At 37.8% G+C, this 121,896-nt stretch overlaps 3 protein-coding genes and 2 long non-coding RNA genes across 7 annotated transcripts in view; 1 reads left to right on the forward strand and 4 right to left on the reverse strand.

Moving 5' to 3' along the window:
• Positions 1-22,163, reverse strand: part of tlx1 (T cell leukemia homeobox 1) — a 27,671-nt gene extending 5,508 nt beyond the window's left edge. The window contains exons 1-8 of one of the 3 annotated variants that reach the window (XM_067421293.1): positions 22,118-22,163; positions 20,328-20,397; positions 18,078-18,253; positions 11,856-11,928; positions 7,952-8,100; positions 6,904-6,991; positions 1,976-2,185; positions 1-339 (exon numbers count right to left, since the gene is read on the reverse strand). The exon at positions 1-339 is cut by the window's left edge and continues 199 nt beyond it. In XM_067421293.1, coding sequence (XP_067277394.1) covers positions 1-339; positions 1,976-2,002 — 366 coding nt within the window. In that variant the 5' untranslated portion in view covers positions 2,003-2,185; positions 6,904-6,991; positions 7,952-8,100; ... (2 more) ...; positions 20,328-20,397; positions 22,118-22,163. Of the gene's footprint in view, positions 340-1,975; positions 2,186-6,903; positions 6,992-7,951; positions 8,101-11,855; positions 11,929-17,489; positions 17,623-18,077; positions 18,255-20,327; positions 20,398-22,117 lie in introns of those variants that run through there. The other 2 variants (XM_067421294.1, XM_067421295.1) reach the window with 2 other exon arrangements.
• Positions 22,164-24,589: 2,426 nt separating this feature from the next.
• Positions 24,590-26,633, reverse strand: lbx1a (ladybird homeobox 1a). The gene is made up of 2 exons (XM_067421428.1): positions 25,784-26,633; positions 24,590-25,218 (listed from the first exon to the last, which is right to left on the reverse strand). Exons 1-2 carry the CDS (start codon positions 26,106-26,108, stop codon positions 24,734-24,736), a joined length of 810 nt encoding a protein of 269 aa, XP_067277529.1. The 5' UTR covers positions 26,109-26,633; the 3' UTR covers positions 24,590-24,733.
• A 15,380-nt stretch (positions 26,634-42,013) lies between these two features.
• Positions 42,014-59,238, reverse strand: LOC137044915 (uncharacterized). The gene is made up of 4 exons (XR_010898651.1): positions 59,116-59,238; positions 57,525-57,716; positions 45,189-45,280; positions 42,014-42,907 (listed from the first exon to the last, which is right to left on the reverse strand). It is a non-coding gene; the product is annotated as an uncharacterized lncRNA (long non-coding RNA).
• A 1,517-nt stretch (positions 59,239-60,755) lies between these two features.
• Positions 60,756-102,985, reverse strand: LOC137044908 (uncharacterized). The gene is made up of 5 exons (XR_010898650.1): positions 102,869-102,985; positions 102,140-102,249; positions 74,407-74,546; positions 66,304-66,413; positions 60,756-60,870 (listed from the first exon to the last, which is right to left on the reverse strand). It is a non-coding gene; the product is annotated as an uncharacterized lncRNA (long non-coding RNA).
• Positions 102,986-103,264: 279 nt separating this feature from the next.
• slc2a15a (solute carrier family 2 member 15a) lies at positions 103,265-120,304 on the forward strand. The gene is made up of 12 exons (XM_067421287.1): positions 103,265-103,309; positions 104,183-104,281; positions 105,696-105,856; positions 106,972-107,096; positions 107,181-107,326; positions 107,418-107,550; positions 108,198-108,385; positions 116,080-116,190; positions 117,531-117,632; positions 117,862-117,937; positions 119,515-119,642; positions 119,836-120,304. The coding sequence occupies exons 1-12, from the start codon at positions 103,265-103,267 to the stop codon at positions 120,088-120,090; spliced, it is 1,569 nt and encodes a 522-aa protein (XP_067277388.1). The 3' UTR covers positions 120,091-120,304.
• Positions 120,305-121,896: the final 1,592 nt, after the last annotated feature.

The raw sequence follows: 121,896 nt of genomic DNA on the forward strand, positions 1-121,896 counted from the left end.
ATTCGTGCCCAAGTTCATGTTGTACGAGCCGTTGAGGGAACCAACGCTGCACGAGTTTCCATTGTATCCAGCCGAGTTATTGACGCTGTAGTTGCCAGTCATGGTATTGTAGGCTGTGCTGACTATGCAGCCCAAACCGTAGTCCAGGTCCTGCATTCTGGGGTTGGAAATCATGCAGCTCCCTTGGTCTGCATTGTTAAGAATCTGATCGATCCCAAAACTGATGGTGTCTGCGTGCGTCTGGTGAAGATGCGCTCCCATATGATCCATCGTGTGGAGAGGCGCGGGCTCCAGCGAGCCTACAGGATCCTCCACGTCACCCCAGTTATCATACAGCAACTAAAACGCAGTTTATTCCAGAGTTGTCGTTATCTAATAGCGTTGACTGCATGTGTGAGAAAGACTGAACTAGACGATTGTCTTTTTGCCTCCCTTTACCCTTATAGCTATAGCCTGCCGGATGGAGCCACGGGAACATCAATCAAAATGCCAAAGAGGCTGGGTAAAATTAAGCCTCCAATTCTGGGGTGAGAAACCCAATTGGCTAAAGAATACACGACGATTCTGTTCAACGAAACTCACTGGAATTCCCTCTTCAGCACAGGGCAACTCAAAAGAGAAGGTTTATTAAACCAGAACACAGGCGATTTTTTTAAGACACACACACACACAAAGACAAACTTTTCAATTACATTATCTTGGCTATGCAGTCTGTTGTTGAGAAATGTTGTCTTTGGGTCCCTGTAATCCTTGCGAAGAGTCATTTTCACTCTTGTTAGGCTACATCAGATCAATATTTGGTGACCATGAACTCTTATATTTCAAATGAATTACAGATGTTTGTCACTTTAGAGACAGATCAGTCACACTATAATTAAAATCTAGACCATACTGTCAACGATATTACATTTCATTGTGACATTAAATCTGAATAAAGCAATCATTTCTGACTCATTTCATTAATTCTTATTCATCAAAAAGGGATGATTATTCAGATTGCAACAATATGGGGAATAATGAAGGAAATTCTGGATGAAATATGTTTTCAGAAAATGTTTTTTTCTAATTTGAAATAATTGATTTTATTTAAATGTTGTTATAGTCACGATAGAATTGATTTATAATCCACATTCATTAGGAAAAATGCAGTGTGTTCACGTGTTAACGTTTGTTTTAATTATTCATTTGATTCAGTATGCATTAATCTTTCTAAATCAGAGAACAACAAAATAAATATGCAATATTACAAAAAACACTGTTAGGTTATCGATTCCTTCTGGAAGAAAGGGGGTGGTGATTATTTAACGTAAGATGCATTTAAGTATTAATATTTGATGGGGCTCCAGATTAATGCTGACCAAATGACCAACATTAAAGTTTAATGAAGTATGGTGTATATTGTCGTTGTGTAGGTAGACTTAATTATATAGCTTTTAAGTGTGTTAGTGCTTAAAAAATATCCTTAATGTGCCCTGCAACTAGTAAACGTTTGATTTAACTTAGGCTATATATTTTTTTTAAATATAGAAAAAACTATAGTTAAACTTTTATGTGATTATAGTATAGGCTATTGCGCGACTATGATTCCGCTGATGCAAATAACGTGACTGAATATAAACGATTTACATAAAAATAACTTTAATTTAAATTCATTCTTGTAATGATGAAATATTAGAAACTGCATTTTAAAGGAATTTATAAATTATATTTTAATAAAACTTCTCAGTATATTTTGGTGTGCGATTTGTCGAGGTTTTTCTCACCCCACCAAAATAGTCTTTCATGGCTTAAATTGCAAACGTTTTTTTTTATATAGTTAGCTACTGAAATGTGTTACGTACGTTTTGGTGTGGATGTTTTAATATAACATGAACCCAACCTTTCATTTCGGCTTCCTCGGAGATGATCACGTGAGCTCTATAGTTTCTTACCGATTTCCCAGCACGTTGAAACTGTCTGTGGTGCGTCAGTCTACCTGTGTAATGCTCGACATCTGATCCATCGGCGCTCACTGGCGCCACTGCCATCAGCTGCATCTCTGAGCGAAGTCGAGAGCGCACAGCCCTGCTGCTGACAGCTTCAAGTACATCTACATTGATGCAGCGCTTCCATCAAGAATTTAGCCCTGCCACATTTGCACCTCGCGTTGCTATATTCCAAATAATCTATCTGCAACAGCATCATTCTAAAAATGAAAACAGACATAGAGCAGCATCAGATTTGTTTTTCATTTAGTTCACTGCATACAATTTGAGACAGATCCATGTAAATATATCTTGGAGTTCATCTTTTGAGAAATGCCTGTGGAATGTTATTCCTCTAAACATAAAATAAGCATGACCAAAATTAATACTAGGCTATTAATACTAACTAATCTCACGCAGGTAAATCTATTCATTGGATATTTAAACCTCACTAACATTTAGGCCTATTGTAGAATTACAGTTCTCAGTTGTGCTATGGGAAATGGGCTTTTATTTTTGGAGGACAGAATGTCAGGTTCACTGTCTTTAACCTCTGAAATAGATTGATGAACTCAGCAAATACAGCTTCTTAATGCGTTATGTCAAAGGGGAAGGGACAGGGCTTTTTTTGTTGTTGTTTTTTGGCTTGTATTGTTAAAAAGGAAATACAAGGAAAGGTTAATTTGATTAACTACATGAAAAATGTACAATGCACCATAAACCTTTAAAAACATATTAAACAAGTAAGCTTTCATTCTCAAAATGTGTTTACCCTGTACTTTTCATATTGATCTGATTTAAAATGATGGTATGAAGCCAAGACGGCTCCTCAAGGAAGCGTGCAAGCAAAGTGTATGGCCTCTTTTAAATGTAGAAGGTGTAGCACTAAGGTGAGACAGAATATGTCTACTGAAAGCAAACTAGAATGATGACCAAGCACCGGTTAACAAATGTCCAGATCAGTTGTTGAGGTGATGAGGGACAGGACATCCATTAACTTGTTGTGTCTCCCATGCTAATGACTTGTTTTACTGGATAATGTGTCTGTCAAAACATAGTATGAACAATTATTTGATAAATTGCGCATCATTATAATATTTACTACAGTCTAGAAAGAAATTAAATGCTTTTGCCATGAGAGGATAACTTGACTAATGCTGCCTATAGTCAAATTCATTTGCAAGTGAATATGGCGAATTATTAAACTGGTTGTTTGCCACGAGGCCAAATTTAAGAAGTCAAAACAAGGTTATGTTATGACTCCATTCAGACATATAGTATGATGTCCTTCATCAAATAATACGAATGTTCATTAATGAGGTTATTATTGCTGCACAAGCTTATGCACAAGTGTTTCTAATGGATTATAATGCAATATAGTGCAATAACAGAAATACTCAGGTCAATTTAGCCACTGTGCACAAAAGTTATGTTAGATTGTATATGTTAAAATACTGAAATTGTATACCGGTATGTTAATAATTCTTAAAATGCAAACTGTCTCGTCAACTTTCATGTTTGACTACTTTGACGCTCAATCATACATAACAACACAACTTATGAACTAAACGCAACTCTCCATAATGCTTATTGCTCGTGATGGCTGCGCTGGACAGATCACTCCCAGGATGAATTGGAGTACAGATTTATTGTTTGAATCCCCGCTCCCACAAACACATGGGAAGTCTCATTTCATACTCCAGGCACCATGTGGATTCACTCTGCGGTTTAATAGTGGACTTGACACCCATGACAGCGGAAGTCACTGGATGGTGTGTCTGTCCTCTCGAGTGTGGGTGCATCCTGTCGCCTCTTTTATTTAGGGGAGGCGGTTGAAGCCGGCCTCACTTCCCTTTTCCACCCTGAATGCATCAGCCCAGCTGGGACCTGTTTACTTCACAGAGATGGATGGACTCATCCCACCAGCTACTGGTCATTACGTGTGAGATCAACACTATTGCTCCCCCTCCCAAGCTCCACGGACCAAACTGAAAAAAAAGCCTCTTCTCTAGCAGTCAGGCTGTACCATTAGCTGCTAGATTGCCAAAGTGAATATCCATAGTAACTAAGGATATTTTGATTATAAAAACATCAGATGCCTCCCTCTTGTACGATTTAAACTGTTTCATAGATTATTACATCAACAGATGAAAATGCAGACTTAAAGGGGTAGTTCACCCAAAAACCTTCTGTCATTTACTCACCCTCATGTTATAGTTGAAAAGTGTGTTATAAATAAAATCTATTATTATTATTATTATTATTATTATTATTATTATTATTATTAGAGCTGAATGGATTTATTTATTCTACAGAACACCCCATTAACTTTCATTGTATGGACTAAAAACGTTTTCAAATAATATTTTTAAAAAATCTAAACTTTCTTTTGATTAAATAGTTTAATTCACTTTTACGCAAACTATCCCTTTAAATACTGTTTTTATAAAATAAAGAAAAATGAAACAAGAAAGAATTATAGAGAAAAGCTGAAGGTAAAAAAAACTGGAGAGGGAAAAGCATGTGGGAAAAGAATACATATTAATCCAGCAATTTTACAATAAGCAGGGAGGGTGTCATTAATCAAAATTACATATTATATGTGACCTAATTTTTCTTTTTCATTATCTTCATTATATTCCAAACTCTGCAGCATCTACGCTGAATGCATAAAAAGATTTTCATACATATATTCATGATCACATTGCGGGAAAAGCAGGCAATATTTTTTCATTAAATCCCTGACTGTGATATCTTTGCATATGTATCGAAATGTTGAAAGATCAGGGAGTTATCCAAACAATGCCATTAATTTCCTTTATTATCAGCAGCGCAGCACGAGAGGCAAACAGAGGCATCATAATCTGTCATCACACGGTGCCTTCAACAGGTAGGCTGTTTTTGTGTTTATCTTTGCCTCCTTGTTCCCTCTCCCCTCGTCCCAATTATGCAGCTTGCTACACCATAACAAACAGGTCCACCAGCCCAAACCTACAAGCCAGAAACACAGCCACAGACTAGCTGGTGCCTGCACAGGCCTCGGGGGCTTTAGCTCACACCTAATGATCTGCTTTGACGGACAGAGGCTGTGGGCCAGAGCTTAGCGTCTCCCATGATACCTCACCCCCGACACAAACAGCAAGGTATGTGGCATCAGCTGATACACTGAGGGTACGTTTATTCCTTCGCAATTTTCACATACACAAGTCAACGTTGTCAAACGGGGGGATCTGCGGAAACAACTAAAAATACTGTATTATGCTGCCAGGCCAGTAGATGGCGATGTCATTTTGTAAAGAAACACTGCACACCTATAGACTAAACAGGTAATACGCATGCATATGACATTCCACGTTATCGTTTTTAAAAACTGTCACATTACACTACACCGTTGACGTGAATGTCCAAAACGCATAAAAAGTTTCCCGTTTTTAGTTGGCAACTGTGTCGTGTAAACAGCCCCTTATTTAAGACTGGCATTGACCCATCATTCAATATTACTTTAAAAAACATACCATTTTGATCTTCTTTGAAATGTATTCTGTCCATCTAGCGCTCTAATATCCTCATAAAGCACAAAGGAGAATAATTACTATGAATGTCTTTATATTTTGCACAGTTTTCTAGAAGACTATGAGATGGCTCAGAAAAAGAAAACAGACCGAAATGCATATGAGACATTTATCTAAGCCTTACAGCGCGGCAGGACAGACATCACTCTCAGGGGTCAAAGGTCATGTCTAATTGGGTGGAGAAAAGAAAACAAGCACTCTTTCAGGGTGGTAGATCTAAGAAGGGCTATCACAACAACTCAAAACAGAGGGGACTAAAACTTCAATAACTATTTCCATCATAGAGTCCATCATGAAGTCAATAAGGGTGAATGGGGGCAAAAATTACATTTTCCTTCATAACTCAAAGACTACTGCAGATATGCCTTTTTGTAAAATAAACATTTATATATGCAAAAAAAAGTGTACCTTTATTATATTTTAACTGTAGTCTAACAGTTTAAAATAATAATAATAATAATTTCAATGTTAATACTTATTAATATTAATGAACAGTTTCCTCCTTTATAACAGTTAACAGAGTTTAAACAAACAAATGCCCTCTGTAGATGAAATTGGAAAAGGAAAGGATGGCAAGGAAGCTGTCTTCCATTACGAATATCACCCCCTCTTATGTGTAGCTCATTTATAGTAATAGACTTATTCGTCCACGTTGCTCAAAAGAGAGATAGAAATCTTCTGTAACACTGTAGTGAAACAGTGAAATCATAGTTAAATCATGATCAATCAAATTTGATAATGTCAAATTTGATAATGACCAGAGATAATGACTTTTAACCTAGACATTAAACAGTTATAAAGGCATCAAACTTTAGGCAACAGAAGAAAAATTCTGGCAATCAATAAAAAATATTTCAAATAAAATAAATAAATAAAAGCAAATCCCCTACTTTGTCTCATGAACAGAGAACTCTGATGTGCATATGATGAGTTTCATCACACTTATTGTAGAACATGTTACATCTTTAAATAAGATCAGATACACCCCCCCCCCCCCTTAAATTCAGTTCTTGAATGCTTGAATGCTACATTTTTGTAGGCTATTAAAATATAATCATACATGTTTTACACTGACTCAAGGTAAAAGTTTCTCTGGTGAACGCTCTTGAGTATCATCTTAAGCTTTATCTCATTCGTGTTCACTCCACCAGACACAGGGGCTCAACTCTGCAGTACAAAAGCCAAAAATATCAGAGCGCCTAAGCACATTACATTGATGACTCCATCCAAACAAAATGGAATTATGTAGACATGCACTAACTTGGGTCTTGTGGGATTATGGAAAACCGTTCTTTCCCATCCCGCAATCAATGTGTAGTGGTGCTTTCTGAAATGTTGAGCATTCAGTGGCTCAAACTCTCACATACCTCTGTGATTCTGTTTCCTGAATAATACACACTTCCAAAAACAGCAGCCATACATCTGGGAAAGACATTTTTCTTTGCATACTGCAACCTTGGAAAAGAGAAAATAGTGACATGATGAATTAGGTCACATAAATTTCTATCCATAAGTAATACAGAGGCATTCATCTTGCACTTTAACGTTTTATTTATTGGAGATAGCACTTATTTTGTCAAGAAGAAGCTGGGAGAGAGTTATGCTCTCTTTAGCTGGGTAATGGTCAGCGGCCGCTTGACATCCTTCAGCCCAGTAAACAGTGTCAGGTCCTAACATTGCGCAGGCGCCACTCTTCGGGCTTACGGGGAAACGCACTCTTCATTCACATGTCAACATGACCCACGATAGCTGCGTAACCACCGCCAGTGTCCCCCCGGAAGAGAAGGGGGCAGGGAAGGGGACAACAATAATTATGATGCGCTGCTTTTGTTGGCTTTAATTGAACAAACTTTTAGTACATCCCCAAAAAACAACAAAGCAGTCAATTTGGTGGCAATTAAAACGGACTCATGTTGAGAAGTCATACTTGCTTACAACAACTGCCTTTCCCGCTGACAGGCCGATGATTGATTACAGGGCCCGGGTCGTCTTTTATAACGCGATAAGCCAAATTAAACCCTTGACTGCGGGGGCCCATCTGAGGTCTGGCTGGGCAAATTAAATCTCCTGCACTGATGTCTTTCTCTTCCTCTCATTCTCTTTTTTCCTCTTTCTCACCCTTCTTTCCTCCGTCTAGCTCTTTGTATGTCATACCAACAGACACTATATCACACGAAAAACGAGAGAGAGGAAAAGAAAGGAAACAAAACATGGCACAAATGGCCTCAATCTCTCAGGCGGCTCTCTGGGGACCGGCATGCCAGGTGATCTGAAGCAGCAGGAGAGCTGAGGACATTAAGACATATTAAACGTACTAAAGACTTAATGAAGTTCAGGCAAGCAGTGCCACAGTTGACTTTATTAGTTTACACCAGATTAATGAGGATAATCATTTAAGTGATGGAGATGGATTACCCTCCGCAAGATGCTCCTTGGCTCGGGCTGGCCCAGCCACAGACTGACAATGCTCCGTAGCCAGAGCCAGAACCAAGATTGAGAGATGGGAAAAGTAAGCCAGAAGTGAAATGCTTCATTCCGCCTTGCAATAAACTACAGGGCTGACGCTGCAAAAAAATAGAAAAAGAAAAAAAGAAAGTGGGGCAAAATGTTAGTGTAACAAAAAACACAAATATAAACTGTTTGGGGAGTACTGCAATTTAGCCATCATGATTGATCAGCAATTTCAGCAATATATCAATTTATGTGTACAGTGTCTTTAATAATACAGTTGTACAAAGATTAAGGTCTAGCCAATTCATATGAGAAGAAGTAAGAATTTGTACAAATACATGATCTAGCCATAAAGCCCTAATAAACCATGGAAATGTTCCCCTACCATAGAAATCATAGCAAACTATAAAAGTTGTTCCTTTTCATGAGACATAAAAATGTAAAATGTACAATATGTATGATTTTGCTATCTCATATGAATACTGATTATTGTCTGTTGGGTCTAGCCTATAAGTAAACACAGAGCCATGAAAAAAAATTAAATTTAAAACGATTAAAATGCATAACATTAAAAGAAAATTATAAATAAAAGGACATACGGGAGATTTGGGAGGAAACTCTGCTTGCTGCATCTGTTAAATATAAGATATGGGTAACATATCTACCAGAAAAATGCATTGAATTTATTAAAAAATATATTAGAGTTTAAATGTTTAGTCAGTGAGATTTTTTCTGTTTTTTGAAAGAAGTATTTTATGCTCACCAAAGCTGTATTTATTTATAATATATATATTTACATCTATCTATTTGAATATTTTTTAATTAATTTATTCCTGCATTATTACTCCAGTCTTCAGTGTCACGTGATCTTTCAGAAATCATTCTAATATGCTGATTTGGTGCTCAATTTTATTTTTATTGTTAAAAACAGTTGTGCTCTTTTTGTTTATTATTTTGTGGAAACGGTTACTATTTTTTTCCAGATTCTTTTTTGAACAGAAAGTCCAAAAGAACAGTGACATTATAAATGTTACATTACAGTAACATTATAGATGTCTGTACTGTCACTTTTGATACATTTTGGCCCATTCCCAATTCTATTTTATATGCCTAGCCCTCCCCCTCTTAAAAAAAAGAGTGGAAAGGGGAAGGGGTGAAAATATTCCCCTAAGAAATGGGACACCACTACTAAACCGTCATCATACGCCGTAGCTAGCTCATACGTCAAAGGAGATGCGCCGATGTTTATCAAATATGATGTTTATTAAATACAAACACATTTTCAGTTAGAACTCGTTTAAAAAAATGTTGCACTAAAATTGAATGGTTTAAACACATTTTAATAATCAAAAAGCATGTCTAAATAATTGAATTAAAAACAACAATTTACTAAAAACAATGTACTTTTTTTTATCCCCAGAAATGTTGTGTTGCATATTACAAATTTTCTGGCAATCAAATAGGCATAAAAACACTAATTCTAACACTAACACTAACTTGACTTTTTTGTCAAACAAGTGCTGCACAGCAGAGCTACTATTTTCATTTTTTTTTTTATTCTATTATTCTATAGTTATTATTAATATTATTGTTATTATTAGTAGTATTAGTAGTAGTATTACATTGAGACATACAATTTTACAGTAAAACTATAATATATTACTGTCACAATTTCAAGTTAAACCAAACTTTTATTTTGACCTTTGAGTTTGTGCGCTTTTTGTGATATAATATGAAGATAGATTTATCAAATGAAATGGTAAAATGCTCATGAAGTGACTCTCAGAGCGGCTCTGGAGCTGAAGTTCATGCATTCATGTCCTCATATATGCTGAAAGAACAGCGCATGCATGCTTCAGTGTGTGTGTGCCATCCATTCACACAGAGATACGCAGAACATGCAGGACTCCTATTTAAATAGTCTTTTTGCAGTTTAATATTCACAGACACTATTGCAGTTTTTGATTTAAGTGTACCTGCTTTTTAGTAATTCACAAAAAAAAGGTTGACAAATTCCATTCCTACCTCTAATAGTCTTTATAGTTCTGTTAAACAGATCTGTTCAATAGAACAGCAGGACATCAGGAACAATAATTGCTGTCAAGATGGACACAATCCATAGAAAAACTAATTTTTGAGCGATTAACCCAGCTCCACAACTGATTATATATGCATTCATTGCAGGTTGAATGGCTTTTTAAGGGAACCGCTCACATTCAGTGGCGTAATACAAAACAAAACTATTGTCATTGATTGTAACCTTAACTTCTATAAATATTTTCAAATACCCTGTAAAATATAACCTAAAGCCTAAAAACTGGCCACCAACACATGGCTCTGACAGGATATTGCCTTTCTGACAACAATAAAAGGGTCACACACACACAATCACCCACCCACCCACAAACTCAGTGCTGTATGAACCTTCCCAAGAAGGTTTAATTATTGTCTTTCATTTTCTTGCCTTCTCTAAGACAGATATCAGTGTCAAAGTGTGTGACAGATGGGAACACAGGGAAGGTACTTCGCCACATATACCCCACAAAATCAGTATCAACTAGCCCCCATACTCCAGCATGCGTCTACGTATCCGAAACATATGCAGCATCTTTTTAATGGCTGTCTCTTTTCATCTAATAAAGCGTAAGCAGGACTTCCCCAAATGATGATGGAAAGTCACACTTAAACATAAAGTCTGAAGAGCCCCATGCTGTTGAGTAATAGGGCATGAGACTGAGGGGACATCTGTCAGAAAAACTGCAAGAATACATCCTGTGGAGGACAGAGTTCAAATGGATGTTATACTGATGCCTGGCATACTGTAGTCTCATTCTAAACCGTTCTGTCTTATAAAGTACATCTGAACCATTGCTGCACACTGTAAATTCAAAATAAACTTAACCGAACATCTCGCAAAAACATTGCTGTTTTTGATTCTTTCTTTCTGCCGTTCTATGTCCTGTGCAAAACTATATGCCACTGAAATAAAAAACACTACTGTGTGAATAAATGGGTGAATGTGAGGCAATATGTAAAGCGCTTTGGTGGCCATGGGTCTGTTGAAAGCGCTATATGCAGTCCATTTACCATTTATAAGATTGTAACTCACAAGCTGGTTCTAATTAAACCACTACATTTTGCTTTGTAAGATTGCATGATACATAACAAATCATTTAAGGATGTTTTGAGGCCAATTGTAATAACTGAGAAAAACCATAAGCCGTTATGGTAAAAACTTCAGTAATAACACTTATTATACGTTTTAAAATAATAAAATATTTCTCTTTTTCAATAATACTATTGTTTTAGAAATAAAGTTAAAACTATTTTAAAATATTACTGTACATTTAAAAAATATATTTAAACAATTGAAAAAAAAAAATGTAATAATAAATGTAACAAATTGTCTCATATAGCTATAACAGCTACTTTTTTGCTCAATTTTATGTTCGGAAATGACAAAACACAAACTATGAAATTGATTAATTGTCCGGGTGAACAGCAAATTCAGGGTCAACTTAAGAAACACCTTATCGTAACAAACCCAGTGTGTTTTAGCTGCAGCCCAACCTAATAAAGCTTCATTTCAAGCTCGAGACCAGGAATAGACAGACACATGCAAATAGCTTCACTTTCAACAAAGTGATTCATCATCCTGACATGCTACAGAGATTCAAGACAATGCACATATTATTAAAGAATATACTCACCAGGGATAACCATTCAAATCAAAGACACATATTGCACCAACTACTTCAATTAAAAATTGATTAAACAGCTGATTCAATTGGAACATGGTATTACAACAATAATGCTGGAATACTTTTGTACAGCATAGTTGGGTGAGCAGGGGAGCAAAGTTACTTACAAAACTAATGTTTACTTGTCTAAAAGGTACACAGAGATGTTGTACATAACAGATCCTTCTCTTTCAGGTTGTTCTGCAGGAGAAAAAAGAAAAGAAGAAAGAAACAGCCTCTTATATCCATTTAATCTTGCGTTATGTCCATTTTGAAATAGAACTGCAAACAAACACCTTTCATTATGTTTAACTGATTGAATAAACATGCACAACCTCAGTCAGACATTTCATTGCAAAAGTGTATTATCTAATGTCACATAAATGTATGCAGTCATTCTGTATGCAATTCATTCTGCATTAGGTGCATCTGAATCATATCCCAGCTCACTGATATCATAAAAGTTTAAAGCAGATGTCAACTGCATAGACATTTGCATGGCCTTTCCAATAATGATGTGATGCAATGAATACTTGGAAATGCATATATGGAGCTCTTATATTACAGTGAAAGACTGATATCACCACATATGTAAATTATTAATAGCATGCATAGTAAAATACAGGCTTTGCATGAAGGCAAATGAAATCTTGACTAAATGAAATTTATAGCAGTGAAAAACAGCATATGAATATACGTGACTAGGGACAAAAAAATCAAAAAGTACATTAATATCCATGAGATTATATGAAGCAGTGGTGATTTTCCATCTTAAATATGAGCAAGAGATTAAAGAAAACCATTTTTCAAAACCAAATTTCCACAAATGTTCATCTGCCCTCTAGTGGTAAGAACACTGTCCCTCCACTAACAATGTGAACTGGAAATATGCACATAAAATTGACGGGCTTTAAATATTCTCATTCAGGATGCTGTGACGTCAGTGAAACCAGTTTTACAGGTGAAATAACTTATAGCAATTAGTGCATGTGTTAAATCTATTGTGATGTAATCTATGAAGCTTGATTCATTAGACTCATGCGACCTCTCTCGCTCTTGAAGGCCTGTTTGAGGTCATGTCAGCAGAAGCCTTTACTTATCAGGGTGAGTTATGGGCTTGTCTGCAGTAATGGCCTGTCAGACACTCACTCTGCCTGCCTTTCTGTTTTTCTCCTGTCCTTCCTCTCTTCTATCATGCATCAGCTCAGCTGAGCTACCACTGATCACTCTCCAAGATAAATGCACTCCTGTGTGTTTCTAAGAAAGTAATCCTTTATATTGCTATATGTTCATTATAACAACTATTGGCATAGTTATTTTGTAACTTAGTTTTGAAATCTCCACTACTCTTTTTAATACCGTAACATATTACAGTTTAATAATACCTTCATCATTTATTCATTTTTAATAAGTAAGCTTATTGTTCTACATTCTAATTTTGCACTTTTTTTATATTTGATATATTACTGTTTACAGTTTTGTCATGCCAACAAAATACAGTAAAGAACTGAAACAGAGCGCAGTCATGATGCAGTTTTTCAGTTATTATAACACCATATTTAAATAATATATTATTGGATGGCATAATTTATTGTAATTTATTGCAAGATGGAAAACCACCAATGTGTCATATAATCTCATGGATATTAATGTAATTTTATGATTTTTTTTGTATATTCATATGCTGTTTTTCACTGCTATAAATGAATATATATATGTACAGTCGTGGCCAAAATACTTGGTACCCTTGGTAAATATGATGAAATATTGCTGTAAAAAATAAATCTGCATTGTTTTTCCTTTTGATCTTTTATTTAAAAAATCACAAAAATCTAACCCTTTTCATTAAAGTAAAATAATTGAAAATGAGGGATACACATTATGATATATAATCACATTATGAAATTAATGATTTTCTCCAAAACATGTTGGCCACAATTGTTGGTACCCTTTTATTAAATTTTTTTTGCAGCCTCCTTTTCCCAAGATAACAGCTCTGAGTCTTCTTCTATAATGCCTGATGAGTTTGGAGAACAACTGAATAGAGATCAGAGACCATTCCTCCATATTGAATCTCTCCAGATCCTTCAGATTCACAGATCCATGTTGGTCCTTCTTCTTCAGTTCACCCCACTAATTTCCTATAGGGTTCAGGTCAGGAAACTGGGACGGTCATGGCAGAAGCTTCATTTTGTGCTCAGTGACACATTAGGATTAGGACAATATACACACACATCCTCTTTCAGGCAGATTTGTGACGTCTTTAGTTGATTGGAGCTTCTTCATTATTTCCCTGATGGTGGAAATGGGGATTTTCAATGCTTTAGCTATTTTCCTACAGCCTCTTTCTATTTTGTGAAGCTAAACAATATTTTGGTGCACATCAGAACTATATTTTTTGGTTTCACTCACTGATGAATGACTAAGGGAATTTGGCCTTTTTGCCTCCTTATATTTACACTCCTGTGAAACAAGACATCATAGCTGGACAATTTCATGTTCCTTGTCACCTTGGTGTGCTTTAAAATGTAAATATTAATGTAAATATACTTCAGAGATATTTTACTCATTTAAAATTCTAGGGGTACCAACAATTGTGGCCAATGTGTTTTAGAGAAAAGCGTTTATTTCATAATGTGATTTACCCCCGTTTGTCAATTTTTTAACTTAAATGAAAGGTTGGATTTTTGTGATTTTTTTAAATAAAAGATCAAAAGGATAAACAATGCAGATTGTTTTTTTACAGCCATATTTTATCATATTTACCAGGGGTACCAACAATTTTGACCACGACTGTACAGGTCATTCTAAAAAAATTAGCCTATTGTGATAAAGTTCATTATTTTCCATAATGTAATGATACAAATTAAACTTTCATATATTTTAGATTCATTGCACACCAACTGAAATATTTCAGGTCTTTTATTGTTATAATACTGATGATTTTGGCATACAGCTCATGAAAACCCAAAATCTCAAAAAATTAGCATATTTCATCCGACCAATAAAAGAAAAAAGTTTTTAATTCAAAAAAAGTCAACCTTCAAATAATTATGTTCAGTTATGCACTCAATACTTGGTCGGGAATCCTTTTGCAGAAATGACTGCTTCAGTGCGGCGTGGCATGGAGGCGATCAGCCTGTGGCACTGCTGAGGTGTTATGGAGGCCCAGGATGCTTCGATAGCGGCCTTAAGCTCATCCAGAGTGTTGGGTCTTGCGTCTCTCAACTTTCTCTTCACAATATCCCACAGATTCTTTATGGGGTTCAGGTCAGGAGAGTTGGCAGGCCAATTGAGCACAGCAATACCATGGTCAGTAAACCATTTACCAGTGGTTTTGGCACTGTGAGCAGGTGCCAGGTCGTGCTGAAAAAACGAAATTTTCATCTCCATAAAGCTTTTCAGCAGATGGAAGCATGAAGTGCTCCAAAATCTCCTGATAGCTAGCTGCATTGACCCTGCCCTTGATAAAACACAGTGGACCAACACCAGCAGCTGACATGGCACTCCAGACCATCACTGACTGTGGGTACTTGACACTGGACTTCAGGTATTTTGGCATTTCCTTCTCCCCAGTCTTCCTCCAGACTCTGGCTCCTTGATTTCCGAATGACATGCAAAATTTGCTTTCATCCGAAAAAAGTACTTTGGACCACTGAGCAACAGTCCAGTGCTGCTTCTCTGTAGCCCAAAAGTTGCTTGACCTGGGGAATGCGGCACCTGTAGCCCATTTCCTGCACACGCCTGTGCACGGTGGCGCTGGATGTTTCTACTCCAGACTCAGTCCACTGCTTCCGCAGGTCCCCCAAGGTCTGGAATCGGTCCTTCTCCACAATCTTCCTCAGGGTCCGGTCACCTTCTCGTTGTGCAGCGTTTTTTGCCACACTTTTTCCTTCCCACAGACTTCCCACTGAGGTGCCTTGATACAGCATTCTGGGAACAGCCTATTCGTTCAGAAATTTCTTTCTGTGTCTTACCCTCTTGCTTGAGGGTGTCAATGATGGCCTTCTGGACAGCAGTCAGGTCGGCAGTCTTACCCTTGATTGCGGTTTTGAGTAATGAACCAGGCTGGGAGTTTTTAAAAGCCTCAGGAATCTTTTGCAGGTGTTTAGAGTTAATTAGTTGATTCAGATGATTAGGTTAATAGCTCGTTTAGAGTACCTTTTCATGATATGCACATTTTTTTAAATTCTGTATGCCAAAATCATCAGTATTAAAACAATAAAATACCTGAAATATTTCAGTTGGAGTGCAATGAATCTAAAATATATGAAAGTTTAATTTTTATCATTACATTATGGAAAATAATGAACTTTATCACATCTTGACACAAAGTATATATATATACATAAGTATCTTTACCAAATTGATTACTTTGAATTTTAATGTAACTTATTTAATTTAAACATTAATGTAAACTGTAATGGGCAATTAATGCAAACAGCAAAAGGTGATTCGCAGTATGCAAAAGCACCCTAAGATACATTTCTGCTTTTATACACCTTGCAGAATATGCATATTTTGAATAATTTAAAGAAAATAACAGGGATCTGGGATCATTAAAATTGCATGTTACTTTTATTTAGTACTGTCCTTAATAAGCTATTTTACATAGATGATTAAAAGTAACCTTCCAAGCCCACACTATAGTAATGGCCAAAACACGTTGTCCATAATTATTGGCACCCTTTTATTAAATACTTTTTGTTTTTGCAACCTCTTTTTGCCAAGATAACAGCTCTGAGACTTCTAAAATGCCTGATGAGTTTGGAGAACACCTGACAAGAGATCAGAGACCATTCCACCGTACAGAATCTCTCCAGATCCTTCAGATTCCCAGCTCCATGGGTGCTTCTCAATATCTCTCCTCGTTTCCTCGCTCCTCCGTCCTCCATTCTATGACCCGGAAACCGATGGAGCTCAGCCATCTTGAAGGAGATCTCAATTCTGCAAATTAATTGCACCGCGAGGAGGTGAGAATTCGAGGAGTGAGGAGGCTTCCTGAGGAGTCGTGAGCAAGAATATACTGGAGTATCCCTTGCGTGTTTTATCAACTAAACGTGACACACGCATTCATTTTCCTCCCTCTTCACCTCGTGCCCCAGTTTATTCTTTATTATTATTATTATGTTTTCATGTACAAGACACAAATGTTTGTCAAATAACAACACCTGACAGTTGCAGAATTATATCAAAGCACAAGAAAATGAAAGAAACAAATAGAGAAACAAATAGAAACTAATATTACTGGAATTTGTTGTTAATAATAACTGGTAATATTAATTAAAATATGGACAAATGTGGTAGCTATTTTGTGGAGGTTGAAGCTTACAATACAAATAGTTATCTCTAATGTTCAAGAATCCCAACTAAATCCAGCGGGGCAGTCATCATTAATTGGCAACACTTTGAAGTGACGTTAAAGTGAGCAAGGCCGACGATATATCACTTCACTTGATTCAATTCCTCCGTCCTCGCGTCTTTTCCTCGCATCCTTCCCTCGCATCCTGAAGGGGTGGAGCTAAAGCGCGAGAAAAGGAAGCTAAGAAAGGAAACGAGGATGCACAAATAAGAATTGGGAAGCACCCCATGTTAGTGCTTCTTCTCTTCAGTTCACCCCACTCATTTTCTATAGGGTTCAGGTCAGGGAACTTGGATGGTCATGGCAGAATCTATATTTTGTGTGCAGAGACACAATTGTGTGTTGATTTTGATGTTTGTTTTGGATTATTGTTCTGACTTGTTCAAACTTTCCTCCTCACCTTGCAATAAAACGACATAGACAAACGTCCTCTTCCTTTTAAATGCTTTAGCTGTTTTTTTGAAGCAGCTTTCTCTTTTGTGAAGCTCATCAATATTTTGCTGCACATCAGAACCATATTCTTTGGTTTGGTTAATTAAGGGAATTTGGCCTTTGTGTTTCTTCATATTTATACTCCTGTAAAACAAGAAGTCATAGCAAGACAATTGTATGTTCCTAGTCACCCTGGTGTGCTAAAAAAATTAAATATTAATGGGAATATACTTCAGAGATTTTACTCATAAAAAATTCTAGGGGTGCCAACTGCCAATAATTGTGGCCAACATGTTTTGGAGAAAATTTTTTATTTAATCATGTGATTTTCCCCCGACTTTTTTTTTTTTTTTACTTCAATGAAAGGTTACGTTCAAAGACATTTTTTTGAAGGATGAACAATGCAGATATATTTCACACACACACACACAAAGTGCAGAGTTGCGGGCATAAAGATTAATTTTCATCAAATTTGACTTTCTTTGTAATATCTTTTAAGAACTATTCAGTTATCTCCAATTAGCTGGTATTTTCCATATTTAAAATCAAAGTATACCTCACTTCCTCTCCTGCTCTGGTTTCCCAGAATGATTGAGTCTGCTTGTTCCTATGCCTGGACTGTGCTCTCTCTCAGCTGTGAATGAATCTCTGATGGGTGGGTCCAGACAGCATGCAGGCCTCTCCTCTACTCTCCCCAGGGCACTGAGCAGCACTTCCACACACCAGAGGTCACTTCAGTAAGATAACAGAGGGCCAGGGGTCAGGGATCTCCTTATTCTTATCAACTGCCTTGGTCATACTTGAAAACAGAAACAATATTAAAATATTTACAGATATTTAGGTCACCATGTCTCCTCCTATAGTAGGCTATGCCTAAGCAAGCATATACATAGATAGGCTACATGTTAGGCCTACTGAACGAGGGGCAAAACAAAAAACGAAAGCTGTCAGCACTCAGCAGCGGCCAGAAATCGCTATTGTATTTTGCAACGCGGAAGTAAGTTATTTTCTGTGAATGCGCTAGACTTCTATTCGTTAGGCTATTAACTAGAATAAAAATGTGCTGGAGCCTAAACTGTAAAACAATTTGCACTGTAAACCATTGTGTTTCTTATGATAATAAATATACCAGACAGCAAATGGCCCATCGGTTTGTGCTATCAAGCTGCATAACGGGCTGTTTAGCTAAAACAGTCTGGCCTGACTCCGGAAGCATCGCATGGTCGCACACTGCTCTGAAAAATAAGGGAAGTTTGATTAAGATTAACAACCACTGGTTCGGTGTAGTTTCATTTATAAGCATATTGTACTATTATGAAAAAAATATCATTCAAATTACCAATATGTTTTCTAACAGTTTAGGCTAGGCCTAGCTATCTTTGGCAGACGCGTAGGCCTAATCTGAAAGACTTGTAGCCTACATTGTCTGGCGTAGGCTAGGCCTACTTATGATATTTACACATTTAAGAACGTGATTAACAGCTACTTTGTGCTTGTCTGTGCAAGTGTGTCCCCTTTTAATTGAAAAAAAAACCACTCAATTCGAGCAGCCTCTGTTGTTATGGTTACCTCTTCTGTTATCGGGAGGCCATTTAGACCACAGATATGTATACGTATCTATGATTTAGACTACCTGTAATCCAACTTTTGTGGTTATTGAAAAACACGACTGAAACGTAGCCTACATATAATTGTACGTAAAAAAAAAAAAAAACATGTTTATATGATATCATATAAGATCAAAGTATACCTCACTTCCTCTCCTGCTCCTCTTCTATATATGTGTGTGTGTGTGTGTGTGTAGGCTATGTATATATTATTTTTAAACATTCAAGTCCTTTAATTCACTACCCGAAACCCGATTCTCACCTGGTCGCAACATCTGCGCACGTGTTGTTAAGTGTGTTAAATACATCTCACCACTAGATGGCGCAATAAGACCAAAAAAGCAACGATGATTGAGCACTCAGAGAAACATGACTATTAGACCACACGATGGCAGCCTTTCTTTTAACAACCCTCCCAAAACGGGTTACTAATATTATTCGAGTTGTCCATGTAGCATGAAAAAAAAGCTCTGCTCTCAAAGTTTAGGAAATTGCTTAAAAGTATTTTTTAATCCTCTCTTTAGTAGGCTTACTTTTACATTTGCAAGTAGGTTATTCATTATCATTTTATATGCTACACTATGAATATTCTCGAAGTAGCCAAGTCTCTCTATCCGTTAGGCCTACTTTTAATTAAGTTTGAGGTGCTTTATTGTGGCATGAAGCAGGGCAATGTTTTTTTTTTTACGTATTTAGGCTACAGCGTTGCTGCGTGCAATTAAAATTATGAGATTCGTGCAAAACAACAAAAGATGAGAGATAAAAAAATATATTTGATAAAGAAAAATAAAATAAATAACATTGAAGAACGAGTTTACAAGTAGGCCAAAAGTAAATCATTAGAATAAAATATGAAAAGGCATCTGTAGCTGAATAGATTACGTTTCTCTCTCTCTCTCGTCGCTCATATTCCTGCTTTCAGAATTTCTTCACGATTATTACTTTCTTTCAGACGTTATTTCAGAAATGTTTTATTTTCCACTGTTAAATAATTGTAGGTTATATTCATATTTTTATATAATTTAATCTATATGCAGAGGGTAAAGATGTGATTTTAAAATGTTAATCAATTAACTAAATGGTCTTGAGTTTACTATTTACAGACCTTATAGCCTGCAAAGTCCCCCCATATAGTCTACTGTTTGTTATAATCAGACAAAAACACCTAAAAGGCAGGTCAGAGGACAATCAGCACTTACTGATTCGAGCGTGTTTCATTTGAATGGACTCCACTGGAATGCCATCTTGTCCTCCGACATACAAGCGCTACTGAAAATATGAAATGCTGTGTGCCATTATGTTTTCTTTGAGTTCAATATACTAAACTCTTTTCTATTGGCAAAACAAAAAGCAAAAATGATTGGAATTAGTGTTTCTTATATTTCCCTCTGTATCACATGTTGAGAATGCAATTACAATAACCTGATGTAGAAGCAGATGAGGTGGGGTCCATCAGTAGAAAAAGAAGGAAAAAAATCAATATGACAACTTCTACATTATAATCTGAAAACAGAAATGAAATACACTACCTGCATGTCTATTATAAAGGAAAAATAGGCTTAGAGGTGAAAATATATTAAGGCTCTTCATCTCTCTGGCGCTTATGGGTAAATCTAAATCAATTATAAATCAATCAATAATAAAAACTATTATTGTTGTAAATAATAAACGATAAAGAAAAATAACAGCAAAAGAAATACGCTTATATGTTCCTGCTATAAAAATATAAAAATGTCTAAATATTAGTAATCATGCATGCTTCGAAGGTGGGCGATAAAAAAGGGATTTTCGTGGCAAATTACACATATGAAAGCTCTGCTCCCAGGGCTCACTTTCAAACACACACACACAGCTCCTATGTTGAATAGGCCTCTTTCCCCTTTAAATCTTAGACATTTTGACAGGACACATTAAGATCTGCCTGCTCAGCATGAACACATCATAAAACTGGACAGGCAATTTCTGTTTTCACCAAATAGCCAGGCTAACTCGTTCTGCATCTTTGATTTTAATACACTAGACACGCAGCTTAGCAGCGAGGGAGGGGAAAAAAATATCTGGCTAGGTATATTTTTCGAGTTAAGCTCCTCAACTCCCTTAGATCCATTTTTCCGTTTGAATTATCAACTAGAATTTGATTAATATGCAAATTCGAGGCGGAAAAGTCTTGTATAATTCTTTCAGTGGAGAGTAATTAATCAACAGTTAAAGAAAATTAATACATATATCAATTTTGTCAGGGACATGCTTAGTTCAATCGTCCGTAAAATTGAAGTTTGAAGTATTAAGGGGGTCCCACAGAAGCGCTATAACTAAAACACAGGAATCCACCCCTATTTAGTGATCAATCAAGCTTTCCCCTCAGGTTAATCTGCTTAATTTTTCAACTCGAATCATACACTTTTATGACATCTAGTCTCGCATGCAGTCGATGAAAAGTTTTTAAAAATGTTAACTGTGTGAAAGGATAAATCCATCCATCTATCTATCTCTGAATATTAAAAAAAAGTATATATATATATATATAACATTTTAATTAATGCATGATGCATGAAAATCGCTGTTTTTTTTAATCAAACAATTAGCCAGAAAAAAAGGAAGGGTAAATGGTTGAGGAGAGAGAGAGAGAGAGAGAGAGAGAGAGAGAGAGAGAGAGAGAGAGAGAGAGAGAGAGAGGTGGGGGGGGGGCTGCAAACCCCATTGTTTCAGCAGGGACTCATGCATCAAACTTCAATTTTCCGGACGATTGAATTAGAGATTTTTTTCCTCTCTCTCTTGAGCTGAAATACACTTAAGACTTTGGGATTAATTACCACGTTATGCTCTTTCAGATTGTAGTATTACTTATCTTTGCCACATTTGACAACACCTCATAAAATAAGGAACTGAACCCCACCAGCTCGCGCGCCCCTTATATATCAGCAGCCCTTATATACATTTTCCACTTTCTGCCTGTTCAAACAGCGCGAAGAGAGAGGGACTGACTTACCGTGGATAAGGACATCCGAGTCTTCTCATTTGTGAGCTGGCATTAAATACGCCCCTCTGGTCTGTGTGTTTGGTGTGGGCTAATAAGTAACCTAAACGTTTAAAGTTCGATAGAAAACGGTAAACCACCACACACACAGGTTATACAAAAGCCGTGTGGTGATTATATTGCAGCAAAGAGGCGCATGAGCAGACCGTGCTGGAGACTCTGGCTTCTGCTCATGTTAATGGAGCGGTGACAAATATCACATTGTCCGCATATCATCTCTAATCCCGCTACTGCAGCCGCTTCATGTAGCTTAAAATAGAAATAGTCATAGTTGTGACGGAGCTCTTTAATTTTTATGAAATGGAATAATTTTCTCATTCCAAAACACGAATAATGGAATCACGAATACATTTATTTTCACTCGACTGTATCATTCACAATTCTGCATTTTTTTGTTTGTCAAAATTATACAATAGATATGAGCGGACCTAGAAGAGTAAAAACAATAGAATGAGTATGGGATTAATTATGTAAGCTACTTTTTATAAACAAAATATTGTATTTGTTTTGAATGTGTAGGACTATTATTAATTAAATACATATAAAAAAATAATAAAGTAAATAATAATAATAATAATTATTAATAATAATAATATTTAAGAAATGCTTACCTATTAGTAATAAAATCTGCACAGCTAGACTTAATATAATTAATATAAACGCATTCTTTAACAGATATTATCCAATACACAAATGCCTATTAAATCTGTTACGAACTGAAAAATAAACACTGTAAAAACATAAAACATAGCCCCATATATATATATATATATATATATATATATATATATATATATATATATATATATATATGGCTATGTTTTACAGTGTTTATTTATATATATATATATATATATATATATATATATATATATATATATATATATATATATATACACACACACACACACACACACACACACACACACACACAAAACATGTCTAAATAAAACATCTAGCCAAGAATACAAAAAAATCCTTAATGCAAAACTAATTCGGTCAAACCCAGTGAGGAATTTTGCTCTATAATTCCATACATTGCGTCACTCCAGCCATATGCTCTGCTTTTACTTGTAGCCAAAATGGTAACTTTATTATTTTAAGCCAAACACTCAAACAAACAAAGGCAGAAGACAACCCTTTTAACAAGACGAGTCAGTATCATTGTAATTCATTGACTTGTTTAAAACAGCCGGGTGAAAAGAGAGAAAAGAGGGGACATTAATAGGCCCAGATGCCCTCGCCCCTGTGCGCATTATTGCCTTTGTGAAAACTGAGCGAAACACTTTTAAAAGAAGGCCAGCTCAATCCATCAAATTGTCTGAAAATTGTGAGGAAAATTCAAAAACCATATGGCCTCCAAACGTTTGTGTCCTTTTTATTCGGTGGGACACGCTTGTCTCCGTATTGAGAGCCGCGGGAGGCAGAGCATGCTTCATTGTAGCTTGTCACATCAGGGGAGACTGCTCATTTGTCCCCAGTTTTCACGCCTTACGCTAGAAATGACTGCATCTCTTCGCTTTGCAGGGAAATAGCGTCTTTCAACCGCAGAGAAACGGGCCAAAAACCCTGCGTTTTTGGGCATCCTTTATGCGCGCATTCATCAATCCAGATTTCCGTTTCTCACACACATCCATTGTGGATATTGAAACACATCGTGGGGACAGGAAAACATGTTATGCCATTTTGAAAATCAAAAAGCGTAAAATGTCAAATCTAAAACACGTTTAATTCATTTTAAAGCGTGTTGGTGCAGGAAATAAAAGTAGGCTACAAAGATAAACAACAACAACAAACAAAACAAAAAACACTTAATATAAACAAGCTTTGTTTACGTGATTGCTTATTTCGAAAACGATAAATAAGACTATCAGACTAACGTCAAAAATTTAGAGAAAGACATTTTATTTCATTTTAAATACATTACACTTTGTACACTTGGTTTAAATGGTTTCCTGGCTTAAAAGGCACTTACAGGCATACAAACCATAAGAAATATATTAAAATGTGACAATCCAGATTTAATCAGACAAGTCGATTTTTCCCCCGTGATAGCTTTTGTAGGAAATGCTCTATAATACACTATTTTATCAAACGATTTTAGTCATAGGCCAAAAAGCATAGCAGAGCCACGCAGGGCGTGTGAATTCATTTTCGGGATATTTTGAGATATCCATATAAGATCTGCAGCCGTTTTAACGAAAATAATTTCGTGAAACTAAATAAAACATGCATTCAAATGGTCAGAACCGGTAAAAAAAAAAAAAAGTTCTGCGTGGGGAATCGTGCTATAAGTGTGTGTGTCTGAAATATTATCATTGTACTTATTGCTCTTCAGCTATCTGTTTAAACGAATAGGCTAAATGATTACTATACTGCCACTGCATAAATAGATCTGAAGAAACTGTCCCATGCTTGCTTCGATTTTTTTTTTTTTTTTTTATATATTTGCTTTTAATACAAGTCATTTAATACATTTGGTGCATTAATGGCACTTTCAACTCTATGGATTTAGAGGACCATTTTAGGAAAAAAAGGGTAAATAATACCGAAGCTGTTCAAGGAAAATCAGTCATCGACATCAATTTCCTCGTCTTCATCCTCTGAACACTCTTTGCTCGTTGTGTGGTCTGTAAATGGTGACGACGGTGACATGTGGAGTTTGTTGGTGTCTTCGTGCTCGTGATTAAATCGCGATGGAGACTTGGTCATTGATTCTCCGAGAGTGCCATTGACGCATTTCTCTAGGTCTGCTAGTTTGGCCATTTTCTCTAAAGGTACATTGCCTACTGCTTTGGCCGACTCCACGTCCGCTTTCATCTCCTCCAGGTCTCTTTTGAGTTTGGCTCGGCGGTTCTGGAACCAGGTGATGACTTGAGCATTCGTGAGCCCGAGCTGCTGAGCGATCTGATCCCGATCAGCAGGAGACAGATATTTCTGATACAGAAATCTTTTCTCCAATTCGTAGATTTGGTGATTGGTAAAGGCTGTTCTTGACTTCCTCCGCTTTTTGGGGGTATTCCTCTGACCGAAGAGTGTCATGCCGTCTCTTCCTAAAACGAACAAAACAATAAAAACAAAAATAAAAAAATAGTGCAGCGACATTAAAATGCATTCAGAGACTGCTACTTTTCTTTAATGAGTGGCAGCAAAAACAGGCCTGTAAAATATAAATAATAATAATATATAATTCCCCCCCCCCCACACACACACACAAATATCCTAGTTTTTATTTGTTTAGCTTCAATTGACAGATAGGCCTGAAAATATGGATATTTCCTATTTGTAATTGCACGTGCACACATTTTAGCCGTTTTTTTAAAATATATTTTTAATTGTACATGGATAGCCTATATAATTTAACCATGCACCCAGAATTAATGTAACATTTTTGTGCTTTTTTTTGTTTTGTTTTTTGGTTATTTTAACCAATGCATTCGATAATCCAAAACAAGTTTAACAAAATAAAACGTAAAAAAAATCCAATGCTGAGTTTCAGTTCAGCTGTTGAAAACATTTTTGAATGATAGTTTTTTTTGGAATAGCGTCCCTAGAAAACGATATCACAATCTGACAGCCTTAATACATTTTTGCACACACAGCGGGCCTTTTGTTTACCTTCTGCCGCTTGTAGAACACTGACTTCCAGTCCCTTGAAGGTTTTGCTGGCGAGCTCCTCCAGAGCGCACAGTGGAGATGTCTGGGTGAGCAGCGCGCGGTTGGAGAGAGGATGGCCCGTGGATGGGTGCTTCTCACCGGACGAGAGCAGGTGCGCCGTCCCGCAAATCGTGTAACTTCGTTTGACTGATGGTTTGTTTAAAATATCCTCTATGCTGAACGGAGTGAGGGGCTTGTTTGAGTTAGCAGGGGGAGGAAGATGGTCCAACGGACTGCGCCTTCGATCCTCAACCGAGGCGCCTTTTGCGTCTTCTTTGGAGGTCATTATTTGTCTTTTTAGCTTGTTTAAAAAAAAGAGTGTTTTTTTTTTTTTTTTAATTTGCAACAGCTCAGTTTATAAAAAACTATTGAGAGCAATTTGAATGAGAAGATATCTCCAAATCCTTTGGAATTAGATGTAGCCGATCAGCAGCATGATGTTGCTTTTGCCGCAGGGTTGGAGAACTTTCAGTCTTTCTTTAAAAAGCCGCGTCTGCTGTCCTCAGCTCCAGGATAACGGTTGAGCTTCAGTGAGAAGCAGCCTGACAACCTCTGATGCTTCAGTGGAAACAGTCAGCCTCAAAAGCAGCCAGAATTGACTATTACTAACAAGTTATTCTTGATAGCAAGACAATCAATTACATCCAGTGGCACTTTCTCTCTCTCTCTCTCTCTCTCCCTCCCTCTCTCTTTCTTTCTTTCTTTCTCTCTCCCTCTTGCTCTTTGACTATGTTGCAGTCCGATGCAGACTTTAGCAGGAAAGGAGCCCCGTTAATTAGAGGGCATGGCCGGGAGGAGGAGCTCAGCCGGATTACACTTAACGCTTCCACTCTTTATTACAAATTAATGATTTGTCGATATTCTCTTCGTTCTTATTTACACTTTTGTACCACGTTATTGTAATACGGCACATTTAAATATTTGTTAAAATATTTAAAGCAGAATTAAATAGCGGGGGGGGGGGCGTATAGCTGTCGATGCTTGCAGTTAAAAATAAATGTGCGCTTTAAAAAAGTATAATATATTTTTATAGTTTGTTTACGACATTTATTTTAGAGTCAGGTAGTATATCAAGGCTGATAATTGTGGATTGAACAAAATAAGTGTGCGTCTGCGTGTGTTCTCGCGCGCAATTGTGTGTGTGTGTGTGTGTGTGTGTGTGTGTGTGTGTGTGTGTGTGTGAGTGAGAGAGAGAGAGAGAGAGAGAGAGAGAGAGAGAGAGAGAGAGAGAGAGAGAGAGAGAGAGATCGTCCCCTTCAGCTGCACCAAATCTTCTTTGCCATAATTCAAGCTCAAAGGGCCAGCTCACATCAGCAGTAAGATATTTCATCTCTAAAAATCGACTGCTGTTCAATCCCGGTATTTTTGGCATTATGGGATATATTTTTCGTCGGTTTACGTGGAACGAGGGTAAACTAACAGATGCAAAAAAATAAAATAAAATAAAAAATAAAACCATGTAAAATAGCTAATTTTAACTTAATTACAATACAATTCATTAGGCTATAACCGACTGAATTTTTGGCGCATATTCATTTCAGATAATTAGTGCATTGATTAAAGCATCTAATTATTGTTTTTGCATTGTTCCGTCGTGTAGCCTACTTTAGCGTAACGAGGCCTCGGTTAAATTGGCAGAATAAGGCTGAAGCTTACCACGAGGGACGTCGGATAACAGCCGCGTATGGCGGATAAAGGCTGATCTACAGCATGAGAAAACAGTGCGTTTTGTTAGTAGACTATGGCTCCATTACAGAAAGTTTTTCTCTTTTTTTTTTTGCTGCTTTGTTAGTCATTTGTTTAAATGTTCTTAAAGTGAATTTATTCCAAAAACAGACTATTATTTTGTATCAATGTTTAACAACAATAATTCATATTTAGTTATATAATTTACATAATAGCCTATTAATCGTAAATTATGCTATTTATTCTTGCAGCGAGTAATTCGGCAAAAACATTAATCATAACAACAGCTACTAGCAAAACAACATAAACATCACCTTTGCATGCATTGCCTAAACAAATTAACAGTCCACTGACAATGAACGGCAAAACACACACACAAAAAGGATACAGAGGCAGGTGTTTACGTCTGTGTGACATGATCATTTAGTGTTGCCTACAGTGAGCAGAACGCCTGCGTAAGCAGATATGACGCAATGAAATGCCATGGAAGATACCACTACTGAATTGATACGCATAGCCTACAACATTGCGCGATTTACAATGAAAAAAATTCTGTAAATAGGCCTACTACTTATATTTGATGACCGTTCATAATGCATTGTTTGATCGAATAATTACAACAAATTAAAATATTCGATAATTATCATACTGAACAAATATCTGTGAAAAGAAGCGTTATAGCCGTTGATTTGTTATTGTGCCAAACTTATGATATTTTTTTATTATTATCATTGTTAATATTATTATTATTATTATTATTATTATTATTATTATTATTATTATTATTATTATTATTATTATTAAGTACCTAAGGTTCGTGCACAGCGAGCACGTCCAACTTGAAGGGGATTGTCTGAAAGACTGGCCAAAAATATGAGTAAATATAAAGTAATTTTTCATTACATGAATAGCAATGGCTATTCTGCATGCGTCTATAATGACTCAGAGGGTTTTACTCCAGTGAACGTCTGTCTGGACAGTTTTATTCCATAATTTATTCTTTGCATCCGACTCTGAGAGCTCCGATTTCACAGGCAATATCGGATCTTTTCACCAACTTTTATTCACATGACCTTTCTGGGGATTGTAAATTATCTGCCCACACATCTGGTAAGATGGATATATAATGTTGATACTGTCTAAACTGAGAGGTCATTTTTCACTTTTCACGAGAGAAAGGTTTTATTTGACAACTATTTTATTTCGTTTCCCCCTATATATATATTTTCCAACATAAAATTAACTAACCGTTTTAACTCGGCAGACAACTTTAATATTTTGGTAATGTTATGGGCATAGTGGAACTACTAATACATATGCTACTCAGATAATAACAGTAATAAATATAGCTGCAAGCAGCAATTGTCGGGGCCAAGCGCAAAGAAGAAGACAAGACATGCCAGTATGGCTGGAAGTGTCAAACCAACTGCAACAATGAGCCATTAAAGAATTATTAAGTTGATTTTAGGCAAAAAAGCAGTACAATTTTAAATACAGTCAATAATAATGATTTAATGGTTTATCATTTTCGACCAATAGGTGGCACTGTTACTAAACTGATGTGGTGTAGTCAGATTGAGGAGACAATGACACATGCAAAGTTTGGTGTCAATATGTCAAAGCATTGCAGAGATACAGCTGTTTTGTCTATCAACACGAAATCCATAATTATTTGTTCACATGGTCTGGAGACGATACGATTTAATTTTGGTGAAAATTGGAGAAACGGTCTAGGATGAGTTTGAAAAAGTAGGTTTTTAACCAGTAACAAGATAGAGGGGAGAGAGGTTTGCCAAATATGGGAAAAATTGGTATCTATGTTCTCAGCATGAGCCATAGAATGATTTATAACCAGTCTCATTGCAATAGGCTAATTTAATCAAAAGTTATTAGCATTTTTGTACACTTTATTACAACTTTTGACCACAAGGTGGCGTTGCCCGAAAACTTTTTGAGTACCTTCAGGACATAGAGCGGAAGACACATACTGAGTTTTGTAATTATACACTAATGCATTTGTAAAGTATAGCATATGCATTTTATACCCTAATACTGCATTGAAGTCAATGGGAATTTCATGTTTGGTTCTATTATAGCGCCACCAAGAGGCACAATCCCACCATTTTTTATATGTCCTCTGAGTGAGCCCATACATATGTGTGTCGAGTTTGGTGAAAACATCTCATTTTGTTTTGGAGTTATAAACAGTTGTATGAAAAAAACACGTAAAAAATGACTGACACCTGACTTTGATTGGATTTTACTACCCCTTACTATCAATATTTTGACATTTGGGAATTAGTGTATAGCTATCGACCTATGTTTCCGAACTTCCGGCGCTGGTTTCGTCTCGATCGGAATGAAAATATAGAATGAACTACTATTAGATATTACATATTTTAAGAAGTAAAATGAATTTTAAAAGGAAGGGACATTTAATGGAATTTGTATGTTTCATTTTATTGTTGTGGGCCCGAGCACTGATGGCTGGTCTACATGTCAATATTTAGTCAGTTATATTGTCACCTGTGGGCAAGAGTAAATTATGATTAACTACTTATTAAGATTGAACCAAAACAACATCATATTTGGTCAGTCTAATAGTTAATAGACTTAATGATGTTAAATTTCAAAGATCTTGAGTTTTGTTGAACATGTCCGTGGTATCCTGACAAAGTCTGATGTTTCGGCAAAATTTTAGTTATTCATAGTGCCACTAGCTGGTCAAGTCGCCTTTATTTATATAGCACTTTTAACAAGTCCAGTTTCAAAGCAGCTTCACAGTTTTAACAGGAAAATAATGCAACAGATTTTGTACAACTGCTCTGTTGAAACTGGTGATGTTATCCAGCTAATTTCAATTATCATGTAGTGTCAATGCGGGCAGATCAGTAATATAGTTGAAATATAGGTGTCCCCAACTGAGCAAGCCAAGCCAAATGCAACGGTGGCAAGGAACCAAAACTCCTTCAGGGCCAGGATGGAGATAAAAAAATCTTGGGAGAAACCAGGCTAAGTCGGGGTGCCAGTTCTCCTCTGGCCGACGAACAAACAGTGTATGATTATTATTTTGCGTATAACAGTGTATGATTATTTTTTACCTTTTAAACTGGCAACATTACAGTTCAGAAGTCATATTAGATAAATAGATATTCGTAAGATCATTTGATAGATTAGAGTTGTCGTGCCGGAGACAGGTTTATAAGGATGTCTTTTCGAGTCTGCATTTACAGGGCAGAGTTTAATTGACACACTCTCTTCAGACATTTCAGGGATGCATTGGTCATGTCCTGGCACAGGTCCACCCTCTGATCAGAGTACAGCCCAGTAGCAGGAAGTGTGGTAAATACAAATGATTGATATAGTCCTCCTATTTTTATATACTTAAATGCATATTGCCCACCGTGCTCTGTGTTCCTACAACCACAAGGTAGTGGTGGCACAGTTGCGAGGACCCTTTTATTCCTCTTGCAGCTTCAATGTAGTTTTGTATTTTTTACTTTTTGGGACCTCAGGAAGAGTAGTCACTGCCTAGGTATTGGCTAATGGGGATCCAAATAAACAAATAAACTTAGATCATAGATGGGAAAGAGCATTCATGGGTAAATTAACTAAGGAAAAATATAATATCATAGCTTTTTTAGGTGTCCTCAAAGGGGTCCATAAATATATGTCAAATTTGTTGTAAATATCTAATTTTCTTTTAAAGTTATAGCAAAATATATTTGAGAGCATGGGCTGCATTGATTGGATTTTTTTTTTCTTCCAAAATTTTGGCTTTGTTTTGGTCATTATTGTTTAGCTATTGACCTATGTAAGTATTCAGAATTTCCTATTGTGGTTTTGTTTTAATTGGACTAACTGTTTCCTACATTCGCAAAGGTTTTTTAGGTGCTAAAGTACACCTTTTTACAAACCATAAGGTGAAACCAGGAATGTTTGGTATTATTGGACTCGGCAAGGATTCAGGAGTCTAATGAGGTGAATACTGTGAAAAACACTGGCTTGAAAATTCTCAGGCTCCTTCAGGGCATTGCGCCAATGAAGTATGCTTTGTTTGTGATACGCCATTGTCCTCATAGACTATCATGGCACCAAGGATAAAGACAATGAATGCCCATTTTCATCTGACTAATGTTTGGGTGCGTATATTGCCAGTTTCATGAGTTTTTCCCCTGTTATAGCGCCACCAAGTGATCAATCGTTGCGATTTTTTTCATGTGATCTCAGACTGATCTCACTCACACGTGACCTTAATGTGGTGGAAATATCTCGTTCTGTTCACAAGTTATAGCCATTTTATTAAATAAGGTCCCTGTCACATCAAACATTTTGGCTCCCCTTAGCAACCATAAATCAAAATGTTTTTTTTTTTTTATAATTATTGATAGTCTCTCTCCAGAGAACATTTCTGCAGTGGTTTGGTTCCGATCAGTCAAATAAGCTGGGAGTAATTTGCAAAAGTAGGTTTTACAAAAAACCTAAAATATCTCGAAATTGGCGCCTGAAGGGCGAGCAAATCCGAGATATGCATTTTGTCCGTCTCGAGCCAAGGATTCCAGCAATATAAGACACTCGAGGCTAAGCCTTACGGTTGAGGAGTTATGAGCCGTTTCGTACTTTTGGTCGCCGTTTCGTACTTTTGATCGCTGTAGCGCCCCCGTCAGGCCGATCGGGGCGGGCTTCGGTGACGTCTGCAGTGGTTGTGAGTACTACCAGCCCTGAAAGTTTCAAGTCTCTACGACTTACGGTTTGGTCTGCCCGAGCAGTTTTAGCTGGAAAATGATGCATCATGGGGAAATGAACAGTTCCAATAGGGTTTCAGCCTGACGCCTGACTTTGATTGGATTTTACTACCCCTTACTATCAAAATTTTGAGATTTGGCCTCACGACTGTGCCTAGCGACCTATGTTTCCGAACTTCTGACGCTGGTTTCGTCTCGATCGGACCAGTGGTTTCGAAGATATCGGCTAATTTTCTTAAAGCGCTAAATTACAACGGTGCACAAACCATACGCAGAAACCTGGCAAGTGTGGTATCGTTGGACTCGGCAACGATTCAGGAGTCTAAGGAGATGAGTCCCGTGAAAATAAGTCAACCACACCCAAAGTTATAAGCACTTTTTAAAAAAAAATCTCAACTAGGTGGCGCTGTTTCGAAACTTCTCAGGCTACTTCAGGGCATCGTGGTGATGACCCATGCCGAGTTTCGTAACAATCCGTTCATGCGTTCATAAAATACAGCATTTTGGCACATAATTCAAGATGGCCGACAGCCAAAATGGCCGACATGGTAAAATTGGACATCAGTCGACTCGGTATGACGTCTCGAATCTGACGAGACCACTTTTGTGATTTTTGGGCAAACGGTTCAGCAAAAAAAAAGCAAAAATAGCCATTTTTCCTATCTCCGGGCCAGTAGGTGGCGCTGCGCCGAAACGCAGCAGGTTGCCTCAAGACATGCTTGTGCCAACATGTACCAAGTTTGGTCTGAATACGATAAAGCGTTGCGGAGATACAGCCATACGTCTGTTTTCGCAAGCGCTACGTAAAATTTGTTTGCGCGTTTAACGGAAAAGATTTGACGAATCAACTTGAATTCCATAACTTTTTGTCGACACTGGCTGCAGATGATCTGGTTCAATTTTCATGCAAATCGGACGAACAGTCTAGGACGAGTTCGCAAAAGTAGGATTTTGGGGAAATTCAAAATGGCGGGAAACATATAATGTCGGAAATGACGTCATAGGGTGCTTTCGGATTGGCAGGAGCTCAGAAATCTGAGGAAACAAGAATTTTGTTTCTAGCCCTTAAGGTTCAAAAGTTATTAGCATAAACATGAGTGCAACTTTGGACAGGTGGTGGCGCTAGAGGGATTGAGTTGGAGACACCAAAATTGGTGTATTTAATGTTGGGACTGCCCTCTATCAGAATGTCAAATCGTTACAACTTTCCCGCAATCGGTTCTATGGGCTGCCATAGACCTCCATGGCGGAAGAAGAAAGTGCGACAACGGTTTCAATAGGTGCCTCCGCACCTTCGGTGCTTGGCCCCTAATAAAAAGGCAATAAAAAGGGTATAAAAAGGCCTATAAAAAATAGACCATAGGGTTTGAGCACTTGAGTTTTGAGCTGCTGGTTGCTAAAACTTTATCAAGCCTGGTGACATGTGCATCGCAGAGGTCAAAGGTCAATTTTTGCATTTTCAGCTCATTTATCATGAAAATGGGGTGTTTTTATTTATTTATTTTTATACCTTTTAAACTGGTATGCCTCTACTGATGGCCCGATCTCCGCCAAAGTTTGCACGCGTCTTTACAATAATGCGGCGCACATGCTCAGCCGATTTGGTGAAGTTCTGCACAAAGCAGGCAATTTTTAGTCATTTAAATGTCATTTTGCATAGGATAATATAGGGCATTTGTTTTTCACCAGTTTAACAGTTGGAGGGCCCGATCTCCGCCAAAGTTTGCACGCGTCTTTACAATAATGCGGCGCACATGCCCAGCCGATTTGGTGAAGTTCTGCGCAGAGCAGGCAATTTTTAGTCATTTAAATGTCAATTTGCATAGGATAATAATAGGGCATTTGTTTTCACCAATTTAACAGTTAAAGCGCCCCGGCGGCCATAAAAGTCTGCAAGCCTCTTTAGGGTCACGTGACGCATGCGCACGCGTGATTTCGTAAAGCTGTATGCCAATCAGGCAGGAAGAGGGCCGCTTTCAGGCCTTTAATGGGATTTTCCATAGAAATACATCATTTTGACCCCTTTTTAACCATTATAGCGCCACCAAGTGGCCGGTCCCCACGTCCTTTTTCACTTGGCCACAGAATGAGCTCTTACATAGGCGTGCTGAGTTTGGTGAAAATACCTCATTCCGTTCACGAGTTTTAGCCAATTTAGTAAAAGGGGCTACTCCCCCTTCCAACGTTTTGGCGGCCTTTAGGGTCCAGGAACCCAAATTTCCGGTTTTTTTAAATGACTTTTGACAATTAGACTCCAGAGAATCTCGCTGTGCTGGTTTGGTTCCGGTTGGGCCAAAAACCTAGGACTAGTTGGCAAAAGTAGGTTTTGCAAAAAACCCGAAATACCCGAATTTTTTCCCACTATTCCGAGCCAATCCGGGGCATGCATTTTGTCCGTCTCGAGCCAAGGATTCCAGCAATATAAGACACTCGAGGCTAAGCCTTACGGTTGAGGAGTTATGAGCCGTTTCGTACTTTTGGTCGCCGTTTCGTACTTTTGATCGCTGTAGCGCCCCCGTCAGGCCGATCGGGGCGGGCTTCGGTGACGTCTGCAGTGGTTGTGAGTACTACCAGCCCTGAAAGTTTCAAGTCTCTACGACTTACGGTTTGGTCTGCCCGAGCAGTTTTAGCTGGAAAATGATGCATCATGGGGAAATGAACAGTTCCAATAGGGTTTCAGCCTGACGCCTGACTTTGATTGGATTTTACTACCCCTTACTATCAAAATTTTGAGATTTGGCCTCACGACTGTGCCTAGCGACCTATGTTTCCGAACTTCTGACGCTGGTTTCGTCTCGATCGGACCAGTGGTTTCGAAGATATCGGCTAATTTTCTTAAAGCGCTAAATTACAACGGTGCACAAACCATACGCAGAAACCTGGCAAGTGTGGTATCGTTGGACTCGGCAACGATTCAGGAGTCTAAGGAGATGAGTCCCGTGAAAATAAGTCAACCACACCCAAAGTTATAAGCACTTTTTAAAAAAAAATCTCAACTAGGTGGCGCTGTTTCGAAACTTCTCAGGCTACTTCAGGGCATCGTGGTGATGACCCATGCCGAGTTTCGTAACAATCCGTTCATGCGTTCATAAAATACAGCATTTTGGCACATAATTCAAGATGGCCGACAGCCAAAATGGCCGACATGGTAAAATTGGACATCAGTCGACTCGGTATGACGTCTCGAATCTGACGAGACCACTTTTGTGATTTTTGGGCAAACGGTTCAGCAAAAAAAAAGCAAAAATAGCCATTTTTCCTATCTCCGGGCCAGTAGGTGGCGCTGCGCCGAAACGCAGCAGGTTGCCTCAAGACATGCTTGTGCCAACATGTACCAAGTTTGGTCTGAATACGATAAAGCGTTGCGGAGATACAGCCATACGTCTGTTTTCGCAAGCGCTACGTAAAATTTGTTTGCGCGTTTAACGGAAAAGATTTGACGAATCAACTTGAATTCCATAACTTTTTGTCGACACTGGCTGCAGATGATCTGGTTCAATTTTCATGCAAATCGGACGAACAGTCTAGGACGAGTTCGCAAAAGTAGGATTTTGGGGAAATTCAAAATGGCGGGAAACATATAATGTCGGAAATGACGTCATAGGGTGCTTTCGGATTGGCAGGAGCTCAGAAATCTGAGGAAACAAGAATTTTGTTTCTAGCCCTTAAGGTTCAAAAGTTATTAGCATAAACATGAGTGCAACTTTGGACAGGTGGTGGCGCTAGAGGGATTGAGTTGGAGACACCAAAATTGGTGTATTTAATGTTGGGACTGCCCTCTATCAGAATGTCAAATCGTTACAACTTTCCCGCAATCGGTTCTATGGGCTGCCATAGACCTCCATGGCGGAAGAAGAAAGTGCGACAACGGTTTCAATAGGTGCCTCCGCACCTTCGGTGCTTGGCCCCTAATGATAACAAATTATTATTGCAGAATCAAATGCCTTCAGCAGGCAAACGTTTAATTAAAAATTCGACAGTTTAAATTAAAACGAAGCAAAAATTATTTTTGATCCTTTGATTATTCTTAATCCATCGCTTGCAACATTGGTAGGATATCAAACATCACTGATTTGAAATGATATTCCATATAATTAGCCACTTATTAAATAAATGTGAAAGATAGTTTTTTTTATGTTCTTGTTGAAAATGTCACCACATAAAAAGATTGGCCTGTCCCAAAAGAGTAACAGATAAATCCACTCATAACTGAGAGATTAATTGTTTGCTAGGCCTAAATGTGGACTGAACTACTGAAAGTAGCACACAAAAATGAGTTACTGTCCTTTCACAACAAGTTTCAGGCTCACATCCATCAAAACTTTCATGGTTTACATGGTTAGCACATGATCCATGCTGAGGAAAACAATGTATTCCAACACAAATATAACTTTATGGGTGCATGAAAGCACATTTTTAAGTCACAAAACATTACAGTCTATAGTTCTGGAGTTTGTCATTATTTGAATTTTACGTCACATTATTATTATTTTTCTTATTTGACTTGGTCACAACTTTTGAGTTATTTATATCCCAACAACAATAATTCATTTGGCACACATTTTGTTTGCGGCGTGGTAAAAAACTACTTTGATAGGACAAAGTGGCCTTGAGACCGAATATATATTTAATGTGACAGTCTTGGAATAAGAGAAATATATCTCCATTCATGAGATAAACGATATACAGATTCATTATGTGTGGAAAGACGAGGCATTAGCATGAATCATGCTAACCAGGCCCTGTATCTATTATTATCAACAGTAGCTTGGATTGCTGCCCAACAAAGGTGGATTAACATTTGGCAAGCACAGCACTGGCACCAAATGTCCTGTCATTACCTTCCTTCCTTCAAAAAAACAAAAAAAAATCCCATATACACAAGGTCAGCCTAATGTGATTAAGATATTTCTGAAGAGATAATCACTCCTTATTCCTGTCTAAAAACTTTTTTTGTGATGTTTTTCACTACTCAATGTTGCCATTTAAGAGCAATGCATTGTTGGAAAGACGAAACATCCCTGAACAGAAATCAGAAAATCATAACCATGCTTATTATCTATAGCGGCATTTGAACACAAATGAATGTGATTGCATGCTCCTCAGGACAGCCCTAAATACTGCACTGTTTTTGGCTGAAGTCCATATCATGCTCTAGACACCATGGATGCCCCCTGTTTTTTTTCCCCATGGCCTCTGGGGCAGCACAGAGTAATGTAACACTAGACTGAGATGCTCTGTGTCGCAATGGCCGCAGTGAAAATAATTCTGGCTGGTTAATCTGCAGCACACATGCCTCTACTACATCAATTATGTGAGAAATAGATGTGGAGCTGGCACAGGATCTGGGTGACACCAGAGCTGACGGCTTGCAGAAAAACAAGTGCCGAGTCAAGGCCTGCGCGAGGTCCATTTGGAAGGAGGATGCATGCTTCCGCTAAAAGCGGAGTAACTGTTAGGGGTGTGGTGTGTGGAGGGTATCGAGAGTGGGAGTGAGGCATGAATGCACCGAGTCTGGTGACATTTCAGTCTAAATGAAGGGCTGGGCTTTGACTGTTAAGAGAAAATGAGGGAGGATTAAGTGCAAAGGCGCTTAAAAAGACTCATCATTACTTAAAGGGTAAGAAGGAAAAAGTGGGAAAACTTTTCACTTCAAAGAAACAACATGATTACTGACTTCAGACATGACATGTATGTCATAAATAACTGAATGAATTATCCACTTAAGATCTTTGGATTGTCTACTTTAATACATGCAGACAGGAAGTAAGGAAGACGACGCGTTTCCATACAAAAAGTTGCCAATTTACGTTATGCATAAAATTGGAGTCTCGGAGTGTGCGGACGAAACGCAACTAAGACTTTCATGTTATCTTGCGTTCTGGTGTTTGTGAATGTAAACTTTTGAGACAACTCTGGAAGGGCATTATACAAATTAGGCATTTCAGAATGATCAAACCAACATTTGGGATGTTGTGCAAAGAAATGGGTCTGCTGGTTAGCCATTTATCCAATGCATTTATGCGCATGTCTTCTTATCGAACAAAACATGTATCAGTCTCAATTGAGCGCACACCTTTTTAACGGCCATCTTTAGAATTGAAATACATCTTTGCGTTTCCATCCAGTTTTTGTTATGAAATATCCCAAAATGCACATAAAAATGGGATGGAAACATAGCTATAGATAGAAGATCGAAGCAGACTAGTAGAAGTTAGTAGATCTCAATGAGTGGGAACATAACTGAAGCAGTCTCAAAAACAGTGATGAAATCGCATCAGGACATCATGTACCGTCTTATAAGGGTCTGATCAGACAGTGTTACCATTTTTGGGGGGTTGGAATGAAACCCAACACTGAAGATTGCACTGGTTATTCTTTTCTATGCAATCAAAATAAATGAGGACTATAAAGCATCACAAAAAACTGGACCATATCTTGTGCGCTATATTTATGCGAATTAATTTTATTTATATATATACATTTTTTGAAGCTCAAAAATGGACTCAATGTCATGAAAGAATGTAACAGATTTTATTTATTTATTTATTTTTTATTTATATATCCAATATTCAAGTCATTTTTTAAGCCACTGCGGTTTAAAAATGATTAAAAAGAAAAGATGCTTGTTCTTCGGAATTCCATGTATTTGTGATTCTATAAACAGTAACAGCATAGTAAATAAGATGAATATATATATATATATATATATATATATATATATATATATATATATATATATATATATATATATATATATATATATAATATAATTTTATTTTTTTAATGAAAATCTGGTTTTCATCCAGATTTCAATCATAAACATCCTGTCAATACAGTTGGCACTTGTTCGGAATTAGACACAAGCACAGCCACCCATCAAGCATCTAGCTGATAGTCAAAAGAGAGGAGAGGGGACATAGATAACAAGTAGCTCATAGTCAGACACAGCACACTTATCGCCTCTCACTTTCTGACAGACTCCTTTCTAATGCCACAGCCTGGAGAAGTTCTATGGCAGACATGAGAAATAGATCCCTGTCGGAAAAAAGATATTGGGAGGACAAAGTGTGTCAGGTCAGCACCTGAGGAAAGCTGCCATGGCACAAGCCCAGCCTCTGCCACTGAACAGCATTGAGATCCTCCTGCGGCAGACAGGATAGAGCGATGACCCATCCCTCTGCCCCTGATGGCCTTATTAAAGACATCCACTACCACACATTGACTCACTGTATGTAAATAATTCAGATGTACAGTAAGAGCATCAAAATATTATGTGGATTGTCATAACAGCAATAAGCGCAATCTTGTATGGGACGTGTGGTAAATCATACGCATAAGTATTCGTACTCAAGAGCACAAATATTGCACCCTCAAGTAACTAAAAGGATACATAATACACCGTTTCTGCCAATCTCATGTTCATCTAGAATGCCTATAGAGTAGTATCGCATCCTTCACATCTCTGAGGAGTCTTTAGTTTTATCATATTTTTAAAAGACAGTTAAGCTGTACCAGTTCTTTCCGGAAAACAACCGATGTGGAGGCGTGCAGTGGGCAGAGCTAAAGAGTCACTAGCACGCGCGCACACACACACTACATCATGACATCATCCCTGGATAACTTTCGATTCGACTATAAGTTCGTGTTTACATTATATGCACGTATGCACCTATTGCCAACAAAACAGACATTGTAGTTGCAGTTTCACTTCAACTCATGACGGGGAACCAACAAACATTTGCAAAAAACAAACTGCATCCACTGTTTCCTTAACGCTGGGTTATTTGGGATGCTGAACAAGGCTATCTTTCCCTCACAACTAAAAACACACTTCTAGTAACATTGATGATTTTGTGGTGTAAAAATGAAATGACTGCCGACGGATTCGAACGAAACTCGTTGATGGACATGCTCTTGCTCTGGTTGGTGTGTGCAAGCACTTATCCAGGAGAATTGCCCATACAAGGATTTCAGCCCTTTAAGACATGATGCAGGACGACTTAAAAAAAAACTTCAGAAACTTCTGAAGGAGTGTATTTGTCAAAGAAATACTGTCATACGTCCACCTCGTTTATAGCATGTTTAGCATGAAAATCCAACTATTTAACAGTGTAAATAAGTCAGAATGCATGAAATGGCATTAGACCCCCCCCCACTCCCCCCTTTAAATATAATAATTTAGAAAAACTTTTAAAAAAATATTTCTAATATATTTAATTTCCCATTATCAAATGAAGAACATCTGATATTCAAATTCAACTGACAATTCAGTGTGGTAACTCACTCATAATTTTATCTTAGTTTGTAATCATACTAAATAATTGTATACTCTTTATTACAGAATCGACAGAGATCTATCGGTCACGTTAGGCTGCGTCTGCTCATCAGAGCTAATTTGGGTGTGCAGTTAACACTTCCATAAGCAAAGAGAGTAAATGTGGCCCTATTAACGAATGCCTGCTGACAACAGGACAGAAATATTCTTCCCCAGCTGTGAATTCTTCTTCTTCTTTTTTTCATCCAAATGAACATGTCATGCTTCACCTGCGTTACCAACAGCATTGCCAAAAGTAAATGAACACAAACACAAACACAACAAACGTGAGTTGAGCACAACAGAAGCTCTTATCCTTTGGGCTGCTTAACTCATTATGGTTTAATCTGTGGCACCCAACTGACAACCCTGTAGTAAAATAACTATACAGATTTTATTCAATAAAAGCTGAAAAGTACTCAAAAGTGAAGAGAGGGAAAGATTTGTGAGTTCTTGTAGATTAGTGGTTCTTAACTGGTGGGTTGCATGTTCTAATAGGGCCATGGACAGTAGGGGCAAACAATGTATGTTAAATGCATTTTTAATGGGAACCATTTAAAGGGAAAATCAAAAGGATATATAAGCAGAAAAACTTTTCATACTTTGTAGTTAACATCTGGCACTGCCCTCATCCTAGAAAACTATGAATAAAACTATGCAAAGAAAAAAAGGAAAATACTCAACACTATATTAAAAGATATGATTACCATGACTTTTCTTTTAAGCTACACTGTATGATATTTTCCCCCATCTAGCGGTGTAAAGGTATATGATAATCCAGTGAATATTAGTTTCTGTTCCTATCAATTCCGATTTCGTTTTAACTCCTACGGTGGCTGATTTAGTCCAAGATTAACATGGCTTACAGTTCGACCTCGTCCATGAGTGCCATCGAGTGTTAAAACGCAAAAAGCGAAGCTTGAATTTACGGGTATGTCCCTCTTTGGCTAATGTACTTTCAAGATGGAGGGTCAACATGGCGACCAGCATTCGAACCCCTCACCCGTATGTATTTTCAATGGCATATTATAAACTTATGAAAATACTTTATTACTTGAAAGAAGTAAATATACATTAATGAGCACATATATTTTTGAAAGAACTAACTGTTTTTAGTAAGAATAAACAAAACAAAAAGTTACACAGTGTAGCTTTAAATAAATGATTTTTTATTCAGCAAGGGCACATTAAATTGATCAAAAGTCACAGATAGGACATTTATAATGTTACAAAAATACTGCCCCTTTGAACTTTCTAATAATCCTGAAAAAAAGCACAACTGTTTACATTTTTAATAATAATACGCAACAGAAAGAAATGTTTCTTGAGCACCAAATCTACATATTACAATGGTATATGTTAGATCACGTGTCACTGAAGACTGGAGTAATGATGCTGAAAATTCAGCTGATGAAAAAAAAAACCTTACTCTGTGTCCATCATAGAATAAATCTGTCAACTGCAACTGCCATTTGGCACCTCGGTGCAAAAATCTGGACAAAAAGTCCAGTGTGTTCCAGCCTTTAGTTTACACTTTGCCTGTAAGTAGGCACAAAATGGCACAAAATACACCAGCTCTAAAAACAACAACATGATTCTGGAGGCATGGGAAATCTGTAGGCTCTGGGAGTGAGTCCTCTATCAATCACAGGTGAAGAGGAGAGTGCAAAGAGACTGATGTGCAGCACAGAGAGAGAGAAAGAGAGAGAGAGAAAAGAGAAAGCCATCCTTCACTTGTTATAATTAGCCCTGGCCTTTTCACAGGATTAATTAAAACAAGTTTCTTTCCTGATTTAACCACAAGGGATGACCTGCAGGAGCTGTATAACTATAGCCCAAGTAGAGATAAAGTACACTGCGATGTCTACGGATCCCTCTCTCTCTATTTTTCTTTCTCCTGAGCCGTTGACCCTGGTGACTTCGGCTTTAAGGCCCCATTCACAGCTCACTCAAACAGGATCACCCTATCTACTAAAGATTTATGAGATGACCTCTTTATGTCAGTGTGTGTCTGCAGATCACACACACACATACACACTTTCTCCCTTTATTTCCCCTTTCTCCTTCTCTCTCTCTCACAGGTATTACAGGGTCTTGTTATCCTCCCAGCAGCTTCTGCGTTGCATTAATATGGCTTTGAGTTGCATTCTCCGTGAGAGAGAGAGAGACTACTGTAGGGAGAAGAAGGAATAGGAGGATAAGAGGCCTGATGAATATCTTTACCTGAGTGGCTAAAAGTGGAAAGGAGGACGCGTGGACCTTGAGCAGCGTGAGGGGAGTGTTGGTCTTATGATGGATGGCGAGGAGCCGGGTGTGTCTGGATCAATGCTGAGAGCTCTGCAGTGTGGAACAGGTGAGAGAAAGATGAGAAATGAGCACTGGGGCCGGGCCTTGCTGTGCGGTTTGCCATTTCAAAGCACACTGATCATTTTTACACTCCCACACACACACACACACGCGTGCGCAAAACACATGCAAAAAAAAACCCAACCCATTTGCATCATCCTCAATCTGTCTTCTCTATGCAAGCCGCCTGAGAGCAGCTAACTTGGTTAGCCTTTCCTCACCTCTCTTTCTCATGGCTGTGTGAGGAACGTCTGGGAGGGAGCTTGGACTGAACTGATATGTTCATTAGTGGTGAGTGATGCTCCTGGATGGGTCCGGCAGCTGCCCGGCCCTTTGTGACAGCGGAGCGGAGAATGTGTGAACCGAGCAACTAATCTTTCACTGACAGACAGCCGGACAGCCTTTGCTCTCAGATGACAAGACTGGGAATGCACTGTTCTTCTTTAAAGTACAAAAAAAAATGTATGCCACTCTTCCTGTTATTACTGTACTCAAAATTCAAGTCCCCTTTATTAATATAACGATTTATAAAAAACAGATTGTTTCAAAACAGTGATAAAAAGGAAAACAATGTTTAATGATGCAAATATAATTCTGCAGAAAAGCAGCTCTAAAAAAGATGAAATCAGTTCAGTGTTGATTCAGTTCGGTTCAACAACTGCGCAAAGTTAAATCAATTATGAAATTTGTTCAATTCAGCAATAAAGCAGCATTGCAGAAAAAAGTGTCATCATCCATTCCAGTTCTGTTTTTTCATCCAATAGTGTAAGTGCAGCCAAGTCAATAATATTGCTGAATATTAAGTTGTTGCTAAATGTAAACAATGTACTGCTGGTATAAAACACTGTAGTTTTCAGGTAAATATATATTAATTATAAATAAATACATATTAATATAAATAATTAGTAGTGACGCTAAAAGCACCACAATTACTCCCATTAACATATCAGTAAATTAAACAAATAAATAAATGCCTCTTCATTACACAAATGACTTATATAGTGCAAAAGTAAAATGGAAAACAGAAACCTAAGATTTGAGTAGATCGACACTTTTGCATGAATAATTCCAATACAACATTTTGTTGTAGACCTATTTGAAAGGCTTACACTTTTTGAGGCGTACACTTGTAAAAAAAATAAAAAGTATATTTAATTTATTTATATATATATATATATATATATATATATATATATATATATATATATATATATATATATATATATATATATATATATATATATATATATATATATATATATATATATATGTTGGTGTTTTAATAGGAATTATCTTATGCTCACCAAGGCTGCATTTATTTAATCAAATATAGAGAAAAATTGGTAATATTGTGAAATGTTCAAGTCTTCAGTCACCTGCTCCTTCAGAAATCATTCTAATATGCTGATTTCATGCTTAATGCTTATCAGTGTTGACAACTGTTCTGTCTTGACAGCTCTCAGCGTGTTTGTTATGGTAATGGATATGACAATGTTGATATGTTGGGGGAATAGATCTGCTAGGACTTTATACTGCAAATACACACGACACACTGATGAGGGAAAGTAAGATATGCTGCCGCTGTACATTATAGCACACATGAATTACCTGCAGCAGCTCTATACAGGTGGAGCTGGGGAAGGTGGAGGGTTTCTGAAAGCACGCTGCAACTGCTACAGCAAATGCTGACCAAGTATTTGACAGTTGAGCAGCGAGCTCATTGGCTACTAATACAGCAGGAACCAGTCAGCTGTATAAGGAATGATGTCAGAGATCAGCCTGCAACATCTAGTTTCATGACAGAACTTTGCATTTGTGCTGCTTAATATTTTTGTTACATATATTGTTATTGTTATGTATATGTTTTTTGTTTTTTAAGATTTTGTAATAGAAAATGTGTTTATTTTTTTAAAATGTGTCAAATAAAAGCATATAATTTTTTTTAACTGGCCCAAACATTTGAATGATAGTGAAAAGCAAAACATTTCAGGCACGGCCAATGCCAGTACTCTCAAAATGATAAGGATTCAGTACCATATTTCAATATTAACACATACACAAAGTTTCAAATATGGTGGAGTTTGAAAAATCAAATGGCAGATGAGAGTGATACAGAAAGCTGTCTGTCGGTAAGAACAGAAAGGGGGAAAAGAGAAGGGCTTGTGGAAGATGTACGACTCACTGACCTGCCACATACAGCAGATGTTGTTGCCTATTGAGCTGTTAATTTAACGGGAGTTTATTGAATAGTAATTAGGAGGAGCTCACTTACCATGATAGAGGAAGAGCCTGCTATGAAAACTAAACTCGACTTCACCCTCCTCCTCCTCCTCGCTCTCCTTCACCTCACATCCATTAGAAAACCTGCAAAAAAGTAAATACAAATATTGAAAAAAAGTTTTGTGAGGGTCATTGTTCTCATTAAAATATGGTAAGGATATGTCAGCGGACTGTAGGTGACAACCTTCACTTGCGCTTTGCAAGATGATCGGAATGTAATAATCCAAGATATTACTCATTGCATTGTGGTTCCCCTGATATAACAAATTGTATTATTCCACAATGTTATTATTTGTGGAGACCTTTTAATGCTCTATTTATCAGGGTGAGAGGGTGCCGAGGAAAATCAATGTTTAATCAGCAGTAAGCTGTTTGCACGGGGCACCGAGTGAAATCCTGTAACCCAGGCACACTCGTGATATAACTATCTCAGAGTCCATAATCAATCAACATCTACAACTCCACAGAACACAATGCCAAAGTGCATATGATCCCATCAAAGTTTACAACAGCCTGCCTACTAAACAAGCATACACAAAACTCTTTCTGTGTGCTAAATGGATAGACTAGCTCCAGTGGATCGGCTTGGGAGGGTGTGTTGTAAATCAAAGAAGTGTTACTAACAGTGTTGACTTTCCCTTTCGTCTCCGAGTGCGTGGGGTTCAGGCACCTGGTCTCTGTCGTCAGTCTAATATGGACTCTGCCAGATCCATGCGCTCAAATGCCCACAAACATATGCTGCCATTGTGATGGAGATGAGCAGCAGGGATGTCTCCCGCTTTCCTTTCACTACGCAGCCAATGGGAGACCCCCGTGGAGGGTCGTAGGTCAAGTGGGAGGCTATTGTGATTGGTGGGCTCAAGGGAAAGGCCTTGAGGATGTGTGAATTAGGCTCATCAGCGTGAGGTCGCGCGTGTTTGAAAACGCACGTCTGACCCCTCGTGTGTCTTCCAGCCCTGACAGCTTCATCAAGGTTGGGCCTTATGAATAAAAATCAGAAGTCATGAATTTTAACATGCCCACAGGGCCAAGTACACTTGGTTAACAAAACTTAAACCCAGTGAACTGTTTTCATTGTCTGTCACACACTCATTTGATTTACACTGAATGAATGGCCATTAAATCAACCATTTTCATTCAAAACCAAGCAGAAAAGCGGTGCGTTTTATTTATTTATTAATATGTTTGACACATTTGTGACAGAAAATATAATTCCAGAAGTAATAATTGTGTGTGTGTGTGTATATATATATATATATATATATATATATATATATATATATATATATATATATATATATATATATATATATATATATATATATATATATATATATATATATATATATATATATATATATATATATATATATATATATATATATATATATATATATGCACATACACTCACCTAAAGGATTATTAGGAACACCATACTAATACTGTGTTTGACCTCCTTTCGCCTTCAGAACTGCCTTAATTCTACGTGGCATTGATTCAAAAAGGTGCTGAAAGTATTCTTTAGAAATGTTGGCCCATATTGATAGGATAGCATCTTCCAGTTGATGGAGATTTGTGGGATGCACATCCAGGGCACAAAGCTCCCGTTCCACCACATCCCAAAGATGCTCTATTGCAGGGGTGTCCAATCCTGCTCCTGGAGGGCCACTGTCCTGCAGAGTTTAGTTCCAACCCTAATTAAACACACCTGAACCAGCTAATCAAGGTCTTACAAGGCATGCTAGAAACGTCCAGGCCGATGCGTTGAGGCAAGTTGGAGCTAAACTCTGCAGGACAGTGGCCCTCCAGGACTAAGTTTGGACACCCCTGCTCTATTGGATTGAGATTTGGTGACTGTGGGGGCCATTTTAGTACTGTAAACTCATTTTCATTTTCAAGAAAACTATTTGAAATGATTCGCTCTTTGTGACATGGTGCATTATCCTGCTGGAAGTAGCCATCAGAGGATGGGTACATGGTGGTCATGAAGCAGTGGTTCTCAACTCCCACCACTGCACATTTTGTATGCCTCGCTCATCAGACACACCCACTTCAGGTCTTGCAGTCTCTACTAATGAGCTGATGAATTGGATGTGTCTAATGAGGGAAACAAAATGTGCAGTGGTGGGGGGTCCCCAGGACAGGGTTGAAAACCACTGTTATAAAAGGATGGACACGGTCAGAAACAATGCTCAGGTAGGCCGTGGCATTTAAACGATGCCCATTTGGCACTAAGGGGCCTAAAGTGTGCCAAGAAAACATCCCCCACACCATTACACCACCACCACCAGCCTGCACAGTGGTAACAAGGGATGATAGATCCATGTTATCATTCTGTTTTACGCCAAATTCTGACTCTACCATCTGAATGTCTCAACAGAAATCGAGACTCATCAGACTAGGTAACATTTTTCCAGTCTTCAACTGTCCAATTTTGGTGAGCTTTTTGATGTGCCAATTTTAGCCTCTTTTTCCTATTGGTAGTGGAGATGAGTGGTACCCGGTCGGGTCTTCTGCTGTTTTAGCCCATCCGCCTCAAGGTAGTGCATGTTGTGGATTCACAAATGCTTTGCTGCATACCTCGGTTGGAGTGGTTATTTGAGTCAAAGTTGCTCTTCTATCAGCTTGAATAAGTTGGCCCATTCTCCTCTGACCTCTAGCATTAACAAGGCATTTTCGCCCACAGAACTGCCGCATACTGGATGTTTTTTCCTTTTTACACCATTCTTTGTAAACCGTAGAAATGGTTGTGTGTGAAAATCCCAGTAACTGAGCAGATTGTGAAATACTCAGACCGGCCCGTCTGGCACCAACAACCATGCCACGCTCAAAATTGCTTAAATCACCTTTCTTTCCCATTCTGACATTCAGTCTGGAGTTCAGGAGTTTGTCTTGACCAGGACCACACCCCTAAATGCATTGAAGCAACTGCCATGTGATTGGTTGATTAGATAATTGCATTAATGAGAAATTTAAAAAATGTTCCTAATAATTCTTTAGGTGAGTGTATATATATATATATATATATATATATATATATATATATATATATATATATATATATATGTGTGTGTGTGTGTGTGTGCATGTATGTATACATGTATGTAATATATATATGTGTGTGTGTGTGTGTGTGTGTGTGTGTGTGTGTGTGTGTGTGTGTGTGTGTGTGTGTGTGTGTGTGTGTGTGTGTGTCTGTTGTTGTTTTTTCAGCAGTGTGGATGTTTTCAAGAATAAACACAAATATATAAAGAAATTAAGGTAATATTTTATAAATATTTTTTTTCCAAGATTGTTTGATGAATAGGAAGTTCATAGTAAATGTTTCCTCACAACATGACATGTTTTAGGACAAATGTCTAACGCTACAACAAGGCAATATTTTTAAAGTTCCAACAATGTGACAGAAAACGCAAGCGATTCAGAACGAGAGAGATGGAAACATAAAGAAAACAAATTGCCACATAACAGTCAAAACTCTTAAGCAGGCTGTTCCAGGCTAAACATTGATTCTAAATAAAACACTGGATGTCTGCAGGTACTTGGAGCACATTTCAAAATGTCACATTTCTGGCCTGTCGAGCTCCAGCTGGCTTTGAGCTGTTTAGCTGCTCCACACCACGAGAGCAGAGGCGAAAACGGCCTGCGTTAATACCACATCAGTCTCTCATTGATTTCATGTTAGTTGCTCGGACCACCTTTTCTTCTTGAATCAATTTGAAAATAAAAGAAAACCAGAGGCAAAAATAACCACGCGAGGTTGCAACCTTTGATCCTGGCATAATTGAAAGAAAAGGTCAAAGCTTATCACCGTAATGCATAATAAACGATTGCTTATTGTCAAAAAGATTCATTCAAAATTATATATGCGCTGAGGGGGAAACAACACTATTATCCTATGTTCATTTTTCAGTAGTGCGGATGTTTTCAAAAGAAGCTTTTCCAGTAATTAGCTACTATTCTCAAAGATTTGTTATGTACCGCAAACAAACATAATGACAGCTAGTGAATAATCAAACGCACTGACCCAAGTGTTAGAAAGTGTCATTAAATCAAGTGAATCTGTTCATCATAAACAGTCCCGTCGTCCCACAAGCATTGGAAATTTCGATTTATTCTAGTCAAATGGTTCATCCTAAATCAGGGCTTTCCAATTTCCTCCTGGAAGCAAAGTTTAGCTCCAATCCCAATAAATACACAAACCAGCTATTCAAGGTCTTACTAGGCAGACAAGAAACCTCCAGGCAGGTGTGTTGAGGCAAGTTGGAGCTAAACTCTGCTGGACAGTGGCCCTCCGAGTTTGGTCCTAAACGATCCTCTTTTGTTTAGCATTGGAATGTTCCATTAATTCTGGTGAATTGGTAAGTTTTTAATATTTATGAAAACTAGGTGTGCTTAAACCCGGCAAAGTTCAGCTCCCACCTTGATCCAACACAAATGAACCAGCCAAATACTGCCTTTACAGGCAATAAGAATTATTGTAAGTACAAATTTCCTAGTTAAAACATGAACGCCCTCTCAAGTCTTATACCACTGGGAAAGCTCAGACATCATTTTGATACCGAAGTTCCTGAGCTGGGCGTGCCATAAACTTTATATACACGGCAGAGGGAAGAAAAAAACGCTGTGACTGGTGTTCTTTATTAGCTTCATCAACTTGTAACGATGTAAAAAAAAATCCCCGTTCACACAAATCCGCGAAAACTATAAAAAAAATGCTGTGTTGTGCATGCCAGACCAGTAGTTGGCAATGTCATTTTGTAATTAAAAAAAACTCTGGTTGAAAACCAGTAAAACACCAGTTACCAGTAAAAGGCTGAACATGTAATACACCTGCGCATGACGTCACAGTTTTCACGGAAACGATAATGTTTTCAAAAACTTGCACTTTGAAACCAGTTTTATTCTTTTTCAAAAGTTTGTTTTCAGGCCCAGAAAACAAATTACCAAATCATTTATGGTAAAAACTGTAAAAAGTTTTCTGTAAATTCATTTCCAGAATTCCCTGCATTTCACATTCCATATGATTCCATATGTATACATTTTGTTTCTTCCTATTTTTGTTATCAGTAATTTAAGGTTAAAGGGCTGATTTAGGCAGTTAAAGTAGGTATATTAACATTATTTCAAATATTGAAATATACAGTTTTAAGTTGTAAAATATAGCAGCATCCTAAACTGGAAACAGTGTCAGTACTTTTTTATGATAAATCTTTGACAACAGCTGCCATTTTTTACTGTAAATTTAATGGAATTTTTACAGTGTGTGCATATTATATATATATATATATATATATATATATATATATATATATATATATATATATATATATATATATATATATATATATATATATATATATAGTATTATGCACATACATATAGGCCGTGAACACACAGTAGGTAAAAATAAGCACTGACATACTAAATGAATCACTCAATCAATCATAAGAACCACTGGTCACACCACTGCCTACTCTACTGCCCTCTAGTGAACACTACAGAGAGTAGCATACTGCCTCAAAGCACAGAATAAACCCCCAGCACTGCAAAGGGTTAAAAACCTCCTTTAGCATCACTAAATGCATACAATGACTTCCTGCACAAAAAGAGTTTCTAAAGAACTTCATATCTGATAAAGGTGACAGAGACAGATGAACCAGAAAAGCTGCAATGCAGAGAGGCAGATGGGGGAGGCAGAGAGCATTAATACGGGACAGTCATTTAGCTCTTAGACACGCACTCGCAGATGGGAACTTGATGAATGAAATTCATCTGAAATGTGACGTTGAGCTGATGTAGTTAAATGTCAGTCGAGTGACTTTTAGCGGGAGTCTTTCCGAGGCGACGAGAGGAGGCCACCCTGGCTCGCGGTCGGCCTTCTTCCTTTTCACAGCTCAACTGCTTGTAATGAATCACTGGCCAACACAATATCCACTCCCCTGAAAGAGCGAGAGAGCCCCTTGAGCTTTAAAGCAGCATCCATCTGCACATAAGTCTCTTCCTGCCACCTCAACTGCAGCAAGTAAAACAAATGCGGTTGGTCATCACTGCCAGTCGTGCTTTAAGGGGCTGACGAGAAACGACTGCATGTCTCTCCCACCCTCCCCCAGCCGCTGGGCATATCTCTATTTCAATCTCTCTGTTCTGTCCCTTCCTCTCTCTCTTTGCAGTGGAGCCCAGGCAAGAAATCACTCCCATTCAGCCAAGGACACAAACTCCCATCACACACACACACACACACGCTCTCAATATAAATATCTCTAGCGCTCTGGATAGCTCTGAGATTTATTCTGCTGCCAAGCCAGCAGAAAATTGACTTGTTTCATGGAGGCAGGCTATTGACACACTACCGTTGGGAGAGTTAGGGAGGCAAAGAGAGGGATGGATGGAAAGACTGAGAGAGAGAGAGAGCGAGCGAGCGAGCAAGAGAGAGAGAGAGAGAGAGAGAGAGAGAGAGAGAGAGAGAGAGAGAGAGAGAGAGAGAGAGAGAGAGAGAGAGAGAGAGAGAGAGGATGAAGCGAGCCCCTCCATTACAGGATAATGTAATCAGCAGTGTGGGAAATGGCGATGAGTAAAATGGTACAGCTGACATTTATATAAGAGGATATTGATGACATAAGCTGAGGAGGCAGACGTCCTCCCCTCTGCTCCTGCGGATTGATAAAGAAGCTCATTTAGCCAGTATATCATTCTTTCCCCAGAAGAGCAGCGAGAACTGCTGGGCCTGGAGCGAGGCGTGAAGGCGGGGGTAGACAGGGAGAGACGGCAGATAAATAGGCTTAGATCTAACCATAACCTTTCCAGGCAACAACAAAAAAACATGACAAAAACGCACAGTCTTCTTTTCGCCAGTGCTAAGAGGCGAGGCAGATTACATGGGTGATGTACAATGTGGGCCTTATGATCCTCTCTAATCCTGAGAGCTTTAATGTCAACAGGAGTCAAAATTGACCCTAACATTTTTAAATGTGTGCTCCTGATTGCTGCACGTTTTGCTTCCAAAGAAATTAGTCTTTGTGAACTTGAAAATGAGTAACTTGCTCTTCCTTTTCAAATAGACTACTAACTATTTACACTACTGGTTAAAAGTTTGAAATAAGTTATTTCAATGTCTTATGCTCACCAAACCTGCATTTACGTAATGAACAATACAGTAAAAACAGTAATAATGTGAAATTACTACAATTTATATATTATTACAATTCAAAATAACTGTTCTCTATTTTAACATTTTTTAAGTATAATTTATTCCATGATGGGAAAGATGAATTCTCAGCATCCTTACTCCAGTCTTCATTGTCACATGATCCTTCAGAAAGCTTTATATGATGCAGATTTAATTTATTACTTAAATAGTTTTTGCTGCTTAAAAGTTTTTGGATAATATTTATGTTCAGAATTATTTGATAAATAGAAAGTACAAATGAACAGCATTTATTTGAAATAAAAGACATTTATAAAGAGTTCTCTCTCACAATTTCATGTCTCCTTGTATCCAAACTTTTTTTGTTTCAAAAAGGTATCATGGGTTCCCTGAAAAATACTAAACAGCTTTGATTATTGAGAACCCAATTATTAGAATGGTTCCGAAAGGATTGTGTGACACTGATATTATATTATATTATTATTAAAATAGAAAACATTTCTTTTAAATTGTAATAACATTTTACAATGACCATTTTACTGTGTGTTTTTTAAACAAGCCTTGGTGAGCAGAAGAGACCTCTTTAAATTAATTTACAATAAAAAATTTTTAAATCCAAACATTTGACCGGTACTGTAGGCATTTACTTTTCACCATCCAAACAAGTCCTGACTGCTTAAATCAATCCCATCCAACATTTTATACCATTTCAGTCAAAATATGTCAGCCTATGGAAGTAAAATGGGTTTGCATGTTCAAAAATAGAGAAAGCATACACTTTTTGTATATTTGGAAATGAGAAAGTCAAAGAAACCGTGAGCAGGAGAGAAATGAGAGCTTGAGACGAGAGAGGAAGCATTTTTCCCTCTGGCCCGGTTTAAAAGAGGAGTGGAGAACAGAGGATGGGCAAAAGATGGTGAGGTGTGCATGAATTTTTGCTTGAATCAGCATTCGCTCAGCCGAGAGAGGAGCAGTGCGGGACTATAATTTAGCCTGGGCACAGCTCAAGGCTCATGTCAACCCTAAACAGACACCCTGGTTGATCATTTGAGAGGCGCTACGCCCAGCAAGTTCTCATTAGATATACTAAATCAGTGTAGAATTATAATAGCATGCACCAGGAACTTTAGAACAGGCCTAACACTAAAGACTGGCAGGTCAAATGTGCGTTCTTCAGTTTCTTTTTCCTAGATGGTTTTTGAAACCTTTCCGAATTTGATAAATGGAAGTATCAAGCATTCAACCTTCTTGATGTCGTGTTCCGTATCCACCCATGGAAAATGTTGGAGGAGCTCCACAGTATGGGGTCTCAGGACTTCACCATGAAAAACCCATGAGCCTTTGTGAAGACATACTGTTGCCATAATACTAATACATGCTTCAGTTCTGATGAATGAGAGATGAAGTGAACATTAATATATATATATATATATATATATATATATATATATATATATATATATATATATATATATATATATATATATATATATATATATATATATATATATATATATATATATATATATATATATATATATATATATATAAACACACATGCATGTATTTAAGAATTATTTTTATATTTATACATTTTATATAAATATATTATATATAATTTATATATATATAAAATGTATATATATATATATATATATATATATATATATATATATATATATATTAAATATAATATACATTATATATCATATATATATATATATATACATTATATATATTATATATAATGTATATTATATATATACACACACACACACACACATATATATATATATATATATATATATATATATATACACACACATACATACAGTGTTTACATGCAAATATTTCTTAAATATATACATGAGTGTATTTATAGACACACATAATAATTATACACAGTACACACACATATATAACGCAAACTTATATTTTGGATGTGATTAATCGATTTGACAGCACTAGCAACTAGGCCTAGATAATAAAAAGTAAAATAAAACCTATATATAAGCACTAATGTGTCTAAGAAAAGTATGACAAAATGACACAATTGGAAAAAAATTGTGAAATTATGAAAAAAATGGCTAATTTCACTGTAGTATGGAATCTTACACTCATACCACATGACATGGGCATCACAAAACATTTTCTAAACAAGGGCCACCAGTGGCATTATTTTCCTAGTATACTTGGTGTCCTAGGACCAAAGAAAAACATGACATTGCACAACATGAGATAGATGACAATTTTCATTTTAAAGCCAATGTTTTGCGGATCTTTGCTAACCAATTACTTGTTAGTCCACTTCAAAAAGTCCCTTTCAGTATGAAAACGCATGATAAAGTGCTTATAAATGGTCACTTTAGTACGACAAAGTAAAAACACACTCTGCTCATAAGCTAATGTGGTGTCAAATGCACATGCATTCAGGCTACTTCCCTATGGAATACTCCCTTGGAAAAAACCACTGGGATGGATTCCGGCAATGCACCTTTCAAACGACCTCGGGTTTCCATCAGAGTGGCCGGTGTACGGCCACAGTGTTGCCACAGAGGCTTGACCTTTAGCCGGCTTTGTTGTAATTCAATAAGAGGCTCAGGGCTGACACCCTAACCCAACACGGGGTGCAACACAACCCCACTACACCTCTAACAGGCATGACCGCACCTCTCTCATACCTACTCACAGATAACTCAAATTTATTGAACCCCCTTTTCCTCTGTTTGTCTATAGAATTTCCACGGGGCCATGGATGACATTTCACATGAATATAATTAATGGGCGCAAGGCTTCTAAGATATTCCGTATATTTTCCTTCAAAGGCATAGACGACGTCTCATTAATTTTGCATTTGAAGCAGATTAAACGTATCATTTATCGTCAGATTAAACGTTTCAATGTATCACCTAAATTTGAAACTCTTACTTTGGAGAAAAAAAAGGAACAAAATTTCTAAATGAGAGAAAATGCACATATTAGCAGATTAAATAAAATAATTGCTTTTTTATCATTTTTAAAATAATTAATTTCAAAATAAAATAATTAATTTATTAAAAACAAAAACAAAATTATTTAGTCTTCCAATGCGTTCATTTTCTCAATTTAAATTAGGAACAATTTACTAAAATATAAGTCAACTACTATAAATACTAATACTTTGAAGAAAAAACGTATTTGTAGGGCTAAAGTGAAATATTTTAAACACACCCTGAAGAAGGCTGTTTTGGGGCTGCTACATGTGGGTTGTTTTTCACCCCCATGTCTTTTAAATTTTCTAGTATGAAATAGCCAGTTAAATAAAGGCTTTTTAATAATTTGAAGAAGAATCCCTTGGATTTGCATTTTTGTTCTACATTAATTTCAATCCCCGATCCCAAAGAGCACATCCAAACATTTAAGCCCTACTAAATTGCATACACACACACCCTCTTTGTGAGGACTTCACATAGACGTAATGGTTGACAGAATGTACAAACTGTTTATTCTATCCCCTTAAACTAACCCTACCCCTAAACATACCCATCCTACAAAATGTTCTGCATTTTTACATTAAAAAAAAACAAATTCTTTATGATTTATAGGCTTATTTCCTCATGGGGACATCACCTTTAAGTCCCCATGAGTCAGTGTGCAATCTGGATGGAGTCCCCACAGGACTGGAAAATATGAAACACACACATGCACACACAAAATTAAAATAAAGACATGTAACTAGTGAGGATGAATAAAATGTCCTCACTAGTTGGATATCATAATATTTCACTATAGTATAAGTGAGGACATTTGGCCCTCACATAATATAGCCAACCTGTACACACACACAGAATTCAATTGGCAATTTTTTGGAGAGCATTTACCTTTAAAAACAAAGGCACAGCATCAAATTTGTCAAAGGAATTCATCCATGTTACTCGGTTCAGCACCAGATGTCTTTCTCCTGACATGTGTCATCCAGTCTGTCATAAACCCTTTCCCTGGGTACAATAATTCCTCCATTACTTTCATTTCATTCTATATTATGACCACAGAGTCACACGTCATGTTTTAAGGTCAAATCCCTTACACTGATGGACTTCAGATATTATGCATCCAAGTACAAATCTAGATGGATCACTGAAGCAGCTTAGCTCTGTTTTTTTAATGGTGAATTGTGTCTAATAATGTGCCCCTACAACCTCAATAACACACTTGCGTTTCTGGAAAACACAAGAATAATAAAGAGGTGTTAGTCTCAATACAGATTGTGTCAAAGCAGATTTTCTCTCTGTTTCTTGGTGTTGGATCAGCTGTTCTGGTGAGGCCTCGGGGTTAGTCCGGACTGATAATGTGGGTACTAGAGCTATGCCATATTGACCTTGCTGTTGCGATTTGGGGGGTTTAAGCATTGCAAGTTTGATGGCTTACACCAGATCAAACATCCAGATGGGCTAAAAGAGAAAGGCAAACTGCCACAGTCTAGACTGAGTCACTGAAACAGATCTCTGTTGCTCTGTTTGCCCAAACAGGAGTCGCAACTTCTGTGATTTTGTTCAACTGACCCCTATTAACCTCTGGACACAGAACGGACCTTTCTCACTCTGAGAGGGATCCAGCAAGCTGGGAGATCCCTCTCATTCAAGATTTGACTCAGTCACTGCCTCTTAACAAATCAATCTGGAACAGCCACTCTGTCAAAGTGCTTCTCTTATACTCAGCATTTCCGCATAAAAGTGGAAACTACTTTTTACAATAATTCTTGTCACTACCTTACAGAAGCCCATTTCATCACAAAAATATGCTTTGGTAAATCACAATTATGACATGAAAAGTCATAATTAAGACATAAAATTTGACCTCCATCATACATTTGACAAAACATCTCAACGTCTTATGTCAGAATTAAGTCTTATACTTTAGACTTCTCATAATAATCACTTAACATATCAATTTCCACGTATGATTTCATAATCATGATATACAAAAGCATGCTATTTAAATTGGTTTCCATACTTCCAAGTCTATTATATGAATTTGAAAACATATCAGTCCAGTTTTAATGGACCATGATTTAACACCACTTCCATTACATTTTTTTTTTATTTGTATTTTTTTTTATATAAATGTTTTAATTAAGTTAAACACAGTCTTTCATCTTGCACACGCATTCAAGGGCCTGTTATTTCCGACATATTTTCTTACCATGTCAGATGTTACGGCACGAATCCCCTGCTGTTCAGCCTTTGAATCAATCACGTTAATACTGTCACGTAACAATGATATCCAGCTTCACTGCTGATCAACACATGGGGGCCATGAGAAGGTTTTCCTACATGTGTGTCGCACAACAGGTGCTGGATTTCGCCATCAGCCCGCAGCCGAGACCAACAGAGTCTGCACAAAACAACAGGAGAAGAAAGAAACTGAACACACGCAATGAACATTCACATCCCTTCTCCGAAAATACTCGATCTTTTTTAATAGTCCTGCAAATCTTCGTAATTCAGTTGTCTCATAATTTATGGCATAAATAACTACCCTAGCACAATCTAATAAAGAACAAAAACATTGCATTTTCAAACTACTGAATATAATATAGGTGCTTATTCTAATAGGAAGTAGGTCCATTTGTCTTGCATCAGATGAGACGCGTATAATCACAAAGTCGTCTACCCTAAGGTGACAATGACTACCATCACATTTTGAGCTCCATAAATTGTTGTCACGAAATGGATACTGTATGCTTCCCATAAGCCAGAGGGGAAGCCATGCACAAACATTTTTCTTCGTAAAAATCCTGTCACTCAGTTTTATGAGTTGACCTGTTCAGAGTGAGACGAGATTAGTAGGGGTCAGAGGTCGCGGTGCAAGATTTTGACACCGCCGTTGCATTCTGGACACTTGTTAAGAGCACAGACATGGGATGCGAGAGAGGCCAAAGAGACGCGAAATAGAAATAACATGTAAGCGGATAGCAAATGACGACTTTGCCCGGTGCCACCCGCTCACATTCTTTTACGATCATTTATGGCCGAGGATTTATACGGAATGCATTAGCGTAATGTTATATATGTAATATTAATGATTTTTGTTACAGAATAGCTGAGGAATGTGCAGGTTTATATCACACCTCGGGCAGGACTATTTTCATTTTGTCCCAAATGAAGGAGTTATTTCCCGCTACTGTTTCGCAGTGCTTTTGTCGAAATAACGCCAGCATAAACGCAACGTATTTTATGGGGATTTGAATGACACAAGCAGATCTGAATTTAGTGTTGTTATGGCAGCCTTTCACCTCACACAGAACGATGTTGGCAGCAAATGTACTGAAATATTGCCCTTCCTTTGTTTGCCAAGCACTTTGCCATGGATGCGTACCCTCTCGCTCCCTCTCTGTCACTCATAAAAATCATATTTAGATCCTTATTTCTCCTCCTTAGCATATTTATGAGAGGACCTGGTGGGTATTATTCCTCCTTTATGACACGAACCAGAGACAAGGAGTTAAGCTCATCGCCCCAAACCAGCGATCAGCCCAGCACTCTAGCATAACTGTCTCTGGCATTCTCCATCCATTACCCAGGCTTAGAGAAGGGCCACTGCTGCTCTATTCCAGCGACAACTCTCTCTCTTTTCGCATTAACTATTCAGATCAGCTTGACGCACAGGCGCTCATCTCCATACCCCGAGCCATGTTATTATCTCGTCTCTCGTCTTTTCGGCGCTGCTGATCGGCCCTTCTGCAATAACGGCCGTTGTGAATTATTCAGGCCTAGTTAGGCGCGGAGCTCACCCTGACGCAAAACTCGCATCATGAAGTCCATCCATCTCCACGCTGAAATATAGCTGCCAACAGCCTCTCCAACCCCAGCGTCTTCAATCACGCAGTCGCTTCTGTCACACCACCGCAGCCAGCACTTTACTCAACCTCAGACTGGACAAAAGAGCTCCCATCAAGAACCTATAAACATATACTCACACACATATGGACATGTACTGTGTGTTATTTAGGCTCTGTAGTTTGATCTGTCATTCTTGTAGTTTAAAACGTATAGCATAGTGTTAGCAACACTAAGGTCCTGGGTTCAAATCCCATGGACAGAAAATTAGTGCCTTAAAATACAATGAAAACAGCAAAACAGCATCTGCAAAATGCATAATAAATATGTAATCTTGATATATTGGAAATGTAAACTTTACCCAATGGCAGTATATATTAGTATATATAATATCATATAGTATAAATTACAAAATAGTACATACAAATATTACACACTTTTATATTCGAAATAAAAAGTATATTTTGAACACACACACACACGGTCCTGGTAAACCATACGTTATGGCATTACCAGAAATCTTTGACCTTGTGGGGACATTTTTGGTCCCCATGAGGAAAACAGCTTATAAATATTAAATATTTAACTATATTACTGATCTGCCTACACTGACACATTTGTTTGAGAATTGAACTGAGCTGGACGATGACATCATTGTTTTCTCCAAAGCGGCTGTAGAGCCCGAAAATATATATTTATAGCACTATAGCACTATATAAAAAAGGTGACCATTACAAAACTGACCATGTTTATGGAATGTCTCCATAAATCAAACCTAACGTGTGTGTGTGTGTGTGTGTGTATACTATTTTAGTCTCTCATTCAAAGTGTCGCATTTAATTCAATGCGTTACTTGGCATTTCTTTACAATTATTAAAGAAATTCACTAGCAATTTTTGAGTAAATCCTACACATTTTTTTAGTGTATGTTTTTCCTTTTTTTCCAATTGTATGTCCATTTATGCTGAAATCTAAATATAGTGTTTTAAAAAAAATACCTTATTCATCACTTTAGCTCATAAATGAACAAACATACATATATAAATACATACATAGAGCAAACAGAATAATATCCCTCTTATCTGAGTCATGCTATTAAATTACAGAAGTCTTTGTAAAAGAGCAGCCACCCGGGATAAACAATGTCAAGAACTTCAGCCTTTAGACACAAGTCTATTTCCTGAAAGCTTTAGGGTTATTAGGCACTCATAATGAAGCTAATTAACAGGCTCAATTATTTTGTACGAAAGCTCATCAAAGAAACAATTGTGAGATGGAAACAGGCAAAACTGTTTTCTAAATCAATGAATGTGTCATTAACATCCAGTAAATTAAGTAATTTATCAGACGCTACAAAACAGGGGCAAGTATTTACACTAGATAGTCAGGACACACATGAACACAAATTAATATAACAAGATCTCAAATGACATAAATAAACCACATTCGATCTCTTGCGTCTGAGCTGCATGCTTCTAGGAAAGCATAAAAGTACTAATCACACACACACACACACACACACACACACACACACACACACACACACACACACACACACACACACACACATTTGGGAAACTTACCTTTACTTGACGTTTTTCATGCTATTACTTCTCAGGCATAGAGACAGCATCATTCCATTGATCAGATACAAAAATAAATAATGTGAGGAACAGTACATCTACAGCCTTCAAACTGAGGGGAAAAACCTAGAGAAAAAAATATAGAAAATTAATTTAAAACCACAAGCAAGCATTTCAAAAAAAGAAGTACTAAATGTATACATTTGTATACTAGATGTCAGGAAAACATCTGAAGCATTTCAAAATTCCAAGCAAGTTTCAAATTTTGATCTTTCAAAACAACATCACACACACCGTGTCATGTTGTTTGTCAGTTTGTTCATTAAAGCTTTTACAACGCAAATGTTACAATGTAAGCTCAATTTTTTGCTTCTTTTGACACATCTTTACAAAGGATCATTGTATCTGGTGTTCCTAGTTTTTTAACATCAATTTCTCCATCCCAAAATGGAAAACTTCACACAAAAAAGTGTTATAAAAAATATTAATTGATGCATAAAAAAATTGCACCATAAAGACAAGAATTAAACAAAACATTTCTTGTGTATTTAGCATATACAATTTGGATCCAAGTTTTATCAGATATAGGTTAAAACACAAGTTAAAACAGCACACCTTAATTAGTCATTTCATTACATTATAATGCCATTGTGCAGTGTTGTAGTCAAGACCAACTAATCTAAGACCAAGACCAATGTGTTTTGAGACCAATATAAGACCAAGACTTTGAGGGGTTTAGACCAAGACCAGACTAAGGCCAAGACAGGGCAACCAAGACCAGACCAGCACTCCTTAAATTCATAAAGATGCACATTATCGCCTGAGAAATAACTTGCCAAACAAATGAAATCATTAACAAAAAAACCAGAGGTGGTACAGAAGATGCATCTGAATTGGCAAATTACAAATGCATAAATAATGATGAGAATGTTTAAGAAAATTATAAATGAATGTTTGTGTAAAAGCAATATGTTTGCAGTCATGCTCAAAATTGTGAAAGCAGCTCTCTTGCTCTTTTAATATTGCTTAATTATATCATTTATAATATAAAACCCCAGATCTAATACTATTTTTGCAACAATATCTTGAATTTTGTGAGCATTTGTATTAACTTTGGTGACACTTTTGACACAATCCCTCAATTTCTGAACCAGCACAATAAAAAAAATCTAATTAGAAATAAATTATTGATTGCCTCTGAAGCTGTAAGTTTTACATCTAATCACATCAATAATGTTCATAAATAAATGAGACAATGCACCGTCAATTTACTAATATCTCCAGTCTTGACCGACCTTGAAACAAAATCTGAATTATCTAAGTTTGAGACAGAGACAATGCTGAGTACAAATGTAGTTTAAATGTTACCAATATATCAAAAAATGGTTTTGAGACTGGTCTCGAGTACTTCAACACTACCATTATGTAAGCACCTAGTAATTAATGCTAAAAAGCAGCATATATGCATTCAATATGTAATTTCCTGTAGCAGATTATAATATGCTTTATTGTTAGTCCTTAATGCATCTTAATTATATTAACATACAGGATGTGTAACATGGGCACTGAAGTGTAAAATTGTACTCACCAAATATCAATAAAATCTTCACTTAAAATTGTTGTATACAAAAAATATGTGGCATTTCTTTTTCCACGTTAAATACAAATATATTTTAGTTACTAAAACTGCACTATTCAACTAGTGTCAGAGATATGACTTACCATTCCCATTTCTCATTTTATTTCTAAACTGCCCAAAATAAATCAATTCCAGTTTTTACCAAAGATATTTAGGTATTTCTGCTATACATCCAAAAATGAATAAATTCAAAATTAGTTCAGTATCCTGGAAGTTTAGCATGGGGGGGTTATAATCACAGATCTTAAGATAATAACTGACTGATAAGCGCATTGTAGAACTGTGGCGCTGTTTACACCTGTTATTAAGATGCACTTTGGTCAATCGGATTACAAGTAGATGAGGGAGACATATTCACATTTACACCAGGTGCTTTAATCCGTCTCGTGTCCACTTTCAACCACTTCTGTCCCAATTTCTTTAAGGGGGTGTCTATGGGTGGGTAAATCTATGGGGTTTTTCAGATCTTTCGATCTAATGGACGGAATAAGCTCACGCAATATGCATATAAACATATATAAACAATAAACATACAGAGAGCAGAAGCTTTCATTTCTGCTCTGACAGCCGCAGGACCATGCCGAACGCTGTGTGTGTTAGAAATCAGGAATGGCGAGACAACATTGTGCTTGGTACGTTTTTCATCTTCAAACTGAACTTTGGTCTTCAGCTGACAAAGTTTGAATCCCACCTGGCTACCCCGCTTCCCATAATGTTTCCACATTAGGTAAGGTGGAGAGTAGGCAATCTTTTATAGCTGTTCAAATCATTCGACCACATGAGAGTTTACATTACGAAAGCAATCTTGTTGAATGTGTTTTCAACTACCTCTGGAAGTGGTCAAAAAGTGGACAGCCTCAAAATGTTTTAGAGTCCGTTTACACCTGTATTTAGCCTTGTCCACTTGTGATCAGATTGTCAAAAACGCATCTTAATAGCTAACCAGATGTTCACGGGGCCAGTGTGTTCTCTAAATACATGACCAAACCAGAATCACAATCAACAATAGCAACAATAAACTCTGGTTAACTTTGTTGAAGTGAGATGTATGAGCCTGTATAGAAGCCAAGTGTATGCACATAAACATCTTTGTTCTGGGATCCGCCATGGGAATGTAAGCTCATCCGATTTGCTCCAGCAGGTGGGAACTGCCAGCCTCAGCATTTTCCCCAACTGAGACTCACTTTCTTGGGCACAATCCCTCAAAGCGTGTTCACTGCACCACACGCATACAGACACGCCAGCCCTCGCACGCACACAGATTTTGTCCTCCTGAAGAACACTTTCTCTGGAGTACTCGCTGTCTGTGCTAACCGCCCCACAAGGATAGACCACACATATTTAACAGATCAACAGGAACAGAAATTCGCTCCGGAATTATGCGGTCATTTTTTCCACAAGCCAAGCATGACCGTCTCTGAATGTGCCGCAGTCAGACCATATCATGTTCAATTGACACCTCAGATCTCAATGACGAACCAATTTCGGAATTTCTTGTATTCAAAGGTTGAATGGTTCTGATCAACCCTTTGTCAACACCCAACATTGTTTGAGTTACCCTATTTTACAGTGTTATAGAGTTCTTGATGGTTGGTCATTTGCGGCATATAGTGTTGTGATATTTCCTACGATTCGCTCTCGTCCATCACTATCTTGCATCCAATTTATCGACGATTGTAGAGAAAATTACCTCAGAGTGACTCCAGTTTTAATGTAATTGTAATATTATTTCAACTGCATTGCATTGTTTTTCAAATAATGGAATATTTTATAGATTTTAGTCAGGGTAGCGCCTTGTCTAGCTATCACCAGACCAAGCTTAATTTAAAATTGAATATTGGTCTGGGGAGTCTGCTCTGTATTTTCTACTGCACAAAAGGTGTGATAAAAGAGCATTATTCAAATGACTCTTTACACAATTAAATAGTGCTTCAACCAATCAGACCACAAAAGGTGTGATAAACGAGCATAATTCAAATGACTCTGTATGCAATTGGATAGTCCTTCAACCAATCAGACCACAAGAGGCGTGATCAACAGGCATCGATCCATCGCTTCTCTATCCGTCATCACGTTAAACCCGCCAATAGTACGCCAGGTGGATAAGGCAGTCTGTGATCGGTTCTCGCAAAAGTGTAACAGAAGCAGTAGAAATTGAAGTTGCAGGGCGAAATCAAATCACCGGTGGATCAGGCTGGGTTTACCCAGTCTAGGTAGCCCTAACTTTTTTTTAGGTTGAGAAGGATAAAGCATATTCAGTACAACATACCGATTATACAGCTAACAAATCATATTTTTGAAAAAATAAAAAAATAAAATCTGTAGACAAAAACTCCACGAAACAAGTTTGAAAGTTGTGGGTTCTGAAAATTACAGGATTTAGGACCTTTATACAACGTGTGCTATTTTAAAGAAGTCTATTCCTCTCAGCCTAGTTTTCGTTCATGTTAAATTCAATATGACATCTAACCTAACTAAAGACTAATCTTAGCAAAATCTTTAAGGTAATATACACATGCACATGACATGTTACACATTGATATTTTTAGTCATTCCCTAATTAAATTACAGCTCAGACTCAAACTCCAGAACTGGCAAACTGCTAGGTTTATTCCTTCCAATATGTTGCACAAATAATCTGATTTCTTATAAAAGTAACATCCTATTTTATATAGTACAGAATTAGGCCTATTAACAATGCTCACATTCACTTTCAGATAAAAAGGTTCCGGGTTTTTAGTAGTGAGGCATAGAAGAAATATATTTGGTTATAAAAAAAACTTTCAGTGAACAGTTCAGTTCTTTAGTGCAATGGAAAGTTTCCATGGATGTTGAAGTTTCTTGGAACCATAGATGCCAATAAAGAACATTTATGCTCAATAGTGTTGTTATTAAAATGTTCAAACATAGAGAACTGTGACGTGGGACATTGCTGTCTCTTTCCACTTGCCCAAATATGCATATCAACCAGATGCCGTTGTGTATAAGCAAGTGATACACAAACAAATAAGTGCTACAACAGTCAAATGCACACTTAAACCCCTCATTAGACATTCAAATCCAATGAGAGCAAAGAATCAGGGGTAAACAGGTGACGCAAACTGCTGACTGTGATCTCTAGGATGGTGAACAGTGTATAACTCTGTCTGCAATGAGACACAATATCTCTAATTACACCAGCCCAGGATGTTCTGATGGGCTTTATTTAACACATGATTTGATGTTGCGAATTCCAGGTGCAGTTTAATATTTGATGTATTACATACATATTTTGTTTAAATCACCATAAAACCTGGAATATTTTGTCCACAAGTATGCAGCAGCACATCTAGTGATGTTACTGTAACATTAAAGTGCTGCTATATTAATTTCCCCGCGAATTCGCTCTCTATGGCTGAAGGGTAATGGATAAGGTTTAATCAATGCATCTTCATCTGACAGACGCTGGGCTGGTCAAGCAGGCATTACCCGGCCTCATCACTAACATAATGAGCCATTTCCACTTCAGGATTTACCTCTTGCTGCCTGGCTCCTTTTCTTCCCTCCTCTCAATCTTACTCCTCTTCCACAAAGCAATTTATTCATAAATATGAAAAGCCTCTTCAGAGTCAGCACTTTTCTTGTACAGTAATTTTGAGGCATGTCCAGGGGAGTTCCTCTTTAAATGATGCAGTGTTCTCCTCAGTAGCAGAAGCTCTGACTTGGCACTGTGGTTTCAGCTGATTAGGGGGAAACGACTGTGGCTAGTGTCATACTATTTATGGTCTCATATTTATTTCTGTAGCAGAAACCAAGTCCTGTTGGTGCATAAACGCACGCTGTGCAAATATAGGAGCGCACACAGCGACAAACTCGGGGGTAGTTGCTTAATTAAAGGGGTAGTTCACCAAAAAAAATTAATCCTGTGAACATTTACTTACCCTCTTGTCGTGATGACTTTATTTCTTTTGAAGAGCATGCAAGAAGTTTAGCAAAACATTCTTGCTCCTCTTTTCCAAGCAGCAGAAATGAATGGGGAAAGACTGTTAAGCTGTAAAAATGGCACAAAAGCAAGCATGTTAGTCTTCTGAAGCCATATGTGAGGAACAAACTGAAATGTAAACTCCACAGTAGCTTTCATAACTACAATATTCCTTTAAAACATTTCAATAAAACACACTCAGCTGTGTGTTAACAACAAAAAGAAAAAAGACTTTGGGGTCAAGTCAGCTTTATTTATATAGCCCTTTTACAATGACAATTGTTTCAAAGCAGCTTCATAATGTTAAACAGGACAATATTGCAACAAAGTTTTATTCTGCTGTACAGTCTTTCTGGAGAAAACGGTGATGTTATCAGCTTATTTTAATTTATCATAGAGCAACAATTTATCATAGAGCAACAATACTGGCAGATCAGTATTATAGTTTATAGAAATAAATAAGACCTAATTAATTAATTTTATTTGTATATTTAGTTGAATAACTTCGATCATAATTTTAGTGCCATTAATTTTAAGCCAAAGGCAACAGTGGCAAGGAATCAAAACTCCATCAGGGCATGATGGAGAAAAATAAACCTTGGGAGAAACCAGACTCAGTCGGGGTGCCAGTTCTCCTCTGGCCTATTAACAAACAGCGTATGATTATTATTTTGGCAACCTTACAGGTCAGAAATCATATTAGATCAGAATATGAGCGGGCAGTGGCTCAGTGGTTCAAGTAGGTTGTCTAAGGCTGTCAAACCGAAAGGTTGGTGGTTCCATCCCCGGTTCCACCTGACCAAGTGTCGAAGCGTCCATGAGCAAGACACCTAACCCCAGCTGCTCCCGACGAGCTTGATGGCGCCTTACATGGCTGACATCGCCGTCGATGTATGAATGGGTGAATGCGAGGCAAAATGTAAAGCGCTTTGGATGGCCATACACTAAAGAAATATTCAGAAAAAGTTACCTGGTTTCCTTAAAATTTTGAGTTAATTGAAATTTAAATTTTGAGTTAATACAATGAACATTTTTTGAGATTCGACAACCTTTATTAAAATATTATTAAAATATTTTGTAAGCATATTGGGTAATTGTGTGTGTTTTATTTCTGATGATGCAGTGAAACATGCCAAATAGTGCTATTTTCATGATTTATCAAATTTTTTATGTGGTTCAGATACAATAATATTTTGAGTTTCTATTTATTAAACAAATTTCCTTCATTGTATCAACTTAAAATTTTAAGTTTATTGAAATTAAAAATTAAAGGCAAACAGGTTACTTACTTTTATAGGTTCCAACAACAAAAAACAAAGAAATTTTTTTACAGCGTAGGGTCTGTTAAAAGCACTATATAAATGCAGTCCATTTACCATTTACCAATATTCAAAATTTCTGGGTAACACACAAGAGACGGGTTTATTGAGGATGACACGTCAATTACACAAGAATATAAATGAAGGATCAGAGTCATCATACCGGAGATGGGTTTATTGTTTGGGGTCATTCAATTATTATAATTTTTTTTAAATGTTTATTAGGCAAGAATGCATTAAATTGACAATAAAAACATTTTATGATGCATCAATTCTAAGTGCATTTCCAAAAGAATCTGGGAAAAAATATATGTGATCCACAAAAATTAAACTGCACAAATGTTCCCAACATTAATATATATAAAAAATGTATGTTACTTCACCAGAAAATCAGCATATTGGTGTCACAATTCACCAGTGTCAGCGGACCTTCCAGAGCCTGGTGTCGTCTCAGCGGACCTTCCTGAGCCTGGTGTCGTCTCAGCGGATCTTCCAGAACCTCCAGCCACTGATCAGAGTCCAGAGAGGGCTCCAGCCCGTGCGCAGAGTCCAGAGAGGGCTCCAGCCCGTGCGCAGAGTCCAGAGAGGGCTCCGGCCCGTGCCCCGAGTCCAGAGAGGGCTCCGGCCCGTGCCCCGAGTCTAGAGAGGGCTCCGGCCCGTGCCCCGAGTCCAGAGAAGGCTCCGGCCCGTGCCCCGAGTCCAGAGAGGGCTCCGGCCCGTGCCCCGAGTCCAGAGAGGGCTCCGGCCCGTGCCCCGAGTCCAGTGAGGGCTCCGCCCCGTGCCCCGAGTCCAGAGAGGGCTCCGCCTCCTGCCCCGAGTCCACTGGACCACCTGCTCTGCCTGCCCCGCCGTGGGGGTCCTCAACCTCACCTGCGCTGCTGTGGTGGTCGTCTGCTCCACCGTGGGGGTCTTCAAGACCGTCTGCCTTGCTGTGGTGGTTGTCTGCTCCACCGTGGTGGTCTTCAAGACCGCTGGCTCCGCTCCGGTCGCCTCCGCCACCCTGGTCATCTGTGTGGTCTGTGCCACCCTGGTCATCTGTGTGGTCTGCGCCACCCTGGTCATCTGCCCGGTCTGCGCCGCCCTGGTCATCTGCCCGGCCAGCTCCATTCTGGTCTCCTGCTCTGCCTGAATCTCCAGGCTGTCTTCCACTACATGGGCCTGGCCCTCCATCCCGCCCCCGGGTCCACCTCCACTCCACCTCCCTCCTGGACAATTTTAGGAGCATCTGGAAGCCGCTCCTTTGAGGGGGGGCTATGTCACAATTCACAAGTGTGAGAGCCCGTGATCACCACCAGAGGGCACTCCACCCCGGACTGTCACTCTATCACAAACTACATTACCCATAATCCTTGGACTCATTAGCACTCACTGTTTACACCTGTGTCTCATCACCTCATTACCTCTGCCTATTTATACCTTGTTCACTCTGTCATTCATTGCGAAGTCTTGTTTAGTGTCACAACTGCATTTCTGAGCGTTTCCCTGTTTTCATGTATTTGGTCTTTGATTTCTTGCCTTCTCCGTGGATTACCCTTTTGCCTGTTCCTTCTGTTTTGTTTGCCTTTTCGGACTGCTTGCCTGTGTATGACATTTGCGTGTTTTATGGACTACGACTTTGGATTACCCTTAAATAAATACTGCGTTTGGATCTCCAACCTTCTGTCTCAGAGCAGTTCATAACAATTGGAGTAATTTTTGAAGGATTTTGTGATGCTAGTAAAGACAGGCAATTCAGCTTTGCCATTATAGAAATAAATTACATTTGAAAGTAAATATTTATTTTAAATTGTTATATTTCACACAATATTAGGTTTTTACTCTATTTTATACAGTAAAATACAGCATAAGAGACTTCTTTCAAAAACAAATCTTAATGACTTCAAACTTTTTGAACAGTAGTGTACATGACACAAAATATAAACATTAATAAAACAAATGAAACAAAACACCCAGTTATACATAACTGAAAACAATAGCAAAATCAAAATGTTATCAAATGTAATGCTTTTCACGGAGACATCTGGAACTGTATTGTCTTGTTGAGAATTTTAATTTTAGATTTTGGCTAAATTATTTTACTTGCAAAAACATAACTTTTATAGCATTTTACTTGGTCCTGTTAAATCTAATAAGCTTTTCCACAGCTGAACCATGAACATATTTAAACTGTATTTTTTTCCATTTAAATGGGGGAGAATGGGACAATTTTACACAACTTGTTAACATCTTAAAAACTATGAATAATGTGATCATTATAAAGTCCACTGAGGTCAATGGAGTTGTTATTTGCATAAGCCTCATAGACTGAAAATGGGCATACATTTTTTTTCACAGCACAGCACACATGGCCAAGTACGCAGTCCTAAACTCCAGGCTAAGTTTATAGTGCTCGGTGCAGCAGATGAAGTGGCAGTCAGGCAGGCCTGTTTCTCTTCTTCAGTGCTGAACTAAAAGTGAACTCACTCTGCTATATATAAATACAGCTTTGCAGCCAATCAGTGGCGTGGCTCCGGGGCATCATCTTGCTGCGCTGACTTTCCCATTACGATAATGTGAATCTCTCGCTCAGCCTCATAATACTGGCAAGCGTGGATAAAATACTGTCTCCCCTCTGCTCCACGCCGGCCTGCTCCCGCTCCTGCCACACACACACACTGAGAGAGTGTCTGTGCATACTAATGAATTTGTGCTCCAGGGCCTTGGGACTGGCAGCGCGGCACTGAGCAGGTGTTTCCTGTAGGGGGCGCAATATAAACCTGAGCTCCATGTAGTCACAAGTTGCATACAGTAGTGGGGTGTTGACACTTTTTTTTAATACCGTGTATATGTGCAAAACGTGTTGCTTCTGAGTTGTCTTTGAATAGTGCCCAAATATTGCAAAATTAATTTTCTTAATCAGTACTTATCCTGTTTTCAGTAAAAACACCATAACATCACATCATTAGTACAAAAATAATTTACTGAAGTGTTTTTTTAACGCATTGGCACATTAAGTATAAGTTTGGCCCCACTTTATATTAGGTGGCCTTAAGTACTATGTACTTACATCAAAAAATAAGTACAATGTACTTACTGTGTTCAAATTGTATTGCAACACACCTGTGCTGATATTGAGGTGGGATACGGGTAGAGTTAGGGACAGGTGTGGTGATATGGGTCAGTTTAAGGGTAGGGTTAGGTGTAAGGGAAGTGCCAACTGTGTAATTACAACTGTAACTACAGAAATTAATTACAGATGTAATTACATGCAGGTATTTTTTTAAATGTAAGTACAATGTAAAAACATGTATGTACACAATAAGTGCATTGTATCAAATGATTAATTAAAATGTTAGTGCAGTAGTTAAGGCCACCTAATATAAAGTGGGTCCATAAGTTTAATTTTTTGCTTAAAACAAAAAGAGTATTTAGGTGTTTGTACTAGAAAGTATGTTTTTTTTTAATTAACAGTGTAAATTAAATGAAAAAGGATGAATAATGATTAATGAATAAAAAATTATTAATCATCCTTTTTCATTTAATTTGCACTGTTAATTTTTTATTCGATGTTGTTCAAAATCATAATAATCCTAAATATGCATTATATGAAAAAACACAATCCTACCTATATTATTTGCACATTTAATTTACATACTGTGAGTCTACAGAAAGACTTTAGAATTGGAGTTAATCTACCAAATCTGTATTAACACACAAATACTGAGCTTCAGTTCTCATTTTTCTCCAAGATATCTTCCAGAAATGTGAAAGCCAAAAACTCAAGTGTCCGTGAAAGCAATAGCCAAAACGTTACCTGGTCACCTGTACCAGCCCATACACTCACACACAGGTGCACGCACAGAGAAACCCAGACACATACACACACTGCAGTGGGGGTGGAGTCGGGAGACTCGTGGAGCATGAACGGAAAACATGAAAAGAGCGTTTTGATGGGGACACTCTGTTTGCCATTTCTAATTTGTAGGCGGGGGACGAGAATGGGGCGATCACAGCGTGATTCATATTAAAAGTCAATTGGCCTTCAAATTCCTCGGGTCCCCCAAAGTCACTACTGGTGAGAAGGAAATGAGTCTTAATGGAGTGGCAGTGCCACAATAAAATATCGGAAATTGAATCTGACCACAAAACCCAATGGTCCAGGCACAGCACCTGAACGACTGACCATTACAGATATGAGATTCTTTCTTTTTTGGACCATTTTTTCCTTATCTATTATTTGGCTATACGGATGTCCTCCGATTCTCTAAAAGTCCTTTAGTGTCCACCTTTCCTCTCTCGCCTGAACATCAGAGCACTTAGCAGTAATCTGTTTCGGCCTCACTTTTAATTTCTCGCATGTCTGCCTGCGCTCTGAGTGCTGGGGTAACTGGGTAGGCAATACAAAGCAAAAGGCCATAAAACCCTCCTGCTGTGTGAGATATATTAACTTTAACCTCATGGTAATTACCAAAAACTATTTAAAACCAACTTTTCCATTTAGGCTACTTTCCGCTAGGTTACTCGTGACAACTGCCCACATTTTAAATGACTATAAACTGACAGGATCAAGAATTGCAATGATTCATAAGCAGGCATGCAGATTATCATTTTTAACTGTTAGATTAAAGTCATATAACTTTGCAAACACTTTGTTTGTTGTTGTTTAGAATATCACAACACAGTCCTTCATTTATGAACGTACTGAAGGAAGTTTTATGCTAGGTTGAAATCAGATAACTTTCTAAAGCCTAATGCACATGAATTTAAGGCCTCTAAATTATCATGATGATCAAAACTTTGCTGAAAAACCTGTTGTACACAATCTTATACAAGCCTTCTGTCGCCTAATTGATATTTCTTACTTTTTAACCAAGAAAAACGTAAAAATGTATTTTTGCTATGAAATCTTTACCGACTTTTTTATAAAATAAATGTAATAACTTTAATATTTATTCATAGGTTTACAGGACTGAAAGCAACATTTTTGTTTAGAAAAACCTTGTTGAAATGTAAGTATTAAATATGATATAACAGGCTTTTGAGGATATCACCTTACTATGAATATTGTTGGAAGACAACTAATTATATGCATAATTACATGCAATTTATGTAGTCTGTTATAAAAATCTAACTGATTTATGAGTAATCAGAATTTCAACTCCCTGCATCAAATTACACATTTTAATTAAATTACATACAAGTTTTTTTCCTTGAGTGTGAACTCCATATTTTAAATATTCATATTTTCCAATCTATTTTCAGATCTACATTCAGAAGTTAGATCTATATCAAGAGGATCGTCTGTACAGATTAGATTCACAGAAGTGAAAAATTAAATAGGCTGAACATGAAAACAGATAGTATAGAATCTATTGGTAGTCATTTAAGGAAAGGTGTGAGAAACATGCCTAATCCTGACATGAGCACATATTGCCCTCTTCAGGCCTGGCTGTGTAAGATGACCCGGCTCATTTGTCATCCTGGCTGGAGGAAATCCAAACAGCTCAATATCATGTTTAACTAATCAGACAAGAGAATCTATTTAATGACAGCCTTGAGACATGAGATAAATGTTAGCCACTCGCTCAGTCAATTCAAACTGCCTGAACACTCAATCAGGATATAATCTACGATTCGGAACTAATAGCCAGAATATAGTGGTTTATTTTGTAAACACGGTACTCATTTTGCTGAGCTTGTTAAGCCCTCTCATTTTAAGTCTAAAACGACTTTGGCTTCGACTACATGTGTAAAGATAACTCGCCGTCCCTCTGTGCCACTCTGTCCTCCCTCCTCCTTTCTTTTCTCTGTATTCATCTCCATGACAGATGCAGAGTGAGGCCTGAGGCTGCAGTTAAGAATATGTGATGCAGAGATTCTTTATTAACATTTCATTCCCATTCCCTACACGACATAAATTAGATGGGACGTTAAAGGCTGTCAGCTGTGGCGATCTGTCACAGAGCCTTGGCTCCGTCCGTCGGCTGTCCCCTGACTTCTGCAATGTCTGCCACCAGGCTGATAAGCTCACTTTATTGTGGCTAGCTACACACAGAGCCGTCAATGAATCGAACCGAACTGCAGAACAACAAACAAGCTCTAATTTTCTGGACTTACCTTTGCATTTGCGTGCGAGCTGTACTGAGCATGATGTGTGACTCGATTATAAACAGTATCTTTTCAGCGTGTGCTCATGGCGAGAGATCTAAGATGTGTCTTATGGCTAGCTCAACACTAATGTATTCATCATTAATCTTATCAGCGCTGCCTTTCCACATCATTTCAGGGCAGTAGCACGATTTTTATCTCTAATTTGATGGTAATGAACCCATCAGCATGGAGTGGTTGATGAATATGATGAAAAATGGCATTCATATTCACTTTGGACAAGCCACATCTTCTCATCTCATTAGAAAAACTGATATTAGAATAACTCTTTATTTATGAAAATGTACATTAATCGTGTAAGGTCTCTTGGTCAAGACACTTAAAAACTAACAAACAATATAAACTACCAGAAAAATGTGTAGTTATTAAGATACTTGTACTGGGAATTTGATGAAAAGAAATAAAATAAAATAAAAATAATAGACATACAAGATTAGCACTTCAAACCTACTGTATGCTTGTGCATTTTGCTAATGTGCAAATGTTCATGTCTGGCCAGACAAACCATGCCGTGGTCTACAACCACACTAGGAAAATATTTCCAAGATTAAACATTGAACAATGATTCCCCATGCAAGGCATTTTTGTGAGGTTACCTCAAACTTTACTTCAGTCAGACTGCTTTCAGTGTGGTACCAGCCTTGACTTGAGTTCATGGAGTTTCCAATATGGCATGATGTGGTTTTCGGTCTCGCAGGTTTTGTTGGGGCGATACAGAGGACATCAAACCAGGCATCTACAAACAGCAAATCAGAAACAATTATTAGTGCAATTATTAGAGAGGAGCAGTAATTACAGCATTCCAAATCCATGCATCAAGTCATTAAGACAAGTGAGTTCACTCTGGACAACTGGACCTTTTGTCCCATGCCTGTGTTTAATGGAGGCTCGGACTGGATGGTGAAGGGGGACCCTAGTCTGACCCACATCAAGATGTTGGGTCTGGGAATTCACCATTGGCAGGGCTCAATCTGAGAGGCTGGATAAACAGTTGTCTTTTAAATTCCAGCTGCACACAATAGAATAGCGCTTCAACCAACCAGAGCAACGAATAAGGTGAAGCGGAGCTAGTTGATAGATTTAACTTTCGCCGTATCCGGTCGGCCAAACCTCGGAACACATCTTCCTTTCTTAATAAGTGCTGTTCTTTGTTCTTTTCTCAAAGAAAAGCTTAACAACAAGTCTTCCGAAAGAACGCTGTTCACCATGCGGAACCTCCACAACTCTGCTGTCATTATGTTAACCCCACCCACCGACTCTATACACGATATGATTGGCCTGACCAGAGTTTGGCTTTCCAGCTCACAATCCAATGGAGAGTTGCTACACTACCCTGACTGCAAATTAGATTTGCTGCCGCTAGGATGCTTCTACATTTCTAGGCTATGGGGACCCCGGATATTTATCACAATTTCACCTTAGAGTCGGTGATAAATGTTTTGTACCAAGCCCAAGAATTGTTCATGAGGCACTGTTTCAGAGTTGTTTTGATAACTAAAACTATTAAAAGTTCTTTTTGAACTAGCATAAATGATAAATATTAGATGGAAACCAAAACATAAACAAACTTTTTAAAAAAAAGTTAGAAATGTTGCCACGGCAACTAACTGAAAATGTATAGTCTCTGCATGCTTAAGCTAAACGACTGTTTAGTGTACTAGTTCATGATTCAGTTGGATATCTTTTTTCAAAGTCATACAGACTTCAGCTGCTCGCCCCATCCTAGTAATTCCACTATCAAAGGTAGCTGACCTTTGCTTTCTCAGTGCTTCTGAGTGTTATCCTACCAGGCAATGTTGTGAGGTGTGTGTAGTTTTGGTTGTTTAAATTGATAGCTTAGTGGTACACACAGTAGATGAAATGTCAGCGCTGAGAGGGGCAGCACTGCCCCGGGGTCTCCACGGACTCCCCTCTCCCTCAGATAGGAACACAAATTGGATATGAGGTTTGATCACCCAGTCCAAATGTTACATTCCCATTTTTTACACATGGACAGAAATGGGGGGGAGGGGGGGGCACTCTGTGTGACCATAAATGACATATGATTGTCACCTTTAAATGAAATGACCTATTTTGTTGAAACAGCTATAAGCCTACTTGTGCTCTTTCAGGAGAGGAGGACTGCAATATGTCGTAAAAGATTGGCTTTCTTTTCTGTCCCAGCAAAACACAGAAACACCCTCAGGATATGTCATTTCCCTCTCCGGGAAGGTTAAAATAAAGCTTGCACTCAAAAGAGTTACTCAAGCAAAAGTAATGCAACTCTGAATTCAAAAAATCATCCATAAAAAAACAACAACAAAAGCCTCTTTGTGCTCCATGAACAGTAGCGGTCTTCCGCTAAATGGACTAGTTTGCTGTCCTCCAACCCATATTGAGTTCTGGAAGTCTTACAACGACTGCTCACACGCTGCCCATATTAGCGAGTTAACTACTGTATGGTTTGCCTCCCTGCTGGTTCTTGAGTGGCGAGCGCTGATGAGCTCTTTGTCGCCTGTGCCTTTCTAAAGAGGAGAGGCAGCCGCTTCTGTCGAGTTGACTAGGTGCCAGGCCTTCCAGTTTGGCCCGATCCCTCAAGCATGAGCTTCACATATTCAAGCTGTTTCAACAGCCTGTCAGCTAATGGGATTTGGGAGAGGTACATTAAGCCTGTATGAATCTGTGAGGGAGAGCAGGACTCTGGATGCTCATATTGCTGTGCCATATTAAAGGGCTGGAAAAGTGCTTTCCTGCTCCGTGTCTTCCTGTTAAATGTCAGGCCACATATGCTAGGAGAGAAGTAGCAATGGCTCCGATATGTTGTGCTTATGCTGCATTAAACCCATAGAAACCTTGATTTGTCCAATCATCCCTGGGGGCGACAATTTATTCACCATGATAGATCTAGTACTGTCCTAATGTTGTGAGGTCACTGCAGAGGATGTGTTGGCACACTGGAGTGAAATGGTGACTATACTGACGCAAAACAATGACAATCACTCCTGATGCAAATTTCCAACCTTGAGGAACATGAGCTGTGTTCAAAATTGAATACTCCTCTACTATAACCAAGAAATCTAGACGCACCCTAGCGGCATCAAATGTATTTGCAGTCAGTGTGGTCTAGCAACTCTCCATAGATTTGTGAGCTGGAAAAACCAAACTCTGGTCAGGCCAATCACATCGGCCCTCATTTATCAATCTTGCGTAGAAAGGGCGTATATGTTGGCGTAAGATTATGCTTACACTTCTCTCACCGCCTGATTTATGAAGCTGTGCGCACCACTGCAATCCAGGTGTACGCAATACCTGCCCTTGATAAATGCTGCGGCTGAAACCGATCGTCATTAGAATAACGCGCCCCTATATATTCAAGTCTCCGCCTCCCCCACGCCCTCATTTTACGCCATGGACACACGGAAGACGGCAAAGAAGCAAAACTTCTCCGACGTGGAGATCGGGCGTGTCTCAATCATCTCACTAGTCAGGGCACTGATTAGGACATAAGTCAATGGGCTGACTCCCTGATTAGAGCCCTGACTAGTGGACTAGTGAGATGATTGAGGCCCATCAAGACCATCAGGGAAGTGGAAAAACACAAAATTGTTTTATTTGGGAGTTTAAAGAGTGGGGTTAAAGGCACCCACAAAAACAAAATATGGACCCAAATTACGAGTACTGTTAATAGTGTGGGGGTTACGAAGCACACTCCAGCAGTTTAAATAGCTGTTTGGATGAGAAATGATCAACGCATTATTTTACAAAACATGTTTTGAAACAATTACCATTTAATTTCGTATCACGGCACATGTAGGCTATTGGGGTTTACGATAGTGATGATGATTTGATGTGGAGTACCATTCATTCACATTAATAACTACATGACAATTTGTAAGATTCTTATTATTATTATGATTTTTATTATTAATGACACTTATTGTTATTTAGAAGAAGAATGCCGTTATTATTTATTTTATTATTAGTATTAAAAGAAGAAGAATGTGATTGTTATTATTTTTGAATTATTTTCAGTCCCAGTCTGTGAGCAGCTGCCGGGCCTAACCCTGAACAGTCAGGTAAAGCGTGCAGGCTCGCAACTGGAGGAATACATATACCTACAAATCAAATGCTTGGTATCACACAAATTAAACATTGAAGTCCATGTTGCACAAAAATAAACACTGAAGTTTATAATTACTATGCTGTTGTTGTTGTTGTTGTTTTTACAGTGGGTCATAATAAAGCACATCTTTGTCAGTGCATTTTGTGGTGTTAGGAATTGTTTTTCTGCGTGTTTTCGCACTAACTCAAAACGTGCGTACACCACTTCCTGAGCTGGCGTAGGATTTGAGCGTGCCGTACGCCAACGTCCATATTGATTAATCTCAAAGTCACCGTGGTTTTGGGTGTAGACAAGGTGTACGCTGGAAATTTGGTATACGCACTTTTGATAAATGAGGGCCATCATGTATAGAGTCGGTGGACGGGCTTAACAATGACGGCAGAGTTGCGGAGATTCCACATACTTCTTGTAAACAAAGAAGCTGGCGAATGGCGGTTTTTCAAATCGGCTTTGGTCGTGACTCTGGAAGACTTGGAGTTAAGCTTTTCTTTGAGAAAAGAACAAAGAACGGCACTGAAGTCATTCTTAAGAAGGGAAGATGTGTTCGGAGTTTTGCTGACCGGATACGGCGAAAGCTTAATTATCAACTAGCTCTGCTTCACGTTGCTCTGGTTGGTTGTAGCGCTATCCATTTGCATGCAGAGGGAATTTGAAAGACAACCGTATATCCCGCCCCTTGGATTGAGCCCTGTCAATGGTGAGTTCCCAGACCCAACATCTTGATGTGGATCTGGTTTGTCAGGCTACCTCTACTCTACACTCACCTAAAGGATTATTAGGAACACTTGTTCTCATTAATGCAATTATCTAATCAACCAATCACATGGCAGTTGCTTCAATGAATTTAGGGGTGTGGTTCTGGTCAAGACAAACTCCTGAACTCCAAACTGAATGTCAGAATGGGAAAAGAAAGGTGATTTAAGCAATTTTGAGTGTGGCATGGTTGTTGGTGCCAGACGGGCCGGTCTGAGTATTTCACAATTTGCTCAGTTACTGGGATTTTCACGTACAACCATTTCTAGGGTTTACAAAGAATGGTGTGAAAATGGAAAAACATCTGGAAGACTGGAAAAATGTTGCCTGGTCTGAGGAGTCTCGATTTCTGTTGAGACATTCAGATGGTAGAGTCAGAATGGGAGCTTCGTGCCCTGGATGTGAATCCCACAAATCTCCATCAACTACAAAATGCTATCCTATCAATATGGGCCAACATTTCTAAAGAATGCTTTCAGCACCTTGTTGAATCAGTGCCACGTAGAATTAAGACAGTTCTGAAGGCAAAAGGGGGTCAAACACAGTATTAGTATGGTGTTCCTATTAATCCTTTAGGTGAGTGTATAGTATGCGAAAAACAGTACACCAACAGTTATATGTCAGAATTTATAGTATTTGAAAAACAGTATGTGAAAATTACCCAGATGACCTACTACTTCTGGTGAGATTCTGAAATGTGCTTACGGTGGACACTTTACTATCCCATGAGGCCACGGGAGACGATTTATGAATGGATGTGAAGGGACGCATCTGACGCTGTTAGGTCACATGATAACGACAATGTAGGATGTCCGGATTACATTCATTCTACACTCATTCATACTATAGAGAACATACTTTTTTAAAGTCACGAAGTTCAAATGTAATACCTACTAGCATAGTACACGATTTCGGCACAGACAATGTTTCTATGTAGATGGTAAAGCATTAAAATAAATGGTTTGTATTTGAGTCTATAGCCATATCACATTGAAAGGCTATTTCATGGCAGATATGGATAAGCAAACAATAAAAAAAATAGTTAAAAAAACATGACATACAAAAATAAATTAATCCAACAATCATTAAATCAGTCATTATTTGCTCACCCTGATATTGTTCCAAACCTGCATGTACGGACCGTATGCGTCACTTATATTGTATTACTTATCCCTATTCATTATAATGGAAACGAAGAGCCAGGATATTCTTCAAAAAACCCAATTTTGTATTCCAAGAAACAAACACAACAAACATCAGCACGACTTTAAAACAGTATGCATTATTCCTTTAAGTGCCCAGTTCACATAGAGTTCCGTCATTTAGAGGTTTGTGAATTGTGCTAGGCGAAGGCGAAAGCCAATGATATTTATTAATGAACACAATAAAGTAAAGTGCCAAGCAGTGATTTGCTAAAGGATTGTCTGGACAGCAGTATGAGTGGCATAATAAAGGCCATTACTCCAGCTGGGTATAAAATAAGAAAAATACATCACCCATATTCCACCCAACAGCATGACCCATGCTGCAAATGCAAAGATGGCAGAAGGGTGATAAATTTCAGTAATGCCTTGAGTACTATAGACTAATCCGTGTGAGCAATCACAGGAATAATTGATAAACCAGATAAGATTTAATGTTCCCGGCCGTCACCGTGGGACCGGGAACCTCTGACACTTTGACGTGTACGGTGTGTGCGTGTGGGGATGAAGTGTGTGCGTGACTGATGGATCTGTGTTTGGGCGAATGACAGCGGCGGTGCTAAAGCGAGCTGTTTAATTAACCCTACGGCGAGTGGCTTGTCACAAACGCCCATTTCTTCCTGACTGAGACCTCAGCAGATCTAAGGGAAAGGCAGGGATGAAGAGGAGGAGGGGAAAATAGTAATAATGTGGATCCACAGCGCAAGATTGCTTTTTTTATTCTATTTTATGGGTCAGTGATCTGCATTCATTACAGGGAACGTGAAGACATTCAGTTGTAAGACTAATGCCTCCTTCCTCCAGACTGAGAGTAGTTTGTAGATTAATATGTGACACATTAATATGTGACGTCTTAATCAAGGTGGATTTTAAACCGTAAATAAACCGGGGGTGTTCATTTAGCAAAAATTATGTGATCAACGGTTCCTTTTTCCATTAGATCAATTGAATTATAATCAATTAAAACCATGATTGTTCCTTCAGCTTTGATCTATTCCTCTCCTGGCATTTCAATATAGACGACACTTAGTCAGGCACCAGCAAAGCGACCGTGATTTTAGCACAGGACAGTGAAGGTGTAGATTAGCTCTGGGAAAGTTCAAGCAGAAACCTTAAATCAAGGTTGAGTTTAACCCCCATTCATCTTGCATATTGATGGCCACATTCCCTCCCTCCCCTTGTCTTCCATAGGGATAATGCATTCTCCAGCCTGGAATTCTATCAGAGCGGTCTGCTTCGTCAGTTAAATCAATAGGCAGCGTATGGCGGCGGGTCAGCAGTCACGTTCTGCACTGCGTCTTCAGGCAGCAGGCTGATAGTTTGAGTGTAGAAAATTTGCTTAAAGCCCACACCAATTAACTTCAGGATGATGAATGCTAGGGGTGGGCAGGGAAGGACCAAGGGGTTCTGCCTCTTTTTTTTTGTGCGAGAGTGTGAGAGTCTCAGCTGCTTTGGTAAAGAATGGGGAGAAGAAGTGGGAGGGGCCATTTTCAAACAGATAAAACCGGGCGCTTTGGGTCTGGGTCAGCCCACCCCCTAATGATTATGTCAATCTCTGTAAGTGAGCCAACATTGGAGCTGTCAGGACATAATCAGTCAAAGCTGGATTTGTAAAAGGCGCTGGGGAGACGCACAAGGCTGGGCACAAGGCATTTGCATGGGGAATTGCCCTAATCTGGGGAGAGGAGGCGGCGCAGGGGTCAGACTCTTTTGTTGAGGTTGACAGTCAGCCCTGTTGAAATGAAGTGAGCAGCGTGTGTCTCCTCATCACATAGCTCATAAAGAGAACGGAGATCTGCTGGAGGAGGGATGCTGAACAATAGGGAGAAATCAGCACCAGGTTTTCACAATATGGAGACTATTGATCAAGCCCTTCAATGGAAGGAACACTTCATAAAACACTTCATTTCCAGCCATCTTCAAAAGAACAACAAAAACAATTGAGCACTGAATTGTTATTGTTATTTACTAATCTTTAGGAATTAAGAAAAAAAATATTTTAAGGAACCATTAAATGTATGACTAAACAAAATCTATTCTCTGTACTATTACAAAAAAAAGAATAATTATGGTAACCATTTTTAAAAGTATATTTACGAAAAAAAGTGTGTTTAGTTTATTTATTGACTAAATAAATAATATAAATAAAATAAAATACATTTAGCAAAGATGGTGTAAAATTATCAACAGTGACAGCAAAGACTTGTTATTAAAAAGTAACATTCTATTAATGATTTTTAAGCACCAAATTAAGCAAATTATTGAATTCAGCTTTGCATCACATGAATAAATAACATTTTAAAATATTTTAAAATAGAAACCACTATTTTACTATTTAAAAATTTTATAATATTTTCAAAACTACTGTTTTTACTGCATTTTTGATCAACTAAATGCAGCCTTGGTGAGCATTAAAAACATGACAGACTTAAAAGTATATGCCAATTAAAAATACACAGTTTTTATTGTATATACGTGTAAATATATAATTTTTCGGATTTACTGTAAAGTCTAGCAAAGTACAAAATAAAACCGTAATAATACTTGGGTTATTTTGTGTCTTATCACATTCAGACCGTGTGATCAAAAGTCAGTTTAAACAGTTGTTTTGCAGATTCAGGCAGTGCACGGAAGTATTTTAGTACAGATTTTAGAGAATGCAACTTCATGAAAATCATTCATCTCCATATTTTTATTTATTCTTTTTTTTCTGATTAAGAACAGGTTTTTCCTAATAAAAATGTATTATTCAACATCTAAACCAAAAGTGCTGACCTCTTAAATGCTGCAGACTAAGCTTTATACACAAAAACATTAGTTAACTACATATTCTTCTCCAAGACTAAACAACAGGGTACTTGGTTTCTGACCCTATAGATAACACACAACAAAAGGTCAAAGCACTTCCTAAGATACAGACTTGGTAAGTGACAACTCAAAGAGTTTTTGAGAAGCTGGAGTGGAGACAAGAACATTTAAAGTGTCACATGGCTGTGAGGAAGATGAACGTCATCATGGGGAGCAACAGCTGCTACACTTTTGAACAGTCAGGGACCAGATGTCACCCAAATACCACAATCTATTCACTATTCTGAGCACAACCATAAAGGGAGATATGTTTATATGTTTATGACAGAACAGCTCATATCTTCTAAAGAGTGCTACAGCACTACAGGATGTATTATATATTAAATCACTTCAAGTGGAGCAAAGAAAGCCAAACCTTAGGCCTCATGCAAACTTTCCTCCACTAATTAGTTTTCTTTCTGAAATGCTCAAATAGCACCCACAATTTTCATTGCTTCATTGAAATAAGAAGCCCTTCACATAAGGATATAAACATCTGTGCATCCAAATACAATCAGTGGTTGCATGTTTTGGTGACAGTTGTTGACACCGTATTCCCAAGACATTTACACAAAGCACTTCAGAAACACAGCTGTTCAGCTTTCAGCAGAAAAAGATACCATAAATGCACTATTCCTCAGCAGAGTGTGTTATTGTGTGTTTAATTATGATATTGCAATGATTACATCACGATGCTACATCTTAAATTATGCATTAGCCTCTGTGCTTTTACATTACAAGATTTTCAAAAAAGTCAAGAACATTTATTCTAACACTTAAAGCTAAGTAAGCTGGTTATTGTGTTACCATTTTAAACATCCTACTTTCAACATAAAACAATTGCTTTGTGCTGCTTAAATTACCACAAATGTAGAACAAGACATGTAAAGAAAAGCTAAAAATGTTCAGAATTATCCTCATGTTTTAAAGGACTAAAAAGTCCCATGATGCTTCCGCCGTTTTCACACTGCAAAAGCTCCCGCTGCGACAACAGCCTGAGATATCTCATTTAAGATCATTTACATGGAGACATCGTTCACTCCCCCCTTTAGACAAAGCTTATCCATCGTCATAAATCAGCTCAACGTCACACAAAAAAAGCACAGGTCAGCAGTTTCTTCTCTACAGTCTCTCTTCCCCGCCTTCAGCTTTTAATATATATTTTTTTCTGCAAGGATAAGTATGCCCACTATTTAACAAGCTTTGCAGCTACCTTTGGTATAGACTTTCTCATAAAATGAGAAAATTCATCTAATCAATCCCTTTTAGTATGTTATCTGTTTCTCCTGACAACTTAAGTCCCTATTGATTTGCCATTACTATGTTGGATAATCTCTTGTCAGGGGAACATTATAAAAATTAAGCCATTTTCAGTCTTCATATACCTTACAGACAGGGTCGATTCTCTTTATTTGTTTTTTATATATAGAGAAGATACAGACCTGCATAGTACAATTTGCCTAAAAATAATATAATTTAGCTGATGTATATACCACACAGACTGAATATTGTGTTCCTGTAACTCAACTACCAGAGCTTGAGGTAAAAAACATGATTATAAAATACAGTTTAAAGGGATAGTTCACATTAAAATGAAAATTGTCATTTACTCTCCCTCAACTTGTTCCAAACCAGTATGAGTTTATTTCTTCTGCTGAACACAAAATAAGGTATTTAAAAGAATGTCGGTAACCAGACAGTTGATGGTCCCCATTGACTTCCATAGTAGGAGAAAAAAATACTATGGAAGTCAATCATCATATACATACAGTGCATCACTTTTTCCACAATTTGTTGTTACAGCCTTTTAAATGAATTATTTGCCCCCAAATTCTACAAGCAATACCCCATAATGACAACGTAAAAAGATATTTGTTTGAAATCTTTGCAAATGTATTTAAAAAAAGAAGAAGCTTGGCACATTATTTACTATTTTTGGGCAGTTTCTCTTCTTCTGGGCCTCTCAAGGAAATTCACAGAGTTGTCTCGCAGCCACTCCGTTGTTATCTTGGCTCTATGCTTATAGGTTCATCTTCCAACAGGACAATGATCCTTTGCCACAGTCTGAGGTTCAGGAAGCTCTGGAGCAAATTTTCATCAAGGATGTCTCTGTACATTACTGCATTCATCTTTCCCTCAATCCAGACTTGTCTCCCAATTCCTTCCACTGGAAAAAAAATCCCCACACCATGATACTGCCACCACCAGTATCTGTAGGGATGGTATTGGCCAGGTGATGAGTGGTGTCTGGTTTCCTCCAGACATGAAGCTTGCCACTGAGGTCAAATAGTTAAATCTTTGTTTCTTTAGACCAAAGAATTGTATTTCTTTATACTTTTGACAAACTCCAGACGGGCTGCCATGTGCCTTTACTGAGGAGTGGCTACCGTCTGGCAACTCTACCATACAGGCATGATGGTGGAGTGCTACAGAGATGGTTGTTCTTCTGGAAGATTCTCCTATCCAAGGAGAAACGTTGGAGCTCTGTCAGAGTGACCATTTTTTGGAAAAAGGCTCTTCTCCCCAAATCACTCAGTTTTGTCAGGAGTTTGGTTTGACTTCTCTGGCTTTACTCTTCTCTGTTTGCCTTCTCTCAGCTGCTCGCTATATTAATTAGCGGCCGCGCTCTGTGCATCTCACACCTGTCCCCCCTTTGTCCTGATCACCTTGCTATTTAACTCTCATGCTCTTCTCCCCTCTTTGTCGGGTTATTGTTTGTTCTTTCATGTCGGCAACTAACGTCTTGTCCTCTTATGCTCGCCTAGTCCTGTTTCGCCGTGTGTGTGTGGTTCAAGAGGATTTTCCCCTGGGTTCTGCGGCTTCCCAGTCTGCTCTTCAGCACCGCCGTATCAGCCGAGTGAGGTGTGCGTTTCGACGCGTCCTGCGTGCGCTCCCTGGCCAGCAGTACCCGTTACCAGGCTACCCGCCAGCTCCTTATATGTACTCTTTTGCTTATCTCTCCTGACCTGCGTCCGCCTATACGGCTGGTAACTGGCAGTCAGCCTTATTTTCCCTGTTCCCGCTCAATAAATTACTAATTTACCAGCATTCGCTTTTGGGTCCTTTCTACATTGTGACAAGTTTGGCCAAACGGCCATCTCTAGGAAGAGTCCTGGTGGTTCCAAACTTTTTGCTGTGCCTCGATACAATCCTGTCTTGGAGGTCTCTTGGACTTTATGTCATGGTTTGGGCTCTGACATGCACTGTTAAAGGGTTAGTTCACCCAAAAATTTAAATTATTTCATGAATTACACACCCTCATGCCGTTGGACACCCGTAAGACCTTTGTTCATCTTCGTAACACAAATGAAGATATTTTTGTTGAAAGCTGATGGCTGAGAAAGGCTTCAGATAGGCCTCCATTAACATTCAGTACATTCCCAATCACAAGGCCCATAAAGGCACTAAACACATTGATACAAAGTTTATCTCACTACATTGGCTGCACAGTAATGTTACAATGCGACGAAAATAGTTTTTGTGCGCAAAAAAAAAATCAAAATAATGACTTTATCCACCAAGTTATTGTCTTCCGTGTAGGTCTTGGACGTGAACTCACGCTACAGCGGCGCTCCTCCTCGCTTCTGGGTCATGTGTCCGAACGGTGGATCTGTGTCATATTCTCGCGCATGCATCAAGTTCACGTCAATAACTTGGTGGATAAAGTCGTTATTTTGATTTTTGTGCACACAATAACTATTTTCGTCGCATTGTAAAAATATTGTACAACCACTGTAGTGAGATGGATTTTGTATCAATGTGTTTAGTGCCTTTATGGGTCTTGTGATTGGGAATGTACTGAATGCCAATGGAGGCCTATCTGATGCCTTTCTCAGCCATCAGCTTTCAACAAAAATATCTTCATTTGTGTTCCGAAGATGAACAAAGATCTTACAGGTGTCCAACGACACGAGGGAAAGTAATTAATGGGTAATTTTTGGGTGAACTAACCCTTTAACTGTGGGACCTTATATAAACAGGTGTGTGCCTTTCCAAATAATGTCCAATCAACTGAATATACCACAGGTGGACTCCAATCAAGTTGTAAAAACTATCTCAAGGATGATCAGTAGAAACAGGGTGCATCTGAGCTAAATTTTGAGTGTCAATACAAAGGCTGTGAATACGTACGCAATTTTTTCATTTTTTGGCCAAAGATTTTCCAAGGATCACAGCTGGAGAATTGTAGAGATTAGTTGAGTCTTAGGGTCAGAAAGGCTTACTTTACATCACCACATGTAGTTTGGAAGGGTTTCAAGAAAAAACCTCCTCGGTCATCCAAAAAACAAACTCCAGTATATTCAGTTGTCAGACACAACTGGAACTTCAAAAAGGACCTGGTTCTATGGTCAGATGAAGCAAAAAAAAAAAACACCAAAAAAAAAAAACACCAGATGGGCTTGGTGCAAACAGGGATAAAAAGTACCCCATGCCTACAGTTAAAAGGATTTGGATCAGGACAATGATCCAAAACAAACATGAAATCAACACAAAAATGTGTCACTGAAAACAAAACTGAACTGAATAGAAGCATCACCAACATGGAGCTGGGAATCTGAAGGATCTGGAGATATTCTGTGATGTAATGGTCTCAGATCTCTTGCCAGGTGTTCTCCAAACTTATCAGGCATTTTAGAAGATCTGTTATCTTGGGGAAAGGAGGCTACGCCAAATGAATGAATGAATGAATGAATGAATGAATGAATGAATGAATGAATGAATGAATGAACGGACAAATTAATTATTTTATTTTATTTATATTTATATTCATGGGTCTAGTGGAGTCCATGCCTTGACGGGCCAGGCCTGATTTGGTAGGAAAAGGGGGATCCTCAATAGCATAATGTTATGCCTGATCGGTATGTGTGTGTGTGTGTGTGTGTGTGTGTGTGTATGTGTATATGTGTGTGTGTGTGTGTGTAAGGTATCTGGCGCCAAGATGTTAACAGTAGATCCCTTAAGTCTAGTAATTTGGGGACTTGTTTATTTGTTTGTGCATCACATCCAATAGATGCTCAATTGGACTGAGATCTGGGGAACTTGGAAGCCAAGTCAACACCTCAAACTCATTGTGCTCCTCAAACCATTCCTGAAACATTTTTGCTTTGTGGCAGGGTGTATTATCCTGCTGAAAGAGGCCACAGCCACCAGGGAAAACCGTTTCCATGAAAGGGTGTGCATGGTCTACAACAATGCTTAGATAGGTGGTACGTGTTAAAGTAACATCTACATGAATGGCAGGACCCAAGGTTTCCCAGCAGAACATTTCCCAAAGCATCACACACATCTCCACCGGCTTTCCTTCCTACCATAGTGCATCCTGGTGCCATGTGTTCCTCAGGTAATCAACGCACACAAAAGAAAACATGATTCATCAGACCAGGCCACCTTCTTCACTGTAAAAAATAAATAAAATTTGCTCCAATTTAAAATGTTCAAGTGACTGATCACATCAAAAATTTTAAGTTGGCGGAATTGAAATTCTGTGAACTGATGCAATTTAATTCACAGAAATTAAATTCGGCCAACTGAAAAATTTAGATGTGATCAGTCACTAGAAAATGTTAAATTGGAGACCTGATTTTTTTTTTTTTTAATTGTTCCATTGCTCCGTGGACCAGTTCTGATGCTCACGTGCCCACTGTTGGTGCTTTCGGCAGTGGAAAGGGGTGCATGGGCACCCTGATTGGTGTGCGGCTATGCAGCCCCATAAGCAAAACAAACTTCAATGCACTGTGTATTCTGCACCTTTCTATAAGCACTAGCAATAGCTTGGCCAACCTTCGCTCCTCATTTGCATCAATGAGCTTTGGCCGCCCACAATCCTGTCGCCAGTTCACCACTGTTCCTTCTTTGGACCAGTTTTGATATACACTAGGAGGAAAAAAATGTTCATTTTCCATACTGTAACTACTACTACTACACATTTTACATACTGTAACTACTACTACTACTAATTTACTACTGTAAATACTACATATAGCTGCATTTTAAAACATTTTCATGATTTTAAAATAATTTTTCATGTGGTAATATATATTACACATGCATCTCTGCACTGATATAATACTAGTAGATGAGTAGCATCCTAAACTGTGGTCAAGCCGTACCATATAATCTACTTTCTAACATACACACCAGCATTAATATGGAGCATGTGTAACGGCCTGACCCCTAACAACAGTTTCTCTCCTGTGTGTGGGTGCCTGGGGCTTCTTCGGCCCCCGAGGAGCCCCTTCATTAATCGGCCTCGTTCTGGGGGAGGTACTTAATGCACACACACGACAATTGACGGGGCTGTAATTGCGTTGTCAGGGGCCAAAAAACAAGCTTGCTCCTCCAAACAGACATCTGGCAAGGAGGCAGAGAAAGCCATGTTGTTAGGAGAGGGAGAGCGAGGCAAGACAAATAAAATTACTGCTTGGGTTGTGAGATCGGTGGGAGCCCAGCCTGCCTAATCTCACCAATGGGAGAGCACGCCTGTTGTAACCCAATTACAGGAGCATAAGCAATTTGTTAGACACTTCACATAATGTAACAATTTCCCAATAAACTCTGACTTGTAATAACATTGCTGAGTGAGTGCATAAATTCTAAAGGAACGAAGGAGAGCTGGATGCCACAGCTGCGGGCAGAGAGTTAGCAGCATCAGCAAGATCTCTCACATTTACACTCCAAACTGCTTCCAGTTTTTGAGCTATTCTGATAAGGATGAGGATAGAGTAAACAGAATTATGGTTTTCAGCCGAATACTCACCATAAAAGACAGGATCTCAGGGGGGTTTGTACACACTAAGACCAATCAAGTGCCAATCCAAAGAGTAATGTAGGAAGCGTAATACATGCAGTCTAAAGAAAACAGTAAATGTATTGACTTTGGTATCAAGTCGGTACTGAAATTTTAAAAATGTGATGCGCTGAGCGGAATCGTAAACACCTCTGATTGCCCATTGTGCCCATGCGCTCATCAAATATGTCTGTGATTGACTACAATGATCAGCGCTTCAAAAACATGTTGAAAATATACATCAATGTTGCTCTTCACTGAGCGCTTGCATAGATACACACAGGAGCATTCGAAAGCAGACATCCATCAATGGACTGGTCCACTGATAAGACGCCTGCTTGTGCTTTCAAACACCCCCATGCATTGATCAGTGTACTATTTACAGAGATATCCGATGAGCAATCGGCCAATCAGAGGTGATTAAGAATCTGCTCAACAGCGGTACCAAAATGGGTACTTTTGACAACAGTACATTACACACCAACTTAGAACTACATTAAGAGACTAAACTGAATATAATGAAAAGATGGGGGCGCCATTGTTTTTATTCAACTTAATTGACCTCAAAAGCAGTTACTTGATAGTTATTGACCCTAACTATTGTATAACCCAACTCATCATCATAAATTCCATTTATGATGGGTTGGGTTATACAATAGTTAGGGTTGTACTGCTAAGTAATAAAAAAATGTTTGTGTCAATGTTAAACATGCTATCACTAAAAATAATATGACTAAGATTAGCTTACATGTAATAATAATAATGTATTTTGTATATGAATAGACATTATAGTACATCTACTGTTCAAAAGTTTGGCGATGGTACGTTTTTTTAATGTTTTTAAAAGAAGTTTGTTATTTCTTAGGCTGCATTTATTTGATCAAAAATACAGTAAAATAAGAATATAGTGAAAGCATTTATTGACTTAATTTGTTTAATGCATCCTTATCAAATAAAACAATTTCTTTAAAAATGTATATGTATTTATCTATGTATATTAAATAATATCATACTTAATTTCCAATATTTATAACTCAAGGTCATGGAAAACTCACATACTGATAAAAAATATTAGTTGAATTCATAATCATTTTAGATAAAAGCAAAGTGAAGTTGCTCTTATGGAAATATACCCTGCTCAGTCTGTAGGGAGCAGGCAGGATCCATGTGAATTGGTAGACAGCTATTGATTGTAACTCACAGGCCACACACACACACACACACACACACACACACACACACACACACACACACACACACACACACACACACTATTTATACAATTACAAGCAAGCTATTTTATGCACATAAACAGAAAGAGGACTACTAATGTTCAGAATTCTTTTACATTTGCAAAATAGTGTACTTTACTTTACTGTACTGTAACGTGACATTTCCGAGTGAAAAAGGATTTCCATAATAAAACCTTATGAGTGGTATTTGATGTTATCCATTGAGAATTGATTGGAATGTGGACATTATATACTAGAACATTTTCTCAACATTTGTGACTCCAAGGCCCTATTTATCCAAGACAATATTTAAAGATTCCAGTCTGCTAGTATGTACCTCTGGAACTTCTGTTGTAATAAAAATAAATAAACCCAATGATGCAAGTTTAATGTTGTACATCTTAAAGTGTTTTGCTTTTAGTATTTTAATTAAGATAGTTATTATAATGGAATATAAATCATTTTAAGACTTATTGGGCCCCCGCTGGAAATTCGCTGAGGCCCCCTAGTGAGTCCCACGCCTCCTGGTTGAAAACCACTGCGCTAGAAGGAAGGCAGGCCAAATGAGTTTGCTAAATCAATACCAAAATATATTTTCAGTAACTAGTCATCTTTTCAATTGCCCGAGTGGCCTAAATGACTTCCGTATAAAGGAAAAGTTGTTTCAGTGGAAGTGTGAGCCAAGAATCTGAAACCAAACAATTGGTTTATTCAGAATAAAACGGAGATTAATTGTTCAAGTCCAGCCGCACTAATTGACAGTCAGTGGGTTCATTTTGATGTTTATATGGCATCTGTGACAAAGTCACATCTGAGCAATTGATATATATTTTCTCATAAAATCTCACAATAATATTAGCTAAAAGCCCATAATTCTGTGGGTGACATATGTACTGGCTGCAGCTCAACACAGTTTGGCACAAAGTAAGAGAGGAAGCAGGATAGAGAGAGAGGCCATTCCCCTGTGAGTGAAAGCAAGCAGTCAAGGTCGGAGGAGATCAGGATGGGGTTAATGAAATGATGACAGCAGGGGTGAGAGGGAAAACTCCAGTGGTAATTTACAAGCCTCTCCCCTGTAGGGCTGAAGGTTACACTGGGCCCTGTCGGGGAAAAAGCAGGAGAATGGGACAATGCGATGGATCTACACCATACTTCATACCCCAAGGGCTGACACACATACACATGCATACCCATAAATGAATCAATCAAACAACTCAAATTAATGCAAGATACTCAGGAAAGAACTTATATTGTAACTATGACTTTTGAAATAAATGAGTGTGTTCATAAATTAGAGAGAGGATTCTTTAACCTTGTAAAGCCTGACATGAAATAATCGACAGAAAAATCTACATTTCTGAAATGGAACACTAAACAGATTACTGAACCTTGTCTTTTGTTGAGTATCATATTTGATACATCAGTCTTTAATGGCTCATGTACTGTGACATATGAGAATATGGAGCTCATACTCGAGGAGGAAAAAAACATAAATTTTTTAGTGCAGTTTCTGATATTTATATGGCAAAATCAAGTTGAAATTGTGATAGCTTGTAATGTGACTACTGCATATGCATATATAAATACTAGTAGCTTGACACACTAAATCTCCTAGTAATATGTCTTAGTGAGATGATATTTAAACGATTTGTTTTATGATCAAAGCTCTAAACATCCCTCAAATGCCTCATGAGTCATGTACCATATTTGACTATATTTTCTATGATATTTTAACATTATTTTTTAAAGAAAAAAACGTAAGATGTAAAACGTAAGAAAGAAACGTATAAATCAAAGTAAACTTAATGTTGCTACGGTCTAGCAAGTGTTAAAATATTAAGTATAAAATTTACTCATAGGGTTACTTCATAAATGTCCGTAAAGATTTCACACCAAAAAGAATTAGAATTATGCAAAACTACAGTGGTTCTGCTATAATTTTATGAAGCGCCTAGAATAGTTTTTACAAAAAAACTAATTAACGACTTATATAGTGATAGGCCGATTTCAAAACATAGCGTTGAAGCCTCGGAGCATTATGAATCAGCGTACTGATTCATGATTCGGATAATGTGCCAAACTGCTGAAATCATGTGACTTTGGCGAACGGAACCATGAATTGATACGCTGATTCATTAAGCTCAGAGGCTTCAGAAAACTGTTTTTTGTAAATCAGCCAATCACTATATAAGTCGTTTTAATAAAAACAATACAATAAAAACAAAATGATTGTAGAGCCACTGTAGTGAGATGGGCTTTGTAACGACATCTTTAGTGCCTTTGATGGGTCTTGAGAGAGGAAAAGATATTGGTGTCAAGGGAGGCCTTTCTGAGCTATCTGATTCCAACAAAAATATCTTAATTTATGTTCCAAAGATGAACAGAGGTCTTACGGGTGTTGAACAACATGAGGGTAAGTAATTAATGACAGAATTTTCATTTTTGGGTGAACTAACACTAAAATCGTTCATGTGCCTACAGTGGTTCAACCTTAATTTCACAAAGTATCTGTGCCAGTCTCTTAAACAGTTTGCATTGTAAAAACAATCATCACCACACGCATGCGTCATGGTGCTCACATGAGCATCACTGCCATAGAACTCGAAAGTGCTGCATTTACCATGTAAAATGCATAAGAGGCTGTCACAGACAAGACAAAATTGTTGAATAAAGTCATTATTTTTGTTTGGTTTCATGCTCAAAATGTATTTTTGCCACTTCATAAAATTAAGGTTGAACCACTGGAGTCACATGGACTTTTTTACAATGTTTTTACTACCTTTCTGGGCCTTGAAAGTGTTAATTACATTGCTGTCTATGGAGAGGTCTGAGAAATATCTTAATTTGTGTTCCGAAGAGGAAAAAAGGTCTTACGGGTTTGGAACTACATGAGGGTGAGTAATTAATGACACAATTTTACAGTTTTGGCTACACTAACCCTTTAATACCTTAAAAAAAGCTCTCTACATCCATGGAAATTCAAATTTCACATAAAACTACACCATATTTGGCACGATTTGAAAACAACACGGAAGCTCTCCACTTGCATTGCTAATCCTATTACATTGCGACACAAGTAAAAGCCTGGATGTAAGTGATCGTTGTAATTAGAGTGCTTTAAATTACAGCCCTAATTCCAGACGATGTCCCTCACCATTCATATGCTGCTGACCACGCTAGAAATTCCTCCCTGATGGGACTCCTGGCTCTGTCATAAAACTATCGGAGGTGTAATCTTCAACTGATTTACCTGCCGTTTCCTCACCACCGCCCAATAAAAAGGGCGAGACCGCCGAGGTTTCGTGGGGCTAGTTTGTGATTAGGGATGCATAACCATATCCTGCTTTGATCGTTTCCATGCCTTATAACTTCTTGCATATATAATGCGAGGGACTCGGGAGACAGACAGAGTGCAGTGTAAGCAGGGAGGATTTGGGAGCAGCGCTGGGCTGCGGTCTTAATCTGGCTCTGGAGACAAAGCGTTTATGATGTACATCATTGGCTGAAGTAGAGAAAGAACTAATTATAGTCATCCCGCATGACACATCCTGAGGTATTGACCATTTGTTCTTTTTGGTTAGATGGGGTACTAAGCACCCAAAGAGCAGCTCTCAACTGTCCGAGGAAAGCTGATGAGTGCGTTAAAAACAACAAGAACTCTTATGAGAGACAAGCGGATGAAGTTGCTGACTACGGCAAAGTCGACAAATTAGACCCCAGTTTTTTTTACTCATTTGTTTCCAGGGTAATACTTTTCAACCTGGCTAGAGCGTAATGTTTTCCGCTCTGCCATTTGGATCAGCAATCGCTACTGTTCTTGTTCACGGAAAGTTCAAGGCATTATTCACGAAGTAAAACTGTGACACTGACATTAAAGTATAAATGGATGTGTACTCTCTTCCACCACTCTCTGAGGTGGAGATAATGAGATGCTATATCACCATGATGGAGGGAGGGGAAATCTGATTAAGATGTGTTTGCATCCAACGTCTCAACTAACTGCGAAACTCATAAAACGCATTTGCTGTCTCCCCCATAACTAATGGCTGGTTTTCACGGCTTTGACAGCGAGCCGTGTGTGTTATTTTGTCCGGGTATTATAATAATAATGAGAGCAAATTAGAACAATCAATTTCCATGGGTGGTTCTTGATTGGGGATGATGGGCAATATGGCACTGGGTAATCCATCTTCCCGGCCCTGTCTCATTAATGGCTGCGTCGCCGCGACAACAGCCAATGGCTGTGCGGCGCTATGGAACACATGGGGGCACCATTCTGTGAGCCTATGTTCAATTAGCGGTGGCAGCGATAAACAGAGTGATGTATGCAGGCTCGCAGATGCGGTAGCTCGGGTTTAGAGCCTTTTAAAGCCCCTGTATGTATCCTCTGTGCCTCGACACACTCACATGAGCTTGTGCGATGCCCTCGCTGAATGTGTGCTAAACAGCAGTCAGCCAACAGTACTACTTATACAGGGAGCACTCGAAAATACAGATTCTTGCATTACAGCAAGAGTAGGAGAATTCCATGTGCCATCCAATTTCACAGTGCTTTTTTGTAACTGGGAGCTTTTTATGTAAATGAGATAGCCACAAGGGGAGCTTCAATGGGTCTTAACAGGGCTTAACAGGTCTATACTAACAAGGATGGTACTTTTTTCCCCATCAAAACACGGCTGACCACATAAAAATACACATATATATATATATATACTATATATATATATACTATAGATTTATATATATAAAAAAATTATATACTTATATATATATATATATGCAGAACTGAACCAATTTTATTTTTCAATAGTCTAGTCTGTGAATATTAAACCACATAAAGACTTTTTAAATATGAATCCTGCATATTCTGTGTGTCTTTGTGTAAACAAATGGTGCAGATGTTTCCATTACCAGAGTCACATAGTTGCACGCACAGACACACACACACACACACACACACACACACACACACGTTTGTTTTTGTGACATATGGGGACATTCCATAGGAGTAATGGTTTTTATACCGTTCAAACCGTATTTTCTATCCCCTTACACTGCCCCTACCCCTAAACCTACCCATCACAGGAAACATTCTGCATTTTTACTTTCTAAAAAAAAAAAACTCATCCTGTATGATTTATAAGCATTTTCAAAAGTGAGGACATGGCCAATGTCCTCATATTTCACCCTCTCCTTGTAATACCTATGTCATACCAATATCATTATACACATTTGTGTCCTCATATGTCACAAAAACATGCCCACACACACACACAAAGAGACACACAGAAAGAAGCATGCATGACGCTTGCGATTTCAGTCTCTGCCGCCTCACTATGAGGACATGAATGCATGAACTTTTCCTCCAGAGCCACTCTGAGTCACTTTCACAAGCATTTTACCGTTTTATTTGAGAAAAACTAATCGTCATATCATAAACTCAAAGTTAAAGTTTAATTTGACAAAAATATATTACTGTTGTACAGTAGAATTTAGATCTCAATGTATTAATAATCCTGACACTAATAATAAGCGGCTAATACATAATCAAAACTTTATTTAAAGGAATAATCACAACAACAAAAAAAAACGTTTTATTTTAACAGTACAGCTCATTGCAAATTGTTTGACAAAACAGTTTGTTTAATTTCATATGATTAAAAGATCAAATAAATTAATGTTTTCTGTATTTATTTGATAACCAGAAAATAAACAATGCATAATTTGTGAGGGAAAAAAAGTAAAATATATCAATTTAAATAAACTCTTAAAATGGAATGCAAAAAAAATATATATATATCGATTTCTAAAGGATCATGTGACACTGAAGACTGGAGTAGTAATGACTGCTGAAAATTCATTTTTAAATTACATTTTAAAACATATTTTTAAAAAGAATTGTTATTTTACAGTGTAATCATATTTCACATTACAATATTTAAATTGTATTCTCACATACAGCTCAAATTCTTCCACATCACTAGATACAGCTAGGTGAATGAGGTGTGATTTTTAACAATGACTGGCTATAAAGAAAGACTAAAGGACAGAAGAGATCGCCATTGATCTGGAGAAATCTAACCTGCTGTCAGCTTGTGAGTAGCTGTCCCTGATTACATTCATCAGAGAATAAGCCATAGAGGGAAAGGATATTAGGTTTCAGGGGCAGCCATCAATCTAAGTCATTCTTAACCTGATCAAGTACACAACACTCTCCAACCCAACATTACAAGAACACACCAACAGCAATCAACTAGGCCGGCTCAATCTATACTCCAGGGACACATGTGCTAGCATGAGGATTGAGAAGTGAAGGAGGAGGAATGATGAGCAGTTTTCTATATATTTACTCCACCAGTGCCATAATATAACAGAACAAAAGATTTGATTTGGGAAGTTTGACTAGGTAAAGTCTTGTCAGCCCACAAGGTCAGCTTTCTCTAAAATCTCAGAGTTACATCTTAATTCTCCGCTCTCACGGTCCCTCGCCTCGCTGCTTGCCACACACACATACTATGTAACTCAATTGTCCAGTCTATTCTCTACTGCGTGAACCTAAAATTTTGACTTTACGTAACTTAAAATCATTCAGTTATCGCAAGCCATTGCGATCAATGTTCCCTCTAAGCTGCACGCAGCCTAGCAGAAAGAATCAAACGGCACACAGACGCGAAATATGTGGAGAAATCCTTTTGATTGTAGTTTAAATGAGAAATAATTGAGGTGCTCTGTTCAGTTGCTATAGAGTTAGTATCGCTTGTGTTAGAATCGATAAATGCAGTTTACAGGTTTCATAGAAAGAGAATGATGTCGCGTGTGAGCGTCAGTGAGTCATGTATGCGGTCCATATAGCTCAAGAGGCAACGTGAAGAGCTAATACCGGTACGTGAAATAAAACGCCATCATGTTTTAAAGAAGAGTGGTTGGAATAAGGGGTGTTAGTAATGGGGCACAACATGGTAACAAATCAGACATTTACAATGCAGCGATTGGCTGGTGTCAAGACAACGTAATGACATCATATAATTTAAAAAAGTCACCTGGCAAATTTTTTTTTGACAAATTAAAAAAAGAAAAAACACGATTTCTGCCAGGACCTTTATAAGGAAACATCCAAATGACCAACCTAACATAAAAGTTAGATAAATTATATGTGCTCTGTTTTTGCCCAATTATTTATATTCACTATTTTATAGTATTTGTACACCCTTTACATTTTTATTTTTAACATTGTAATTCAAATTTTTTTCCAATTTGAAGCAGATTTGTCACGTGACAGTATTAATTAAGGTTTCTTAAGGGTCAAGATCAAATTATCTGCTCCCATATCCCTTATCTTACTCCCATAATATCCGTCATCATCACTCAAATTTAATGCACGATGAAAATTAACTGCACAAAGTGTGTAAACCTCCAATACAACTATAAAGTAATAATTCCATCACAAATAATTCTCTCAATCAAGTGATTGTGCCTATAGTAGCCTATTATACACACCTTTTACATTACATTATAATATTATTTTCAAATAAACTTTTATATTATTATTATTTAAAATTAGTATTGCCCCTGGGTCCAGTTTTTCAAAAGTAATCCACTAGGATTTTGGATAACGGATTGGATCAAATCTTGAAAATGTGTTTTTCAAAAGAAAAAACGGATTATATAATCGGATTAGATCACGTAATCCAATCTTGGTTTTGATCAGGATCAAACCTTTAGTTTGGGTTTTTCAGAACTTTTTTGTAGGATTTGGATCACTTTGATCCAAAAAATCTGGATTAAACTGATCCCATCAGAAGGGTGGATTCAGCGTGGATTTCATGGCCAAAATGTAATGAAAACTTTAAAAATGTATCAAATAATACTTTATTTGGATCATGCAATATCTTACAAGATATCCTATTTATTCTTTAGGTTTTAATTTGATTTGTTCATCCGTCAGACTACAGTGATTAGGTAGGCTTTAACGTATTCTCCCATTCAGATAGGCCTACAGCAAAGTAGAAAGAGTTTGGCCTCATAAAATAATCCCCAAACAGCTGTCAAAATTGACCAAAAACAATACATTTTATTCTGTCACTGATATATATATATTCATCACAATCGAAAATATTTTTGTTTTTAGAATATTTATTAGTGATGCAATGATTACAGTACATCTATACTTGATACTTGTTTTAAATATCCTCAATGCACAGTGTTTGTGTTGTAGGTCTCAGATGAGCGGACTGCTGGAAGAGGATGGGGTGGGGTTTTTCTTGTTTTGTTTTTTTAATGTGTGTGTTTTCATTTCAAATAATAATAAACTTATATTGACCTCACACTGGCTATTCTACTTGTTGCTCTTTACATTTAGTTCTACATTGTGATTTCCTATCATGTTTGAGCACTGGTTATCCAGATTTAGTGATCCTGAAAAGTTCCTATCTGGATCAGATTGATCCAATCCGATGTTGCTTTAAAAAACTGGCTCCAAAAGTAACCTGGATTAAGTGATCACGGATCGCACAAAAAGGATTACTAAATCCGGATAAATTTTATCCGGATTAAACCTTTTGAAAAACCGGGCACTATTGCACAAAACTAGGATAAGGGATTAAGCCAGGATATCTTGGTGATCCTGGCTCGATTTTTCCACTAATATACAGTTATCTTTCGTTATCGTTATTGTTCTTGGTGTGAGTGTGCCTTCAAGTTACGTTAACACGAGAACGGTGTACTAAATTTTGCATACAAATGACAAGATCACCAAGATATCCTGGCTTAATCCTTTATCCTAGTTTTGTGCAATAGGCCCCTAGTTCAGTAAAGAACTTTTGTAATAAAGTAGCAGTGGCTGGGACAGATTTTAAGTATCACCTCAAGATCACCTGTTGCTATGACAACAAGTCCGGGATGAGCCTTGAAGAACCAAATAATCCAAGATTATGCCAAATTGTCAACCATCAAATCCAGCTAACTGAGTTAGCGATGTACAAAGAACGGACCCCTGGTCTGGCATAAATTGTTTTTGCTCAAGTGATCAAAATGTCCGGCTAATAGAGAAAAGTATTGTATTGATTTTCTCTAAATTTTGATTAAATAAAAATAACAACAACAAGAAAACATGACAAAAATAAACAAAAATCAGGAACAGATTGGAGATTAAGTCTGATTGCTCCAATACTTTAATTTACCATGTTACACATTACTGTAGTATTCAGTGCTAAAACAGTAATCATTTCAAAAGATCTAGAAGTCGTGAATGTGATGCAACGATAGGGTGATTTTAAATTTCGTGCATACTTTAAAGATGCAGTCTGTAACTTTTTGGGGGTTAAAAATCCATTTGAGCAAGTACATAACCAGTCAGTGTTCAAAACTATTTTCTTACCTTAGCATGAGTCTAATTTTAGTGGTACTGGTGGATTTCTATGTGAAATTCGAGCATGTCTTTGCGTCACTACATCTTTGAGTCTTTTGAATAGTATCACGTGGGGATGCATCACATGCCTTTTTTTCACAGCAGCTGGAATAATTAAATTTCTTATTTTGATGGCGGATTGTCATTCAGAAAGGCCCAAATGACAAAAATCAGATGACAACTGGAGATTCACCCGTAGTTCAAAACAAAAGATTTGACTGTACGAAAATTGAAAACTACAGGTAACGCTAATACACACTAAATACATAGTCACCCAATGCTGATGTTGTTAACATTAACAATTTAAGAACAAAGTACTAATAATAATTTGGATGGTTTGATGTGAGCCAAGCGATCATTAGATTTAATCACTGTTGGTACTTTGATTTATTGTAATGGTTTTTTTCACGATTGGTAAGAACAAAAATGCAGGGAAAATTCTTATTTTGGTCATACTTCCAAGATGTAGAATCTGTGATTCCGAAGTAACGTTACACACCGGTACGGTGACTGAATGCCAGCCAGCCATAGCCTGACAAGCCAGACCCACATCAAGATATTTGGTCTGGAAACTCACCATTGACAGGGCTCACCATGCACAGCGTGCACGCAATTGGATAGCGCTACAACCAACCAGAGCAACGAAGGTAAAGCAGAGCTAGTTGAAAGATTAAACTTTCGCCGTATCCAGTCGGCAAAACTCAGAACACATCTTCCCTTCTTAAGAATGACTTCAGTGCCGTTCTTTGTTCTTTTCTCAGAGAAAAGCTTAACTCCAAGTGAGTTGCGGTCAAAGCTGATTCAAAAGACCGCCAATCGCCAGTTTCTGTGTTTACTAGAAGCACGCAAACGCAACTCGGCCGTCATTATGTTAAGCCCCGCCCACCGACTCTATACACGATGTGATTGGCCCGACCAGAGTTTGGCGTTCACAGCTCAGAAGTTTATTGAAAGTTGCTAGACGACACTCGTGGCAGATTAGATTTGCTGCCGCTAGGGTGCGTCTAGATTTCTACGCTAAGCCAGCCACACTCACTCCTCAAAACATTAATTTGCGCTGAGGAGCCATGCCGATACACAACCCACGTCAAGATGATAATTCCGCAAATAACTACAATTCCAGGTTTCAAACAGAAATGGCGACATAGGCAAAACTTCCGGACTGAAGCTTTAATGAAACATGAAAAAAAATTAAACTGGATGAAAAAGAAAACAAAATGCAAGATATGCATAGTGGGGAGTCTGGGGACATCACAAAAACAGCAAACCCGTCATCTCTCAAACATCAAAATTAATGCTGAGATACTGAAGACCCTGGTCCAAGCAGGCACTAATAAGACCCTGTAATGAAACCAAGCTAACAAAGTTCATATATTCATACAAAGAAGAGCCTTTACATTTTAAGTTTATATCTTCCTATTTGGTAGCCCCTAAGACATATGCTCTTTTCATGTATGGAGTATTATTTTAAAACATAAATGATTTTCACAAAGCAGCATGAGGTTGTTGACATGAGTCTTATGACAGATCAGTCAGATCCTGTAGGCCCTGAGGCAGACACAGGCCAGTGACGAAGATCTCTGGGACTTTCTTTGAGTTTCATGCATTAAAACGTATCATCATCATCACCACACTAACTAAAAATGATTATATCAGGGTTAACTTGTGACTCAAACTGTACATGTAACATTCGTTTGAAACCATTCATAACCTGAATAAGAGATGAAGAACATGTGAGCCAAGAATGTCTGTTTCATTATAGTATTCACAAAAGTGTTTAGAAAAATACACTTTTTAAAAAAGTACATTTTGAAGTGCACTTTACATCTCATGAGGCCATGGGAGAGGATCTATAAATGGCAGTGAAACGACGCACCTGACACATGATAGTGACAACATGGTGGATGTGCATCTGAATTTCATTCAACTAAACACAGTCACACTAAATAAACATACTTTTTTTTACCATTTCAAAATTATTTTTAAACAAAAAGTATTACCTACAGTATGCCGCAAGTCTTCTTTATACTGGCAATGGTTGGTTGGCCACACCTTACCATAATACCCCATTCGTGCCCAATCCTGCCATGGCCCATGACGAGCCTTCACACTGAAAACACAGAGACAACAGTACACATGAAAAGGCTCTCTAAATATAGAGCTGAATGGGGAAAAAGTTATCAGAAGGTCTGTCCAAAAACTAATGCTGAATATAGTGAACTGTGGACTGTCTGACCAGAATTCTGATGATAGCCAAGTCCATGAAGCTGAAGCAAAAGACCCAGAGGAACAATGACACATTACGGTTACCCCACTCCTCGGAAGTATGGTATGAAATTGACTTTAAATTTTAATTATCTGTTAACGTTTATCAGCGCTTGGCAGACAGATAATTCTTAATATTAATATATATATATACCTGTTTGTATTTTATTTTCATATTTTGTTGACTTTCTCTGAAAACCTAAAACTGATGTTTTCAGAGGGAGGGATTAGCTATGATTAACATGATGATTTTGATTAAAAAAAAAATATATATATATATATTATATAGGCTATAATATCAGTAAAAAGGGATTTCAGAGGAAGTTCTTGCATAACTTAGTTTGTAGAACTATAGGCAAACTAATTAGCTCCCAATTATTTATTCATCAACTCTAAACACCAAACCGTTTATGAATATCGCCTTTTTGCTCCCCGTTGTCTTTTCTTTTTTTTAGATTACTTACTATAGGATTCTCCGTAGTCCCTTCACTCTAGTGACCGCAGACTTTGTAAATTCACTTAGCTAATTGATTTCAGCAGGAATCACGTTGTTGACTGTCATGTGATTGTACAAGCTTGGCCTTGTTGAGAAAAGCGCGCGCCCTGGTCGGAAGTGCATCGCGGGATGCGCGCGTGCAACACAGGACAGGACTGATGAGATGAGAGGCCGCCTCGCTGTCAATCATACGATGTTTTGTCTGTCAGTCCAGTATGACCACACCTTCGTGTCCGCTATGACCACACCCTCACGTCCAAGATGAAGTCGGTGGAGAGGCCGGTAGCATTAAAAGACGGCCAGTAGTAACTAACTAACATTAACTTAAACGGTTTATCTCAAGAAGGCTTGTAGGCAAAAAATAATGGCTGAAGAAATGTTAATTACGAGTCCAGGCAAAATAACATCGGTAAGTAGACTATTTTGTCACTATTTAAATGGTGTCATTTTGTTATAAATATTATTTGTTTTCGCTTTAGTTGTCTTATCACCATTTGAACCATATTCAATTTCAATTGTAGTTAGTTAAAAATAATTATGTCTCAAATGGTAGGCTGCCTACTTATTTCAAGTTTAATTTTAGTAGGCCGTTGAAGTAATGTTTTGTAATAATAGTTTTTAAAATGTAGTGTTATATCAGTAATATTTAATGTCACATTTTTCTTTTGTAAGATATGGTGTGTAAAAAAAGGAAAGCTTAATGTCACAAGACATTTTCTCAACATCTTCCCTCACGTGTGGGACTATACATAAGCAACTGTATCTGACCACTTAGTGAAACAAATTAAGTTTTCCACTCATGATCTGAAGTGTAACGACCACTGAAGTCACACCATGAGAAAGCTATTCTCTCATAATCTGACTAAACCAGAATAGAATAGAATGTTTATAAAATTAAATATATTTATAAATATATATATGTGTTTATAAACTTATTTTAATGTGTGCCACATATATACCAGTCTGGCACATTAATGGATATTTAAATATAAACCTGTTCTTTAATCAATATGTATGTTTATATATGTATATGAAATGTCAATATTTGTTTCAATTCTTTTTCATTTTAGTTCTTCCAAAAGGCCTTAAGAATGTCTGAGAATACTTCTGAATGTAATTTTATGATATCAGGTCTACATGTGCAGTATAGCTTCTTTCAAAGCAATTTTTTTAAGAAAAAAGAAGGAAACAACAGCTGTAGATAGCTTGCTGCTTTAAGAAAAAAGTGAGGAAAATTACAGCGCACATGCCATACATATTTGTTCTTTTTTCTTTTTAATAGCATCTTACCTCATCTCTGCTGGCAGTGGCTTTCCTCACCTCCTTTGGTAGCTCAATGCTCTATGGATACAACTTAGCTGTGGTCAATTCTCCTGCTGGGGTAAGACCTCATTGACATACTCAATACCTTGATGATCAAAACTGATGATCAAAAAAGGAGAATCAGTAGACAACTTAGCCAATGCATTTCTGTTCATCACAAAAAGTGACTTCCGGTAGAAAGATGCATGTCGGGCTTGGGGACAGAATAAACATAGTGGCCTAAACAGAGTCTCTACTTACGCAAGATCTCAGAGAATGTTGCTTTAACACGATTCTATACATTCTAGACATTCTTGTTGTAGTGTGTGAATTCAAGGAATTGTGGGATATATATATTAATATGTGTAATTTTAATATATAATAATGATAATAATAATAATATAACCATAACTGTGACCAGAGAGCAGGAAGTTTGTCCAGCATAAGGACATGGGACAAAAAGAGAAAGTTATCCTTCGTCTTTCTCCATAAACTTGAAGAAACAAAGTATTGAAGACTTATTTTCATTTTTTGTAGATGACTCAGATGTTATTTGTTCATCTTGGCTTGTCAGGCATTTTGTGCTGCAGTGGTTGCCTCTAGCAGCTCTTCATGTATATAAGTAGGGACCTATTTGCCCTGCCCCATTAGCCTGTTAATGATGAAAATATTTAAATTTTCCTGTCTGGTCTCCTGACTGGCTGTTATATACCCTATTTAAGTGGCTTTGTTTTGTGCTGTTTTTCTTGAAACCTCATGTGCTAATGAAGAGGATTCAAACATATAAATCCAAAAATTACACCTAAAATAATCCATATTTTTTAGTAAACTAAATTGTATTTAATTTGAATCTATTGTTGTAGTTCTCCTAAGTCTATTAAATGGTACTGCAGTGTTCCAGGCTTCCAGTTTTAATTAATTTAGAATCGAAAGAAAAGGGTACATAAACTGGAATTAAATTAGATTGTGACCTTAAAGTACACAAAGAAGAGAGTGTGTGAATTAGAAAGAAGATGCTTATAAGTTCATGTAGATAGGTGTGTCTCATTGAACATAAGCTTGATATATGAAAAGTTGTTGAAATTTGGAATAGCTGTTCTGATACCTTTCTGTGCATTATGCATATATTAATTGAATCTGGCAGTGCTATATGGTTTAAATAGTAAATGCCCCAAAATAAAAAAAATTTCATGACATTCATTTTTGTTTTGTTTTCAAACTACGTTTTTCTTACAGGACATACAGTATAGACTACTATATTGATACTTTTATAGTTTTGTTTGTTATTTTGTAGCTTTAAAACCCCTTTTTTTACTTGCAATACATGGAAAAACTCGTCTTCAAAGAGTCCACTGAAAAAAAGGAAGCCCATCAGTTTTTCAACAGTATGATGAAGAATAAATGCAATATTTTACTAACAATATTTTTGGGTAAACTATTCATTTTAATTTTCTATCTCTTTCTCTGTCTCTCCATTTCCCTGTCACTCACAGTACATTAAAGAATTCTATAACCGCACAGTGATAAATCGTAATGGAACTGGACTAAATGAGGAGGCCCTGACACTCATGTATTCTCTAACCGTTTCCGTGTTTGCTATTGGAGGCCTTGTCGGTTCTTTGATGGTGGGCACGCTGGTCACCAAATTTGGAAGGTAAGTCAGGAGGAGACCCATAACATCTGGCATGGTGTAGTCACTCTACCAGAAATTCCTCTGTGTGTCAAGGCCACCAAGGTTTATTCTTCCTCATCTGTCACCCCACCTGACCTCTCTGACTGCACTAAATGACTTTGCCTTTGCCTTGTAAATGGCCTTGTTTGTACTTTAGAAAAGAGCAGACATTTTGTCCAGTCCACTAGGCTCAGAACCTCTTTGTTCCTGATTAGTTTAACCAAAAATAAAAAGGATATAATCATTTACTCAACCTCATGTCGTTGGATGACTTACTTAGTTCATGGAGCACTACATTTTGAATAACATACTGGTGTTTTTATCTCTCCATGCAATTGCAGTGAGTGGAGAATATAGAGCTTACAAAGTAAGACAAAACCACAGTGAAAGTAACATAAAAGTGGTCCGTGTGACTTATATTCCATGTCTTTTTATGATAAACAATAGCTCTGACTTGGACCACTTTTATGATTCTTTATGATGCTTTTGTGTCCTTTTTCAAGCATGAATGCTTCTCTCTGCATTTATTGAAGTTGCATGGAAAAGAGCTACTAGTATTTTCCCCTCATTTTATTATTATTATTTTTTTTTTTATAACTGGTAGCATGTAGTATTATAGTATAGTAACAACACAGTTAAAGTAACTACTTTCTAACTACTGTATGTGCACTGTATTAGCCATAGCTTACATTTCTATGTTGTGCTCTCCAAGGACTCTGGAAGTCCTCCTGTCTAGTCTGTTTTGAGTGTCTATGAGTGGCGCCACAAGATTTGACTGCAGACATTTAAATGCAAATGAAAGACGATGATTCATGACCCTATTTATTGTTCTAATCAATTTCAGTCCAGCAAAATGTTTTATAGCAGTAAGGTGATCATAACGCAGAACACGGTGCAGCCGTCTGTAAATCAGGGGGAAAGTTTACAACTTGATAGAACTAATCAAGGAATGCAGCTATTTCACCCAGCAGCACTGTCATGGAACATCAGTTATCTGGTTTTGATAGTTAAACTCCCAGGTGGCCGGATATCGAGCATGACTGTCCTAGCTTAATGAGCAGTGCCAGAGCAGGTCTCCACATTGTTTGCTTTTGCAGGAAAGGAACAGTGGTCAACTCCACTGTACTGGTGTTCATAGCAGCATCTCTCATGGGGTTCAGCAGGATCTGTGACTCACCCGAAATGGTCATCTTTGGCCGCTTTGTCACAGGAATACATTCAGGTATGTCCCAACTGAAAAAAAGAAGGTATAGCAAAGTAAGACATGAATGGACTTTGATATGCTTTCCTTATCTCCATGTTTCAGGTATCTCTCTCAGCGTGGTGCCCATGTACCTTGGAGAGATCGCTCCTAAAAACCTAAGAGGCTTCCTGGGGCTCATGCCTAGCATTTTCATTTGTGCTGGGGTTTTCTCAGCTCAAGTCTTGGGCCTGCATGAACTTTTAGGGAAGGTACAGCAACAAAGTTACAGTTACATTTTCATAAAAGTTATGAAATAGAGCTCGATATTCTGTTTCAATTAGTGCTTTTTTTGATTGACAGGAGGAGCACTGGCCCCTGTTTCTCTCTCTTGTGGTTGTCCCTACCTTTATCCAGCTGATGCTATTACCGTGGTTTCCAGAAAGTCCACGCTACCTGTTGATTGAGAAGCACAATGTTCATGCCACTATCACTGGTGAGAGAAATTATTTTGAGTAAGAATATGAACCATTTTATATTTCTAAAGATCTCTCTATTGATGGTGTAATCCTTCTCAACCATCAAATCTACCATGAAAATAAAAATAATAATACAGTATATGCTATAGATCAGCTTATTAATCAGTATTTTTCTAGATTTTTTTTCATAAACATTTGTAAATATCTTTAAAACTTGTTTAATGTTTATTCTTCTTACCACGCTGGCTTTTTCAAGCATAAATCTAAAAAAATATATTCCGAAAAAAAAAATATATATAACAAAAAAAGAACACAATGGGATAGAATAAACTTAAATCCAAGTGTTCTGACAGTCTTAATATCAGTCTTGAGTAAATTTATTTTTATTGGAAAACAAGACAAAATACTGATTAAGTAGTTTGCAGTATAAGCGCACATTCTTACGCTGTTCATGTAGGAGAGTGATTGTTGCCATGAGATAAGTATTACAGTATATGTCATTTGTTTATTTTGTTCATGGGTCATGCTTAAGTTGGATATGTGGTGGAGTGGTATGACTGGGATATGGCACAGTAACAGAAAGGGTACCTCACGTTAAATCTTTGCTGACCCCTGATATAGATGAAGATTAAACCAATATCTTGTGTTCTCTTTGTTGGTGCAGCTTTGAAATGGTACAGAGCCAAATGCAACATCCAGGCAGAGATAGAGGAGATGCAGGAGGAGCAACGCTCTCTGTCCTCAGTGGAGACTGTGTCTGTTTGGCAGCTGCTACTGGACCACACAGTTCGCTGGCAGGTCCTGTCTGTTGTGGTCATCAACATCGGTATGCAGCTCTCTGGCATTGATGCGGTAAGGTTAACATATACTGTATAGCTGACTACACTTCATGTTTTGAGATTACTTGTAGTACCTGCTCATACTTTGTAATAGAAAGGTGACGATATGAACACAGTGAACAGTTATAGGATCTCAGTATGGTGAGTATTTAGTAGGGGTGTCAACAATAATCGATTCAGCCATGCATCGCGATGCGGGGCATGAACGATTCAGCATCGATGCGGCAAAGTGCCATAATCGATTATGTGCAATTCCCCTTTATTCCACAAGGTGGCAATGTCTGATACCCAATGATGAAGTGACGTTTCACTCATAGTTACCTCTGACAGAAAACGAAACAATAATTATAATCTGCAAAACTTGAAATGGGTTAGTGATTTACTTCAGAGAGCAAGTACTAAACACAATCATATGTTAGTGTCACTGTCTCTTGATGATGGATGTGGTCAAGAAGCTGTCAGTGATCAAAATATTGATTTTGAAGACGTTGAAAATGAGTTTGGAGAATATGCTGGAGATCGCGAATATGAGGCAGATGCTGAATATACTGGTAAACGAGCTCTGACGAGGTCATATGATGATGGTATTAAACATCTGCTCAAACTGAATCCTTCCAAGCTCCAAAAGGTAACGAAATAGGTTTTATTTTATTCTTCTGTAGGTGTTACTCTAAAATCAGGAGTTTTATATATTATCACGACAGGTAGAGGTCTATCCATGTTAAATATAGATCTGGGTCGCTAACGACCTGAATATGTAAGAATGTTTGGTGAAACAGTCATGCATTTAAGGGTTAATTGCATTTTATTTAATTTTATTTAATTACATTTTATTTTATTTAATAACTTTTATGTCAAAGATACAGGAGACACATAGCCAATACAATCTGTTGTTTAATATCTGCTTGTATTGCCTCATGACTGATGAAAAATTTGCTTTGTGTGCAGTAGAATTTTGATGCATCGCAATGCATCGTAGAATCGAATTGAATCGAATCGTTACCTGGTGAATCGTAATCGAATCGAATCGTGAAGGCAGTGCCAATGCACACCCCTAGTATTTAGCCTCTAAAGCCTCACAAAATGTCTTCCAACATCAGATAAAAACCAGTAAACTAAAGTAAGTTCAACCTGTGCAGCAGAGCATTGGCTATGGGCCAGAATTTATAGGAAGGCAAATTACCTTTTCGAAATAGTTTGCTTAACTGCAGATTAATTATTCAGATGATTAAGAGGACATAGCTGACAGAAACCTCACTCTTTATCCATCAGAGCTTAACAAATTACCCCCCCCCCCCCCATGTTTATGGAATCTAATTTCCACTACCCTGCTACAGCAATAAATATAAGCTATTATTCAAGCAAATTATATGTATTTTTTAATTGTTACATCATTAAAATGGTGATTTGGCAGATCTTTTTTGTTTTATAAATGTTCCCCTTTAAATCAGAGCTAACAATATAAGGTACATATCTGATTCCAGAAAATAATAGCCTTTTTTTCTTCACAATAGTTGTTTGGTGGTCTAGTGTTGAAATTAGACCTTTCAGCTCTTTTATGCAATCAGAAAGGGTTATGAATAAGAATTCTGATGGATCTCAGCAAAAACACAATGTGCTATTAAAGATCTTCTCCCAAAGGAACGGTGCAAAGCTTTCTAGCATCACATTAAAGGTTTTACCTGCGTGGCATGCTGTTGAATTATTAGATTTCCATTTTTTATTTAGAAATGTCTTTTAATTGGATTATTGTCCTGAAATGTTGTTGGTGGCAGACTACTTCCTGTAATGAGGATAAAGACCGATAGAGAGCACATTATCAGGCCCAAACAGAATTTGTGCGCCCAGAACTTGTTCAAAAAGTTGTACATACCTCACTTCTTGCTTTTTGTTAAATAAATCATTAATTTATTGTTGGCTAATTTTACACTGCTTTGTTACCGAAGACAGTGTAGAACTCTCTACTCTGTTTAACACATCAGATTCTGCTGAATTCCACAGATTATCTCCCAAATTTAGTGCAGAAAATGCACAAAAAAAAACTGTCTGCAGTTTCTGTTTGGACTTTGTTAAATCGCAATTTTTAGAGATGCTCCGATCAGCATTTTTGGGGCCGATCACCGATTACCGATCACCAAGATCATGATCTGCCGATTGCCGATCACTGCCGATCACAGAATGGCAGGGGAATGGGAATCTTTTATCTATAATCTTGCAGAGTTTGCACCATTTAAAGAAATGAAACTAACTCTAAATTAACTGTATTGAGAAAAAGACTGTAGAAGTAGGTTAGAGTCAAAATCTTGAAGAACCACCAAGTGTTTATTTAAAAAAAATGAGAAAACTTAAAGGGGGGTGAAATGCTGTTTCATGCATACTGAGCTTTTTACACTGTTAAAGACTTGGATTCCCATCCTAAACATAGACAAAGTTTCAAAAACTAAGTTGGACGTTTGATGGAGTATTTCTGTATCAAAAATACTCCTTCCGGTTTCTCACAAGTTTCGGAGAGTTTTTTTCGAGTATGGGTCCGCTTGACGTCGGTAGAGCGTAAGGTCCTTGTATGGGCCGTACGGGCTCTCCTCCCAGAAAGGTGCGTGCGCACGTGACTAGATGCACGCCGTCCATAAACAATGCTCTCAGGTGCAGCAGAACCACTAGTCCGTGTAACACGTCTGTCGCGCCGCGTGCCGCGCTCCACTTTATTCCTATGGGTGACATCAAGCGACTTCAACGCTTCAGCACAGTATTCCGGGAAGGCAGCGCTGCATTTGAACCGATTTGAACGCAGAAATGACGGAAAGCGTCACAACATACACTTCGGTCGCAAAAGTGGATCTCCACGGTCTCTGCTGTCAGGACTTCACGAAATCAACAGTTAACTTACCAAAGAAGTGTGTTTTTGACAGAGCGGTCCCAACGATAAAGGTTCACCGTCCTGCTTTGGAAACAGGCGGTGAGTAAAACTGCTTCAAATGTCTATTGTTGGCTATCGTTGCGTAAGTAAACATCAGTAAACAACACGATCGTGTATAACGTTAGTTAATTTATCAATGGAGCATGCGATCTATGGTGTGTGTTTAAATACATTTGTTTAGCTGACCACTATAGGTGTCAGTTTGTTTATTGGAAAACCACCCAAACATAAACCTAGCGTTCTCACAAAGTGTGCTTCGTCATTCAAATTTAACAACTCCATTGTTAAAACCGTTTTGCTTGCTACTGCTAAGGTTTAGTCGCATACAAAAGTCCATAAACTGAATCATGTCATCATAAACTGCGAGTAAACACACAAAAATGTTGACAGGCCACTAAATACAGTACATACCACAGAGACGGACGTCCTGTTGTTGTTGTTTCTCCTGTTCAATTTATTTTAGCCTCTGGATCTGATTCTGGATCATATATGTATTAGTTGAATCTGATAGCCATGGTTTATTTAGGGTAACGTTTTCATCTCCATGCTTGAGGATGTCAGCTTTCAGAAGCTCTCGTGCAGTAGCTGCGCGCTCTTCATTCTTTAGCTCCGCCTACTCGATACGCCTCCAGGCACTCGTTTTTTTCCGGAAAGACTCGGTACAGCCTATATTTCTTTTATAAATATAATAAAACTAAAGACTTTTCGGAGATATGAAGGATGCAATACTACTCTATAGGTACTCAAGATTGACATGAGATTGACTGAAACTGAGTGTTTCACCCCCCCTTTAAGGCTACTGTAGGCCATCTTTCCCAAATAAAGCAGAGTAAAATAAAATGATTCCAAACAGAGGGGTTATGCAGAACAACACACATCAGATCCGCTTAATGGGATGTAGCTATATGTAAAACATGTTACACCCAAACTGTAGTTTTTTTCCCAGTTATTATTATGAACATCTGATGTAGTTAAGGAAACAAATACATCAGATCCAAAAAATAAAATAATGTAAGCTACTGTATGTCAATGCCATCCTTCCTAAATAATAAGGGTGCTCTGATCAGGATTTTTGGAGCCGATTGCTGATCACATGAAGCAGTATCTGCCGATCTGATCACATACTGACCTATTTGAAGCCTTCTTTTTATCATATAGAATTATTTATAGGGAATTTTACAGACATTTATTCAGGGAATTGATTATTTCTGAAAATGGGGGAATTCCCCCCCTTATTACAGGTCCTTCTAAAAAAAAATAGCATATTGTGATAAAGTTCATTATTTTCCAAAATGTAATGATAAAAATTTAACTTTTATATATTTTAGATTCATTGCACACCAACTGAAAGTTTTCAGGTCTTTTATTGTTTAAATACTGAGGATTTTTGCATACTGCTCATGAAAACCCAAAATTCCTATCTCAAAACATTAGTGTACAACAATATTTGGAAACACTACTATTTGAAAGGACTAAATATGTAACTTTATGTATATTAACTAAAAGGTAAACTTCTAAGAACGTGAGGCTAAAACACGTGCTAGTTTTTTATTTTTATTAAACATTTACTTACAGAATTCAAAAGTGAATGAAACGTGAGCTGGTGAGATTTCCTTTTTGTCACGATGACGTCTAAAGTCCCGGCCAAAGGATGTAGTCCCTTTTAGCAACTTGTTAGCAACCGCCGTTTTTAAGACACAATAAAGTTTTAAAAAATCACAAGCAGGTTAGAGCTAGTGTGTTTTATGTCATAGATCAAAACATGAAAATATTTAGAGGCTTTGTTAACCACAGACCTTATTTCAGGCGATTTAGCAAAAACCCATTCAAAAACCCATAGACTTTAGAGCGAGGGAACCGGAAGTGCTAAAATGCTAACTCACTTTCGCGTTTTGGCCTACAAAGGGACGTCATAACTTTGGCACTCTATACTTTACAATAAATGCAAATCATAAACTTTAGTGACAATGCGACCCTGCTTCGATTGTGCAAGTGGAGCTCGATTTTAGTTGCATATGCGATGCGCTGATATGAAGCCAATTGAGCACTTTGAGAGAGAGAGAGAGAGAGAGAGAGAGAGAGAGAGAGAGAGAGAGAGCACGCACGCACTCACACGCGGTGATTCACTTGCTCTGTTTGTGAACTTCAGTCTCACAGAAAGTTTTCAAATGACTTTGTAAGTTATTTAATACAGAATATGAATTTGTACCTCACCTTCAGCATTATAATTATTTTACCCGTGCCGGAAAGAGAATGAGACTTTTATCGGTTTATGAGATCGGCCTTTTTAAAGACCGCGGATCAATCCTCCCAAAGCGATTATCGGCCGATTGAGATCGGTTGCCGATCGGTCTGAGCACCCCTAGCAATTTTAAACCTCATAAAAGCTATAAATACAAGCTATTATCCCATTGGCAATTTATCAGTTAAATTTATTTACAGACATTGACAATCATTCCACTGATTCTGGAATAAAAAAAACCTAGCATTACATTTTTTTACAGAACATGACAATGTGTGTGACTTGCATTATTCAGTTAGCATGGCCTTTACAGATGTTCTTAAAATGCTTGCTGGACAACAGAACAGCATTTCCTTACAATTTTCCTTACATTTTCCTTACATTTTATGGCTACAAAGCAAAAAGATTAATAATCATCTTTTTAACTATACTTCAACTGTCCTCGTTTGCAAATTCATAGTAACCTAAATTCCCGTAAACAATGTCACACTTATTCATCAATAAATCTTGTCTTAGTTTCATTTTCATGGATTTAACATTTTTTGAGTCCTGTTTCTTTTGTTCATGTTTACCTATTATTATTAGTTACAATGGATATTCATTTGATCATTACACCTGTTAACATCTGCAATCTGCAATCTGAAAACGATGTCATCACACTACGTCCAGCAGGGTAAATGAGTTAAGGGATACAACTACAGGCACTGGGCATGGACACATCAATATTGTGTCATTTAACTACCGTATTTGCATTATTGTAAGGGTAGGTGTAGGGTTGGGGTAGGTGTAGGTGTTAATAAAATACATCAGTTAATAGCAAGTGTATTTATTGTTATTTTATCTTGAGATTCTGCCTCACCTCCTATCACTGCTGTACCCCCTTCTAGCCACAACGCTTCTTCTCTGTTTTTAGTGTATTTCTATGGCAGAATTACAGCGCAACACACTGGCCTGGCATGTATGCTACATCGTTTTGAGTCGTTTTCATTGCTCTCGTGTGTACGCAGATCATTCTTGAAAGGAGGAGGCAAAAAAATCGGATTGGGAAAGCTCTGGCTTCGTTGTGGACCTTAAGTTCCTCTGTTTTCTCATTTCATAGTTGGTTATTGTTTGTGTTAACGCTTGTGCTGAGACACATGGACTTGGATTATCTGAGTTTATTTTCTTATTAAATTAATTGGTTTTGAAATCTCTAATAAACCACCTCAAAATGGGCAAATGGCAGCTCAGTTCACTGCCATTGCCCAAAAGGAACTTTTGGATTTTGCCTTGGATTTTTGCCATCTCGCTGTACAGACAAATTATAATTTTGATGATCCCTGTTTTGGATCAGGGAAAATTACCACCAGCCAGTAGACCTCCCAGTCATCAAAGTAGCTGGAGGGAGGCCATCATTTCTTCCTCCTTCTACATCACCAGGGACGATCGGGCTCATGAATCCACCTGACTCCTTCAGCCTACCTGCCCTGCTCTACCTGGGTCCAACCACCGGGAAACCATGAACATCATCATGAACTTGTAGGCCATCTGCTGCACTCCGGCCCTCCACCCCTTTGGCTCAGTCTGGCTTCACCTTCCCTCAGGATTTGCAACAGTCCTCAGTTGCACCAGTTCCACCTCAGGGGGTCGTTGTTGCAGCTCTGTCTCCATCTGCGCCCAGTTCTCCACCTCCATCGGCTCGGTCACCACCGTTCGTCCCAATGGTAGCGTTGAACTCTGCACCATCATGGCTCCTCCCTCCAGCTACACTGCCGTGGGGCACCACCCAGGCAGGTCTCTGAGTACCCTACGGTCTCTCGTTGGTAATCTCTCTGTGGCTCCTGCCACCATACGCTGCTCCCTGGTCACTCCTTGTCTGCCTCCTAAACCTCCTCCTGTACCATACTTCGGTGTGAGGCCGTGTCTTATCAGAGGAGTGCATAATGTCACACTTATTCAGTTATCTTGCCTTGGTTTAATTTTCATGGACTTTTAGTGTGTTTTCAATTCATAGTCAGTTATTGTTTGTGTTAACGCTTGTGCTGAGACACACTGTCTCGTGTACTTGGATTATCTGAGTTTATTTTCTTATTAACTTTATTTGTTTTAGGAATCTCTTGACTTGTTGTCACTTTTGGACCTTTAAATCGTAACAGTCTTGAGCTGCTGATGTCAAATCCAAGTAATACTATCCAGGTTTGCCCTATGGGGTTTTGATATCAAATTTGAATATTAAATGACATTGACTGGAGGGCCCTTAGGTGGCAGGTGACCCTGTGAGCGTCTGTGTGTGTATTCAGTGTAAATGGGGCTGACAGGTGGTGAGTCTTGGCTGACTTCAGCATGAGCAGCAGGAGAGAGGCAGTCCGTGTGTGTCCTCTACAGTCCCAGCAGCTCTCAAACCGTCTGTGTTCTCTCTGATTACCCCCCTGTCTTACCTCACACACAGCCCTCCAGCCCTCAAATTGAATCTGAAGTGGTGTATGCTGTAACCGCTCGCAGTCACGATAGGCCACCTGTACAAGCCAAAATCACTATCCTTCCACTTACCCTCTCATGTTCTCCCCAGATCTGGTTTTACACCAACGACATCTTTGAGAACGCTGGAATCCCAGCCCCTGAGATCCAGTACACCACTGTAGGAACTGGAGCTATAGAGATCGTTGCAGGCCTTATAGGGGTGAGTTGTCATATTCAGCCGAATATTCACTTTCAATGTAGTCGAATGTGAAAATGCTCTGTTTTAATTATTGGTAGTGGTAAAAGACTATCTGACAGGGTTATATAGTGATGCAAAATAGTATGAATTCATAAGTTTGACAAAAACTTTATAAACCTTCTTAAAATTAATTGTTTATTTTTCATGCTACATTTGCCATGTTTTTTTATTTTGTTTTAAGCATTAATGTAACAGACAGACAGACAGACAGACAGACAGACAGACAGACAGACAGACAGACAGACAGACAGACAGACAGACAGACAGACAGATAGATAGATAGATAGATAGATAGATAGATAGATAGATAGATAGATAGATAGATAGATAGATAGATAGATAGATAGATAGATAGATAGATAGATAGATAGATAGATAGATAGATAGATAGATAGATAGATAGATAGATAGATAGATAGATAGATAGATAGATAGATAGATAGAAAAATGCTTGTGTAAATTTGTTTTTGTTTTAAGAATGATTAGAAATGTGCACTACTGTAGGATCTGGATCTATAGAGATTGTTGTAGGCCTCATGGGGTGAGTTTTTATATTCTACCGATGTGTTCAGAGAGTCGAATGTGAAAATTGTCTGTTTCAATTATTGATAGTGGTAAAAGACTATCTGACAAGGTTATACAGTTTATTAGACATCACTTGGTCTATTAGAGTTACTTCATTTGAGAAAGAACATCTTTTCATATCTCAGTCATGTTCATTTACCTTTGCCCTCAATCTTTCCCAGCTCACGTTGTGTATTTTTCTACTGTGACACTCATAAAAAACACTGTATAAGATGAGTGTTAGAGAGACTGATGTGTCTTGTTTTTGCCGCCTCCTTCCTTGGGTCACATCTCAGAGCTGTAATGAAGGCCAGATACGGTCTCCCTCTCTCTCCCAGTTGCGTCGCTTAGCCGGGATTTAGTGATGCACCAGCAGCAACCGGAGAGAAAGAGGCACACTGTTAGTCAGAAGAACTCATTGCTGTCAGTGTCAATTGGCCCTCACTCGGGAGGCGAATGGCACACGAGAGGAACGCTAGAGATTGGTTATAAAATTACAGCTATTCATTCTTATGTCAGCCTCACCCGCCTTTAAGTCAACAGTGCACAGCTTTAGCGCTCAATTTTAGCAGCATTTAATGAAAAAGCAAGGTTCCACTTTGTGCTTTTACAACATTTACTTTCAAAAAAGCACCAAAAGCTATCCTTTAAAGACAGCAGTTACTGATTAATCTGATCAAGACAAAAAGGAAGTGCCTATTGTGAACAACCACATCTCTTGTTTTTCCTTCCTTCAGTGTTTCACCATTGAGCGTCTTGGGCGAAGGCCACTGATAATTGGAGGTTTTGGTGTCATGGGAATGTGTTGTGCTGGGATAACACTGTCTCTCATTCTTCAAGTAAGTGAAATATAGTTAATAAAGTACAATATACTTAGCAAATATTTGGACTCTTTTATATATATATATATATATATATATATATATATATATATATATATATATATATATATATATATATATATATATATATATATATATATATATATATATATATATATATATTCAAAATTCACATTTTACCATCTTTACATAATTTAATCACCATTTACTGTTATCATCTTTTCAGACACATGTGCCTTTCATGAAATATGTGAGTGTGGGGTGTGTGGTTGGGATAATCGCTGGATTCTGTATCGGGCCAGGTGTGCTTTTTTTGTGTCTCTCATCCTTTCTTCTTTTATTCTACATCTAAAGTAATCTGCATGGCACTTTAAGTCATGCATGGACACATTCAGTAAAGCACTGCTTCAATTGGATGAGTAGTTGTCTGCTCTTTGACCCTGAATTCCCAGATGATGTCTTCAAATAGTGAAATAGCGACACCTGGGGGAAGAATTTTGAGAAGCAAGAGCTTAGACCTCAATATACTGTATGTTTGAGAATTAGATGGTGTTGTCATAAACTGTATATTCATTTTACAAAGAAACTATATTTTCTACATGTTTATATTTTATCTGTTCAGAATAGTGTGCTTTTCACACTTTCAGAAATAAGTCATTTAAAATGTATTTTTTTTTATATTTATTTTAATCTTTTATATTTATAGAAAAAAATATATGTTATTATTCATGATATTTGTGTATTTTAATAAACAATAAGTATTTAATTAACTTTGTTCACCAAAATTCACTAGGATTAATGCTATCTAGCATTATTAATCCATTAAGAATATTTTTTGTGCATTGTATTTGACATATTTTTGTATACTTTTTAAAAAATAAATTACATTTAAATTATACATTTTTCTTCTCGCTAAATTGTTCAAATACAGATTTACTGAGTTTATGAGTTTGCATATAAATATATTGTGGCTTATGTGTGATGGTGAACTAATTTTTTAAATATTGAAATATTTGGTAATTGTTAGACTGTACAGATAAAATCTAGACTGGATTACATAAATTGATATAGTGATGATAAATTGTACTGTTGAGGAGAAGATATTGACATCTTAAAGTGTTTTAAAGATCAAAGTATGAAAGTTAAAGTGTGTACTTCCCTCTATTAGTGCTGCATGAGCATCAGACTCATAGTTTATGCGAACAATAAGAGCAGAGGAGTAGCTCTGCTACAGTGATGAATGAGACTACAAGTGCTTTACTGAGTTGATGCATTATCCAACCCAACTCCAAAATCTATAATTCATTCTCAGGCCCCAGTCTCAATCGGTGTAATTACGTCTTTAATTAGGATTTTTTATGGCTCATTGTTCATAAACAATGATGAATATGGCTTTTTAAGACAAAATCTTGCATGAACAATGAATTACAAGCAGAGTTCCTTATCAATTTAACTGCAGCACGCCTCCTGCTGCAATTATCATGCACAAATAATGAAGCCATCGCTTGGCTTGTTCCTGAATTCATTACATTTGAAATAACACCTTGTGCCTCCTTATTTTTCACTTGTAACCAAAAGGGATTAGAACTTAAGCAGTGGAACAATCTCTGCTTCCTGCATATTGAGATAACGAGCTCTTCATAAAGCTAGTTTATTATCCTCCCTCCAAGAACTGTTGCACTACACAAGAGCAGTGCGTACATGCATGAGTATAAAAGTGCATTCATAATATTATGCTTTTATGCAGCTTATTAGACAGAGAAAACTGAAAGTTAGCACTCATCTCAGCACTTTTTCTCTGAGGTGTAGGTTGAAAAGAACACATGAAAAGAAACATGCTGTCATTATATACCATTAATACGAATGTGTCTGTTTTTAGCGGGTGTTCCGTTCCTGATCACAGCTGAGCTCTTCAAGCAATCACATCGTCCTGCCGCATACACCGTGGGAGGTTCTCTTAACTGGATGTCGAACTTCACCATTGGCTTCATCTTTCCGTTCCTGCAGGTATCGTATTCAAATAGTGCAGTTAAAGCTAAAGGTGCACAGCGTATAATCAGAAAAGGGTTTTTAAGGTCACCTTGTGCATTGAAAACATTTGTCAAAGTCAATTAGTTTGAAATTAAATCATCTTCATTTAATTCAGCTCTTTTAAAACGGAATAACTTAGTTTGCGTTCCATCCTATTTCTCTGCTACAGATGTCTGCTGGGTCCTACTGCTATCTGGTGTTCTGTTCCGTGTGTCTGGCAGTGGCCATCTACGTGTACTTTGTTATTCCTGAAACTAAAAATAAGACGTTTGTAGAGATTAGCCAGATGTTTGCTACTAAAGAGGCTGTGGAAGAGAGCCAGGCCCTCACTCACCCAGACGAGCTCAAACTGAAAAAGATGAATGGATATGGTTCACTTGAGAATGGTTCACTTGAATTCGACAGCTCTTCTTCCGGTCCTTGAACTCGGATGAAAAGCAAACAATGCATAAGGAAAGTTTAGGGATTAGATCAGCTCCAGAATCATATCGATAATCATCGATAAAAGCCTGACTGAAAGGCATGGTTAAGCAATGGTCCATTCCTCCTTATAACAAAACCTGAACTGAAAGTAGCTTTCAGAATCAGATTTCAGAATTCAGATTTAGCTTTGCAATGATGCTTAAACATCTTAAGCTTTTTGATAACTCCTGTGGAAGGACAGTGCCATATACATGTATTGCAACATGTATATTGTTTTTGTGAACTTGTTTTGAAATCACAAACTAGATTTTTTTTTTTCATGTTTATGATTTTTTTATGTATATAGGATTTATACATATGTTTATCAATATTTTTGAGTATATATAAATAGTTGACAGTGATCTCTTGCACACATTTTGAGCGTTAAATGGCATTGGATCATTTAGTAATGCTCAGGTCCTAACATACCACCTCATCAGAGACTGCTGTAGCAACTTTACATACACTGAGATCAAACTTGCACAGGTATTTACAAATAATTTAGTTTTATTAATAATTTACAGGCATTTTGAAAACTGCTACAACTGTAAATGTATATTAGTACATATACACTACCGTTCAAAAATGTAAGGTCAGTAAGGTTTTCTTTAAAAAAATTAAATATAAATATTTTTTGCATTAAATTGTGCTCAGTGCATTAAATTGATCCAACGTGAAAAAGCTGTGTAATGCTACAAAATATTACTATTAAATATTAGAATAATTGATCAAATAATCCTGAAAAAGATTTATCACAGTTTCGGCAAAAATATGAACTGTTTTTAACATTTATGATAATAAGAACGTATACTTGAGCACCAAATCAACATATTAGAATGATTTCTGAAGGATCACGTGACACTGAAGACTGGAGTAATTGCTGAAAATTAAGATTTGTCAAAGCAGGAATAAGTTGCATATTAAAATATATCAAATAGATTTTACTGTATTTCTCATCAAATAAATGCCAAGTTTGCCAACCATGTGCAAAGAGCCTTCTTTCCAAAACATTAAACAATCTTACAGACCCCAAACTTTTGAAGGGTAGTGTATTAAGGTGATATATATATTATCTGAGTTTCAATCGAATTTATATGTATATAACTATATTTGACCTCACATGTACTAAAAATATTTTTATAGTATTCAAAACTTTATAACACACCAAATAAAAGTACTTTAAATGAGCCTGTGGTAACCCATTTATTGAGAACATCAGGGTGCGGAGTGAAAAAAGCTTACAAAGCAGGATCTGAGTACAGACACCATCGGTTTCTGCCAAAGAGTGCCGTTGCCAGTCAGAGAAGAGCTTCATTAATTCACTGAAAGAGGCAGATTTAATGCTTAATTAAAGAGAAGAGTCTCTCACCTTTCCCTATGGAGACCAAACAGCTGTACAGCAGTTTAGATTCAGATACACTTTTGAGACACCTTTAATATAGTGCTCTTGGAGGGTACTACATTACTGCATTTAAGGTATGTATCAGATTATGGATCTGTATCTATATAGAGAGCTTTGTACATGTATAGTGCTGTCTTTTCTCTCTTATTCCAGGCCTGTGCGAGTATGAATGGGTTTCTCTGGTCTATCAAGCCCCTGGGCGGTGCTCTCCATCTGTGTGAGCCTCTCCAGATCTCCCCAGAAGAGACCCACACAAACTAATGATATCATACGCCTGCGTCTCCCACTCCAAGAAGAGAAATTGTGAGCTGAATTGTGTCTGGCTTTCTGTTTGGTCAGTCTTCAAACACCGAGCTCAAGGTCACT

This window comes from Pseudorasbora parva, chromosome 17 (assembly GCF_024679245.1).
Source record: "Pseudorasbora parva isolate DD20220531a chromosome 17, ASM2467924v1, whole genome shotgun sequence".
Taxonomy (NCBI): Eukaryota; Metazoa; Chordata; class Actinopteri; order Cypriniformes; family Gobionidae; genus Pseudorasbora; species Pseudorasbora parva.

Coding starts and splice junctions, on each gene's coding strand:
- lbx1a (XM_067421428.1), bottom strand. CDS start 26,108: ATGACCTCCAAAGAAGACGCAAAAGGCGCCTCGGTTGAGGATCGAAGG. Junction 25,219..25,783: donor TGTTCTACAAGCGGCAGAAG/GTAAACAAAAGG, acceptor TGTTCGTTTTAG/GAAGAGACGGCATGACACTC.
- slc2a15a (XM_067421287.1), top strand. CDS start 103,265: ATGGCTGAAGAAATGTTAATTACGAGTCCAGGCAAAATAACATCG. Junction 117,633..117,861: donor CACTGTCTCTCATTCTTCAA/GTAAGTGAAATA, acceptor TCATCTTTTCAG/ACACATGTGCCTTTCATGAA. Junction 119,643..119,835: donor TCATCTTTCCGTTCCTGCAG/GTATCGTATTCA, acceptor TCTCTGCTACAG/ATGTCTGCTGGGTCCTACTG.